The 116,704-nt window shown below is 52.6% G+C and overlaps 9 protein-coding genes and 1 long non-coding RNA gene across 18 annotated transcripts; 3 read left to right on the top strand and 7 right to left on the bottom strand.

Annotated features, from left to right (window-relative positions):
* Nucleotides 1-1,657: 1,657 nt before the first annotated feature.
* Nucleotides 1,658-37,137, bottom strand: CBL (Cbl proto-oncogene). The gene is made up of 16 exons (XM_010404029.3): nt 36,813-37,137; nt 30,396-30,643; nt 19,803-19,949; nt 18,391-18,547; nt 16,817-16,938; nt 16,217-16,354; nt 15,693-15,780; nt 15,156-15,287; nt 14,578-14,781; nt 13,074-13,205; nt 11,828-12,205; nt 10,868-10,962; nt 9,810-9,965; nt 9,230-9,333; nt 8,404-8,586; nt 1,658-5,881 (listed from the first exon to the last, which is right to left on the bottom strand). The coding sequence occupies exons 1-16, from the start codon at nt 36,957-36,959 to the stop codon at nt 5,601-5,603; spliced, it is 2,712 nt and encodes a 903-aa protein (XP_010402331.2). The 5' UTR covers nt 36,960-37,137; the 3' UTR covers nt 1,658-5,600.
* A 171-nt stretch (nt 37,138-37,308) lies between these two features.
* LOC104692097 lies at nt 37,309-38,288 on the top strand. The gene is made up of 2 exons (XR_752314.2): nt 37,309-37,567; nt 37,896-38,288. It is a non-coding gene; the product is annotated as an uncharacterized LOC104692097 (long non-coding RNA).
* A 1,150-nt stretch (nt 38,289-39,438) lies between these two features.
* On the bottom strand, nt 39,439-43,270 carry PDZD3 (PDZ domain containing 3). 2 transcript variants are annotated; one of them, XM_010403861.2, is made up of 10 exons: nt 42,958-43,270; nt 42,317-42,344; nt 42,034-42,098; nt 41,612-41,823; nt 41,288-41,474; nt 41,069-41,205; nt 40,791-40,995; nt 40,437-40,633; nt 40,165-40,335; nt 39,439-39,992 (listed from the first exon to the last, which is right to left on the bottom strand). In XM_010403861.2, the coding sequence occupies exons 1-10, from the start codon at nt 42,971-42,973 to the stop codon at nt 39,948-39,950; spliced, it is 1,263 nt and encodes a 420-aa protein (XP_010402163.1). In that variant the 5' UTR covers nt 42,974-43,270; the 3' UTR covers nt 39,439-39,947. The 2 variants fall into 2 exon arrangements, with proteins under 2 accessions (XP_010402163.1, XP_019144133.1); XM_019288588.1 differs by having other exon boundaries at nt 40,437-40,555.
* Nucleotides 43,271-43,359: 89 nt separating this feature from the next.
* Nucleotides 43,360-49,900, bottom strand: NLRX1 (NLR family member X1). 3 transcript variants are annotated; one of them, XM_039564942.1, is made up of 10 exons: nt 49,775-49,900; nt 48,868-48,994; nt 48,643-48,770; nt 48,386-48,446; nt 47,918-48,015; nt 47,113-47,729; nt 45,330-46,744; nt 44,442-44,528; nt 44,107-44,358; nt 43,360-43,997 (listed from the first exon to the last, which is right to left on the bottom strand). In XM_039564942.1, exons 3-10 carry the CDS (start codon nt 48,761-48,763, stop codon nt 43,679-43,681), a joined length of 2,970 nt encoding a protein of 989 aa, XP_039420876.1. In that variant the 5' UTR covers nt 48,764-48,770; nt 48,868-48,994; nt 49,775-49,900; the 3' UTR covers nt 43,360-43,678. The 3 variants fall into 3 exon arrangements, with proteins under 3 accessions (XP_039420876.1, XP_039420875.1, XP_039420877.1); XM_039564941.1 differs by lacking the exon at nt 49,775-49,900 and adding an exon at nt 49,502-49,623; XM_039564943.1 differs by lacking the exon at nt 49,775-49,900 and adding an exon at nt 49,502-49,624 and having other exon boundaries at nt 43,807-43,899.
* A 360-nt stretch (nt 49,901-50,260) lies between these two features.
* ABCG4 (ATP binding cassette subfamily G member 4) lies at nt 50,261-62,775 on the bottom strand. Of its 2 annotated transcripts, none has more exons than XM_039565016.1 (15): nt 62,344-62,775; nt 60,603-60,840; nt 58,321-58,438; nt 58,115-58,247; nt 57,840-57,890; nt 57,559-57,704; nt 57,176-57,299; nt 56,856-56,970; nt 56,555-56,691; nt 56,374-56,472; nt 56,059-56,227; nt 55,447-55,547; nt 55,115-55,273; nt 54,863-54,981; nt 50,261-54,780 (listed from the first exon to the last, which is right to left on the bottom strand). In XM_039565016.1, the coding sequence occupies exons 2-15, from the start codon at nt 60,829-60,831 to the stop codon at nt 54,555-54,557; spliced, it is 1,926 nt and encodes a 641-aa protein (XP_039420950.1). In that variant the 5' UTR covers nt 60,832-60,840; nt 62,344-62,775; the 3' UTR covers nt 50,261-54,554. The 2 variants fall into 2 exon arrangements, with proteins under 2 accessions (XP_039420950.1, XP_039420951.1); XM_039565017.1 differs by lacking the exon at nt 62,344-62,775 and adding an exon at nt 62,141-62,246.
* A 537-nt stretch (nt 62,776-63,312) lies between these two features.
* Nucleotides 63,313-67,045, bottom strand: LOC109145213 (complement receptor type 1-like). Its single transcript, XM_039565022.1, has 5 exons — nt 66,069-67,045; nt 65,667-65,801; nt 65,333-65,500; nt 65,012-65,215; nt 63,313-64,897 (listed from the first exon to the last, which is right to left on the bottom strand). Exons 1-5 carry the CDS (start codon nt 66,241-66,243, stop codon nt 64,884-64,886), a joined length of 696 nt encoding a protein of 231 aa, XP_039420956.1. The 5' UTR covers nt 66,244-67,045; the 3' UTR covers nt 63,313-64,883.
* Nucleotides 67,046-67,174: 129 nt separating this feature from the next.
* On the bottom strand, nt 67,175-72,141 carry LOC104692187 (histone H4 transcription factor). Its single transcript, XM_039565021.1, is given in 10 exon segments — nt 67,175-68,346; nt 68,933-69,057; nt 69,174-69,312; nt 69,407-69,527; nt 69,619-69,696; nt 70,194-70,346; nt 70,780-70,891; nt 71,057-71,283; nt 71,884-72,022; nt 72,024-72,141. Coding segments are annotated over 10 exon segments (1,626 nt in total). The 5' UTR covers nt 72,048-72,141; the 3' UTR covers nt 67,175-67,838.
* A 2,552-nt stretch (nt 72,142-74,693) lies between these two features.
* Nucleotides 74,694-82,538, top strand: C24H11orf53 (chromosome 24 C11orf53 homolog). Its single transcript, XM_039564731.1, has 5 exons — nt 74,694-74,804; nt 76,662-76,808; nt 80,493-80,535; nt 81,187-81,485; nt 82,140-82,538. Exons 1-5 carry the CDS (start codon nt 74,694-74,696, stop codon nt 82,536-82,538), a joined length of 999 nt encoding a protein of 332 aa, XP_039420665.1.
* Nucleotides 82,539-84,885: 2,347 nt separating this feature from the next.
* COLCA2 (colorectal cancer associated 2) lies at nt 84,886-91,376 on the top strand. Of its 3 annotated transcripts, none has more exons than XM_019288463.3 (5): nt 84,886-85,245; nt 87,098-87,207; nt 88,922-88,988; nt 90,394-90,620; nt 91,012-91,376. In XM_019288463.3, the coding sequence occupies exons 1-5, from the start codon at nt 85,239-85,241 to the stop codon at nt 91,348-91,350; spliced, it is 750 nt and encodes a 249-aa protein (XP_019144008.1). In that variant the 5' UTR covers nt 84,886-85,238; the 3' UTR covers nt 91,351-91,376. The 3 variants fall into 3 exon arrangements, with proteins under 3 accessions (XP_019144008.1, XP_019144007.1, XP_019144006.1); XM_019288462.2 differs by lacking the exon at nt 84,886-85,245 and adding an exon at nt 86,411-86,937 and having other exon boundaries at nt 87,098-87,192; XM_019288461.2 differs by lacking the exon at nt 84,886-85,245 and adding an exon at nt 86,411-86,937.
* Nucleotides 91,377-91,830: 454 nt separating this feature from the next.
* POU2AF1 (POU class 2 homeobox associating factor 1) lies at nt 91,831-116,370 on the bottom strand. 3 transcript variants are annotated; one of them, XR_002046487.2, is made up of 13 exons: nt 115,702-116,370; nt 108,245-108,372; nt 107,538-107,580; nt 107,193-107,464; nt 105,940-106,211; nt 102,845-102,950; nt 102,060-102,206; nt 99,944-99,995; nt 99,381-99,547; nt 98,927-99,043; nt 96,148-96,312; nt 95,822-95,949; nt 91,831-91,903 (listed from the first exon to the last, which is right to left on the bottom strand). XR_002046487.2 is itself a non-coding variant. In XM_019288460.3 (12 exons), exons 1-12 carry the CDS (start codon nt 115,715-115,717, stop codon nt 95,878-95,880), a joined length of 1,557 nt encoding a protein of 518 aa, XP_019144005.1. In that variant the 5' UTR covers nt 115,718-116,370; the 3' UTR covers nt 93,164-95,877. The 3 variants fall into 3 exon arrangements, 2 of the variants coding, with proteins under 2 accessions (XP_019144005.1, XP_010402160.1); XM_019288460.3 differs by lacking the exon at nt 91,831-91,903 and having other exon boundaries at nt 93,164-95,949; XM_010403858.4 differs by lacking the exons at nt 91,831-91,903; nt 95,822-95,949; nt 96,148-96,312; ... (3 more) ...; nt 102,060-102,206; nt 102,845-102,950 and having other exon boundaries at nt 104,024-106,211; nt 115,702-116,282.
* Nucleotides 116,371-116,704: the final 334 nt, after the last annotated feature.

Here is a 116,704-nt window from a genome sequence, read left to right as displayed (position 1 = left end):
ATGATGGGTGACACTGGAGGCCACTGGGTGACCCCGAGGCCTTGGGCTCCCCTGGACTGCACTGGCTGGTCCATTACACCAAAGTTGTCCCAGCTCATAATAATTAACCCCTGTGTCCTCATTTGACCCCTGGATCAATTAACAGAGACAAAAATGACTTCAAGTAACCCCAATGACCTCAAGTAACCCCGATCAGGCCCTCAAATGACCTCAAATGACCCCAATGACCTCAAGTAACCCCGATCAGGACCTCAAATGACCTCAAGTGACCCCAAACAGAGACTCAAATGACCTAAAGTAACCCCTGTGTAACTGTGATCAGAGATTCAAATGACCTCAAGTAACCCCTGTGTCCTCATTTGACCCCAGATCAATTAAAAGAGACACAAATGACCTCAAGTAACCCCAATGACCTCAAGTAACCCCGATCAGGACCTCAAATGACCTCAAATGACCCCAATGACCTCAAGTAACCCCGATCGGGACCTCAAATGACCTCAAATGACCCCAAACAGAGACTCAAATGACCTAAAGTAACCCCTGTGTAACTGTGATCAGAGATTCAAATGACCTCAAGTAACCCCTGTGTCCTCATTTGACCCCAGATCAATTAAAAGAGACACAAATGACCTCAAGTAACCCCAATGACCTCAAGTAACCCCGATCAGGACCTCAAATGACCTCAAATGACCCCAATGACCTCAAGTAACCCCGATCAGGACCTCAAATGACCTCAAATGACCCCAATGACCTCAAGTAACCCCGATCAGGGCCTGAAATGACCTCAAGTAACCCCTGTGTCCTCCTTGGACCCCAATTACCCTCATTTGACCCCACGGTGGCTTCTTCGAGGGTTTTTTCCACCTTCACTTGGCTCCCCGTGGCCCCAGTTGCCCTCACTGACTCGTTTTGGGTTCCCACTTGCCCCCTGTGTCCCCCTTCGTCCCCAAGTGAGGTCCCCTGGCCCCCAAATGTCACAGCTGGGCCTGTGTGTCCCTGAGTTTGTTCCATTTTTGGGCCCCTCCAGGCTCTGGAATGTCGGAGTGTGTGGCAGAACCTGGGGTTATTGTATCTCCTCTATGTGCAAAATACTCATCTATTGGTAGATATGAACAGGTATCAATGAATAGTCAATGAATATATTCATATATTCAAATATATTATTATTTTCTTATCTCTATTAATAGCACATAATAAATTCAAATATTTTTATTATTTTTCTTATATTATTTATTTATTTATTTTTATATATGTGTATATATATTATTTATATATTTATTATTTCTAGAATTGTGATGCCTATAGATATAATGTGTGATTATACATAGTTTTAGGATTTCTATGCAGTAACTATAAAAGTCTGCAGAATATTCCCATGGATTCCCTTGGGTTCTCTCCCTGGGTGGTAACTTCATGTCTTTCTTGGTCCTGATGGATTCGAGCCTTTATTCATTGATTCTCCCAGAATATGTTTAATTTTGTATAAATCTTTCCTGGCCTCTGCCAGCACCCACAGTATAAATCTGAATTTAACAGGTAATTGTGGTAAATAATTATAAAATAACTCCAAAGTCAGACTGCAAAGGATCCAGGAGGCTGAAATCCTAAAATATTCTTTTTCCAGCACTCCCAGAAGCACCACACCACACACACCATATGCTACAACAAAGGAAATTTTATTTAAAAATAAAACTTTGTTTTGTTTTCTTTCTTACTGACACAGGTGAATGAAATCCCAAACAAAGAAGCTCTTAGTGGGCAGCATACAAGGATGGAAACAATTAATAAATAACATTAGTATAACCTCTAAACATTAACAATGCATCTGCAAACAAAATGAGGACTTTAAACCAAGTGAACCTTAAAGCTCAGCTACTCTCTGTAAGAATATTTACCTTCTGTTTTTCCTTATTCTTTACAGATCTGAAAGGATTAAATACTGCTATTATAATTTTATATTAATGACACTATTATACCTTTTTTTTTTTTAAATATTTCGTGAAAATCTCAACATTTTTTAACACTGATATTTTACAAATTGGTATTTGCCATCCGTGAGAAAGAACAACAGTAACAGCAGTTCCTCCTCCGCTGGGAATTTCAAACAAAAAAGATTTCTAGGAGGAACTTTAAAAATAAATGTCCTTATTCCCCACTAATCTTTAAAGTGGCACCTTTGAGAAGGTGCCCTGGGAGTTGCATTTTTTCTTGCTCAACTGAAAATAAAAAAAAAAACCCAACAAACCAGCCAAGCAAACCACATTTACAGTAACGAGCCTGCCTCAGGATTAGCTACAGTAATGTCACCAGTGCGGTGCACGAGGCCTCATGCTGGGCCCTGAGCATGCCTGGCCCCCCAGGGGAGGGCTGGGGCAAGGACATGCACTAAAAAGGGAAAGATTTGGGATTCCTGCTCGGCTCCGGTGGCGCTGGAAATCACCGGGATCCTGCTCAGGAGGGCACCTCCCGCTTCCCACAGCTCCTGCTCCTCTTGGGAGTGTTTCCTGCTCCTCTTGGGAGTGTTTTCCACTCCTTTTGGGGACAGCTGCAGGGCAAACCCAGCATTTTTTACCCCAACCGAGCCCATCCCACAATGCTGACTTGGCCCCGAGCTCGGCACAGCACCAGTCCAGACTGGAAGCTCCACGGCTGAAATGCTACAAAACACAGTGTCAGAGTCCCAGTGACAATCACCCACCTCTCCTGCTCCTCCTTTTCACCCCTTCCCAAAGCAGTTCCGTGCTCAAAGGCAGCTCTGCTGCTTGTCCAGCTCTGCTCGTTTTCCCAGAGGGGCGGATTCTCGGATCCAGCCTGGCCATGCAGCATCCCCTTAAGAAAGGCACTAGACATTTGGGTTGTTTTTTCCTTTTTAAAGTAGCATCAGAAAGTTAATTTTCTTCAGAATAAAGAAGAAGGAGGTGAAGGGAAAGAAGAGCAATCAGTCTTGGGCTTAGAAAGAACAAGAAAATTCCACTGGCAGTGCCTGGATTGAGCTGGCAGAGCACAACCACAAGACATGGCCAGGACTCTGCTGCACTCAGTGGAATCAGCAAATTCTTAACGTGTCTAAGGAAGAAAAGGCAAGACTTAAGTTTCTTAAATCAGTTTGAGACATAAACAAGTGCACAGAAAGGACACATGCAGAGAAATCAGTGATACATGCCACAAAAGATTGCTCTCTCTAATCTCTAATACCCGGAACAACACCCACAGGAACATCTCTTGGCACATAGACCCCAAGGACAGGCCTGGAACAGCTCTGCCAAGCAAGGTTTCACTGAAATTACAGCCAGCCTGCCCTGAGGGGTTTGGAGGGGACAGGGAATCACTGCTCTGGTCACACACACGGGGCAGGACAAGAGTTAAGGCTTTGGAGCAGGCTGGATTCAGCTCTGCTCAGCCATGGCAAGAGTCACACTGACACACTGAGCTCACACAGCAGGGCAGACACCAAGCGGCTCCAAACCAACCCAGAGCCGAGTGGGAGTGTGAAAAAGAGGGAAATAAACCCCTCACTAAAGGGTTTTCACCTGCATCTCCAGGACAAGGGACTGTGTGGCTGCTCAGGGCCCCCAGCATGACACAACAGCCCTCAGAGCTGTCCCCTGCTCCTGCCTCAGCAGCACCAGCGCTGCCCTTGCTTCTCCAGAGGCTCCCACATGCCCAGCACATCCCACAGGGAGCAGGGCTGGCACCCCTGGCAGCTGCTCCGGAGGCACAGGAGGAAGAGCAGCTCTTATTCCCCTTCTTCTTCCCCCAGGCACTGACCCCACCTTGCCCAGGGCTGCTGGGGGCTGTGCCTGAGCCCTGCGCCCTGCAGAGCACCCTGCCCACTGCCAGACCTGACCCCAAAACAGCAAAGGCTGCTGCTCTCTGAGCGTGGCAGATCTCCTCACGCTGTCTGAGAGTGTTTTCTTCCCTACAGAAAGGAGGGGAGTAAAGAGACACAGCTCAGCCTGCCTGGAAGCCACTGCAGCAATTCAGAAAGCTGAAACCTCTGCTTTAATTAAAAACCCACTTTCTGCTCTGCTAACACTTGTGAGGGCCTCTCTGCCAACTGCAGCCATCTGGCCCAGCCTCTGGATTCCTCAAAAGGCCAAACTGCACCTGACTGCCAGAATCACTCCAGCAATATTCCTTGGCCTGGTGACCCCTTGCTGACCTCAGGCAGATGCAACTAATGCTGGACATGCTCCAAAGGCCAAGAGCCTCTCAGGCTGTCAGGCTGTGATCTGTCTGTGCCTCCTGGATCTAAATCCTCTCCAAAGGAACCATCCACTCCTCCTGTATGAACAGAGTTAAGTAGCTGAGTAGGCAAGTCAGGTTTTTCCAATGTAACAGCTGAGTTCTGACCTTTAAAGCCACGTGATCACTTCACAAATACAGAATTTTTTTCCCCCAGGTCTGGTTAAACACCAGACCTAGCAATACCTTAGAGAAATGGAAATGGAACAGAGAGCCCTCACGTTCTTTTGACAGCCATGCAGAGAACTGCTGCACTTCTGTGACTGCAAAGCAGGTGAGATACCAACAAACACATCAGCTGCATCTACCAATTCCACAAAACACCCTGGCACGATGATGGCTCCTGCAAAAGCTCTCTGGAGGAGGTGAGGGAATGTGTGTGAAGGCCACTAGCCTGCAACAGCCACCATGCAAAGAAGATAAATAAAACATCCTATTTACCAGGTGCAACATTCCTAGGGAAGAGCAATGGGAGTGCCCAGTGCTGGCTGCTCCAGCCCAGCAGGGCCACAATCAAGTTTGAGCACTGAAGCACAAAATGCTCAAGGCTAAGAGAGGAGAAGCAGCAGCCCCAGCTCTTTGCTCTTGCTCAAATTCTTTCCCCCTGTCCCACCCCTCAAAACCAGGCCAAGCTCCTCCAGCTGCTGGAATCTGGTGCTGCCAGTGCAAGAGCACACACACTCGAGAGAAATCCAACTGCCAGCACTGCCAGGATCAAAATCCCTGACAAAAGCTCATCCTGCTCTCTCCAGGCAGCAGGGGAGGACTGGAATCAGAAGCAATAACTGCTATTATTACAGACAAGGGGGACACGCCATGGCCAACAGGAAGCAATCAAATGATTCTTCCAAGGTCTCCTAAAAATTCCCAGCAGAAAGTGACCTTCCAGCTGCTCTAAAAAGCCTGAGCCAGACACACAGCAGCGAACAGACCCAAACCTAGTACCATGAACCACAGGACACACCACACCGACCTCGAGACTTTGTTTCTCTGAGCATCCACTTAAAATTCACAGCACAAAACAACTCCCCCCAGCCTCCAGGGCATGGGCTCGGGGATCCCTTGTCATGATACTTTCTCTACCAACACCCTGGAAATAAATCTGCTCTCTCAGACAAGAGGTAGGGGTAAAGGACTCCAAGACATACACTGTATAAAACACCGCTCCACTCCGTTTCATCCCACTGCTTTGAAATCTGGAACCACGAAAACCTGATAACTGATTCTCTTAAAGAGGCAGGACTGACCTCAGCACGAAGTCTCTAAAGGAACCCCCTTCCCCTTTGGTGCACAGCTGGGCAGCAGCTGCCCAGGCAGTTGGTCCACAGCAGCTCAGGTGTGGAGGTGGTCGTGTGCTATGTGGCCACGTGCGCCGGGGAGGAGATGGACACGAACTCCCGCAGAATATTCTTGGCCATCTCAATATTGTTATGTGCAATGACCAGAGCTTTCTGAATGTCCTGATATGAGTAGCCTTGGCTCATGAGGTTCTCGATCTCGCTGGAGAGGTGCAGGGAGGAGCTGGCCCCGCTGCTGGCTCCTCCTGCTTGGCAGCTCCCGGCTTTCCGCTCCGAATTTATCCGCCGGGGCAGCGGCTTTGGCGGCCGCTCTGGGACCTGGGAGCCGTCTGAAAAACCTGCAAGGAGAAACAAGTGCATCACTTCAGTGAAAAGAAGTGGAAATTTTGCTTGGAACAAAGCTGAGATGACATCAGGGGGATAAAAGGCACTTCAAAAAGCTGTCACTGAGCTCCGCCGCTTTCTCCAACCCTTTTATCCTCCCTCCCAACCTGCCCAGCTTCCCCTCCTGTGTGCAAAAACAGCTGTGGAGATTGGTTTTAATTAGCAGGTCTCATCAGGCTCATTTATTAAGACAAAACCTTATAAAAAATGACATAGGATCTATGTGTGTAAGCAGAGCTCAGATAGCAGCCTTAGAATCAGAAAAAATGACACCATGAATATTCAGTTCTTTACCAGACATCCCATTTCCTCCCAGAACCAGACAGAACCCCCCAGTTTAGCTGTCCAGTTTAGCTCCCTCACCTCTGTGTGCACAAACCCAGTCCCAACTCAGCCACCACAATTGCTTCAGCAACTGAATTAAGCTCTCTGAAGGGTCAGCAACTGAATTATGTTCTCCTTTTCCTCTGCTGAAGCTCTCCCTGCCTAATGGCAGATCAATAAAGCTCAGCCTGTTCTGCTTTTCCCTGAGTCATTCTGATGTGACACTGCCCTGCAGCCACATCATGCACTGCTGGGAAGAGGAAATAACAGCCAATAAACCAAACAAGTCACCAAACTCTCCAAGGAAAAACCACATTGTTCAATGTGCTCATCCAGCATCTGATCATTTCTGAGTTTTAACCTCCTGTATCATTGCAGAAAGCATTTTTCTGACAATCACAGGAAACTTTTCTGCATGGATATTTGACATCACCTTAAAAAAAAGATTTATTTGTCTCCTGGAAAAAGTCCTCAGGGCACTCCACAGAGTTTTCTGGCAGCAGAACTGGAGTACAACAGACAAATCACGTCCAAACAATCCCTTTGTAAGAGTGGGCACCGCAGCCTGCTCAGAGAAGCAGCATTGTGGGGCCTTTCTGAAACACTTGCACTGAAAGCCCTGAGACAGAGAAGGCTCCTCAGGAATCAAATTCCCTGAAGCTTCCTCACTAACCACAACTCAGTCCAGCTCCCTCATCTTCAGAATTCAAGTTTCTCACGCATGAAAAGCTTTTTGTACATGTGAGAAAAAGGTCTGCCCACTCCTCTGCCCCAAACTGCCTTCTGGAATAGCTGCTTCAGCTTGAGCTGGATCAAGTTTCAGAGACCACGGGTCAGTCTGAAAGGACAACTGCTAAGACAGTTATTTTGGTAAATCATTAATAAACCAAACTGCAGGGTCCAACTCCTGAGAGCATAAATCTGCCAAGATGAATCCCACACCAGTCAGGCTTGCTTGCACCAGTGCCTTGCTTCCCATTTTCCACATTTTCCATTTCCCTACCCCTAAAGCAGGACAACAGCAGTGTTATTTCAGGGCTGTAGAAACAAAGTGTCAGTGATTACGTTCAGTACTTCATCTGTGATTTGCTCTGTTCCTTTTTATCCCTTTCAGCCAAATTCTACACACACAGGGACAGATTTAAAAAGAGAAACAGGGAGCAGGGAGGTGGGGCAAAAATAATGAACTTTTCTGCACTAGGAAACTCTTCTCTGTGCTGAAGAAGGTCAGGGAAGTGGAATGGTGAAGCATGAAAAGAGAAGACTCACTGGGGGAAGGGGTTCTGGGTACAGGAGGTTCTGCCTCCAGAAGGAACATGAAACTCATTCCTGTTCCTTGGCAAATCACCAGCACATTCAGACTGAAAACCCCCAGCAGGAAGAGTTTCAAAGCTTCCTTAAGAGCTGCTGAGCAGGGAATAAGTCAATCATTATTCAGAAAGGCTCTTGGAGACACGAGGCTTTAGTTCTTCCCTCAGAGAATGTGCCTTGCAGCCAGAAGGACACGACGTCCTCTATTCCCCAGGGACAAAAAGCTGACCTTGCTGAGCCACTGGTCCCCATTCAGAGGAGCTGAGAGCGTCAGGCAGAACATTCGTGCCATCTGCAGGGACTGACAGAGCCACAAACTGTGCCAGGCCAGCCCTGCATCTTCCACTTGGAGCAGGGACACAATCCCTGGATGGTTTGGGTTGGAAGGGACCTCAAAGCCCATCTCCTTCTACCCCCTGCCACAGGCAGCGACACCTTCCACTGTCCCAGGGTGCTCCAACCCCAAATGCAACCTGGACTTGGACACTTCCAGGGATGGGAAATCCTGTCTCATGCCCTGGTACACCCTGGTACAAAAATATTCTATCCCCTGTAGTCAGCAGTGGATTAAGGAATATACTTTAAGCTGCGAAAACCTTTTCCTAACTGTGATTTCAGTCTGATCTACAAGCTTAAGGATTAAATGACCAAGGCAGTGCATTCCAAGCTATAAATCAAACAAAAGCTAAAATAAACCAAACAAAATACCTAAGAATCAGTGTAATTCTGCCTCATAAACCTGATTTTACAGCTTACATCCAAAATCTCAAGTGAGTGACACAGGTTTCAAACCGGCAGAGCCAGCCATTGGTACCAAGAGGAGACACAAGAGCTCTCTGACCTGTGACAGGGTCATTTTCCAAAGACATTCGGCTGAAGGCAGGAGTGGCATTGGAGATATCAGACAGTGTGCGACGAGCAATGGCAACGGGGAGTGGTGGCTTGGGGACATCATAACCATCCTCTTCATTCTCTGACTCCTCAGGGCCGTTGCTGGCAGTGGCTGCTGCCAAGTTCCCTTCATCTGGAAGAGGAGGCACATTCTGAGTTCTGGGACTGAGCTGTCTGCTGAGGCAGACTCTGTTCCCCCATTTCCAAACACTGACAGGACACGGATCTAAAGTTTTGCTGCTAAAACCTCACATTTAATGGCAGCATTTTCCAAAAGGGAATATTAAGTTAAAAATACTGGACTATTTAAGTAAAAATACCTGCTTCCCCGAGGACGGCACGGGAAAAATCCGATTTTCCCCGGAGTACGGCATGGGGGAAAGTCCGGACTGGATTTTTCCGGAGTGCGGAATGGATTCGGTTGGGGGCAAAACCCGGACTGGATTTCTCCCGGAGTATTGAACGAATTCGGTCGGGGGCAAAACCCGGACTGGATTTCGCCCAGGCGTACAGAATGGATTCGGCTGGAGGGAAAACCCAGACTGGATTTTCCCCGGTGTACGGAATGGATTCAGGGAAAAACTGGATTTTTCTGGCGTATGGACTGGGAATACTTTAAAATGCATGCACAGACTCACATTTCCACATCCATCCCAGCTATTTTAACAACGAAACCAAATGTTATTCCTTTAATTCAGCCTAAAATGCTGTTCCACTGGCACCAGCAATTCACTGTACCCCAGTTCCTCAGCTGTCTTTTAGCCACACCCACTCACCAGAAGTGCTGATGGCCTCGAAAGCAGAGGATGCTGCTTGGGAGCGAATGTTGTACATTGCTTCATACATGGAGCCCTCGGGCTGCTGGTCACAGTCCAAAACTCTGAGGGAGAGAACACATTCCCCTTCACACAGGTGACAGCGGCCACCACCTCCACCCTGTCTCTGTGACAGAGCTTGTGCACAGATTCTTGTTTGAAAGTGAAATCACCACTGCTCTGTGAAATATTTGTTCTGGAAAATGCTCTGGTAATGTTTACTGCAGCTTAAAAGAGTGAAAATGATACCATAAAAACCGATACCACCAAAAATTACATTTTAATAAGGGTTTTGAATTTCAGTTGTTTCTGCTCTCAAAAGGTTCCTGGCAAAGAGAGAGGGAAGGAAGGGGATATCTGAGTCCTTTAATACTGCACAAGAGCACCAGTCACATTTCCTTCATTGCTATTTTAGTCAAGGATCTGGTGAATATCACTAGGGGAATTCAGAAATCTGAGCAAGCAAAATTCCCACCCTGATGTCCCAAATGTGCTGCCCCAGAGCTGGGAGGAGGAAGTGCAAAACCATCCAGAATCTCACCGTAAACTCTGAGTCATTTCCAAAGGCATTTTGAGCTCTGGTTTTTGCGCAGCAGGACCTGGAGGCACCACAGGCAGAGAGGATGGTGACATGTACTCAGTGTCCTCATCACTCTCAGACTGCTCCCCAGGAGGCAGTTTTGGTACAGGCAGTGGTCTGGAAGCAGGAGAAACAAGATATAAAACATTTACACCAAATCTAATTAATATCAAGGTGCCCTTTAAAATCCACAGTCACCTCACAGCAAGTCTGTCTAAAGAGATAATTTGGTTTTCAGGAAGCAGCCCACAAGGTCACACTGGCACAAGGTCATTGTCTCAGGTTACAAGGTAAAATGTAAACAAAAGTATGCATTCCATCACCAGCTGTTAAAACTGGGTGGGGCAATGTTTCTTATCTCTTCCATAACTCATCCCTGATAACACCCTCACCACTTGACCCATGGAATGACATCATCCCATTGTGAGAGGCTCCACCCAGGGGGAGGGGCCAAGCATTCCCACCTGGATATAATCTGGGGTTTGGAACAGCACACTCAGCCCTTACCTACTGGATTCCCAGAGGATAAGAGCTGCACCTCCGGACCTTCTACAGGATCACAGCTTCAACAAGACCGTTCCATCTGGACTGCTACCACCACCCTGCCTGACAGGGTGTCAGGTTGTGTGCTGCCTCTGTCAGTGTTCTTGTACTATTGCATTTATTTTAATTTTCCTATTAATTTATGCTATCTTCCACTGGTTTGTTTTCAAATTAGTACAGTCATGATGCAAAAGGAAGTGATGATATCATGCACTTTTACATCACATAAAGCCCCACTCAAAAGTGAATTCAATAAAGAGCTGATGGCATCTGGAGCCTGACTCCTACTGCCACAGCCCAGGGGAACTCCCACCTCTCCCCACAGCTCTTTGGGATGCTGATTTCAGCTGCTTTCTCTTAAACTGTGTGTTTTGAATCTGTCAGAGTTTAAGACTGAAAGAGTTGTATCAGTTCTGTCCCTGGCACCAACACCCTGCAATTCCCACTCTGTAAGTTAGAAAAAAATCCCAGCAGACCTGGCAGCTAAGGAGTAGATGGCATTGGCGGATGAGGAGGGTTTGATTTTGGGGTGTTCACACTCTGAGCTTGCTGCTGGACCACTGTTGGAGCTCTGGAAGACAAAATTCCAAAGCAGGAATCAGAAACACCACAGGTCCCAGTGTAGCTGCAAAGCCACTCATTGAACAGCCTCTGTGGGAATGAAGCATCCTCATTTATTCCACAGCATTTACAAACACCTCAGAAATCTAGGAATTCTCTGACAGCCTTCCCTCAGTGAGGACACTGCAGGGGTTTTCCCACAGGAAGAACTTCACATGTTTTGAGATTTCAGTGGTCTTGGCAAATTCAGCTGAAACAGGCCAAGATGGGAGCCAAGAGGAAAAGGATGCAGACAAGCACACACATTTGGAGACAGGATGACAACCATGCACGTGCCACTTTCTTAGAAAATCTGGCTAAAAATGTGCTGGATTTCAATTGTAGCGAGCTGGAAGCATTAAAAGGAAAAATTAAGGAAATAGAATCAAGGAAAGCAAAACTGCCTGCAATTTCTTTTAGAGAACAAAATTTTGGACTACTCAGTACACTGGTAACAGTGTCCTGCACATGAATAGACCCAAATTTAACTCAGGTTTTACCCTGTCAAACTCATCACAGCTGATGTGTGTAGGTTTCTCGGGGCTGAAAATTGAGCAGAGTCAATCAGAGTTTTTCAGATAACAACAGAAAACAGTCTCAGCTTTTCAACACTGAAAGGTGAACACTGAAAGGTGAACAATGATCAGGCAATTGTGGCTCATGACTGCTGAAACTGCGATTTCAACCTTGCTCCCAAGAGGAATGAAAGCACTTCCCTTGCCTGGCATCCACCAGCTTCTTTCCATCTCTCCCTTGACAAAATCCCACTCCTCAGTGTGATAAGAAGGTGCTTTTCTCCCAGATTACCTCCAGCCCCCCCCCCCAGACCTACTCACCCCCGGGTTGTCCAGGCTGAGCGTGCTCCCAAGCCGGAGGCTCTCAGCCCTGGATTCCATCTGGGAGGGCAGGGAGAAGGGAAGCGAGTGCCGGTTGGACAGTTCTCTCCCAGCCCACACATCCCCGGGGCTCACAGCTGCCGCTGGGGCTTTGGGGATGGGCCTGGCTGGCCACAGGTCACCCTGGCGGTTGGAGGGCAGCGGGGGTGGCTTGTCCCTGGCAGGACAGTCCCCCGGGGTGCAGGGCAGGGGCCGGCGCTGCGGGCGCCCCTCGGTGCCCAGGGAGTGCGGCCGGTCCGGAGGCGGCGGTGGAGGGAGGTCCCGGAGCGTGGGTGGGATTGGCAAAGGTTTGTCCTTGTGCAGAGCACCAGGTGCGGCCTGCAAGGCACAGGAATGGAAAATATTGCTTAACAAAGGCAGCCCAGCCAGAAAAGATAAACAGGTGGGAGCAGAAGGGAGAGTTTCGGGGTGGTTTTATGTGTTTTTACAAGGAATTATCTCTGAGGATGTGGAGATATCTCCACACCTTCCGTACAGGCTTGAGGAGATAACAGGAACTACGTGCACTCCAGCCAGGCACTGAACACCCCAGATTCTTCTTCTTGAAGGAAAACATGAGTTTACAGCAGCCTTAGACTGGATTCCAAACAGAGCCCCCCCACTATTTAAAAAAATGATTCAATTGTGGGTTATTTGTACAAGTTAACATTCATCAGTCAGCAACGAGTATTCACAGAAATAGGTATTTTCTTCTGCTTGAACTTTCCTAATTTCATTATTTCATCCAAACCAGATGAAAAACTGCTGCTGCATCTCAAGAACCATTAACTTAATGCCACCAAGATCATCCTACTGCCTTCTGCTGATCAATCAGAAAGCCAGTTAATTTCTCCCAGTCACACACATTGAATTCCTTCCTTCATTTTCTATCTAAAACAATGCTTGATGTAAAAATGAGTGCAGAAAAGTTGGGAGAGAAATATGATACCTTCTGTCTTAGCTAGAACAAAATACAAGGAAAATCCAAAGGCTACAGGGAGCAGGGACTGAGGCTGAAAACCAGGGAATATGATGGTAGTAACAATAATTTGGTAGTTCAGGATGCCAGTCACTCTAAGGGAGGCCGGACTGAAAAGGAAGAAAGTACTTGGGGACGTCACAGAGAACACATTGGGGTCACCAGATTGTTGTGCTCCCTGCCTGCCCCACCCAAATCACAGCTGAAGGGGAGAGGAGTGTGTCTGACCTTGGAAGTGGTGCCAGGGCTGGAGGCCCCGGGGGGGTTGGCCACTCGCTGCTGCAGCAGGTCCAGGCGAGGGGGCACGGGAGGGAGGGCGGCCTGAGGAGCCACCGAGAACGGCGAGGGAGGACGCTCCACCTGAGAGGGGACAAGGGCACAGTCAGCACACGGCTCAACCCACAGAATTCCTGTCCTCTGGAGAGGCTTTCCAGCTGTCTGGCTGCAATATTGGTGATAAATTGCTCTGTGAGTAACAGCCATCCTCCAGGAATGCAGCCAGTTCCCAGCACTGCAGCAATCCTTGAGGAATGGGCTTAGCTGTGAGACACCACTGCAAATGCACACCTGGAAACATCAACCAAGCTGCTCTGATGGAGTAACAAACCTGCCTCAGTGCGCCCTGAGCAGGGAAAAGCTGCTTTCCAACACCAGAGGGCACGATCTGCTGCAAACCTTCCTGTCCCTGTGCAAACTGCCTTGACTACAGAGCACTGATGTGCACCAGACCCTCCAGTTTTGTCCCTGGAAAGCTGGTTTTCCACTTAACAAAGCAGAACAGTGCCTGTTCTTCTCTTTAGTTTCTCTTTTTTACAATCAAAGCTAGTGCTTTTTAATTTTGAAAAGCTTCATGCATGTTTGAGCTCACTAAAGCCAACAGAGTATCAACATTGACAGGATGTCACACCAAGGAAATTGCTTTGCTTCCCCAAAATATGTATATAAAACCCTCCAGGAATAGTGTTTACTGATTAGTACACTATTTACAGGGTGGAAGGTGAAGGGAAATAAGACTCTAGGTAAACCAGAAAAGATTCTTTCTGAAATGCAGCTTATTTTAGTTGATTCAGCTATTAAAATTAGCCAAATTCAAACCCAGTTCTTTATGCAGGAAAACAATGCAAGAGCAGCAATCAGATTTTGAAATGAAAAATGAAAATGAAATGAAAAAACCACGCAGGGATCCACAAAGAACACCTGTCTTGTACACAGCTCCTGGAGGGAAGCAGCACTAAAGGCAGACTTATCACACCTTTATTAAACAAATTTATCAGCCACCATATGAAAAGATGACAGCCAAATTGAGTTCCTCAGCAGAACAGCCTGCCCTCTACCTTGTTATTCATCAGGACCTTGGGAAGGCTGTACCTGCCTGGCTGGATCCACCACTGGGGAAAAATGGACGGATTTTTGCTGATCTGGGTGAAATCTGGCTAGGAAATCAAAACCTAACACACAGAGGAGTGTTCCAAAGCCAGGTCTTCCAGCAGGTCAGGCCAGCTGTTTCACCCCTCTAGGGATTCCTCCAAGACAACACACAAAAGATCAAAAGCTTCAAAGTGTGATCCCAAACTGACAGTGTGAAGTGAGCTCACAAAACCGGACCTAAACCTCTGTTTTCCATCTTTTCTGTTACAAGGTCTGGGGACCATCACAGGCACAAATCATTAAGAGAAAACTGCTGGAGAAAAGGCACTGCCACATTAATCAGCACCCCTTCCAGTGACCTTACTTTGGTACCAGCGAGTTCTTTCATCATGAAGAGGGAATCATCAGCTTTGTCATCGTCGTCGTCGTCATAATTGGGAGAGGGGGTTCCTTCTGCCCCTTGCCTGGACAATCCTCCTCCTCCTCTGGGATCAAACGGATCCACCACGATTGGCTCCGTGCCTTTGATCTCACAGCGGCAGAAGGGACAACCTTGGCCTTCTGATTCCTGCAGGGGCCAGAAGAGATCTGTCACAGCAGCCTTTGTGTGCACAAATTATCACCTGCTTCATAAACAATCGGCTTTTAACCTGCTTTTTGGCAGGTAGCTTTCAGCTGAGAGGAAGACAAAGGCAAACTGGGCTAAAAATACAGAGTATTTTCTCCTTGAAGTAGAAAATCAGCTTTTTAGCCAGTTCTCACAGTTTATGTCTGTTCCATATTAAGAGATCAGGCATCTAAACAGCTTCTGATGCAGTGACATTATGAGCTCAATGTTTCTGCTGCCTTCTCTCCACACCTGAACAGTTCTGAGAAGAGAATATATCTGTAAAAGAGCAAGCAGCTGCCCTCAGAGAGATAAAAGAAGAGGCCAAGGCTCACCTGCCAGGCTGTGAGACAGGAGGTGCACATCAGGTGCCCACAAGGTTCAATCTTCACGTCCTTGTCGTTCTCAGCACAGATTTTACACAGTTGGAACGTGGAGCCCATCTCGCAGTACAGCTCATATTGTTCCTGAGGGAAAGACAGCATAAAATCACAGGGAGAACAGAAGTCTGCGAAGATTTCACTGTAATTCCATGTGCTAGATGCATCTGTCAAGCTCTGAAAAAAGTAGAGTTCAAATTATCCACAATTTCCAGTTAAGTGTCCCACGAAAAGCAGGGTTCAAGACATGTTGAATGGCACAAAAACATCAATATTTGGCAGAATATTCTAAAAATAACCCCCTAAAATCTGTCTGTGCAATCTCCTCTGCTGTTCCCTATCATGAAAGATTTCTGTAGTTCCTCTAAAATACTGCAGCCTTAAAAACAAGTCTTGGGAATACCAAGTTTGGCAGAGTTGTATGAACAGCTAAGGAGGGTGGGAATTAGGGAGAAAGGCAGAGAGTTTGATGGGATGGAATATTTCACTCACCTGTGTAACTTTAATGTGGTCCTGAGGTGTGGGCTCACACAAGCCAGTCAAGTCAGGATTCTGATTCCGGCCGTCGGGAAATAAATAACTGGAAGCAGTTGGGAAAAAAAATATCTCTATATGTGCATGAGCACACATGTATACACACACACACATATATAAGGCTGCTTTTGGGGGTGGCAACGAAGAAAGAATGAAGGGGAGAAGCAAGGGGTGGGAATTCAAGGTATTCTGAATTCGAAAGTTTTGGAAGAATTTTACGATTGGACCAAAATCAAACATATTATTCTTGAAAGTATTGGTTCAAATTAAGGGCTTGACAAAACAAGGGATTTATGAGAAGGGAAACACTGCTGCACATTTATCATCTGCTACTGCCCAGCTCTCCAGTGCAAAGACAGCTGTCAGTAATTCTTGAGTGCCAAAATAGTTCAGCAATGAGTTATTCCACTGACAGCAATGGGACTATTCAAGATTTAACTGCTTTGTTGAATCAAGGTCTTAATTTTTATCAAGTTACTTACAAGCCTTCCCTGAAGCCATCAATCAGTGCTTGGAAAAGAGGTTTGTTGTGGGGGATTGTCTGGAGAATGTTCCCATCTGCAGTGACATAGCCAATGGCCCACTGACCCAGGCGGGTACAGCTCAATCGGAAAATGTAACTAAAAACACACACAGGAAAGGAAACCTCAGTGTGGAACAGGCAGAAAAAATTAAATGACATGTAGGCAGCCTTTGTCTGGCCATATCAAGACGGCAAATAAAAATTAGTAGGAATGACTTGATGATTTGTACCAGCTTTCCTCAACTGATCCCAGGCAGTTCAAAGGGAAACTTTGCAATACCATACAAAATGAGAAAAGAATCCAAGCACTGGCCTCCAGGTGAAATGAAACCCAGAATCCAGAGCAAGAGAAGTTAATATCCTTAAAATCATTTGTTCCAAATTAACTTTCAACAAGCCAACAACAAACGGACTACAGGAGGTTTTCATGTTTAAAAGCAGCCCAGAAGTAATCACATAACCTCCAGAAAGAACCACAGAGAATCTGTCAGCCCTGCTGCGATCAGTGGCGTCAGGAAGAACCTCCCAGCAGGGCCCTGCTGGCTGAGCTCTCTCTCACCTGCCAGGTTTGTGAATGAATTTCTGCAGCCGGGCCTTCACCTCGTCATAGGTGAGGAATGCCATATACCCAGGGTGAGTCACTGCCAGGCTGTTCCAGTTCCTCAGCAAAGATGACCAGGGCTGCAGCAGCAACAAAGAAACAAATTAACCACACACTTCTGAAAAGGGTCAATATTCGTGAATCAAAGGGTTCTTCAGTTAGAGAAACATTTTCTATTCCATCACAAATCCAGTAGAGAGACCAAAACACTCATTCCCATGCAGCACTTGGCATACGAGTTCGTCACTTGCTGGGGATAAAATCATCACCTAAGACAGACCTTAATCAAAACTCCTTTAATAAATACTAAAGGAGAAGTCACTGAGGTCACAGCTCAAGAATAGCCATCAATTGTGCTGCTTCTGCAGAGAAAATGACTCATTCCCCAGACAGGGATGAAGGCAGGAGTTTAATGAGATTATGCACAGGCCCAGGAACCATGACTGGTCTGCTCTCCAACACCGACTTCCTGCACAGCCTTGGGACAGTGACCTCCCCTGTGTGTCTCAGTTTCACTGTCAGTAACTTGTGACTATTCCTCATCAACCCAACCTCACCAGGGTGTGGCAAGGCTGATCTCAGACCTGAATAAAGAAACCAGCACATACATCTCAAATATTCTTCCAAATGATGCCCCAAAAGTCGTAACAATCGTTTGAAAGCTCTCGACCCTGAGAAGGGCTTGGGTGTCTAAATCTCACCTGATTTTTCCAAGTTTTTTAACTTGTCTACAAAAAAATACCAGCACTCCCTAAGAACTCTGCTTCCCCTGGAATCTGCAGTAGCTCTTGACTTGTTCTTTATGTATGACAGCTGGAAAAAGTGCTGAATGAGATCAGCTACATTGCAACACCAAACATGGGAATTCTTCATCTAGATATATCTTAATTACAACCCACCCTATCACATGGGAAAAGGCAAGTCAGAGCCAAAGAAGTAAGTGATTGTTCTTGTAAATACCCAATTGTACCATCAGAAGCTGTGTTTTTGAATTTAGCAGTACTAGAGACTGTGGGGAAGAATTCTACCTACTATTAATATCACTTCAGTGATACAGAGATTTCTCACACACACAGACACGACCACAACATCCTGGCGGGGTCAGTTCAAAAGACAGAAAGCCCAAATTCTCATGCTTAAGCTCCATCCTGAACAACCCCCATGGAAAATAAATCTGACAATAAAGAAAGGGACAAGAGAGGACAGAGTGATAAACTAAGCTTCGCATTTCCTGGCTTGCAGAAGCTGTGTCAGAACTTCAGTCTCAAAGTGACCTTTGAAAGGGAAAACCTGATTCACGGCAGGATGCTGAATGTGCCTGGGAGTTGCAGTGTATATTTAGGGAATCTTTTATCCTACAGCCAGAAATATTACCTGCTTTTACTGCAATGTGGGGTCTGTTTAAGGGGTGGAGGGCAAGACAATCAAATCCCATACAGTATAAATAATGTGTGTAAAATATTGGCCTGGAAAAAAGAGTTTAACCTGAAGCACTGAGACACCTTAAGTGATTTCCCTTCCTCAATTCTTACCTGGAAGAGCCGTGTGAAGATGTCAAACTCAAATACTGAAATGTAGTCATTGCACGTCAGGTCGATGGTTGACTTCAGGGCCATGGCCTCCAGCCCTGAGCTGATGGGATGCACCTCATGCAGGGCCTGGCGGAAGCTTTTCCAAGGAACAATGGTCCTGGGGAAAACCAGGGAATGGGATATGGCTGAGGACCCCCACCATGTGCACACCTACACATTGTTTTTGTGAGTATCCATGTTGTGATGACAGAACAGAGAAAAATCAAAAACACCCACGAGAGATTTATTCATGTTACACAAACACAGATTTCTTGGGACAGCAGGAAATCAGCAGACAAATGAACTTAAGACAATCTTCTCTGTACATGCAAAAATTTGGATTTAGAAATCCCCCTCTGCTTTCTCCTTTCCCTCTTTCTGCAGTCCTATCACAGCATCACCTGATAATAATTTCATGATGTTGCAGCTGGTGGAGGAGTTAAATCTAGATGGTTAAAAAAAAAAAGCTGCAAACAACTGTCTAAAGAAGGATTAACTGGAGAAGGAAGATAATCAGAAGCCAAAACACAAACTCCTGTTTAAAGGAATATTTTCCTTCTTTTAATATATCAAGTGGAATAGAAGCGTAGAAAGAAAATGCCTCACTTCAGACAACTGTGCTATTCATGAGTAAATATATTACAGCTTTTTGTTCTGACAGCTACTAATTAAACTCTTTAGGTGAAGTACCTCAGTTCCCTCAGTTTGAAAGCAGTACCCAATCCATTAACTTTAATCCCCAAACACTGCTGTGAACACCTCCATGGCTCATTTAGTCAGAGTTTCATTAGATAGAGAAATTAAACCTGACATTTCAGCAGTCTGCACACAAAGATTGTTGCATTTCCCTTTCCCCCTCACTCTTAGCAAAGCCATTTTGAAAACAGAAATTCAAAGAAGAGAGGTGAGTAAATGATTGGAAAGACTAATTGGAGGGAAGATGAAAAGAATATAATAGAATGGCTTAGCTAAAGAACAACCCATGTTGGGGGCATGGTAACCTTTAGAAGAAGAAAGGATTATTTTGCATAGCTTGTAGAGCTTACTTACAAGTTAAAGAATTAAATCAAGGAGAGGAAAATTTAAGCTGAATAATCAAGGGAAACACTGTGACAATACAAGAGTCTCCTGGGGAAAGTGGGGAAAGACTCACCACTTGACACATTTAAAACCATACAGGACAAAAACTGGGAAATTTGAAGTATGAATAATTCCTTACCTCACCCCAGAGAAGGACAAATGACCAGTAGGTCTCTTCCATCATTTATTTTAACCTGACCGAGCCCTTTGTGGATGGCCAAACAGACTTCTTAAAAAACACTGCATGCAATTTGCTCCCACACTTCTATTTTTAAGATGAGTTAGGAACTTACTTTTCACCAAAAGCCTTTCTCCAAAATTCTGCAGCATCTGCCTTGGTGATCCGGAACGTGTCTCCCTGGAAGAGGCCACTGGGGAAAATGCCTTTGAGTTCTGCTAGCATGTGGCTGAATATCAGGGACAGCTTGGTCAGGTTCCTCCTGCAAAGGACCACAAAAACAATTGTTTTTCAGAAAAAAATAGAGTTCATCACTCTGAACAAAGCAGAACCAGTGGTTATTGCAACTTAAGAATGATCCCAGCATGCAAAACTCTTATTTGGGGCTCTCTTTCAAGTGTTTCCCCAGCATTCAGAACATCCAAAACACGGGAATTACCACCAAGGCCTGTGTTTGTCAAGACATTTTCCACAATGACAAACTCCGTACAATCTCTTTAAGGTGGGCAGGCTATTTCCAAGGCAAAAATCCTCCCGTGGAAAAACACATTCACAGAAACTGCAAAACCAATATTCAGACCTCACCTATTGAGTATTGAAGACAAAACCTCATCAGCCCTCTTTGGTCTTGGGTCTGAAAATTCCTTTTGAGAGCACATAAAACTACTACTGCGCCCCAGACAATGGAAGCTGAATGTCTTCCCAGGTCTCCAGAGGCTCCCAACACAATAGGTTTGCTCAGGGAATGTCTAACTGATAATAACAGGCCCAAGCTCCCAAGGGAATGCAAAAACACCTGCAGGTTTTTCCTAAAATGGTAATAACTTCCACACAAAAGCTTCATGGTCAGGGCTCTCAAACATTTTGTGTTTAATGATCCAATTTGAATTACAGCTGGTACCCCAAGTCCCTTCTCTGCCTGATGACGCTCAGGTATCAGGAGTGCTCTATCCCTCAGCACATGCCCTTTTTTAAGCTGGAGCAGGAAAGCTGCAGAAGAGAATAGATATTCTCTGCTATTCTGTTCACCAGAGGCACTTCTTTCTCTCACTCCTTTATCCAAATAAAGGATGCCTCTCTTCTCCTCCACTCCATCGCTAGGAAAACTTCCTGAAGAGACAGGGCTATTTCTAGGCCAGAGGGTTTTTTCACCCCCACATCACGTGCTTGAAGGTAAAAGAAGGAATTGGCATCATGTGGGAAAGAACAACTTGTGAGCTCTGCCCAACACAGCAGAGCTGATCAGAAAACTGCATCCACCACCCAGGCATTGCACAGGCTCACTTATGGCACTGATTATTTAAACACTGAACCACAGAGAGGGAGCACAGAACATCCCCAGTCACGTCGTATTTTCTCATTTTCCCATCTTTCTCCCCGAGTTTGCTGCTGTTGCAGAAGACACCTGTTTTTGGCAGCAAACTCTGCTCCCCCAGGCTCCAGCCTTTCACCAATTTTGGTTCCTACCCACTTCATCTTTGATGTTTTTCCAGATACCACTTGCTCCAGACATGCTATTGCTGCTTGAAGGACTTACCCTGCTAATGTGCCTGATTGCAGAACTGACCTCCAGCCTTTCAGCAAAAATTCCCTGGACATTTGGGACATTTTTCCACATTTTCACAGAGCCTAAACTCAACTGGAAGTGACCCTATTGTTTGACATATATTCCTGTATTTACTCAGCCCCACACGAGCCCTTTCTCCACACTCTGACACGGTCTGGGTAGATGAGACGGGCCCAAAACTCTACATCTTCTCTGACAGCAGTTCTCTCTTACCCTTCTTTATTCAGCTACATTTTGATTTGTGTGCAGCAGTGAAAGCTGCTCAAAGTGTTTATGGAAGGCACCAGCTACACAAAGAATTCTGGTTTTTGTCATTTCATACATGTCCGACCACAGCAGGTGCTTGGGATTAACACAAGGAAAAGCCCCCAGCTGCTCTTCCACGAGCTGTCCCATTCCCCAGCTGTCTCTGGCTGTGCTACACACTCAAAGTGGGTATTTTAAAGCAGTTCTGCAGTTTGCTTTGTGCATCTCCCCACCCTGGTGGCACGTTAAGTAATCCAAAGCTGCGTATTTCTCTTTGCATTTACCAGGGGAAGGCTCCGATTCTGAGCTCGTGGTCCAGGGAAGATGATTAAACTGTAAATTCACACCCAGCTCCCTCCCTCATGGACATTCCCACTGTGTCCCTGCAATGCCTTTGGCTCACAAACACTGGAAAATTGCAAATCAGAGGTGTGAGCTGTGGACTTCTGAAAGTCCTCACTCCCATAAAGTGACAAAAAGAGAGGACAGTTTGTGTTAGCGCAAGAAGAAAAAGCAAACACCATGCTGTTATCAATCATTTAATCCATCTACAATCCGAGCAAAATAAACGGTAATTTTTTAACTGAGTTCATAAAAATGGAGGCTTCAATGAACGTGCTAATGATTTTGTACTCTCCTATTGCTGCCCAGCGCAATGTGGGGAAGTTTGGGTATGACAGACAAGCCTTTGGTGCATTTCTGACCCTGAACAAGTGCATGGTTTAAATAAAACACTGCAAGAAGCCAGGGAATATTCCTGTGTCCAGTTGTTTATCTCTTCTGCCCAAGAGCCTTCTGCCTCAGCTGAGCTCCAGGAAGTGCTTGCACTCAGCTGAGCACATCAGTTAATGAGAGAAGTAAGAACTTCCTCAGGCTTAAGGATGGATAAACAAATAGTTTTACACACACACATTGAAGGACTCCGTTTCCAAAAACATTTCTGAGAGCTGAACATTTTAAATTCTCAAGATTATCATATTTTTGAATAAATATTCAGCTATATTGTAGGTAAACAACAGGAAAAACCACAGGAAGTGAACATAAAGAGCAGCAAATTGCAAAATAGTTTGTGGTAGTGGCTTTTACATACAGCAAATAGTTACCAATCCTATGCTAAAAGGGTTTAAATTTTAATGTAAAACAATTTACATATTTGTAAATTTATACAGACCAAACAAACATTTGCAATTCTACAGAATATTTTTATTGGTGTATCAAAGTTTACTGGTGATTGTATTTTTAGTAACATCAGAACTGTTCTTATGGCCATTGCTTCAACTAAACAGATGTGAACGTACTCCCAGAAAAAGGCTCATATATTCAAAGAATATTTAAGTGTCTTAGACGAGAGATTCCCAAACAGTTTTGGCCACAGACCTCCAGCAATGTCCCATGATGGCCCTCTCTCAAAATTTTAGCTACACACAGTAATCCACACAAAACTGTCACCAAGGGCGGCACCAGAGGTTGCCAAGCCCAGTTTGGGAAGCACCGACTGCAGCACCCAAACCCTGCTGCTGGGGAATTTGAACACCTGTCACCCCAGCACTGCTGAAAACGTTACCCAGGGACCACAGGCCACATCAGTGAGCTCTCCCCGGTGTGTGCAGCCAGCTGGAGGCAACACCTGTGCCAGCTTCAAAGCACCAGAGCCTGTTTCTGTTCCGTGGTTACAGCCAGAGACAGCAACAGCCACAGCCGAGGTGGGATTTCACATCCCTGAGCGCTTTCACACGTACGCGCAAAGCTTTCAGTTTATTACGGTCAGAAATAATGAATCAACAAGTGAAAATGTAAAAAGCCCGATATTTTTCCACTGTATACAGTAACCGAGTGTTTCACTCGCGAGGAACACCTGCGGCTGGAGCATGGAGGCATCAGTCCTTGTGCACACAGAGTGAGCTGAGAATTGTTCCCGTAACAAGGCAGCAGCAGCTCCAGAGCCTGCTCAGCTGCAGTCCCTGCTGCCAAACCCTGCTGCCTCCACACTCACCGGGCTCTAAAGACACAACTGCTTTGGGGAACCAAAACCAGCATGAAGCAAGAGCTTTTCCTCAGTTACCCCGTGCCCCGCTGGCTCCCCAAGCTCACAGACGGGTCCCCCCCTCCTTCCTGCTCCGAGCCCCTCCGCTGCGGTTCTGCTCCTTCCTTCCTGCCTCAGGATGGGTTTGCTCCACACATCTGTGTGGAATTCAAGGGGCCGAGGAGGCCCCTCCATGTGCAGCCCCCCATGGCCAGCTCCAGCTGGGGGTTCTGGTGCTGTTGTCTCTCCCCTAGACTCTCAGCAGATTTTTCTTCCCCAGTTTCCTGGAGAAAAGCGTTTTTCCACCGTATGGGCTCCGTCTTGGAAAGCCATTAAGGGCAGAGGATGGTTTAATCAGGGATGTCTCTCTCAGCCACGCTGACACAATTAGTTAAATTAATGTGCTTTGTGACTAAATGCCTTTTCCCCTCAAGGCAATGTTAACGTGGCTGGTTTCTGCCACTGCCAGCTACAGTTTTTTCATTTTCTTCCAGTATTTCTCACCTCCTTCAGAGCTACCCAGCTGACACAGTGTAATTTAGTTCCTCACACGTAGCAAGGATCAGCTCGCCAGGCTGATTTAGTCACAATATTGTGCTCACATGCCGTAATTTGACGTGCACATACTGTCGTGTCTGCAAAGCTCCTTCTGCTTTGCAGGCATGCTACAAACACAGAGGAACTATGAGCTGGAGCACAAGAAAGCAACCTCAAAATGCTTCACTTCTCTGTAATTATTGTCCTCGTTTCTTATTCTTACACTCTTTACCACCAGATTCTGTTTAGGGGACAAGGTGAGCATCCACTGGAGTTAAGTGCAAGCTTCACTACTTAAAATAAACCAAACCACAAACCCACAGGTTTTTTCCTATAACTACATCTTACGATTTTATACTTGGAGAGCTAAAAAAAATTAATTAAAAAAAAAAAAAAACAAACCAGCTCTTTTAACGACTTTAACAAGTGAAATGCACCTTTCAGAAACCACAGAGATGTGAGAGGTTCTCATGTCACAGAGGCTTTCAGATGCACCAGGCAGGAGCAGTTTGATTTCAGCAGAGAGTTTGATGTGCCTGGCTTCCAAAAGAACTCTATCTTCCATTGTGCTCCCAGCCCAGCCAGGAGTTTTCTGTGCGTTCACGTTCACAGAAGCAGTGAGTGGAAATGCTCGAGCTGATCCCAAGCTGTCTTTTGTAACCCTGAGACAGCTCGGGCGTCCTCTCCACGCAGAGATCGGGGTTAAAAATAGAAACAGCGGAACTACTTTCAACAAAACTTGCAACACAGGAAGTGAATGAAATTCCTCTTAACTATTGCTGGCTCAACAGAAGGCACCTTACAGAGTCAGGCTGGGCTGCAGCTCTCTAACATTGACAGATTTCCTCAGGACAACTAAAAGAACAACCTAATATTAAATATTTGCTGGTTCTGTAGAATTTTTCACCCTCAGCTCGTTCTTTTTCAGTGCTTTAGGTATTATGGGACAGTTTCCTTACACTGCTGAATCCTGGCACTTTTCAGCTCACATAAATATATTTAAACACCTTCAGTTCTGTGAGCAGAGCCTGCCCATCACTTCAAAGTGCCACACAAAACACCCTGCAAGCCACAAACCACCCAAAACCTTTATATTCTCCTATCAGTATGCAAATGGCTGTGACTGATGTGAAGAAGAAAGGATATCAGGCCACTGTGCTGACCACAAGAACCAAACCTACTGACTTTTAAAGGATCTGGACTTATTATTTTAGGCACAAATGCTGGTGCTACATTTTTTTTTTCACTGTTAAGAAGCTAAAAATCCATTTTTACAATTTAAATTTTAGAGAAAAAGCTTTAAAGAGAAGAATACATTTGATATGATTAATGGCCTTTAAAGAGCTCAACATATACTCAGAGGACTGACAAGGTAAAGGATAAAACTCTCACTTAGGTAACAGATTAATTTACTTTACCAGATTCAAGGGGATTACACAGCAAACTCACTGCTCAGGACACTTCTCATTAAACCTAATTTTGGGCTCTCTGCACTGGAATCCAAATTCGTATTTCAGCGGCTATTTGCAATAGTTAAAGAGAAGAACAGAGCACAAAAGCCCTGCTTCTACACCAAGGAAGACTCCGTATTTCATGATTAATTTTCAGCCACCTCACAATTCTCTTAGATACCAAGTGGCAATGACAAGGAACCGGGGCAGGTTCAGAATAGATATTAAGAAGTTCTTTATTCTAAGGGTGGGCAGGCCCTGGCACAGGGTGCCCAGAGAAGTTGTGGCTGCCCCTGGATCCTTGGAAGTGCCCAAGGCCAGGCTGGAGCACCCTGGGACAGTGGAAGGTGTCCCTGCCCATGGCAGGGGGTGGGATGGGATAAAATCCTACCCCAGAAATCCCAAATGTGGCATTCCAGCCCTGAACACACCAGCCAAGCACCCAAGAGACATGATAGAGTTGCCAAGTAGCAGCAGCAGCACATTTTTGCCAGCATGGAGAAATCCATCACATTTTCAATGATAATTACTACAAACGAACCAACGTGCTTGTAATTCCACCCACAACAGAAAGTCCACAGCCTCCCATAAAACTCTACAATTTTATAGGCTCTGAGAGGAAAGAATAAAAATCTTCCTTCCTTATTATGCAATCATCTGAAATCTTACATTTGTCCACAAACTGATTTTCAAGACAGTGGTCCAATTTTAGACAGAAAGAAAACTATAATGAATGCAAGCTTAAGCCAATTATGCTAAGTGTTACTTAAGTTCCAAAACTATCACCTAAACTGCAATTTAAAACCAAATTAAAAAGAAATAATTCACATTCCTCCCCTCCAACAACATTTACATGATAATGAATTTCTTCTTGGGTAATAAGTAGTTAGTTAGTGTTCATATGCTGGAGCCTGGCAAGGAAACCTTTCTTGTGGGCAGCTTTGGAGCCTGTTCTTTTCTTTAAGATGCTCTAATTTAAATGCAGATGTAGACTTCACACTAGTGGGTTTTGTTTAAAAAAAAAAAGGAAAAAAAGTGCTGCTGTATTGGAAGGAAGTGACAGAAAGAGGACTCACATGCACCATTTGAGTTCCACATTTTGCACTATCTCGTTTTCACTGGGCAGGAATGCGTGCAAGAGGTCTCAAAGATGAGATTAGAGCACCAACCCCCCCTCCCCCAGAGGGTTTTCTGGTTCAGGGCTTAGCACAAGTGTTTTCCAACTTTCTCCTCTTTAAATTCCAACATTTTTTTTTTTTTCTTTTTTTTTTTTCTTCTCTAAGTCATTCTTCATGCACTTCCTTCCCCTTTAGAGATATGCATGGTCATTTCCAGGAGACATTAAACACTGGTAGCTTTTTCCTGTGTAAATTAGTGAGTCTTAACATTGGAGCTGGAGAAGAATATGAAATCCTGCTGAGCCAGCATCCCCTAAGCCGTTGTCAGAAGAACAATTAAACATGGACCAGCTTCCCAAAGCTTTTTTTCACCTCCATGCTAGATGGAAAAAGTTTATTATATTCTCTGCCTAACCCCATTTTCCCTACAGATATATTTATTTTGTTAACTGGGCTTGTTAACAGTTTGTTTCCCACAGCTGAACTAGAAAAATAACTTGTGCTAGTCCTTAAACATCCAGTCCACATCCTGAGTAATTATTTCTCCTCACTCACCCTGCAGCTTCCACAGCTGTGTTCTAATGTGGAAACATTTGCAGTGCTCTGATTTTATTTAGAAAATAACCTCTCTGAATTTTCCTTCTGGTTTAACATAATCAGTAAATTTGATTCTTTGGTGAAAAATGGACTCTTCAGCCTAATTAATCCTTTCCCAAGAAACACACAATTCCTCTACCTGTCTCCTGATCAACAAGCTATTTTTCACTCCTGTCATGTCAAGTGTAATCTATTTACACAACTGCAAAACCACTGCTGCAATAAGTAATTGATGTAGTGTGGAAGGCTGACAAATTGCAGCTCCTCTGTGAAAGCAAGAGAGCTGAGAAGTAAAAGCTTTCTGCAATGGAAACAGGAAAAAAAAATAGTCCAGCAAAACCACTGAGCCTCTAAATGAAACTGAAATCAAGATCTGAGGCAGGTTCAGCATGTTCAGAGCAAGAATGGCACTGTCAAGCAATGGAACCATCACACTGCAGGGGAAAAAATACGTTTATTTAATATTTTTTTTTGTTATCACTGGTTAAAAAAAAAGCCTCAAGAAGTTCACAATAGAGAAGTCACATATTTACCTCTGGATCTATAAAGAAAAGGAAGCAGCAGCTCTGAATGGGCTCAGCCTCAAAAATTCCTGTTAATTACCTCACACAACCAAGCAATTATCGCATGATTTGCCTTTACCTTATTACAAGCATACAACAAAATATCCAAAATTATTAACTCTAGAAACACTATTTAATTTCAAGCCTGCAGATGTTACTTTTAGCTATCAAAGCTCAGAGGAGCAGCACAGCATCTCCACTAAAAACCCGCAGCTACTCACAAGTCACCAAGTTGCATCTGATCCACTCCCTAAAATTCAGTTTTAAACAGCAACCAGAAGTTACTGCTCGTACCTATCAGTCAGGAAGTGCACACAGAGCTTTAAAAGCACCCTCAGCAGCATGAATTTTTAAACAGACATGGAAGTGAGCTAAAGCAGAATTTAAATAGCATCTTGAAAGCTCTCCTAATAAAACAAGTGAGGTCTCCTCACAAAAATCACAGCGTTAGTTTAGGCAGGAAAGGAGCAAGCATGGTTAATTTATGTATTTATAGTCTGAACCACTGTACACCAAAACCACAGAGCTACAGGGACCTCCCAAATGCCTGAGAGGAAATACTCAAAGAGCAAGTTGGAAATAATACGAGTAGAAGGGTGATGCTCAAGTGATCAGGGCAGTTCTGATCCTGCTTCAGTCATTTTTCATGACTGGTCTGTAGGAGCAAACACCTGCACAGCTTGCACACTGCTCACACAAATGTCAAAATAGTGCATTTTGCTCTACACCAGCAGCCATTTGGGGGAGAAAATAAGGTGATACACAACAGGAAGCAAAATGAATGTGAAATCTGGAAGAAAGGAGGAAAAAAGCTTCAAGAAATACAGGGCGAAAAGTCAGCAAAGGATTCAAAACAACACATTTATGGAACTTTTAAAGTCCTGTTCTCAAAACACTGCAGACTAATGGCCACAAACCTGCATGAGATCAAGGGCAAACTAGATTTTTCATATATGTATATATACATATATACAATGCCATGAGTACATTCTCTGTGAATACCAGATTTGCTTTACTGACCATCTTCCAGAAAGCTTCTCCCACGCTTGGAGTACTTGGATTTATTAATTCTTACTAAAAAAAAAAAATTAGTATTTTTCTTCAACTCCTAACAAGTGAGAAAATTTCAGTTTCTTCATCTTAGATTAGTATATATATTTTATATTTATAGGTGCATTTTTAGCAAAAACTCATTTAATTTAATTAACAAATAGCACTTAAGTGATTTGGTTCCAAGAGCTCCCATAACTGTGGAATCTGGCAGTGGCAGTGCAGCATTTAACAGAATCCCCCAAAACCCAAAAGCCCCATTCTTTGTGTAGGTATCTCTTGGACTGGTACACAAATCACATGCACTGACTGCTCTGATCTTGTCCTTTTTTGTGACAAATTAAAGAATTGAGGAAGTTCCCAAGCTCACCACCAGGAAAAGGCTCTCTGGTGTTACCCCTTTAGGACCAAACAGTCCCTGCTGCTTCCTGGGCTGCTCCTAGAGCAGAGGAAGATGCCATCAGAGTGGCCAGGATGTGATGCTGTTTTAATGCCTGTGTTTAACACAAGTCTCACCACAGTTCCTTCCCTGCTAAGCTGTTTATTCATAAATGGGACAATTAGCAATTCCCCAAGGACTCCCATGCCTGCTGTGAGAACACCAGCCTCTGCTGCAGTCCTGACATTCACATCTATCAATCTGCATTTCCCCTGCTCCCTCCAGTCAATTAGCTGGATTACAAACCAATGAGGATGATTAACCCTCTGGAATGATTTCTCTTTGCTTCTCTCTGAAAAACCAAGGCACTGGAGGAGGGATTTTGGATTCATGACTGACACAGCCATCATTTACTCATCAGATATTCCAGATTTATGACAGATCACAATACACACACAGTTAACAACACTCCAGAAAGAAATTTCCGTTTCTTAACTCATTCTTCAACACAGTCAGCAGCAATCCAAACAGCACCAGCAATGCCTTCTGGAGCCACTGCCCCAGCCTTTGGTTGGAGCTCAGTACTATGGAATATGCTACACAGAGTTCACTATCAAACCAGAAACATGTGCCAGCACTTTTTCCCCCTCCAGTAATTCCAAGTTGTTGCCAGGGAGTTGACCACATTCTCCCCAGGGCAATTACACTCAGCCACTGGGTGGTTTTCACTTTGTTTTTCCCCCCCCACCATTTTTTTAAAAAAAAATTCAACATCTACTTTAAAAACCTGAAATGAGTTTAGTGTTACAAATGTATGCCTTGTATATCTCTGCCTGTTAGACCTTACACAAACTTGTAAGATTCATTTTTCCCAGAGCTTTACTCTACTCTTAAATCACCTTGTCTTCCCTTTTCTTAAAGCTGGGTGAGGAAACACCTTCTCAGGTACATTAAATTCATACTGTTTTGTTCAAGAGAGCCTTATATTCAGCAAGTGCAGTTTCTACCTCCACCTATCTTTTTTTTTAAGTGCTGTTCACCTTGAAGATGTCCCTTGACCTCAGCTATGCCTTTGTACAAAATGAAAGACGAGCCGACAACTGATCTACTTTAAATACAAAGCTTCCGACGCATTTAATTCCTACAATAAACACTTAAAACCATTTCTCTGCATTACCTGGGCTGGGAGTTCTCCTCATACATCCGTTCCTTCCCTTCCTTGAAGAGGCTGATGGTCTGCTTGGTTTTTTTCATCAGGTTCTCCATGAAGACCCTGAAATACTCGTTCTCGCCCAGGGTTTCCATCTTGCCCTCGTAGCGGGACAGGATGGTGCGCAGGTGCTGGTAGGTGTCAGGCAGCAGGTCCAGGATGTAGGGAGGGCTGTTCTTCAGGGCCAGCTTGGGGTTCTGACACAGACGCACCACCTGTGGGTAATGGAGAAAACACCTTTGTGAGAACTCGAGGAGAGGAGCACGATCAGGGGTTAAACACAATTCCCTGTCGCAAACGCGACGCTCCAAAACGTTCACTCCAACAAAGCCCATTTGTTGTTCAAATTCAGATGGCATCACAGGATCCCAGAATCACTGAGGCTGGGAAAGACCTCTGAGATCAAGTCCAACTTGTGACCGATCCCCACCTTGCCAACCAGCCCAGAGCACTGAGTGCCATGTCCAGTCCTTCCTTGGACACCTCCACCACCTCCCTGGGCAGCCCCTTCCAAAGCCTGACCACCCTTCCATGGAAAAATTCCTCCTGATGTCCAACCTGAACATCTTCTGGTGCTGCCTGAGGTCATTTCCTCTTGTCCTGTCACTGCCTGCCTGGGAGCAGAGCCCAACCCCAGCTTACTGTAACTTTCTTTCAGGGAGTTGTAGAGTGATAAGGTCTCCCCTGAGCCTCCTTTTCTCCAGGCTATTTTCTCCAGACAGTGAGCCCAGCCACCATAAAAGAATGCAGTTTCTGGGCTGAAGTGCATGTGGACTGATGAAACTCATGGTAATAAATTTATGTGACAGGGGAGGGGAAAGGAAGCCACTTCACCATCTGCCACAGACAAATTTTTCCATTCTCTAAACTGAGGGAATAAAAGGGAGAGTTGATGGCAAAGCTGCAATTTTAAAAATTAAGTAGTGAACTTTCAGTTATAGAAAGGGCAGGAATTAGAGTTGCGAGGTCAGTTTTGGATCAAGTTTACAAGGTAAGAACCAGCAGTCCAACACTTCTACAATCTGTGATTTCCCGCAGACTTGAGTACAAAATGTAGCTACACTTCCCTGAAGTTCTTCCCTATAATGAATATTATCTGGCTGCTTAACATCCAGCATATAAATGAGGTCTAAACTCATGACACTGCCAGGTATGAGGGAATTACAGATATCAAACAGTGCAGAGTGCAAAGCTTAAGTAAAGTGGATAAGAAAAAGCAAAAGAACAACTTAACAACCTTTTGCAGTATCTCATTTCCACAAAACCTTGTGAAACCTTCAAGAGGAATTGAGCAGTTCCCTACAGCACACACTAAAATACCTACTTCCCTTAAACATGGATGGTAAACAGAGTCATTTCTTCTGAAATGGTGCTTTAGCATTTAACTTTGCACTTTATGGCATGTGCAAAAAGCAACCTTGTGAAGTGACATCTCCAATTTTATCTGACTTACAGCAGTGCCTGTACCAAGAGCTGACTGAGAAAGGTTTGATTTCAGCCAAGAGAAAGGCACACAGTGTATCAAAACTCAAACCAGAAAAATCAGACTGCCAGTTAAAAAAAAAAAAAAATGAACACCTAAAAAAGCCTCTGCAAGAATACACGGGAAAAACAAACTACCAAAATTTTCCCTCCATTTTGAGGAGGTTGCCATGGTCTTAAGATAAAGAGATGGACAGGCAGACAGCTGACTTAGTCAATTGATGCTGATGCCTCAACTGCTGCTTCCTTGGAGCCTGTGAACATTGTACAATGAACCATATCAACAAATTAAGTCAACACATTTGTCCCCTGAAAAAAAAAAAATAGTTTCGCTATGAGCATGAATAGGTTCTAAATACGCTCCTCTGACCCAGCTGAGCTGTGCTCTGGGCAGCAAAACCTTTTCTTCAGCAGAAATTGTTTATTATACAGTGGGTTTAAAACCTTAACAAACACTGTCAGCTCCGAGGAGGAAGCCACATTGAGCAAGCAGAGTCTGCACTGCCCTCAGCCAGCTGGAAATAGAGAACCATTTGGCTGTTACCCTTTGAAAATACCCAGCTCTGGGAGCAGCAGACCTGCTGCATTTCAGACTTTGGTATCAATTAGAACAATCTCCCCACAGCAGCAGAGAGTTCTGCAAACTGCTCATTCTCAGAGCCCCTGTAAAATGCCTCCCAAGAAGTGACTTGTAGATGCCTCAAACAGTCAAGGGAAAGGTCAAAGCTGCTGGTATTTTATTATCAAATCAGCTTCTTTATTTACCAAGCAGACCAAAATTAGCTAAGATAAGCAGTTAAACAACACTGCATAATTAGGAACTGCTGCCTCCTGAGCAAACTTGGTGGTTTCATAACACAGCAGCAACAAAAGCAGGGGCATTTTCCTTGTTTCTCTACGTGTGCACTTGCAGCATCATGACAACATCCAAAGGAATGTTCCCAGCCCTGGGAACAGCTGCCCCTCAGCAGCCTTCCACAGGGACCAGCAACGTGGAAGGAAATCGAGCAAAAAGCAGCAAATTATTTTTTGTTTAGGTGTGATGGCAACGAACAGAAGCAATCCATGGTTTTAAATTATCATCTAAAAGTTTGCATGGCTTATGCTTTGTTGTTTCAGGAACAAACCTTTTAGGGAGACATTTCTGGGTTTTTAGGCACACCAATAAAGTTTAGTGTGAAGAGACATGGGCCTGTGAAGAACCCAAAAACTGACTTCACCCATTTCCATTTTCCAAATGCAAGAGGAGAAAGTAATCAAAAACAAGTTTCCCCAACTCAGTTTTGAGGAAAGAATCTGTTACCTACTCATTCTAGGAAAAACAATCTCATCTAGATCTTTGAGGCCTGGAATTGAATCTTTCCCCTCAACAATCTGCAGCTTGCCTGGACTAATTCTGGATTTAAGAGTCCCAGGCCTGACGAGCATCCAGGGGCTACTCCCAGGTAAAATTTTCTCTTCCAGGGCAGTTCTGAAAACTCATTTTTCTCCTTCCTTTAGCAGCTGAACAGCCAACTGTACTGAGATCACACCTCATTCCAGCTTCAGCCAACAGCAAAACAAAACCTACTCAAGCATCTCTTATCTCTTGCTGGATTTGTGTTTGGCCTTTCTTCTACTCACAATGAAGGTGACCTGCAGTGGCACTTCTCTGTCTCAGTTCTAGGAACTGAATGGTATCAGGAAATGCTTTAGAGAAGCTTTATCTCAAAGCTCCTCTTCCTCCTCCAAGCCTTCCCACATGAATCCCACCATTCCTCTGCTCCATCCCAAGCAGCTCATGACTAACCCACCTATTCCTCAAATACCACCCACAGCAGGGAACTCCAGGGGGCTGCATTTAAATCTCTGTTCTGCAGAGAAATGCATAAATATCACCTCATTCAGCTGAAGGGGAACATCCACAGGGATGGAAAGGGTATTTTATGTCCATGCTCTGTGTGACCACGTGCAGCTGTGGGAGGAATGGTACTGACAAAAAATTAGGGCTTCAAATGAAAGAAATCTGAAAGACATAAATATGTCAGGCAGCTTATGGAGAGCATTACAGGGGAAATATTTGGACAAGAATCAACTTGCATAGGAAATTCATCAGTCACATCCGAAAGCAGAGATGCACGAATGCTTTGACAACACCAGCTAATTATGCAGACTAACAAATGAGGTCGTGAGTGTAGTGTACCCACACAGACACAGCACGCAGCTCTGAGAGGCAAAAACATCATCTATTAAACATGCACACGAGCAGGTTTTTTATCTGCACCTGGAATTTCACATTCTTGGCCCAGAAATCTAACCCATTTTCAACACCTTCCATTCATTTAGCCCTTCTCACCATGAGCTTCACTGGCAATTTGCTACACCACTAAAAAGATTTTAATTCAGATGTGTTCTCCTGAGTGTGCAGAAGTACAGCTGAAATCTAACTGAAATCTGAAAGGCTTTTCAGAGCCAGATCTTTCCTTTTGTACAAATCAGACTGAACAAGACCTTAAGCCTGAGAGCTTCTGGATGCTGCCTAAGAGTAAACCTGAAGTCAAATGAGGTTGATGTAACTTGTGACAAATACAGCACCAGCCTTGGCTTTTCTGTCAGTGGAGGGAGCACACATCCAACCCGCTCTAAAGACCTGAAGCTGTGAAATTTCCCCCCACAAAACATCCCACTGCATTTCAAAATATAATCAAAATATAATTTCAGAATGATAATTAGCTTTTTTTTTCAGGCCAGTCTTCTCCTTTGAACAGAGCAGGTTAGGAGGTCAAATACAAGTTGCCATCCATATCTACATATCCTATACATGAAGATCAGCATTCTTACAGGTTACACTTATTTAGGATCCTGTTTCCATGCCCAAACTGCCTTCCCTACATTAGCACTTGTGCTTGGCCCTCAGTGTCTGTAACAGAGCCAATGGCACTTCTCAAAAGGCTTTTTTTCTTTGCCTCAGTCTCGCTGTAGGTGATCAAAGCTCATCACAGGCACAGCAAGGCACAACTATAAACCCTGGCTTTTGTTGAGCCAGCCAACACAGAGTGATTTCTTGGCAGGAATATAATTTAATATGCCTTTAAAGAAGTCATTTGCTCTGCCTGCTTTTAGCACTTACTGCAGGAGGTTCAGACGCTGCATGGATAAACAATGCAGGGGAAGGAGAAGGAAAAGTGGGAATGCATAAGCCTGAGGGGCAATTGGATGAGGGATGCCCAAAAGCCCTGCCTGCTCTGCTCCCAGAGGGGAAGAAGGTGGCCAGGTGACAGTCCCCAAGGCCTGGGGGCAACTTGGGTGATGCTCTTACTCTGCACTACTTTTAAGGTGCTGAACCCAGTGCCATAAAATGCACATTTCAGACTGCAACGTGTCAAGCTTAGCCTTGATTTCAGGGCTGAACAGGAAGTATGAATGAAATACAAGAACGTTAGATTTTTATTTTGTGCCCATTTCTGTGTGCCTGCACTCACTCACCACATTATTCCCTGACAACTCTCCAGGATTTCTGAAAACTCTGGATTGACCAGCACACCTAGCCAGGCCAGTAAATCAAATATCCCATCACACCAGCAGGCCAAAAGGTCTGGTGCCCTGCCCCCGGCAAAAGCCATTTCCTGGCATTTTAAAAGGAGGAGGAGGAGGGGAGAGTGTTAATGACCCCAGAGAGCCGTGCCCCTCCTAAAGGTGTGGGACTGGAAGAAGGCCTTTCCAACTCCCACGCCACAAGTTTTTCTTGTTTAACATCAGTTAATACTTTATCTTTCTGTAACTACATGTACTTATTGCAGAAGGGTTTCTTTACAGGATTTTACAGTTTTTCCTCACTTCTAAGGAAAATATTTTGTCCTGAGAGCAGCAACACATTCCTGCTCATTCCAAAAGGAATAACCGGACCTGCCACAAAGCTTCACTATCCAGTACCCACACACCAGCCTGTATCACAGGCCCAGGCACACCTTGCAAGGAGCAAATCCTAGATTTCTCCCTTGTCCTGCTGCTGTCACCCCCTGCAGCTCCCCACCAGCCCCTACCCATTCCCAGCACCACCAGTGCCCACCCCAGCACCTGCAGGATTATCGTCATCTATACCTGTATATGATATACAGATATCACAGAATATCCTGGCTTGGAAGGGACCCACAAGGATCATCCAGTCCAACTCCTGGCCTTGCACAGGACACCCCAACAATCCCACCCAGTGTCTGAGAGTGCTGTCCAAATGTTGAGCTCTGGCAGCTTTAGGGCTGTGACCACTGCCCTGGGGGAGCATCCCAGATCCTCTTAAGCAAGTCTGCATCCTCCATCCCAAATTGTCCCCTCTTCCTCCAGCTTGTTCCTTGCAGAGCTGCTGATCTCTCTTCACACTTTCCCATCTTGGCATCCCATTCCCATCCAGCCTCTGGCCTCTCCTCTATCGCTCACCTCTCCACCAGCTTCCACATGGAATCACAGAATGCTTGGGGTTGGAAGGACCTTAACGCTCATCTTGTTCTGGCCCCTGGCAGGGACACCTTCCCTATCCCAGGTTGCTCCAAGCCCTGTCCAACCTGGCCTTGGACCCTTTCAGGGATGGGGCAGCCACAGCTTCTCTGGGCAATCTGTGCCAGGGCCTCACCACCCTCCCAGGGAAAAGTTCCTTCCCAATATCCCATCTAAGCCTGCCTTCCATCAGTGTGAAGCCATTCCCCCTTGTCCTGTCACTCCATGCTCGCTACATCCTTCCCCCAAAGCGCTGCACCCCATTTTGTGCCCACACACCTCTCAGCCCCCCAAATATTTCTCTTTGAGCCACAGACAGCTCTCTCCCAGCCAACCCCACGGCTCCAGGCTCATCCCAGACCCCCTCTGACCCCAGAGTCCCATAGCCATTCCAGCCCCCCACGGCCGCTCCCATCCCACCGCCCTCCCCACCTTATCCATGAGCTTCCAGCACTTCTCCACCATCTTCTTGTCCACGGCGCCGGGCTGGTGCGGCCCGAGGTGGTGGTGGTGCGGCTGGAACGCGTCCTTCATCAGCCCGATGAGCCCGCCGGGGCCCTTCTTCAGCGGCGCCGACATGGGGGCGCCCACACCCGGCCCGTGGGGCCCGTCCGGCACCGAGGCCGCGGCCCTGGAAGGGACCGGGCTGAGGGCGCTCCGGGCCGGGCCGGGCCGGGCAGGGCGGCGGCGGCGGCGGCCGTGGGCGGTGGCGGCGGCGGCGCCCGGTTCCAGCGAGGCCCCGCCCTCCTCGCCGGCGCTGATTGGCCGCCCGCCCCCCCGCGCGCCCGGTCACGCCCCCTCCGCCGGGGAGGAGCCGGCGCTGATTGGCGGGGCAGCGAGGGGCATGCGCAGTGCGGCGGCGTGAGGGCGGCGCGGCGGCCATGGCCGGGGCGGGCGGGGCGGGGCGGGGCGCGGTCGCCATGGGAACGCGGGGGCCGCGCTCGCCCCGCCGCCCCCGGGAGGGACCCGCGGCCTTTCGCCGCCCTTCCCGCGCCGAGCTTGCGAAACAGGATCGCTTCCCCTTTCCTGACGGCGCCTTCCCTTTTCTAAGAACGGCCCGGACGCGAGGAAGCGGCGGCGCACCCCCCCCTCTCCCGGGGAGGGATGTGCCCGAGGCAGGAGCAGCATCGGCGTCCCCATGGCAGGGAGGGAATGGGAACAGGAGAGCGTGGCAGTACATCTGGCAGGTACCTGAGACGTCTCCCCGCAAGGGCAGGGGAAGGCAGAGCCCACCGGGTGTTCCCGACATCCCGGCTCCAACGGGAGAAGGAGCAGGACCGGGGCAGCGAGAGCAACAGGGAGAGAAAAGGGGACCCGGGAGGGAAAAGGGACCAGGGGCAAAAAAGAGAACCAGGGGGTCAAAAGGAGACAAGGGAGAGAAAAGGGAACTAGGGAGTGAAAAGGGGACCAGGGAATCTAAAGGGAACCAAGGATTGAGTTTGTCAGAGCTGACACCACCAAAAATTTCAAAAAATTACAGCATGGGCTCATACTCTGTTTCTTTGCTGCCTTCAGATCCTCTTTTCATCTCCTCTCCAAGGTAGAAGGACACATCCTTTTGCAAAGAACAGCTGTGGCTGGTACCACACGGCAACAGCCTCACCACAGGGGCTGCGACAGGAAACCGGGCAAAGGAAAACTGCAGGTGCTGCAGTTTGGCTACATCACTTTGGGGAACATGAGCACCCCAAACTCGGGCCTGGAGGCTGGACAGCACAGCCTCAACCAGCCTCCTCGAGGGAGCTGTGCTTCCCCTGTGGCAGCCACTTGCTGAGGAGCCAGATCGACAGGCCAGCAGGAAGCAGCACTAAACACAACAAGGGAGCGCAGCATGGATTGGTTATAAAACTCCCTGTCTTCATTTTATTGCCTTTGGTAAAGCTTGGTAAATATTTCTGGGACAGGCAACTCCTTGTCTGGCTTTAATTACCTGGGTAAATTTTCCTAAGGATTATATTGACCTCAAATATGTCAACGTTTATTGAGGCCGTGTTCCTGAGGCTTTTCCCATTAGGTGCTAATGGATTCTGGCTAATAGTCAAGCCGGACTGACCACCAGCGGGTGCCCTGGCCAGCTCCACGCTACCACAAGTACCTGGGGAGAGAACTGGGGAGGGCAACACTGGCTTTGTGAGAGCCAAGTACAAAAATCACCATGGCTCTGATCCAAAGAGATCAGGGAACACGCTTGAGCAATTGCATTCCCAACTATCTGCTTCCCTGGGCATGATTCACTCCACGTCGGGGCTGTAGCTACGTGTGAGACTTCAAGCAAAGGTTGGTTTTGCTTGGGATTGTTCTGACTGTCTCACTTGGGACTCCTGGGAGGGTTTCACTTGGTACTGTTGGGACAGATGCAGGGATCCCACACCTTGGTGCTGCTGGGGGCTCCCAGCCAAGCTTATCCCACCTCTCCCTTGACTGTTCAGCCCCAAACCACCCTGCAGCTGGTCAGCCCTGCTCCCTCCCGAGCTGTCAGCTCCCAAAGGCTCTGGCCAGGAACTCCTTGCACCCCAGATGTCTGCACTGAGCTCAGAGGAGACCACAGAGGCAGCGACTTCCCTGCCTGACGGGGTGATGCTCCATTATCGCGTTTCCGTTCGTGCTCGAGAAGGGGCCGAGGTAAAACCTCAGCCAGAGGTTTGTGGTTCTTGGCCACATGCAAAACTCCACGCTTATTTTCACTCTCCCACGCTCGGCAGAGAGGTGAAACTTCCCCTGCTGGGATCCCCCCTGTCCCTTTGCCCCCAGCATTGTCACAGCCCTGGCAGGGCATGAACAGATGCTCCTGATGTGTCACCTGCAAGAGGAACCCTCAGGAATGACCCTTGCCGTGGAGCACAAGGGATGCCTACAGGAGATCGCCCTCAAATCCCAGGAGATCCAGTGCCCAGGGGCTCCCAGGATGGCTCTCAGCTCCTCCCTCCTCAGCAGCACACCTGGAGAGCTTCCCACATCCACTGCCCAGCTCCAGGCTTGGGAAGAGAGGATGGATCTGGCCCTGGGACGCGCTGCCAAGTCACAGTGCTGTCCATAACATCACCCACACAAACAGCAGTGTGGATTTGTCCTTTAATCACACCCCAAAAGGGTGGTGCAGGGACAGTGTGGTGGTGGGTGGTGGACACTCACTGCCCACGGGTTCAGGGAGAGCATGAGAGGACAAGCACAGGAGAGATGTCCATGCGTGTGCAGATCTGAGCCAACCCTCAAGTCCCCTGGGTCACAGTGCGGAGGGCAGTGCCTCAGCTCTCTGGGAACTCCCAGAGCCTGGAGCTGGGTGAGGACTTCAGTGCAATGTCCTGAGAAATCCCTGGAGGTAGCTGGGCAGGCAGAGACACAGGTCTGCGGTCAGGTTACAAGGAGCTGCCACTGTGGTTGATAAAAGCTCGGAGCCATCCTCGGTGAGCAGGGACGAGTCCCTGGGAGTGTCATGCTGAGCCAGGCATGGAGACACAGGAGCTGCGTGTGCAGGGTCCATGCTGAGCAGTGCTGCGGCCCGAGGGGCTGGATGTGGCCTGGGTGGAGGTGCTGTGTGGGGGAGCCTGTCCAGAGGCTCCTGGGCTGTTAGAACGCCTGGCACAGCTTCGTCTGTTCCTCCTGGCGCTGGCTCTGTGGGGACACAGGTTGGAGGGGTCTTTCTGCCTGGCCCCCGTGGCCAGGGGACCACACAGCCTCCTCCTGCTGCCACCACAGGTGGCAGGGAAATATTAGGATGGGCAGAATAGGAGGGTGGCAGGACTCAGAGCACTGCCACGCTGTGAGCACTGCCCTGAGGAGTTACCTGTATGATCTCTATACTGTTGGCAGCAGCCATCAGCCAGGACACAGGTCCCTTTGGTCCCACCTCAACATCACAGAGTGCAGGGGAGCCACTGCGAGAGGGCAGGGAGGGCGTGCAGGAGCCCGAGGCAGGGTCACTGTCCTCAAAGAACTGCAGAGGGGACAGCCCGATCTGGAAGAGCAGAAGAGGGATGGATGCACAGCCACTGTGGAGGACCCCCATCCCACCCCAGGGCTCCCCAGCCAGGGCAGGACCATGCCCCCAAAACCTACCGAGTGGTAGAACTCGTCGCTAGCGGGGTCGATGACCAGCAGCGTCACCTGGTCCTCATGGGCGCGGATCCTGTGCACGGTCTGCTCGTGGTCCAGCCCCTCGATGCTCTCCCCGTTCACTGCCAGCACACGGTCCCCTTCCTTCATCCCTGCCTGCTCGGCTGGCAGCCCCACATCCACATCCCACAGGAACTGGCCTGCCACAGCGGGGCAGAGGGAGGGGGGAGATGCTCGCAGGGAGGAACTGGCTCTGCTGGCCCCCGTGTGCAGGTGGGGACAGGGTCCCAGTTGGGCTCCTCCCAACCCTCACAAGTGCCTTGCTCAAGTACAAACTGCCCCCCTCGGCCCCCTCACCTATGCCCCCCGAGCTGCAGTCATCCTCCTTGAGCAGGAACCCGTAGCCAGCAGGGCCCTTCACCAGGTGCAGCTCCCGCACCTTGAAGGGGAGCCAGGAGGTGTCTGCCAAGGCAGCCGTGACCCGCAGGCCCCGCAGGCGGTAAAACTCCTCCACGGCACTGGATGCCACCAGCAGTGTGACCTTGTTGCCGCTCTGCTTAAGCTGGATGGGAAGCACGGGGTGCTCAGTGACATTCTCAGCCCCATCCCTCACCCTCCACGCCATGAGCAGGCACCTTTTTGGTGAGCTGTGTGTGGGAGTAGCTCTTCACGCTGTCCCCGTTGAGCTCCAGCAGCCAGGAGCCTGGTGGCACCCCTGCTCTGTCCGCTGGCCCATCCTGCAGCACCGACAGCTGGAAGGTGCCCTTGGTGCCTGCAGGAGGAGCAGAAGGGGCACTTTGGGGTGAGTGGGGTGCTTCAGCAGGGAGGCTCGTGGTGCCAGCATCCTGCTTTACCTTCCGGACACGACACACTGAAGCCAAAGCCGCTTTTGTCCCTGATGACGTGGCACAGGCGTGGGCGGATGTCGTCCGGCAGCATCTGGGACAGGTCCCTGCCCAGGGATTTGGCGGCTTCGTAGGAGTCACCGTCCAGCACCGCCAGCAGGACCTGGTTCCCACTGGCCTTGATCTTCTGCACCACCTGGAAGGCCCCAGGCTGTGAACCCTGGGCAGGCGCTCCCCTCCGATGGGGTGTCCCTGGGGTCAGCAGGGGTCATGAACCCTCTGTGCCCCTGGCTGGGGGGATCCAGGCGTTCCCATGGGATGCTCCCAGCTTACCCTGACGTGGTCCATGTGGTCCACGAAGTGGCCATTGACCTGGAGCAGCCGGTCCCCGTCCTGCAGCCCCCTGCGCTGGGCCACCCCCCCCAGCTCGATCTGCCGGATGACGTGGCCCTGGCAGCCCAGCTCCTCGTGGAGGCAGAAGCCGAAGGTCTCCGTGTTGTCCTTGGTCAGGAGGTAGAAGCGGGGCTCCCCCACGCCCTCGCCGTCTGTGTGGGAGCACAGCCCGTGAGCAGGGCCCTGCAGGGATCCTCACACGAGTTCTCTGCCCCATCCTGGGCTGGGGATCTGCTCATCCCTCCTGTGTTCACCTCCCACAGGCCCCCAGTGTGAAAGAGCTCAGGACCCCAGCAGTGCCCAGGTGCCACAACCCCATGCAGACAACAAGGATGCCCTGGGAGATGAGGGTGTGTATTTACCCGTGTCCTCAGTCAGTGTCAAGGCAGGGTTGTCGATCCCAACTTTGGGGTTAAATTCAAATTTTCTGAAATGATAAAGGGCAGGAGAGGCCACATTTAGTGCAGGACAGCCTTGTCCCTGCCTCCCCCAGCCTTGGGGAGCCTGTTCCTCCCAGAAAGGGCTAGCTGGGGCCTGTGCCTCCTTTTCCTTGGGGAAAGCCAGAGGGCATCTCCCTCTTGGACCATTCCCCACATCTCTCCTGCGCCCCAGGAAGGCCCTGGCCAAGGGGAGATCAGCACTTACATGATGGACATCTTGTCTCCCTCGAGCCCTGCAGAGGGAGAGGAGAGGTCAGCGCAGGAGGTGGTGGGCTGGGAGCAGACCCCACACCCTCGAGCACTCAAGGCTCGTCCACTCGCAGGCTGAGCCTGCCATGCCAGGTGAGGGGGTCTGCCAAGCCCACACAGCCCCCGAGCCCCTCTGTCTCTCAGCACAGGTTGTTCCTTGGCCCTGTCACCACTGTCCTCCTGCATTCCCAACAGCAGGACCTGCTGCTCAGGTCCCATGGGCACTCACTGCCCAGCCCAGTGAGGGAAAAGCAGGGCCAGGCAGATGGAGCTCAGTCCTGGGGGTTTACAAGGCTCTTCAGTGAGGGGTGAGAAGGTTCACCAGGACCCCAGAGAGCTGCTAGAGCGAGGAGATGGAGACAGAGACCTTCCCTGGCACACACCTCCCCACAAAACCCCTCCCCACCTCTTGGGGCACAAGGCACCCCAAACCCAGGGAGAGGGGATTCCTCCCCGGCATCCCCACAATGAGACATTTTCCTGCATGCCTCCAGCTCCCTTCCACGGGCTGCCTGGGCTCTGGCATTGCCTTGCTCCATGCAGCAGCAGGGCCTGTGTGTATGGGGAAGGGTCTCCAGAGGATTCCCCGGCACGTACCTTTTGTTTGCTTCATGGCTGCAGGGATTGCAGGAGGGAGCAAGGTACAGGGTGAAGTGGCAGGGAAGTGTCCCCGCCTCTTCCAAGACGCCCCAGGTTTAATGGTTAAACAGCCCAGAGGTCTCCCCTGCCCTCCCAGCCCCAGGGCACTGCCAGTCAGAGCTGGGAGCAGGGACCAGCACCCCGGGACACCCAGCGTGTGGACAGCTCCTGGTGGCTTCCAGGGGGACACACGAAGGGAAGAGTGACTGGTTCAGCACTGGAGCAGAGGGGGGCTGCTCCACGCACACCCTGTGAGATGGGGAAGGGGCAGAACCCTCCACTCCAGCTGCTGGAGGGGCAGCTCCACATTCCACCCCAGGAAGGGCCCGAAGAGCAGATCATGTCTTGGCACTAGTGCGCTTCAGTGGAAACAAAGTGGTGCACTTTAATGCTCCCAAAGGTTCACAGACAAGCCCCAATCCTGCTGCCTGCCACTGCTCTGGCTGGGGTGCAGGGGCTGGGTTTCCACAAGCCCAGAAGAACAAGTCCCATTTGCTCCTGGCCTGGATTCTGTCCCATTCCCACACTTCAGCCTCGCCTGCAGAGGAGGCTGAGCCCCACACACCCAGCACCTTTGACAGCACCATCCACTCAGCATCTCTAGGTGGGTAAGGGCGCAGGGAATGTGCTGCTAGGCACCCTCCACTGCCCCATCCCTGGCTGGTGGATGGGCAGCAGGTTAGAGGGTCCCATCCTGCAGTTTCCCCAGCATTTTCTTGACCTCGCTCTCGACTCGCAGGAATTTGGCTTTTCTCCAGGGATTGGCAGTCTGGCTGCGGCTGCTCTCCAGGTCCTGCAGGAGGAGGGCGAGGTGCTGCCGGACCCGCTCGCGGTCCCAGAAGGGCAGGTTCCTCTGCACCACGTTCAGGATGTGGGACCAGTAATCGGAGACATCAGTGCCTGCCGTGAGGAAAACCAGAGCCCTGACGCCATCCCGATCCATGCGCAGGCTGTCAAGCACCCTCTTGCCATCCTCACTGATGTCGTTGAAGTAGAGGCTGGGAAAGCAGCAGGAGACACCAGTGAGGGCTGAGGGGAGGAACAGAGGCAGACAGGACAGGGAGGCCGTATGGGCAAAAGGGGAGGGACGTGGCAGAGTGGACTCACTGCACTTTGTCCAGCGTCTCGTGCCTCTTGGCCACCTCCACCACACGCAGGGCTGCCGCGTCCGTCAGGGAGTTGTAGCCCAGGTTGAGCTCCTGCAGGTGCTGGTTCTCAGCCAGGTGCTGGGCGATGGCCTCGGCGCCGGGGTCCCCCAGCGCCGTGTGCAGCAGCGACAGCTGGGTCAGCGAGCGGTTGCCGGCCAGCGCCTCGGCCAGGTAGCGAGCGCCCTGCTCGCCCACGGGGTTATTGGTCAGCCTGTGGACACGGGAGCTCAGGGAGTGCCGGGGCACGTGGTGGGCAGCAGTGGCAGTGTCATGCAGGGCGGGGGCCGTACTCACCTCAGGCTGCTCACCACACACTTGTCGTGCAGCAGCAGATCACGAATCTCCTTGCAGGCGTCGGAGCCCAGGCTGTTGAGCTGCAGACTGGTGCAGAGCAAGACATGGGGGTGACGGGAGCAAAATGGCTGTTACCTGTGAGCCTGGCAGCCCTGCCCGCTCCATTTTGCCCATCACCATCCTCCCTGGGCTCCCCAAACTAGGCCACTCCAAGCTTCCTCTGCCAAAGGGAGCACAGTGACACCGCACCGGAGCATGAGCCAGCAGAGCCAGTGCCAGCAGGAGCAGGGCAAGAGGAAGGGGATGGTGAAGTCTTCAGGGGGTGGGTGAAGGTCAGAGGAGGGATCAGGGCTCCATCAAGCCCTCCTGAGCATCTGGAGGAAGGAAGTGCGGCACAGCCCAGCTGCACAGCCCGATCCATCTGTGCTGAGCACGTCTCGCCACCACCTGGGCGACAGGAAGACCTGCAGCTCCACAGATATTCTGGAACGTTTGTGGGAACATCTGCACAGCCCAGACTCCCACCTTTGGGACACCAAACTCCTCACAGAGCTAACGACACGGGGATGCCGGGGAACTTCCCGTAGGGACGCGGGTCTGCCAGGACAGCTGGCAGCCTGCCCAGCCTGTACCAGCTGCAGGGAACTTCCCAAAATTCCTGCGGGAGGGTGAGCTGGGACTGCAAATCCCAGCACGCGGTGCCCTAGAAAGGCTGCTCAAGGAGTGTTGCATGTTGGGAGCTGTAGTTCCTAGGTCTGCACTGAGGATAAACACGCCTATCCTCAGCTTTTCCATACCTGGGCTCCTAAAGCATCCCCGTGATGGGCAGAGGCGAGGAAGAACCCAATTTCTGAGCAGTGCCCAAGGGCAGGAAGAGGTGGTACTCACTGGAGAGCTTTACATCGCAGCAGGACAGGGAAGAGGGTCCTCAAGCTGCCGCTGTCCAGGTTGCAGGAGGTCAGCTTCAGCTCCTCCACCTCGTGGCACGTGGTGCTCATGACAGAAGCCAGCACAGAGCACTTGAGAGGGGTCATCTTGACGGAGGAGAGGTTGACAGCACGGAGGGAGCGGATGGCCTCGGCCGTGAATCGCTCGTTCTGGAACTCGTGCAGGAAGAACAGGTAGTCCATGAGCTCAGAGGGGGGCAGGCCCTTGCGGCCCTTCCTGATGACCGTCTTCTTCATGGCCTTAGCGATCTCGAAGGCTGCCAGGTTCTTGATGGAGCAGCCCAGCTGCTCCAGGATGGCGCGGTTGCGGCGGGACAGGATCCCACCCATGAAGATGGGAAAGAGCTCGAAGACCTCATCGTCGGGGGCCTCATCGGGGTGGCGCACGGGGCCCTCCACACCCAGGATGCTGGAGTTGATCTGGTCCAAGACATCATCATTGTAGTAGTCCTCCTCTTTGAACAGCTCCTCTGCCATGGTGTGAGCGATGGCATCCTTGTCCTTGCCGCTCACCCGGGAGAAGTAGCGAGGGAAGATCTTGAGCAGGTTGAAGAGCACGGGGAGGAAGCGCAGGGGCAGCACCTTGGAGATGATGTTCACAACCACAGCCACATCTTCGCTCACCTTCCCCATGACCTCTGACAGCTCCTGCCCCACTCTCTGGGCCAGGGTCTTCTTCTCGCCCAGCACCACGTACAGGGCAGCCAGGTACTCCTGCATGGCGGGGACGGTGAAGACAAAGGTGTGCTCCTTGCCTGGCTGCACACACGGGCTGAGGAAGAAGCGGAAGACATCACTGCGGAAAACCTCCAGGAGGTTGAGCTCACTTTCAGTCTTCATCTCCACCTCAAAGCACTGCTGCAGGTCTTCCTCTGAGAAGCAGGTCTTGCGGGACATCACCCCCTCGTAGGCCAGCTTGCCCACTGTCTTGGCCACATACTTCATCATGGAGATGTGGGTGGGGTCGGTGCTGTCCAGCACCTCCCCGCTGAAGTTGAGCCTCAGGAAGCTGGTGTAGATGCCAGTCAGGGTCTGGCTGGGAGGGACCGTCCTGGTGAAGTAGAGGAAGTGCAGGGTGGTGCACACCAGCCAGCAGTAGGAGGGCAGGAAGCAGGCAGCCGTTATTTGGTTGTGGCGCTCCAAGTTCCTCGACAACATCTCCACCAGGTTCTCCTGCTCTGCAGAGCTGCAATCCTGGCCTTTCTCTCCGGTGCAGCCAGGCTGGCTGAGACGCATCTGGAAGTAGAGCTTCTGCAGGTTGGTGTCGGAGAAGCCGCAGATCTCGGCGTAGCGTCCCACGTACTTGCCGGGGATGCGGCGCACGGCCGATGGGCGTGTGGTGACGATGATGCTGGCCTGGGGACACAGGGGCGGATGGGTTTGGGGCTGCTCAGCAGGGCACAACCCACAGAGAGGTGCACAAGGAGCACCCCATCCACAGGCTGCGGTTCACAAAGCTGGTGCAAAAAGGGTGCTGGAGGGGACAGAAGAACTTTCTCCATTCCCTGCTAGACATAGACACAGTCTGGGAGTTCACAGCCTTCATCACCTTACCGGGCCTCCCCAAAGACCCCACCAGTGACATGAAGCCACTCTGGCAAGTCCCTCCACGAATGGAGGCTGCCTGCTTGCTCCCAGTCAAGCTGGACTGCAAATAACTATCACAACAGCCCTCCCTGTGATGCCTCAGGGCTCATCCCAGCACAAAGGAGGGCAACACTGACCTCGGGCAGGAGGTATTTCCGCAGCAGGTTGACCACGATGGCAGAGGGAGGCACGGGCTCGTTGGGGTCACAGCACAGCTCCGTGCCAGCCAGGCGGAAGTCCAGGTTGAGGCGCTCCAGGCCGTTGAGGATGAAGAGCACCTTGAGGTTGGAAGCTTCCAGCACCGGCACCACATCCCGGAGGTGCTGGTACTTCTTGGTGATGAGGCGCCGCAGGGAGATGTGGGCGTGGCTGTGGGACAGGTCCTCGCAGGAGAAGGGGATGACCAGCTCGAAGCGGGGCAGGCAGCCGTGGCACCAATCTACCACCATCTTCTTAATGAGGGTGCTCTTGCCCGTGCCCACGGTGCCGTAGAGCACCACGTTCTTCACCTGCCGCCCGCAAGCGTCCGCGTCAAAGAGGTTGTGGAGGCTGATAACCCGTCTGGAGGGCTGCTGGAGCTGGTTCTGGATGGTTAAGTCAGGGGAGGGCTTCAGAATCTCCTCCAGGGAGCTCTCCCGGATCACTGGGTCCACGTGGACGGCATCCAGAGAGAAGGAAGGGCCAAACTGCCTCTCCTCATTAGGCTGGTGGCTGAACCATGCAGACAGGCTCTTCTGGTGCTTCTTGATGGCACCTGGAAGGAGGAAGGTGTTGGACTTGACAAGAGCTTCTCCCTGGCAGGGGACTGGGGAAGTTGCCTGCCCCAAGCCACTGCAGAGAGGGGACAGCACCCATATGGGGAACCCTCACACTGCCCAGGACAGCAGCTGCCCCCACCCCGCTGTGTGAGACCCTCCCTCCCGCACAGAGCTGCAAACTCACCAGAAGAGGCCACGTTCCTCAGCTGGGACTGGGCATGGCCAGAGGAGCCGGGCTGAGCAGAGTTCTGCTGGGAGCCTCCCTGGTAGCGAACACAGCCCCTGCAAGAGGAGGGAGTGTCACGAGGAGCAGCTCCAAACCCTGCCTGGGGCAGGGTGGGCAGGTCACAAGCCAGGCCGTGGGAAGTGCTGAGAGGAGCCAGCTCACCCCTTCCTTCCCCCACGCCACAGGAGAGCGCAGGGCCAGGGCAGGGGCACGGCTGGGAGGTGAAGGCAGGTCAGCAAGCCATGGGCTGTGCATTCCCAGAAAACCCGTGGAGAGGCAGAGGAGGTGGGCTGGAGTCAGAGCAGGCAGGGAGGTGGGTCTGGGTGTGTTTCTAGGTGGAAGCAAAGCAGTGTCCTGGTGCCAAGGCAGCCAGCTCAGCCACCCAGGTGCTCTGGCAGAGCCCCAGCCGTGTGACACTGACTGTACCTGGGGAGGGAGATGCTGCTTGTGCGAAGGATCTTCCTGAGGAAGCACCTGCCTGCAGGACCTGTGGGGAGGAAGAATGCACATGGTCAGGGATGGCCCTGTCCAGCCCAGCCCAGCCCAGCTAACCCCACCCAGCCCACTGGCTTCACACCTTGCTGGGGTGTCCCACATCCCTGCCCAGCTGGGGAGGGATGTCCAACAGGGACAGGCTTCCCTGGGGACAGGACAGAGTGCCAGAGGCACAGAGCCCAGCTCACCTGGCACTGCAGCAGCACGCACAGACACACTGCGGGTCCCCCTGCTCCCTGCCAGGGACCGAGGCAGCTGTGCCCAGCTGCCCCAGGGCAGGCAGCTCTGGCACTGCATGGCCCGGGACATCCTCCACCTGAAAGACAGGGGAGGTGGGTGAGGGGCTCCGGGGTGCTCTGCAGAGCACAGGGGGCTGTAGGTTTGTGCTGCAGCAGAGCCCTGCCCAGCCTTACCTGCCCCAGTGCAGTCCGGTCTGGCAGAACCGGCTGTGCTGGCGCTGACTCAGGTTCCTGCCCCCGCTCACCAGGGTGATCCTTCAGGAGCTCGGGTGGTGCTCACAGCCCGCAACATCCTGGGAAACTGAGGCACGGGGCAAGAAAGATACAAGCAAACCCCATCAGAGAGGAAGGGACGAGCAGGGTGACAGCTTGCTCACACCTTCCACAAGCCACGCTGTTTACAGTCCCTTTTTATATTATCCACATGGCGAAACTGAGGCACAGGGGCAGAGAAGCCGACCTTGAACACGGGTGTCCCGACCTCGCTGCCTTTGCAGGAACAAACCCCACTGTGTCCCATCCCCAGTGTCCAACCCCTTCCCAGCCGCTCTGCTGAGCCGAGGGCCCCGTGCTGCCCTCCTGCTGCAGAGCCCTTTCGGGACCCTCTCGGGCCCCCCGTGGCACTCGTGCCCTCGCTCCCTGTGCCCTCCCCGCCGCACGGCCGGGGCCGTGGCGGTGCCGGGGCACGGAGCCCGGGGCACGGAGCCCACCCAGGGCACGGAGCCCACCCAGGGCACGGAGCCCGGGGCACGGAGGCCGGCACGGAGCGGGGCGAGAGCGGCGGCGGCGCTGGAAGCAGCGGGGTTACCTCGTCCAGCAGGGTTCCAGCCGGGAAAGCCGAGCTCCCCGTGCTCACGGAGTACAGCCCAGAGCTGCCCATCCGCCTCCTGCCATGCCTGTCCCGGGCACGCCTCCGCTGCGGAGGCGGCTGTTCCGCAGATTGAATTTCCTGCAACGCCTTCCTGCCCCGTCCCGCCCCACGCCCGGAGCCTGCCAGCTCCCCGAGCAGGATGGGAGAGCGGCCGGGAGGAACATCCGCACTCCCTGCCCAAACTGGTGGGCTGGGGGCCTGGGGTCTTACCAGATGTGCTGCAAGGCGGGGATGTCCTCCGGACACATCTGGCGGCTCTGCATCCCCAGCTGCTGCCCGGCTGTGCAACTGCAGCCTGCAAGGACGAGTTCTGCTCTGCCGAGAATCCCTCCCCACCGGGAAAAGGAGCTGGGGGAGGCTCTGCCGGCAGGGCAGCCCAGCACGCCCGGTTGTGCCAGTTTGACACACGTGATGCACACACAAACACGCACACCTGTACCTGCCTCTCGCTGCTGGCAGATCTGCTCTGGCCGCCCAGCAAGGGACAGCTGTGTCAGTGGGGCCACATGCACTGTTCTCAGTCCCTGGCTGCTCTCCCGGGAAGTGCCAGCCCACCCAGGGGTGCTGGGACTGAGGGGTCACACCTGGGTAAGGCTGCCAGGCCGTATTTGCATCCCAAATGCCTTGACAACACCCTCCCCCCCCCCCTCACACGTGTGCCCTCGAGGCTCTCAGCAAAGGGAGACATCCAGGCAGTACACTATAAATATAAGTTTTATTGATGTGTGAAATCCAACAAGTACAGCTGGCATCTCGGAAACACCGACACAAACCGCAACATCTCCTCCTGCCCTACAGCTCCCGGGACCCTCTGGGCACTGGTGAGTGCCAGCAGCAAGCTGGGACCTGGCACCCCGTCCCTGCGGGGCACTTACCTGCGTGTGCAGCCCAGCCTGGAGAGCCCAGGGCCTCACCTCCACCCTGCCTGGTTCCTGCCAGGCTGCAGCTGTGGGCAGCAGTGCCCTGGTCCCACTTTGCAGCCCCCTCCCAGCAAGGCAGAAGGACCTGGGCAAATGCCACCTGACCAGCTGCCACAACAGAGCTGTGCCAGCAGACTCCCCCGGCCTTTGAGCTGTTACCTGCATTTATTTTGGCAAGCTGTCCCAGGGAGAAAGCAGCTCACGCCTGTGTCTTGTGGGAATGTGAGTTTCAATGGCTGCACTTCTCTGCATGGTTGCCCCCGGGATCACACGTACCCCGCACTGTCCAGCCTCCTCTGCACCTGTGGACATGGTGAAGGCTGGAAAAGCTCAGGGTCCAGCGCGGCAGGGACACACACAGAGATCCCAGGCTGCCCGTGGCAGAGGGACAGGACAAATGGTGTCCACACAGTGAGAAGGAAACACTGTTTTATTGCCTGATTTGGGGGAGGGGTAAAACCCTGGGAGAAGCCCCATCCCCTCCCTGTTCTAGCCCAGTCTCCCCTCCAGCAACCCCCAGCCAGATGATGAAGCATTTGCTCTTCTTTTGCGTGTGATAAAGGTGGCCTGGACATGCATGGAGGTGAGTGGCCATACCCCTGCCTGCCTGCCTGCCATCCCAGCACCGGTGAGAGGCAGAACCTGATACAGCCGTGGGCCGAAGGGCCTGAAGCAGTTTGTGGTGGGTTGAGGCTTGACCGGTGTTCCCAGGGAGCCAGGGCCACAGCTTGAACCCCACCCTCATCCACGCAAAGTGCATCACAAGGGAAGGCAGGAGAGGAGAGGAGGTGTGGGGGAAGAAGCCTGCTCTCCTCCATCACGCTCCTAGTGATTATCCAGCTGCGTTCTCTCGTGGGATTCCTGCAGCCAGAAGCACCCACGGCTCTGCGTCCCTGCCCTGATAAAGTGCATCCTTGCTGCTTCCCTAAGGGGCCCCGGGAGCAGGACAGCTGCACCCCATCCCTCTGCCATGCCAGGGCAGAGACAACCTGCTCCTGCAGGACAGGGACCATCCCGGCAGCAGAGGGACAATAACCCCCGGCTGCTCAGCCCAGCCCAGCCCAGCTCAGCCCAGCCCAGCCCAGCCACACCGGCCTGGGGGCTCAGTGCAAACGTGCTTCTTCCCTTTGCATTTCCCTGCACCTTCCACCACCTCAGGGACTGTCCTTGAGGAGAGGGAAAGGACAGTGGCACCTCAGCTCGCTTCCTCAGGCAGTACCGAGGGTGCCTTTGCCCTGTGCCACATCCCTCACTCATCGCAGCCCCTCTGTACCAACACATTCACCTGTGTCCTGCTGCTCCGGGGACGAGGGGCCTGCCCCATCACCCCCACCCCCCAGAGCCCTTGCCCAGATCGAGGACAGCCATCCTGCAGCGCCAGGGCTTGTCCTGGCCCTCTGCCCCGCAGTGGCCACGTACCTGGTCAGCTGGGACACTGCAACGCACCGGTGCAGGAGGCACAGGCTGTGCTGAGCCCTCCTGGACATCCCAGGGGTGCTGCCAGCTGCCCCATCCCAGACAGGCTGGGCCCAGCAGTGGGAGCCCTGGTCAACAAAGCCTTCCCTGTGCATGGGGGACACGGGCAGTGGCAGTCACTGGTGCCTGCTGGTAGCAGCCTTTGCTCCACACACTAGTCTGTCTTGTCCTGGTCCTCCTGGCAGTGGTGGTGGCCCTGGCTGTGATGGCACAGGGGTGTCCAGGTGTGCTGGGTGCAGAACACAGCGCTGGGGACGGCCGTGCCTCCAGGGTGCAGAAGGCAGGACCCACCACGAGAGCCCCAAATGCCAGGGAGGATGCAGGAGCTGTGCAAAGCTGCCCCGCTGACACCTCCTGCACCTCGGGATCCATCCAGGGAAGAGCCTCAGCCCAGCAGAGCATGCTCTGTGCTGGGCCAGGCTTAACTAGTGCCAGCCCAAGAGCAGAACAGAAGCAGGACATCAGTCCCATCAGCTCCAGGGACAAGGAGATGGAGAAGGGTGACAGCCCCACCATCCCCCGGCTCCCTGCCCATCCATGCACCTCGTGACAGAGCAGACACAGGGACTGTCCCCCACTCCTCCGTGCCCCTGTGGCTGTGGTTGGCAGCACTGTGCCCAGGACCCTGCAGCCCTCCAGCTGCCACAGCTCCACTGCAGAGCACGGCACTGAAGGAAGATCCAGGAGCAGAGGGGAATTTTGTCAGGGATGGTGCAAAGTCAGACAATAGTCCCTGGGGAAAAGCCCAATGCTCTGCACAGAAAGGGCAGCAGGGTGTGTCCTGCTTCCAGACCCTCTGTGCAGGAGAGCCCCATGGCCAAACATTCCTCGATGCCCTCCAGGCAGGGGAAACTCGGCTTTGCTGAGTGCCCAGCATCAGTGTCAGGCCAGCCAGACTCTGCTGTGCAGCCCCAACCCGAGCCAGCAAAACCAAAGATCAGTCTCCAGGACTCTGCTGGAATCTGGCATTTGCCCTGCAGTCCCTGGCTGCTCAGAGTGCCAGGAGCAGCACCCCTCAGGCTGACCTGAACCAGGGCCAGCCTGCCAGGGTGGGGCAGGGCTGCCTCCCCCACATCTGTGCTCGCCAAAAACCTGTGGGTGACAAGTGCAGCCCGGTGCCAGCAGTGCCAGTGCACCCACGGAGCCTGTGCTGCGCAGGTGAGCAGGGTGCTGTGTTCCCAGCACAGCAGCTTGTGCAGGTGCCCCACCAGCCCTGGGCTCAGCTCAGTTCCTCTGGAGAGCCAGCAAGGTGCCGAACTGCCTTTCCTCCGCAAGGTGTGCCACTTTGGAGGAGCCACCAGAGCCGTGTGCCAAAAGGGATCTTTTAGCGGTACCAGTCACAAAGTGCAAAGGCCTTCCCAGCGTCCAGATCACTCGCTGCAAACAAACCACTCTGGGATCTCACCTGGTTTCCAGTTCAGCACTGCTGGGACCCCCTTCTGCACAGTGTCACCCTGGGAGGTTGGCACTGTGACAGGCCGGGTGTCCCTGGCATCCCCTCCTTGCACAGTCGGTGCTGAGCGAGGCGCGTCCTCCCTGTCCTGCTGAGACAGCCCCAGTGGTGCCGGGGGAAGGGAGGTTGTGGGAAGGGCTCAGGGCCAGCTCTCCTCCTGCAGCAGAGGCTCCTGTGATGACACAGCTGAGCCCAGCCCTGTTTTTCAGCCTCCTGGAACTGGCAGGGTGTGGGAACCTAAATCCTCCTTGCTCCATGCAAGCACTTGAAGGGACCAGTCACTTCCCTCCACGTTGGTTGGTTTGGTTCAGACCCTCTTTCTCCGACCCCAAAGACAACAGGGACTGAGCGTGAGACTCCCTAAGGTCTGTGAACACTGTCCTGTTCCCGCAGACCCTGGTTTGAAGACCCTGTCTCTGAGGATGGCATCCCAGCAGGAGTCTGAGACAGAGCCCCAAGTCCATCTCTGCCCGCTGGCTCCCTTTCCCCTCCGTGAAGACTGGGATGCAGTAGGGTTTGTGGGGGGGAAAAAAAAAAGGAAAAAAGGGGAAAAAAAGGAGGAGGATTTGCACAGAAAGGAAAGGGGGATGCAGCAATCTCTGTGGCTACGGCGACAGGAAACACTAAAGCCTTGTGCAACTTCACCTACGGCATCTTTGGGCTCTTCTCAGCTCTGACTCACGCGCTGCTGGCCGGGACGAGGAACGGGGCCATGAGCTGCTCTTCCAACTCTGCAGCTCCCTCCTCCCAGCCCAGCCCCAGCCCGCTGCTCCCCCTGCACGGAGCAGGCTCCTCCCAGCCGTGCTCGGCAGAAATCACCTCCGCAGGACTGTCCCTGGTGTCCCCAGGGCAGCGCCAGGCAGGGATGACAAGAGGGGACCCAAGCTCTGCGGGGCCATCAGTCCTGGGGGGGAGGGTGGCACATGCCCGGGCTGTACAAAACGTTTTGCAATGAAGAGTGTGTGGAAAGGTTAAAACAGTTCCGAGATGTCTCAAAACCCTTCTCGACTGAGCCAGGCCTGGCTGGCACTTCCCAAAGCCTCCGCCACGGTCCAGGACCTGCAGGAGCACCGTGTCCGTCTGCAGAACATCTCTCACAGCAGGCCAGGCCCGGGAGTGGCACTGGGACCCCACGGCCCCTTTATCTCTCAGATTTGACCTTGTACCTGAGGACCAGGTAAGCCAGGAGCCGCAGGATGACGAAAAAGATGCCCAGGATGAGGAAGTCCAGGTAGAGCTTGGCCTCCTCCACATCCAGTTCCTGCAGGATCTTGATGGGCTTTTGGAAAGGGCAGAAGTCCTCGAGGCACTCCAGGTCCTCGCGCTCCATGGCGTAGATGGTGAGGATGACCCCCTCGAAGCCATACCTAGGGCAGAGCACACCTGAGGGTCACCAGGGGCCTCAGGGGAGCCCAGGACAGGGAGCTCTGGCCGGAGCTGGGGGCCCACCTGACATAGGAGACGTAGGAGCTCCACTGCAGGTAGGTGGGGATGGTCTTGAAGCTGACGAAGAAGCCCGAGAAAAGCAGCACGGGGATGGCAGTGACGGGTCCCACAAAGGTGGCCACCTGGGGAGTAGAGGCCACTGGGGGTCACGCCCCTGCCCACAGCTGCACCAGCTGTGGGCAGCACTTCCCTCCACCCCAAATCGTCATGGGACCTCTTGCAACTCTCCATGGAGCAGGCAAAGCCCCGTCTGACCTGCAGGGAAGTGGAAGCAGCTCCAATGAGAAGCCCGAGGGACTGGGCCACCAGGGCCGTGGCGGTGGCCAGGGCGGAGAAGAGCAGGAAGCGCGTGGCCTCGGGGGGCTGGCCCGTCATCCAGTACACGATGCTGCAGTAGGCGATGGGGCAGATCACCTGCACGGGGACAGAGACACCGCCCTGCTGCACCCACGGCCATCCTCACCCCACAGAGCCTCCTGGGGGAGGCAGGGACCCCTCCATGGCCAGCCTGGGGCACTGGGGAGGAATTGGCTGTGCCAAGGGAGGCACCTCAGCATCAGTGGTGGTTAAATCCATGGAAAGCTCACCTGGAAGGGCACATCTGCCATGGTCTTTGCCAGGTAATAGGCTTTGAGGCTGTACCAGTAGTTCAGGTGCTCCCTCAGGAATACGGTCATCTCCTGGGGGACTGCAGGGACACAGGGAGTGAGCAGCCAGCAATTCCCTGCCCTGGGGTGCTCCAGCCCCTCTCCCACCTTCCCTGGTGCAGGCAGGGGAGATGCACCAGGTAACCCCCTGCCTGCAGCATGAGAGGGTGCCCAAACCTTCATCGGGGAAAAAAAATCAGTGCCTGATACGGGAAATTTCCTCATGGAAAAGTCAGCTTGGGTGGGGCTTTTTAAGAAAAGAGGCGAAGCAGAAAACACGGATTCTCAGAAAAAAAATAAATTGAAACCAAACCCAAACCTGCTTTGAGCCAACGAGGATATTATAGCCAAACGAAGGGCAAAGCTGCAGCACAGGCAAACACAAGTTTTTCCCCTCTTCTTTAATTTTTTTCCTCTTCTTTCTCATTTCCCCCCTTCTGCCCAATCCCTCTGGCTGCCCACACCCTGCCCAGCACACACACACGGCCACACAGCCGGAGCACCCCAACATCCGGGAGCAGCGAAGGGATTTTGGGGCAAGGAGCTCCTTACAGGTGAGGATGGTGGGCATGAGGGCGGCGAACATGAGGAAGAGCATGGAGAAGAAGAGGAAGCCGGTGTTGTTGAAGACCTTGCCCGCGTCGTTGCCGATGTGCAGGTAGAGCAGCCCGATGAGCACCCCGATGCAGATGTGGGACATGAAGCGCAGGTGGGTCAGCACCTGCAGGCACAGGGGGGCTCAACAAGGTGGGGCTGCACCCCAAAAACATCCCAAGGGAGCAGCAGACAGCCCATTTAACTCCTTGTCTCTGCCAGCCCCCAACAGAGCCCAGCCTCAAGCCCCGGCCCAGCCTCCCCTGCCCTCACCGTGTCCCTTAGGATGCAGATGAAGGTTCTCTTGAAGAGGATGCAGAACTGAGTTGAGGTGCTGGTGGCAAATGTGTGGCTCTCAATGTGATCCACATCCTGCAAGAGCACAGGGACATGGCTCAGGGTCACACCACAGGGTCCCTGCTGGCACAGGAGGCTCCTCTGACCCCCCACTCACCGTCCCACAGGTTGGGCACGATGAATCTGCCTTGTCAGGGCTGCTCTTCTTCTCAGCCATGGTGCACATCCCATTCTGGACAGCACGGAACAGGACGGGGTTGAGGTCCCCATACTCTCCTGAGGCCACCTCGATGACTGTGGAGGAGGACAGGACCCCTGAGAGGTGCTGAGCCAGCCAGCACCTAACAGGAAGGGCACAGGCATCACCCTTGGGCAACCTGGGGGTGACCTGGGCAGCTGCCAGGGCTTGGGCACTGGGTTTGGAGCTCACCACCCTCTGCTGGGATAGGGACACTCACTGAAGTCAGCGGGGTTGTGGTATGTGGGACAGTGGAGGCCAAGACCCTTCAGGTAGGGGATGAGGTTGGTCACGACACCCTTGAAGATGCACTGGCCCTGGCTCAGGATGTAGAGCTGCAAGAGAAAGTTGGGATGTGGCAGGTGCAGGGCAGCCAGGGCACTGCCCCCTGCTCCTGCCCACCTCCTTGTGCCAGGGTGACACAGGCCACGCTTGCCAGACCCCAGCCACACAAGCCCCAGATCAAATGCCTGCAGCCCACCCCTCCCATGGCCCCTCTCCTGGGCCTTGGGGCCAGAGGGACCCCATCCCAGCCCAAACCTTGTCGAACATCTCGAAGAGCTTGGCGCTGGGCTGGTGGATGGTGCAGATGATGGTGCGCCCACCCTGAGCCAGGGACCGCATCAGGGACACCACCTGGAAGCAGGAGGCACTGTCCAGGCCGCTGTGGCCACGCAGCGTGGGGAGGAGGAGAGAGAGACAGCAGAGAGAGAAGGGGAGAGTTGAGAGGGGGAGAAGAACATCCCAAAGATGCCCCTGCTTGCCTCTCCTTGTGGGCACCCTCCCCACAGATTGATGCAGAAGAGCACCAGCCCCAGGGGGCACAGTCCCATCCCACACTCAGGTGGGCACCGGAGGGTTCTGGCCATGCCAGCCGGGCAGCCCAGCTGGGCGGGCAGCGCTGGGAGCCCCTGTGGCCTCACCTGGTGGGCTCATCGAAGAACATGACGGGCGGGTTGTTGACCAGCTCCAGGGCGATGGCCAGGCGCTTGCGCTGGCCCCCCGACAGGGAGCTGGTGCGGGTGTACGAGCACTCCAGCAGCCCCAGGGCCGTCAGGATCTCGTTCACCTGTGAGACAGCCAAGGGTTTTCATGGACTTTCATCCACCTCCCTTCGCCAGGAGTTCCTTGCCATCCCCTGCTCCCCTCAGCCCTGTCTTGGGGGGAGATGAGGGGGTCTGGGCCCACCCTCCTCAGCACTCACCAGCTCCTTCTTCACCTCCTGCTTCTCATTCAGCTTCAGGTTAGCAGACACCTGCAGGGAGAGGATGGCCAGGGAGACACAACTGTCAGGTGTCAGGAACAGAACCGGCTGCACCACGGCTCCATCCCTGCCCGCCCAGGAGCAGTGGCTCAGGACAAAGGCAGCAAGGACAGCAGGATTTTGTTCCCGTGTCCCAGAGCCCTTGGAAATGCCTGATGTCAGTGTGGGCTCAGTGCCCACAAGGAGACAGCCCACAGGATGACCCCAGAGCTCACCATCATGGCCTCGAGCACGGTGAGGTGTGGCAGCAGCATGTCATCCTGCATGATGTAGCAGGACATCTTGCGGAAGGTGCGCAGGTCCCGCGGCCGCCCGTTCACCAGGATCTGCCCCTTCATCCCAGTCTCCCTGCAGGAAGGACGTGTGAGGGAATGCAGCACAGCCCTGCACCCCCAGCCCCGCAGGCTGCCCCCAGCCTCACCTGTAGCCAGCCAGGATGTTCATCAGCGTGGATTTCCCAGCTCCCGAGGGGCCCATGATCCCAATGAGCTCCCGCTGGCAGAACTTCCCTGACAGGCATTTGAGGAGAGTCTTGTACCCTGGAGGGAGAGAGCAGCAGGGGTTTGGCTTCCCAGGGCAGCCGTGCTATGGGGACTGCGATGCCACCCCAGCACCTGGGGCACCTCAGGGCCTCCATGTGCCGTGCCTGGAGGTGTCTCCATCAGCACCCCCAGGGCTATAGCCACAGCAGCTGCCACCTCCAGCATGATCCCTGCCCCTGGTCCTTCGCTGATCCCACTGATTGCCAGTGCCAAAGAAGCTCCTGACCTGGATCACAGCAAAGACCAGGGAAATCCCCAGGTCAGGGCACAGAGCTGCCAAGGAAGATTACCAGGCTGTGACACTGGTCCTGGGCATGTCTTCAGATGCTGATCCCTAAGGCCAGGGGACAGGGCCAGCGAGGAGCAGGGCAGCACGGGGCAGGCAGAGTTCCCAATCCGGCTGCTGCCTTCATTGGCATTCACGCTGTGGCACCCGGCAGCAGCCACTGCTAATCAGACCTGGAATTATCTCTGCTCTAAACGCGGCTGATTAGCATTTTCTGGCAGAAGGAACACGATGTGTCGGGAGCAAGGAACAAGCACAGCCTCAGGCTCTCAGGAGCTGCCCCTGAAATGGAGCCCTGGCTGGACAGCAATGGCATCGGGGCGATAACACCACGGACCGAGCCTGAGCATCCCTCTCATGGAAATGTACCCCCTCTGTGCCCCACGGGGACAGCTGGTGTGGGGCAAGGGCGACAAATCCAAGCTGGGGCAACCCCAGGGACAGACCACTCACAGTCCCACCTCCCTGCGGACCCCTCTGGCTTGTCCATCCCCAGGGAAGGTCATCCAGCACCGCGAGCCCCCCGCTCCTCCTCTGCACCCCTCGGGGTCAGGAACGCTGCAGCAGGAGGGGGTCCCGCGGGCGGAGGGGCGGCCAGGGGAGGGCGGGGGGCTGCGCAGGGTGGCCGGGGCGAGCGGGGCCGGCAGCCCCCCCGGCAGCGCGCACGGCTCCGCACCGCGCATGCTGCTCACGTCGGCGCCACTGCAGCTTGCGCAGCGGTTACTCACGTTCATTGACTGCCAGTAACCTCCTGCCTCAGCACGGCGGGCCAGCCGGGGCCGGGGGCTGTGGCCAGAGCCACCGCGAGCCCCCGCCCGCTCCGCCAGCTCTGCCTGAACGGGGGGAAAAAAGCGCCTCTCCCAGCGCCATCCCCGCGACCCCCGGACCCCTCGCTTGCTCCCACCTGGTCTAGCTGCCCGAGCCTGTTCCCCTCCCTCGCTGCAGGGCATTGGCCCGCTGGCAAGCAGCCGGTTCCCTCCTGGGGGCTACAGCACAATGTGCCCTGGCGAACCCGCGGCTGTGCCATGGATCCTCCTGGGATGCCTCTTCAGCATCCCGGGTAAACAGGGAGGCACCATCCCGGCAGATGTCGGGGCTGCTCCCACCGTGTTTCAGTGCCTCGGTTTCCCGAGCTGCACAGCCCGGGGACAGGGGCAGAGCTCCGTCCGGCGCTCCTGGCTGGCAGGGCGCCTCACCGGGCAGCCCTGTGACCTCGGTCCCTGCTCGTCCCCGCCTGCCTTCGGCTTCTGCAGATCAGCTCACCCTCCATCTTATCGGGCTGCCTGATTGGCATCCCATTAACTGAGAGCGCTAATTAAAGCGGACTACCACCCACCAGCCACCATCTGCCTCCCCTCTCCCCTCCCTGAGCTCTCGGCCAGAGTCGTACACAGGGAGGGGAGCCAGGGCCTCGGCTGCACAGGGAGAGGAAATTCCCCCCAAACCACACCTGCTCCTCGCCAGGCTCTGAGCTGGGGTAGCCCTGGGGTCTCCTGCTGCATCCCACACAGCCATCATACGCCAAACAGCAGTGCTGGGGAAACCCATCCCATCCCATCCCATCCCATCCCATCCCATCCCATCCCATCCCTCCTGGCTGCCCCAGGATAGCTGCCCTGGCCAGAGGTTTCCCTGGAATGCGCTCGGCCTTCGCCCGGCATTGCACAGCACACGCAGGCACGCAGCAACTGCTGCGGGACAAGAGCCTTCCCCCTCCTCCCGCGGGCACCCAGAACAAACAAGCGGCCACAAAGAGCCCCTGGCACTCGGACAGACCAGGGTGAGATCATGGCATGCAGAACGGGAACGAGAACGGGTGTGAGAGCCCTGCAGGTCCCCTCCCCTCCCTGCCCTTCCCCACCCGCCAGCTCCTACCTCTCTTCCTCCACCAGGATCCCTCCCGCACGGAGTAGGACAGGTCGATGAACTCGATGTTGACAGCCGAGCGCTTCGGGAGGTGGGAGAACCTCTGGGCCTCTGTGATGTGGTTCTCCACCTTCTTTAAGTGGGTGGTGAGCAGCGGGGCGTCCGGAGGGCTGGCGTGGCACACCGTGTCCTCCAGGGCGATGGAGACGCACGCCGGATCCATGCCCTTCTCCGCCATCCTGCTGCTCTGTGGGGAGCGCACAGGGATCGGCTCACAGCGGGCTCCCTCTTCCAGGCACTGCAGGGACCAGCCCACAGCGAGTCCTGTCTCTCCTTCTCCCGCTGGCTCCAGGCCTCGCTGCCCCCTCCGCCCAGCTGGGGCCAGCACCCACATCTGGCTGGAACGATGGAGCCGGCCAGGGATGCCGAGCCTGCACCGAGGGGCTCAGGGCGAGGAACAGCAGGATTTTGTGCAGCTCCACAGTCAATAATTCATGCACTTCCTGCAGCTTGGTCCAGCTCCGGCAGCAGAGCTGGCAGGGCTGCTCAGCTCCCCCGGCCCTGGGGCTGCTGGGGTCCCTGCCCCGATCCCATTTGTCACGGTGGGTGCAGGATGGGAGGTGGCAGAGCTGATGTTCTGCCCTGTGCCTGGATGTCCCCAAGGACTCACCAGGAACCAGCCCTGCCCGCCTGGCCTCAGGGAACACAGGTATGAAATCTGAAGCAAGCAGATTATTCCAGCTGGTTTCTTGGACAAAGCACGCCGTGCTCCCGGGCCAGAGCAGTCCGGGATAGATCAGACCCTCAGCTGGTGCCTGGGGTCCCCCTGGGCTTGCTGGGAGAGCCTTAACAGAACAGGGAGGGGGCCCTGCCGGTGCCATTCCTTCTCTGCCTTCCTTGCCTCATCGTTTCACCTTCCGGGCTCTTACAGCACAGCCTCGGAGGCCAGGCCAGCCCTTAACTGGGGCCATGACGCTGACACACCTGCCCCAGCCCTCTCCTGCCTGCAGCGCTCTCACGGCGGCTGCAGCCCGGCCGAGCTCCTCGTGTCTCCGCTCGGCTTGGGGACTCTGCGGCGCCGGGGATGCTGAGCCGAGCAGGGCGGGGAGCACGCTCACCCCGCTCTCAGAGGCTGGGAGGAGATCGGGGATCCCCCCGGCAGCAGGAAAAGGAGCTCGGGCTGTGCCTGAGCGGGCTGTACCCTGCACCCATCTCGCCTCCCAGTCCGGGGTCTCACCGCCTCGCTAACCTACATTCAGCTGGGGCTGCGGGCAGTGGCTCGCTGCGGATGCCGCGCACAACCACGGCCCCTGCGAGGGGCGGCCGGATGCCAGGAGCTGCGGGAGATCCCCCAGCCCACTCCCTGCTGCAGGCAGATCCCGCTCAGTGCTGGAAGGAAGCCAGCCCAGCCCCGGGGAAGGAGGGGTGGGAAGGAGGGGTGGGGGTTCCCAGCCCGCGGGTCCCCTCTCAGCATCCGCGGGGTGCAGCAACGGGGGGCTCGGGGGTGGTGGTGGGGGGCAGCGGGCTCGAAGCGCCCTCGGGCTCACCTTGACTCCTCCGGCTGGGCGTTCACGGAGCGCTAAATCCCGCAAGCGGCTCTCCGCGGCTTAGCCCAACCCCGAGGCGCGGGGTGGGGACGGGAAGGCTTTGCCGAGGATGCTCTTCCTTCATCCCTGCTCCCCGCCGGCCCCCTCCATCCCCAGCCCCCCCCCCGGCCCCGGCCCGGGTCCCGGCTCTCCCGCAGCCTCACCTGGCAGGGTGCGGGGCGGCGGCTCCGCTCCCGCAGCGCCCCCGCCTCGCCTCCTCCGCAGACAAAGGGGCGATGCCCGGGGGGCCCGGCCGGGCGGGGGCCGGCTCGGTTCGGCTCGGTTCGGCGCGGCTCCGGTGCTCAGCGGCGGGAGCCGGGCTGGGCGCTGCCCCCGCGGGTGCCCGGCCCGGGTCTCCTCCCCATCCCTCCGCGGGGCTGGGTGGGCAGGGCGGGCGGGGGGCGCTCCGGCCCCAGCCCCGCAGTGGCTAGCAGAAGCCCCGCAGTGGCTAGCAGCGGCCCCGCAGTGGCCAGCAGCGGCCCCCCAGGCCCAGCTGCTCGGGGGTGCCCCTCTCCGCCAGCCCCGCGGCCGGTGCTGCCGGGCGGGGAGCGGGATGGGCGGCAGGATGGATGGATGGATGGGCTGCCCGGGCGGGCAGCGCTGCCAGGCAGCGAAAAATCCTCTTAAAGGGACCGGCCCTATTTCCTCCCGCTGCCTGCCAGCAGGCCCTGAGCATCCCCGAGCACACGCCTGGGGTTTGCCAGCCCTGCCTCTGCACCCCCCTTCACCCCAGCGCCGGCTCCCGCTCGCACCTGGGACACAGCCCCCACATCTCACCCCGCTGCCCCCTCAGCCCAAACCCCCCTGAGGGGGCCCCACACACTCTAAACCCACTCGTGCCCCGCTCAGCCCTGCACAGACCCCTCTCCAGACACCCCAACATGGGCATGGGGTGAAAACAGGGCTGCGATGGCTTGGGACAGCCAGTGGGGTGACAGCTGGTCACAAAGGGTCGTGCTAGGGGGTGTCCCTCCAGGGCTTTACGCCCAGCACACCCTCCCCGCTGCAGCTCATCCTGCAGGACCTGGATCCCGCTGCACCTCCACCCCCCCAGCATCACGCCTGGCTCCCTCCTCGCTGTTACTCACACCTCTCACCCACCACAGCACTTAAACACGAAAGACATATGGAAATGAGTGGCACCAGCAAGAGTATTAATTAAAAAACCATCTGTTGAGCCAAGGAGAGCTTTCCCCACCCCTCACCAGCTTAGGGCTGGGACAGAGCTCAGGGCAGGATCCAGGCAGGGGAGACCATGGGGCTGGGCCAGGGGAGGGCACGAGGAGTTATCCATGGAGCCAAGCTCCTCATGGAGGTCTTAAGTCATCTTGTCATGGAGCAAAAGGCACGTGGGACTCACCCAGCTCTCCCTGCATCCAGCTGCCTCCCCTCCCTGGGGCAGTCCCGTGAGCAGGTCCCAGCCCAGGCCCGCTCTGTGCAGCGCCACACAGCCCTTCCTCCCTAGAGGGGGGCAGAAGGATGTCCTGGGAATGACCCCGTTGCTGTTAAACCCCTTTCTGCTCAGCTGGGCCCAAGCTGGTGGCTATGCAGCAACCAGCAGCTGCTGTGGAGTCATTTCAAGGTGGAAGGAAGCAGAGATGGGGCCCAGTGCCACAGGCACATTCACATCCCTCTAATCCCCAGCTGGGACCCTCCTGAAGTGGCCTTGTCCACAGCTGTGTCCCCATCAGGACAGTGGCACTGTCCCCACTCGCTCAGGACAGCGGCAGAGAGAGCCTGTCCTGGTTCTGTCATCTGTGTTCAGGGCCCCAGGGACAGAGCAGGCAGCAGAACCTCTTTGCATGACAGGAAAACCTGTGTGATTCCCTGCAAATATACTTTTAATTACCCGTGGCTGGTCCTGCAGCGCCCTCAGCAATGCCACCACATGTGCTCCAGACCTTCTCCTTCCCTGGGGAATAACGCTGCTTCATCAGGAGCCAGAGACGTCCTCAAGGGGCACAAAGCTGCTCCTGGCTGGAGCCAAATCTCTCTCTTTGCAGCCTCAAAATGCTGGGAGGAGAAGCCCCTGGGGAAAGGGGCTCTCAGAGCAGACCACAGACCCCCTGGAAGGAGCAGGACCAGCAGCCAGCACGTGGAACAGCCCAAGGGAAAGATTTTCCACGTGGGAGACAAGACCTTTCCCCACTCTGCACTCCTAGGGAGGCTCAGGGCAGTTTGACCCACTGGATTCCTCAGCAATGCTGAGCCCTGCAGCCCTGGCCAGGCTGCTCTGCCCGTGGCATGGGGACAGGAGGCACATGCCACACTCCTGATGGCCTCAGCAAGCTCAGAGGGCAGCTCCACCTCTCATTCAGGGCCTGGAATTACCCGAGAGGGAGAAATCCCAACCTGCAGCACTGAGGGACAGGTATTTTGCAACAGGCACAGGTGCTGCCTCTGCCCTAGAAGGGGGTCTGGGCCTCCTTGGGGAAGCAGCCCCAAGTCCAGCTGCAGGAAACACACGCAGATCCCAGCAGCTGCTGCTCCCAGAGCATCCCCTGCCTCTGGAGAGTCCTGGGATGAGCCAGCCCTGCACGAGTGAGTCCAGAGCATCTCTTTGCCTCGCAGATGGCAGCCTCAGGACAGGCAGAGCTTATGGAAGGAGCACAGCAATGGAGACATGTGGTGAAGGGAAGCAGAACCCAGGGTGGAAGCCTCCCTCAGCACAGGGCCAGTGGCCACAGCCCCGGGTGGCCCAGCTCTACGTGGAGGAACCTGAGGAGAGCAAAGACAGCAGATTTTAAGCTGTTTGCAGCCCTCATCTCCCAGTGCCAACCTTCCCCACAGACCAGGGAGCCACAGCTGGGCAGTGCCACCGCCAGGACTCACCGCAGGGCACGTGGCAGTCGCACTCGCAGATGTCACAGCGCTGGAACCAGCGGGCCCAGCCCGACAGCTTGGTGACACAGGCCGAGATCTTGATGCAGCCGCGATTGAGGAAGGCTCCCAGGTGCGCCTGGCTGCCGCAGGACGAGGAGCACTTGCCGGTGATGTCCCGCTCGCTGATCTCGATGCGGCCCCGCAGGCAGATCCCTGCAGGGGCAGGGGCAGAGCCCATCGCGGGCTGCTCACCTGGGGGACGTGCTCGCCCCTGGGGACGTGCGTGCAGCGCTGCTGGCGAGCGCTCAGCGCGGCAGCCGCGGTACTCACGGAGGCAGGAGGGCTTGGGGGTCCAGCGGCCGTCGGACTGGCAGGCGCTGGCGGGCTCCCCCAGCAGCAGGAAGCCGGGCCGGCAGCTGTAGCGCACCACGGAGCCCACCCACCAGTCGTTCCCGTGCACCACCGAGTTAAAATCCGCCTCGGGCCGCCCGCAGTTCACTGCGGACAGGGATGGAACCGGCGCTGGCAGCCTGGACAGCCCCGGGAGTGCCCCGGGCTGTGTGCCCGCGTGGCCCGGGCTGCTGGCGGCACTCACACACCTGAGTGTGGCACAAAGCCCTGCAGCACCCCCGGGGATGCCCCGTCCTTCCCCCCGTGGCTTTACCTCTGCAGAAGGACTTGTAGCCCAGCCAGCAGCAGCTGCCGTTCCCACACTGGCTCCTCTTCAGCTCCTTGTGCCTCCCCTTGCAGCCCCCCACGCAGATGGGCGCCGTGCCAGACCAGTAAGTGTCCAGCTGTCCTGGGGCCGCAGCGGGCAGGGCAGGGCTGAGCGGGGCTGGCGGGACACCATTCCCACAGCCGCCCAGCCCTCAGGGTCCCACAGGGTCACAAAAGCTCAGCCCAGCCCGCCCCAGCCCTTGCTGTGGTGAGGAGTGCATCCACTCAGAGCCCAGCTCCCAGTTCCCCCGTGCCAAGCCTTGCTCTTGCTCCTCACTGGGGAGGACTGGTGCCAGCAGCTCTGGGGCACCCCATAAACCCCCTCATCATCCCCCAAGGCCCCTGTTACCTTCTGGGTCCTGGCAGGAGACCAGCGTGGCCAGCACGGTGAGGAAGAAGAGGCCCAGTGCCATCATCTGCCCTCCTCCCCTCGCCCCTCCAACCTCAGACCCCTCTCTGCTCGCCCAGGAGAAAGTGAATTGGTTTCCACACACACACCCAGGCCAGGGGATGCTGCAGGACATGGGGGGAGGGAGGAGACATTCCCTTTAATGCCAATCCTCCTCCAGCAGATAATCTCTGGCAGATTACCCTGCACCTGGTGGTTAAAGGGACAACTCCCAGCCACTCCCAGCACCCAGCACCCACCCGAAACCCAGCAGGATGAGGGCACAGCCGTGGCTTTGGAGCACATTGGAAAGAGGGCCAGGCTGGAAGTGCTGCGAATGCAAAGCTGGCACGGGGCCCTTCTCTCGAAGGCATCCTCAGCCCAGCTCTGCCAAGGCCCGGGAGCAGAGGCCAGGCAGGGACGGGAAGGCTGGGCAAGGCCACGCTGAGCACCAAGGGCAGGGATGCTCTGCCTGGAGCAAGGAGCATCCTCCAGCAGTGGGGGCTGTCAGGGACAGCCTCTGCCTCTCCCTCAGGGGTGCTGGGATCAAGTGGTTTCCCCCGGCAACCTGGAATTCCAACAGCTTTTGCTCCGCTGCTTGAGAAAGGGACACGAGGGGATAAGTCAGCGTCCAGCCAAGACCAGCAAGGTGCCTCCCTGTGTCCCCCTGGGCACATCACCTCCACACCCAGAGCAGGGAAGGCCTAAGTGTCACTCCAGGGACCCCAAATCCATGCTGTCCTTGTCCGAGCACTCAACAAAGGACGAGCTGACTCGGCTCACAAGCCCAGGCTGCTCCCTGTATTCAGACGAGGCCGGAGCAGGCAGCAGACAGCCCTGGGGGAGGCAGCAAAACTCAATCCCACAGCAGCAACAGCGCCAGAGCTAAACCTGGCCTTCCAGTGCCACCTCTGGGGAGCAGCACACTCCAGTGGTGCCTGCACAGTGCCAGGAGAGCCTGGCAGCTCCTCAGTGCCCACCTCCCACACTGCAGGCATCCCAGTGCCATCCACCCACCACAGCAAGGCTGGCAGGGATGGGGCTGAGCAGAAACAGACACCAGACACTGCTGGGCCCAGCAGCCTGATGTTTATTTTCTTGCCAAAGTACACTTAGCTCAGCCAGGAGCCCAAACCCCAATGTGGGGAGGACACCCAGGGCATGATAAAAGCAGCAAGAGGCTCCCAATGTCCCAGTGCTGCAGTGGCCTGCAAGGGACAGCACCTCCAGCGCTGTCCTCCCAGAGACCAGTGCTGGTTATGGGATCAGGGAGGGAAACACCACCACCAGCACCAGGTGAGACAGGAAACGTGTGCAGGAAGTGCTGAGGAAGGCGTGAAATCCCCTGGAGAAGGGGGCAGGACAGGCCTGCCAAGGGCCACACACCTCCCCAGGGAAGAGGCGTCAGCACCAGTGTGTGCTCCCACAGCCTGCAGGGCTCAGCACGGGCACAGCTGGTGACCAACTGCCCCTGCCAGGCCCAGGCCAAACCGCCTGGAAGGGTGGGAGAAGCTCGACAGGCCCTAATCCCCAAAAGGAGGAGGCAGACAGCTCCCTCCAGCTCAGATCCCTCGATTCACACCTGGGAGAGCTCCCCCGTCCCTCCCCTGTGCCCATGCTGACCAGAACCAGCCACCAGCGAGGCCGGGCTGAGGACAAGCCCAGCCCTCTCCCCAAGCACTCCCCCAGCAGCACAGCCCATGGAGGTTTAGGCTCTCCTCATGCAGCCCCTCACACGATCTGGATGCCCAGCTCCTCTGCTGTTTTCTGCAGCCTGTCCATGACGTTCTCCTCCAGCTCTGCAGCCAGGGCTGCTGTGCCCTGCTCCTCCGAGGCCGTGCTGGCCATCACATAATAGACAGTCTCGCTCTGGCCCTGCTCGTTGGTCCTGTTCACCACTCGGATGATGGGGCTGCTCGTGGGGCTGGCTCCTTGCTCCGAGGAGGAGGCAGCCCCCGGGCAGGGGCTGGGCCGCGCTGGCTCAGGGCTGGCAGCAGAGCACAGGGCTGGGGGCACCTGCAGCTCGGACATCCTGCTCTCTGCCAGGGCAGGGTTTGCTGGAGGCTCCAAGAGGATGCCCTGCAGGTTGCCCTCACCCTCAGGCAGCACCACGCACTCGCTGGAGCCATCCAGAGCCTCCCCACGCTTCTCCCTGTCCTTGAGCAGCTGCTCCGTGAGCTCCACGCTCTCGTAGCGCACCAGCTGCAGCCTCATGTAGCCGTCCTCGTGCTCCCTGTACCTGGGCACAGACAGGAAGGGTCAGCCTGGCACGCTCCCCTTCCCAGGAGATGGGGAGCAGCCAAGGAAAGGGCACAGCATCCCAGGTTTCAATCCCAGTGCTGCACAGATGGTACTGCAGCCACTACCCCCAAAAGCAGACCCACATGGCAGCTCCTGAGCTTTGATGCCAGGCCTCAATCACCTCCCCAGCCCACCTCCTTCCACCTCTGTCTCACTGGGAGCACTTCAAGTCCATCCTCTTCCCCTCCCAGCTTCTAGGCTCTGGAAACCCTTTGGAGTTTCCTAGAGGGTGCAGCAGAGGCTTCTGACTCTGACTGATCTCTCTGGAGGGGGACGCCTGGACCCATCCCCTGCCAAGCTCAGAACTGTCCCACCAGAGGCAGCTGTGATGGCACCACTGCCACCCAGCACTGCTCAGATCCCACTGAATGTTTGCTTCCCAGTGCCTCCCAGCCACTGGGAAATGGGTCTTGAGCACATTTACAAACAGCAGAGCCCAAGCACTGACAGCACAGCACAGGATGCAGCTCCAGCAATCCCTTGCACTGGAGAGGAGGTACTGAGGAGCTAAAGGTGGGCAGTACCTGAAACGAGGATGTCCCGAGGGCCACTTGAACTGGTGCTTCTTCCTGAGGTGCACAGTGAGGTTGTTCCCCCGTGTGAAGCACTTGTCACACACGTGGCACTTGTACCGGGGCTCCGAGTCACCCTGGGGGCAGAGGGAGCGATGTCAGCACCCCACAGGTTCACGGAAGGAGACACAAAGTTCTCTGAGAAGCCTGACATGGGCTATCACGGGCAACGTAAGCTCTGCTGCCTCCCCACCTCGTGGACTTTCCTGTAGTGCAGTTTGATGGAGCAGAGGGAGCGTGCAGAGAAGGTGCAGGCCTCGAACTCGCAGCGATACGCCGGCTCCTTGCTGTGCGTGTCCAGGTGCTTCCGCAGGTCAATGAGGTTCTTGCAGCTGAGGAGACAGCGAGGGGACAAAGCTGCAGCACACACACACTCACACAGGTGCCTCTGGGAGGTCTGGGGACAGGGCCAGCGCCGGCCTTCACCTGTAGTCACAGTAGTCACACTTGAAGGGGCGCTCCTCGCTGTGCCGGAAGCGGATGTGGTTGCGCAGGGAGGAGGGCAGCGGGCAGGTCATGTCACACAGGGGGCACTTGTAGTGGTTCACTGGGCCAAAAATGGGGGGAAACGTCACCCCAGAGCAGGGCAGAGCACACAGCCCACAGAGGCTGGGCTGGGAGCAGGGGCCTGCACTCACCGTGGTTCCTCATGTGGTCGCGGAGCAGCCTCTCCGTGGCAAATCTCTTGGAGCAGTGGGAACACTGAAACCTCTGCTCTGCAGCAGTGGGGACAGGGAGGGAGGGCAGGGTGGGGAGAGAGGGCAGGGCAGGGAGAACAGCACAGAGAGCAGTGAGGAGAGGTGTCACAGGGGGGCTGGGTCCCTACAAGAGGAACAGTCTCCAGTCCTGCCTCTGAGAGGAGACACTGCCCAGAGGACACGGCCTCAGGCTGTGCCAGGGGAGGTGCAGGTGGGACATCAGGAGGAATTTCTTCATGGAAAGGGTGATTAGATGCTGGAAGGGGCTGCCCAGGGAGGTGGTAGAGTCCCTATCCCTGGTCAGGACGTGGCTGGCTGACAAAGTGAGCATCAATCACAGGCTGGACTCAGTCTCAGAGGTTTCTGATTCAGGAATTCTGTGGCTCACATCAGTCAGCAGAGAAGTCAGGCTGTCCCAAGCACACTCTGCCCTTGGCTCACAGGGTACAAGCAGCTCCAGCAGCCCAAATATCCCAGCCCAGGCCTCCCCCAGCCCTCCCTGCCCCGGGGCTTACGGTCCAGGGCGGTCTGGCGGCGGATGTGGTCGAAGAACTTGGTGTTGTTGGCAAACATCCCCCCGCAGGTGGGACAGGCCACCACCTTCTCCTGCGTGTGGCTGCGCAGGTGCTCCCGCAGTTTGCAGCGGCCCTTGAAGCTGCAGTCGCAGTCTGGGGAGGGACAGCACAGCTGAGAGCCCTCCCACGGGTCACAGCCTCGCTGGAGAGCAGCTTCTGCCTCCTGTTCTGGCTGGCAGGGCTCCAAAATCCCCACGGAGGGGGGTGAGGTCACCACAGTACAACCAGTGTGGGCCCCCCACCCAAGCAGTTAAGGCAATTGCACAAACACAGGAGAAATTCATGAAAAAAGTTAAAATCGAAGGAATAAACTGCAGCCTTTTCTCCAAGGCATGGATTACATTTAAATGGGAAGTTCTGCACTAAGCACTCAACTGATTCCCTGAAGGAAACTCTGCAGGAACATTTCACAGCCAGAACCATGCACACAGCTGGTTCTGAATATCAGGGGGGTCTCTGAAACCTGTTCCCCTGTTTGCAACCCAGCCCAAAGCTCTCAGGAGAAGCTCTGCAGGCTCCCACAAACCTTTCCAGCCACAGAGCACCACGTGGTTCTCCTTCCCTGCTGCCTTGTACTCAGAGCAGAAGCTGTGATCCTCCACGTGCCGGTAGAACCACTCAGGGTTGTCAAATGATCTCTGAGCGGGGCAAGGACAGACAGGACAGGGTGAAGAGCCCAGAACAAGCCCAGATGCTTCCACACAGCTCCAACAGAGCCAGCAGGCAGCTGTGCAGGTGTCCAGGTGAGCTGCAGCACGGCAGCACCTCCCCTCTCACTGCCACACTGAGCCCCCTGCTCTCACCTCACAGTACTCCCAGAGGCACAGGAAGTTCTCCTGGATCTCAGGGATGATATTCCGGCTCTGGAAGTCCAGCTGGCAGTGGCTGACGTCCGCCTGGCTCTGCAGGGCCCTCAGCCCCCACTGCTTGAGCTTGGTGTGGTAGCAGTGGAAGTAGACGTGGCGCACCAGGTCAGCCGGGCTCTCGAGGGAGCAGAAGCCACAGTCCTGCCACAGGCACGTGTACTCCTCTGCAACACAGACAGACAACAACCCCTGCAGCACAAACCACCCCTCTGCAGCACAAAAACACAGCTCCAAGGGTCTCTCCAAGCAAATCTGCCCTCCAAGTAACTTTACTCTCCACGCAAAGCTCAGGTTCCCGCAGGTGGACACACACCACGTGTGTTCTCCTGAAATCCCAGCCCTGCAGCACTGCTCTACTCAGGGAGAGGAGGAAAAAGACCGGAAGCTTTCTCTTGTCAGAAACACACAGGGTTATTTAGGTTGGAGAACCCTCCAACATCATCGGGTCCCAGCTGTGCCCCACCCCCACCCTGTCCCCAGCCCAGAGCACCGAGTGCCACCTCCAGCCCTTCCTTGGGCACCTCCAGGGATGGGCACTCCAGACCTCCCTGGGCAGCCCCTGCCAAGGCCTGACCACCCCTTCCATGGGGAAATTCCTGCTGATGTCCACCCTGAGCCTCCCCTGGCCCAGCCTGAGGCCGTTCCCTCTCCTCCTGTCCCTGTTCCCTGCCAGCAGAGCCCGACCCCCCCGGCTGCCCCCTCCTGTCAGGGACTTATGCAGGGCCACAAGGTCCCCCCTGAGCTCCTTTTCCCCAGTGCCTTACCCAGTGGGTCCATCTCGTCGCGGTGCTCGCCAGGGAGGTGCTGCTGCAGGTGCTGCGCCACGTGCCCGCAGAACTCCTCCATCTCCGAGGCCACGAAGGAGCACTGCTGCCACTCGCACTGCAGCACCACGGCCCCCTTTACCGCCGGCCCTGGCGGGCGGCATGGCCGGGGTCGCGCAGGGCTCCCGTCGCCGCCCGGAACCGGCCCCGAGCCCGGCGGGACCCGCGGGGTTCGGGGAGAACGGGGACGCGCCCTCCGCCCGCCTCTGCCCCGCGGGGGGCCCCGGAACGCGACGGACCGCACCCCCCCCCCGCCAGCCAGCAGCCAATCACAGCCGCCGCCGCCCGCCCACCCACCAATCACCGCGCAGGAACCCGCGGCGTGCGCGCGGCGGCTGAGCGGGCCCGTCGGGAAATGGTGCCGGGTTACAAAGGTTCCCAGGTTCTTTAGGTCCTCAGGCTAATTCCACGGATTAATTCGGGTTCGGGAAAAAGCCTATCCCGGGAGCCAGGACCGGTTTTCACTGCAAGGAAGCTGTGGCTGCCCCATGCCTGGAAGTGTCCAAGGTGTTAGACGGAGCTTGGAGCAGCCTGGGACAGTGGAAGGTGTCCCTGCCCATGGCAGGGGTGGAACGGAATGAGATTTAAGGTTCCCTCCAACCCAAAGCGTTCTGTGACTCCAAGTTAATTTTTGGTGCTTCCGGAATAATTCCTTGCTTAAACAAGAGTCCTCACACTGAAAATCCATCCCAGCCAGCACTGAACACAAAACCCACCAGCTCTGCAGCTCCTGCCGAGAGATAACACAAGGAATTCTCTTTGCTCGTCCATCAGTAGGCAGCTCGGAAGGACAGTTTGAATTAAACCCACGCTGACTATCCCATCTGCCGACCCAGGCTCTTTTGTTACCCAAAGCTGAGGCACAATTCTCCAAGTTTGCTCTGGCACAGGTAAATGCCTTTTTAAAAGCAAATGTGGGCGTACAGAGAAGGCCCAGAGCGTGTCGTGCCAACACACAGCAGCTCCTGCAAATCCCACCACACAGCCCAGCTCTGCCCCGATGGGAACGGAAAACACGGGCCCAAATCCACTAAACAATCCAGGAAATCTGGGTGGGATGATTTTTCAAACAAAAACACAAGGCAAGAGGTTTTCATCTCAAAGAAGCCTGGCTGAGCTTTTGTTCTCTCTCTGGTTGGTTGCACTTTGCAACCAGCACAGAAAACACCTGAATGGGGCTGGGGTTGAACTTGAACACCCTCACCAAAACACATCAATATCCAGCCCAGAAGACAAAACTCCGTGCCAGGAGGCAGCTGGCAAACGCAGCCCACTGCTGACAGAGCAAAACCAACCCTTTTCTGGGCCACTTTCCATCTGCCCCGGCCCACCTGGTGCTTCCTGCCCCTTCTGTTACCTGCCAGCCAAATCCCAGACACCTGTGGGCACCAGGAAGGGCTGGGAAAGAACAGAAGGGCCAAAAGGGGAGTTGTTTTTATATAGAAATCCATCCACACACCGGGAAAGATTCCGCACCCAGGGGCTCGAGTGCTCCCTGGGCTTCGTGGTGTGGAGTCCTCCCGGTCCCGAGCAGGCAGAGAACCCGAGTGGTTGTCCAGGTTAAAAACATCAGGAATTATTCAGGATGTTGTTTCAGCTTGCCTTGCCCAGACACGGCCTTGGCCAGATGCTGCTCTTGGTATTTTTTATTTCCTCCGAAGGAAAAGAGGAATTACACTTTAAAAAGAATTACACATCAAAAAACCCTTCCCCAGGAAGGCAGGACACCTGAGAGGCCGAATGAATCTCCAGGCCAGCGCTGGGGAGAGCTCATGGAATGAGCAGGAGGGCAGGATCTTCCCTAATGGCCCCGCAAGCTGGCAGCAGGCTCCACAAGGAGGGAGATTGAATTAGGAGCAGCATCTCGGCGCCAGGCTCGTCCTGCCCCTGTAAGATGAGCACAGCGATGCTGCACAGAGCCAGCCCCCCCTGCTCGGGCACACAGCACCCCAGAGAGCCTCTGTGCAAGCCCCACTGCAGGGAAAAGGCTCCCTACCAGCAAGTGTGGGGACGTGTCAAAGCAGGGTTTAAGTGGCAGTGGTTAAAGAAGGGTTTAAAGGCTCCATTGTTGGTCAGATGTTGCACAGCCAAGCCCTGCTGCCGACAGAGGAGTGGCCGTGGCAGTTTTGGCCACCAGAACCTTTAATCTGGGTCCAGCAGCTCCTTTGCTGGCTGCTGTTCCCTCTCCTTGTTCCCTCAGCCCCTCAGAAAGGGGAACCCTCAGCTGACAACAGGGAGCCAAAGCCAGGGATGCTCCTGCCCCAAACTCTCATGGAGCTTGTCCTGCTCCCTGCAGACTCCAGGCAAAGCCCCCTGGGTTCCCAGGCACAGTTTTAGCTGTGGAAAGCCCAGACCAGTCTGTGAGTCCCAGAAAGGCAGAACTCCTGCCCAAGGCCTTCAACAGCTCGTGGGGATCTCACACAGGACAAGGTGCTCATCCCAAGCCTTGTTTTTCCAGGCAGATTCCTCACCTGTAAGGAAATCGTTCCTCCCTGCAAGGCTTGCCAGCCTTTCACTTCAACCCAAGGGTTTTCTGTCCATAAACCTCTGGTTTTCATCCATGAAATGTCAGCTCGGACAGGAAGGAGGCTCCTGGGGAAGGATCTGCACTGACCATGCAAATTGGAGTGAAACACAGATCCAGGGATTTGCATTTAAGCAAATCCCAAACGAGGTACGGTGCTGGAGTCATCCCTAAATTCTAGAAAACCCATTTCCGCCAGGCTCAGCTGGAAGTTTCCCAGGGAATTATGAGCACAGGCTTCACTCTGCTCTGGGAAGCTCATGAGGGACAGACCTTCCCCAAATTCCTGCAGGATCTGGGAGCTGGGACTCGTCAGCAGCACCAACAATGGAAACAGGTGAGTTCCAGCACCTCAGGTTTTCCCAAGTTGAGGCATCTTCATGGCAATATCAGGGAAAGAACAAACTGTGCTGTCCTTGGGCTCCTATTGAAAAAAAAAAAACCCCACAAAAATTGTTTAAAGCAGACAAATGACATCGGAAATGTCCCAGGAATTTAATGGCATCCATTAGCACGCTCTGCCTTCTCCAGACTGAATTGCTGCTCCTTCACACTGCAATGGTTTTTGGGGTTTTTTTTTCCAAAAGGCAGTTAGATCAAAGTGATGTGAAATTGGATTCAATTTGCTTGGAAATGATACAAACTCAGGCCTGAATTAGCATTTTCTGCCCCAGTGCTGCCAGTGGCAGAGTTGTCTGAAGTTCTGACAGCTCAGCATCAGATGCCTCAGGATAATTCACTGGAAGCAACAGGTTTGGTGGTGTGGTAACTTCAGACCAGGGTCTGAGGGCTGAGCATTGCTTAATTAAAACCATTTGGGCAGAGGAATGAATAACTGAGGGTGTGAGTGAAGTGACTTCACCAGCACAGAGCTGCGTGTAAGGGTGGAGGGGGGTGGAAATGCTTTCCTGATGCCTTGAGACCACAGTAAAGGTGTCAGGAAAACCCCTGCAGAGCATCAGGCTTGCTGGAGTCCTCTGCAGATTCCTGGGAGAGTTGATGTCCATTTTGGGCCACTTTTGCTGCTTTTTGGTATGAGATTCTCACCTTCACCTCTGGTTTTGGGACTCCATCCCTTGCTTTGTGTTTGCTTTGTGCCTGGCCTTGGCTGAATCTGTCTGGTCAGCACTCAAACACCAAAATAAAATTCCAGTTGCCCAAATTTGCAGCTGCTATGACCCAAAAAAAACCCATCTGGGGCAACGCCAAGCCAGCACTGTGCTGTTTGAACCCTCTCATCTCCCCTTGTGTGCGTGTGTGTGCACACCTGGGGCCACAATGCCACCAGAAACGGAGCCAAGGGACGCATCCTGAGGCACAGAAGAGCCAAATGATCAATTCTAGAGATCAAACACATCAGCTGTGCAGTGGCAGTTCGTGCTCCTGCAGGAGAGCGTGGCTCTGTGTTTTCCAAGGGATTAGCTTCAGTTAGGGGTTATTTTCCGGGATAAGTCAATAAAAGCCCACATGGAAACTCCCCCCTGGCTGTGCAGGTGCGAGCTCTGTGTTCAGGCCAGGATAAAAGAGCTGGCCCCGCTATTGTCCCTCAGCTCTGCACCCTCCCTTGTGCCACAAGCTCTGTGCACAGCGTGGATCTCCCAAAGCTCCGTGCAGGCACGGGGAGAGGGCAGGTGCCTCATGCCAAAGCCACCCAGAGCTGTTTTGGGTTGTGCTGTGTCCCAGGCAGGGCAAAAACACAGGGCCAGAGCCTCCAGGTGCCACAGCAGGGACACTCGGTGCCTTCCTTGATAACCTGGGTAGAGCAGAGCCCTGAGTACCTACCTGTGGCTGCTGTGGAGACAAAACAGGCTGAGCCTTTCTCTTCTTGAGGTCCAGAGGAGCCTCTCCATCCATCCAGAGCATTTCCATGGGATCAGAGCTGGCAGGGAGCTGTGCTGGGAGCCAGCAGCTCCACAAGGGCTGAGCCACAACCCCTCTGCTGAAAGAAACAGGGACTGAACAGTTAAAAAAACATTTGCTGACCCAAACGGGAAATGTGTGGGATTCCCTTTGGAAAAAGAAAAGCCAAAAACCACCAGGCAGAGAGGGACCTGCATGGAAAGGGTAGCACACACCGGTCTTTCCTCTGCTCTCACTGTTGGGCTCCCGAGGGATGATTTTCTACTAATAATTGCAGATTTCTATTTTTCCTCCCTAACTCGATGCCCAGAGGTGATGAATTGGCTTCTTCCAGCTGCTCTGTGCTCTCCCTGAACCCTGCATTCCCTCAGTCCCTGCAGATTTCGGCAAACGTGTGTACCAAGGAGTGCGAGTGAAACACACGGTCAAGGATCTCCTGGCTGAGAAACGATCCCGGCAGAGCAGCGGCTCCCGGTTCAGTGTGAGTCCCATCCCCCCACCCCCTTTTTAACCCCATAAAGTCGTGTCATCCCATCCTCTGCTTTCAAGAGAGTTTGGGGCCCTGTCAGTAGTAACAGAGAACAGCAAAAACGTTTGCAACACTAATGCTTGCCCCAAGACATCGATGATGGCTCTGTGATTTTTACATCTGTGAACCCTAAATGCCTCAAAGCCCTTTTTTTCCCCTCCCTTTTCAAGCACAGCAGTGATGTTAAATTCCTCTTTCACATCCCACGTGTGACACCTTCCCGAGTCAACTTCCTTTTCCACCAGCTACACTTGGACAGTGCCCTGAAAATAGCTGCTCTTCCCCTAATGCTGAGCTCCTTCCAGCTCCTCTCAGAGTGCCAGGGGGAGCTGCAGGGATGTCATGGGCTGGAAAGAGGCCAAGCATCAGCTTGGAAGAGATGATTTCTCTTAGAGTGGTTCTATGGCAACAGGAAACCCAAGTCCTACTACACTACATTGTTTTTCTCCTCAGTTGCCAGCCAGAAAAGCAACGCTGTCCCCAGGAGGGGACACAACATTGTGATGCCAGTACGTGGTGGCATCCAGTGGCACAACGAACCTTCCCCTGGGTGCTCCTGGGACTCACCTCTGCTGGGGAGCAGCTCCTCCCTTCCAGGCTGGCTGGGAGCTCTGGGACACTGACAGAGGAGGGGGTGCTGGAACTGTGTCCTGGAAGGAAAGAGACGGAGCAGAGCCCTGGGTTACTGGCAGCAGAACACAGAGATTGGGGCTTCTGATGCTTTTCCCCCCAAAAGCCATTCACCTCTGGCTTCTTTTTGCTGAGGAGACCTCACAAGGACTTACTTGAGGGTTCTGCTCACTGTGACTTTCATGCCCGTTAACTCTGTGCAACAAAACAGGCAGGAAAAACCAGGATTGGGCATCACCAAACACAGCAAAATCCAGCCACAGATCCATCTGCAGAGCCTTGAGCTGCTGCGGGAAGGCAGAAGCCCCCTGAGCCATGGAGAGGCACTGGGAAAGAGTCATTGGGAAAGACAAGCTCCCACCAGGCAGAAGTTTAGGAAGAGTTCCTTGGGGAGCAGCAGGAAGCAGCTGAGAAAACAGCTCAGAAAACAGCTCCTGGTTGATGATATCACCATTTACCTGCTCCCTTTCTGGAGGCGGCAGCTTCAACAACCACAATCAAAATCCCCTGGAACTGTAAAATCCTCCTCGCTTTATTGCCCTTGGCTTTGTGCTCCGCAGCTCAGCAGTTGTGTGTCTCTGCCTGATGCAAAACCAGCCCTGCTGCTCCTTCCCTGAGAGAGACAAAAAATTATTGTGCAGGGCAAACATCCGTATTTGCTCAGACATATCATGAAAAGAGCAGCTGTAAGTGCAGCTCTGTTTGTCTGGCAGAATACGACCCAGAATCAAAGCCCGTGGCAGATAACTGAACACCCCTTTGTCTCTTGATGATGTGGGGTAATTTAGCTGCATCTTTTGTTTCAGGGTGATCTTTGCTCCAGAAAAAATCCCTCGGCCGTTGTTGGTGCGAGCAGAGGCCGCTGGAAGAGGCCTGAGCTGAGCAGGGAAGGTCAGGGCTCAGCAGAGCAGAGCTTTGGGCTGAGGGTTCAACAATTTCCTGACAGCCAGGCCCTGCACACATCGAGTGATGGGAAATCAGGGTGTGCTGTGAGGAAAACCACACCGGATCGGGGATTCTGCACCAGCTGCAGGGCTCAGGCCTGGGCTTTAGGGAGGCTCTGGCTGTTCCTGTGCATAGGTATGAACCTGCAGTTGTCCTCTGCAGGGTAAAAGGATTCCTGTCTTCTCTGAGGTGTGGAAGTGGATTCCTGCACAGGTGAAGCACTGCAATGCTCTGGTTTAAAGAGAATTCATTGCTGGGTGCCCACAGACCAGGGCCAGACACTCAGCAGTGCCCTGCCCAGGCTAAGCTTTGCTTTTTTGGAGAATTTTTATTCCTTCAGCTGCTCTACTACAGACTGGGACCAGAGAAGTGATGCCCGGGAGCCAAAGCACTGCCAAAGAGCAGCCAGTGCAGAGCCAGGTCATTATTTTGAGCTGGATCCTTGCATTTAGGCATTTTTGTAGATGAGTTAGGAGGCAGTGAAGCAACAGAGCTCTCTGGAGTAATCCCAGGCAGGATCTGTGCCTGGCCATGGGCAAGGCAGGCTGAGCCCAGCTTATCAACAGCTGGACACGCTCTGGGCCCCAGGGAGGCTGAGGAGACCTGCAGGAGATCCAGGCTCCCCATTCCCATGGCATGGAGAGGAAGCAGTGTAGGGAGGAAATGAACTAATGGGTTTCAATTAAGCCTGATAAGGAGCAGGGAAGGGAATGAAATGCAGGGCTCAGCTCTGATGAGCCCAAGGATGGGCTGCAGCAGAGGCTCCTGCACTTGAGTCAAGGCAGGTAAAGCCCTCAGAGCTCCTGGCACCTCTGTGACTCTGCACCACAGGTGTGTGCACAGAGCCAGGCAGTTCAGTGGCTGTTGAACAGACAGGATCAAAGATTAAATCCTCTGATAACTGGAAATGATCCCTGCTGGAGCCTGCCAGCCATGCCCAGGGACCTTCCTGTTCCTCCAGCAGAGCATCCCAGCTCCCATCACTGCAGCCCCTTGTCCTTTGGGCAGCATCTGTGCTGTGTGAACCTCCCAGCTCGGCTTTTTCCTCTGAAAGTGACCTGGATGCTGAGAGAGGACCTGGATTTGCATGTGATGGCTTTAGCTGGGGACAGGTGCAAGCCCTGCCCGTGTGACATGAACGCTCCTCTGTCCACAAGCCCAGGGGCTCCTTCCTGACACCTCCTGTCACCTCTGCAGCGCGTGTGGCCTGTGCAGGCTCAGAGCTCATTTCCATGACAGAGCAGGGAGCAGCTGCAAACCTTCCCTTGGCAGTAAAGGGAAGTCCTCAGAGCTGGCAAATTTAATTCAAATCTAAACCTCTAAATTTGGTTGCCTGCTACAGCAGGAACCTCCTGTTTGCACTATGCAAACTGGACAGAGCACTGCCCAGGGGACACAGAGCTGACATCAGTGCAGCTCGGGGCTCTGGATTCCTGCCCTGGAGATCCCAAAAGCAGAACTCAGTGGGATTCCAGAGGAGAAGATGCCTTTGCCAGGGTGCTGTGTAAGGAATTAGGCACTGGGAGCATCAGGGGCACTCCAGGGGTAATTCTCCTTTACCTGGGGACCAAGAGGACATGATGAGGGTGATTGTTATTGCTGTAGGATCCAAATAGGATCTAGGAACTCTCTTTCCACACAGCCTGCTTGTGCTGCCAGGAGGGGCCAGGTAAAGCAGCTCCGGGGCAGCAGACCCCGCACAGCTGAGCTGGAACACGGGCTGGAATCTGCCCACTTTGGCCACTCCAGAGCTCAGATCTCACCTTGTCTGGTTTGTGCCAACACCAAAAGGACTCCTCAGCATTCTGCCTGCTTTATGGGACGCTGTGGGACAGGAGGAAGAAGCCAGTTATCTTGATACTCCTCCTCTTATCAGCTCTGCACAAGACCTTCAAAATCTCTGCTTAGCCTACATCTGTTAATACCTCCAAGGCCCCCGGCTGGAAATCAGGGAGTTAAACCCTTCACAGCACCCAGGCTCAAATAATGCACGTGAATTACACTTGGAGAGCTGCCTTGCTTTGAAAAGTCATTTTTAAAATGTTTCTTTCTCTTTTGCAGGGCAGCACCAGCACAGTGCAGTCACCCTTTGGCCAAGTGCCAGGTGAGGTTTTCCCTCCGCAGACAAACACCTTCCCTGCAGGTGGGAGGGTTGGCACAGCCCTGTCTGTTCTCCTCCAGAGGATGTGAAACAAGCTCTGCAGCGGGGCCACCCCTCAGAGAGAGCCCAGGAGGAAAGTAATTAAAAGAATGGGAAAAAGAACAGCAATAATCTTGTGTAAAATCCTCAAAGACAGTAATTAAAGCACTTCCCACCTCTTTTAGCAGAGGAGCCACACAGAACCCATCCTTTTCCTCCTGTGTTTTCCAATTTTCCCTGGAGCTGGAGAGAGAAAACAAAATCAGGAGCTGACCTGTTTTATTCCTTGAGCTCTCATGCAGAGAAAGGGGAGTGGGGCTGGAACCTCCTCCCCAGGGGAGCAGAACAAGGCAAAAGCCCAGCCTGGCTAAGCTGACCTCAATCTCCCTGCCCTCCTATTTAAAGCTCTCCAAACACGTTTGGTTTGCTGCAGTTGGAGGTCACCAGATGGAACCCAAAGCACCTGGGCTCACACACCTGTGTCGAGGCAGGATGGATTCCTGGGTGATGCTGGACAGAAAAGGGCTCTGCTTTGCACCCACAGAGGTGCCCATAGTTCTGTGGCTGCTGTCAGAGTTTTTCTTACAGTTTCCCACCCTTTTTTCTGGCCCCCAGGCTCACCCACCACGGCTGGGTACTACGGCGTCCGCAGATCCTTCCCGGCCGAGCTGGATTTCCACAGCACCAAGCAGTTTGTCAGTGATGTCTACTCCTCCCCTCTGGGCTCCAAGCCCTTTTCCTGCGACTCCTCTGTCCCCCAGGGCTACCCAGCCCTCCTGGAGCCCTATCTCAGCGAGCAGTTCGGGGATCACCGTGCTCCTCCTCTCCCAGCTGGCACCAGCTCCTTCTTCAGCCCTCCGGCCGTGCCCCCTCTCCTGCCATCCTTCCCCAACGACACGGGGCACTTCCTGCTCGTGAGTGGCTCGATGGTTCCGTCCCCCAGGGCAAGGTCACCCCATTTAAATGCGGGGTTAAGTCAGGGGCACTCGTGGGGGAAGGATGTGGCTGTTACAGGAGCAGCCACAGCAGTGGGGCCGGACTCTGGGGGAAGGTTTGCTCTCTTTGGTCCCATCTAATTCTCCCCTCTTCCTGTTGGGGACATTCCGCTCTGCTCTGAGCTGGACACCACTCCCAGGCACAGAGTGGGATTGTTGGGGTGCCCTAGGCAGGGCCAGGAGCAGGATTTGATGATTCCTGTGGGTCCCTTCCAACTCAGGATATTCTGTGATTCTATGATTTGACGAAACCCTCCCTTTCTAGAAACAGCCCTTGGTGACTCCAGGCTGTTGCCTGTCCCTATCCCTGCCACTTCCCAGCTCCACTCACACACCAGGACAGAGCTCCTGGATCCTGTAGGATCAGGGCTGGTCAGTCCTACTGGGACCCTATTCCAGGCCTTGCCCACCACTGACAGGACGGATGTTTCCTTTCAGCAGTTCTAACACCAAACACTGCTCCAGAGCCACAGAAACCCTCTGAGTGTTCCCAGGGATAGATGTTCCATTACTTGCAGGACAGGCTTTAGTCCCTAAAGGTTTTTCTTGCCTTCTCTCCCTGTTTCCCTGCAGAGAGAGCCCTGGGAGCAGACCTCACCCGAGAGCCTCAGCCAGGCTGACAGTGCCTGCTCAGACCCTCTGCAGGCACTGCCTGCCAGCTCCAGCTGCCTCTCCCCGCCTGAATCCGGAGGTGTTTCCCCGTTCCGAGGTTCAGGTTGGACCCCGGCCATCCCTGGAGCCCAGCCCTACCCTCTGCACCCCCTTGAAGATGTCCACTACTCCCCCAGCTACGCTGCCACCTCGCCCTACAGCTTGTCCCCGTTCATGGCCGGGGCCAACGAGCCCTCCAGGATGAGCCACCTGTGCCCGGAGCAGCCCTCGGAGGCACCGCACCTTCCCGACCACTCTGCCTGGGCTAAAGAGGATGGAAGTGCCCTCTGGGGGACTTACGAAGGCAGGAGAACTTATTGAGGAGAGAGAAGTGCTGGAGGAAAGAGAAACAGACCGTTATTGAAGCAAATTTTACACTCCTTCCTAAAACTGCTCCTTCAAACGTGATGCTCTGTGCTCTGGTTAGAAACACAACCCCTTGGACACACCACGTTTAGCTCAGAGTGGTGCCTTCTAGTGCCTCGTGAAAGGAATTTCTCCCAGTCCCACTGTGCCACAAGTAAAGTACTCAGCCTGAAAAATGTCTGCGCTCGGCAGGTTTTTCCTACCAACACGGATTCCTCCTCAGAGGGCTTTTCAATGGTTTAGAGGTTCTGGAGGGTGTGGGCACTGCCCTGCCTGCTGACCCGTGCCCGAGGAAGCCTGCCCATCCCTGCCACTGCAGAGCACCAAACGCAGCCTCCCCGACATCCCCTCTGTCCCGAGCTAACCGCAGAGCCGCTCCCTCCTTGCTCACACCAGATCCACACACACCTGGTGGGCACGGGGCAGGCTGCTCCAGGGGGCACCCAGGTGGGCTGTCGGTGGGAACGGGACCGATTCCCAGTCCCGGGGCCACTCCGGGGCCCGTGGCCACTAGAGGTAGCTCTGCACACGCAAACACACCGAGCTGGCACGCTCACGGCACATCCCGACTGCTCTGTCTCAGGGAGGGGAGCACCCCCTTTGCCTCCTCTCGCCACCCCCCCCGAAGCCTGGCATCCACAGCAGCAGCAACAAAAGCCTCTGCAGCATTCCAGCCCCACGGAATGTGTAGGGATGAGACGTTTTAAATCCCTCCTTGCCTTTTCTCCTCAAATCCTGGGGCTGGGGGGGGGGGAGGGGGGGGCATTTGAAGCCTTCACAGCCCCTTCCCCTCCCACGAGTGGCAGGTATGGAGCTTCCTGGGGTGGCCCCCGCCCAGCCAGAGCTGCTCCCCGATCATCCCAGGGTGTGTGCAGGTCTCCTGGCCCCAGAGCCAGCGCTGCTGCCCCCAAACCTGAGTCCTGCTCCAGCCTTCTTCCACTCCCCAGCTGACACCAGTGCATCCCAGTGCCCATCTCAGCTGTTCCTTCTGCCAGGGGCTGGTGTGAGCAGGGCCACCAGGCCAGCGTGGCTGTGTTGCCATCAAGCTCTGAGGGAGAAGCAGGGACAGGGTTTTGAGCTTGTCTTGAAAGTGGCTTGACCCCGTCAGGCATTCAGCTCCTACCCAAGGCAGGGTTTTTATCCACCTGAAGATGCTCTGAAGCTCGGGCCCTGCAGGAACACCCAGAACTCAGCTGCCTCGTGTTCCCTGAAGGCATGCGGCTCCCCCGGGGCTGGAGCTGGGCAGCCTGCCGGCTCTGGGCTCTGCTTACGGGAGTAAACACCATCCCAGCTCCCAGGCATTCCAGCTCCCTGCAGCCTGCCCGGGCCGCGCCCACCCACAGCAGCTCCAGGAGGGAGCAGCCCCAGGAAGGGAAGAGCTTCAGATCCCAAATTCCTCAGTGACACCCCCCCCACCCCATTCCCAGCACAGCACATTCCTTTGTGCTCCGTGGCAGGCGGGCTCCTCTCCCGGTGGGATGTGTCCCTATAAAGCTGTCCCAGGCAAGGCTTGGCCTACCAGGAGCTGCAGGGGCACATTTCAGAGCCAGGAATGGCCTCACTCCCCGCAGAAATCCAGTGGTATTTGTTCAACTTAAAGGAAAAGAAAAGATTCGGCCGTGACAGCAGCCAGCCTGAGCTTGCTGGTAGATGATTAACAGCCCGGCCTGCTCTCTGCCTCGACTCCCTGCCCATGGCAGAGGCCGTGGTCCCCAGGAAAAAGCTCAAAAGCAGCCTAAAAACGCAGCTCCAGCAGCGCTGCGAAGGGATGGTCACCGCAGAGCTCTGAGCCACACACACTGAAGCCCAGCAGCTGCAGCTCGCAGGGCAGGCCACCGCTGAGGCGAGTGGGGAAAAGGCACAGACAAGTGTGTGTGCAGCACAGACAAGCAGCCTGAATTGGGGGAAAACACAAATAAACTCCAGTACGAGCCCAGCATCCGGGCAGAGGGAGGGAATGCTGTGGGAGCAAGTGGGGTTGAGGCAGCTTCAGCCACCTGGGTGCCCAGGGCAGCCTCTTTGTTAGGCCACGCCTGCCCACTGCCATTTTGGCCCCAAACCCTCAGAATTTAGCCTTAAAATGCGAAAAAATGTGCAAAAAGCAAGTCGGTCCCTTGCAGAGTCCTCACTGCAGGTAGCAAATGAAATATGAGAGGGCTGGAGCCCAGCCTGTGCATCTGAGGGGAAAACACTGAGCTGCTTTGGAGGCATCTGCTTCCTTTGGGGAAAGATGGATAAAACCCTGCAAATGTCCCAAAAGCAAAGGGTGGGGAGGGTGACCCCACCGAATCCTATTCCCCCAGACCCTCTGCTAGATGGGGATGTGCTCAGTTTCACAAAAAGATAGCCCATTTTGTGGAGCCTTTGAATATTCAAATTGAAACTATCGCGCAATCATTGATTGTCAAATCATTGGTTTCTAGAGGTTTTAAATACTTGGCATTAGGAGAGAAAACTCAAACTTATACCCGTAGGGATAAAACAATAATATTGTCGGGATCCACCTGCCATTGCCACCAGGCAGGCAGGTCCCTTCACCCCCAAATTTCGAGCCTGACTCCTCTTGCCCCCTTCGCCAGCTCGTGGGGCCGGGGCCGGGGCCACCTCTGCTGCTGCACCGGGCCCCTGGCGAGGCGCTGCCCGCTCCGGCTCAGGATGTCCGGTAAGCCCCGCTCTGGCCCCCGCCGGCCCCCCACTCCCCGCTTTGGGGCCGTTTCGGGGTTCGCCGGGGTCACTTCGCGAGCGAGGCGATCCCGCCTGCCAAGGCAGGAGGGAGCGGGGAGGGCGGGGAGGAGGGAGGGAGGAGGCAGGGAAGGCTCGGCTGCTGCCCGCCGTGTGCCGGCGCGGCCGGCTCGGGACGGGGCTCCGCGGGCACCGAGCGGGGCTCTGCCGGGTCAGCTGCGCTGCGACCCCCGGCCGGGGTGACAGGGGAGCCCCGCACCTCTGGGTGCCCTCCTCGCACACTCCGTCCCGGTCACGCTGCTCCTGAACCCCAACCCTGCTCCCCGACGCCGAGTCCACCCCCTGTCCTTGTCACCCTGCTCCTCCTCACCCCGTGCCTGACTCCCAGCCCACCCTCAGCACCCTTTCCCTCGATCTCCAGCCCCATCACTCTGCCCCCTGACCCCCAGACCACCCCTGGTGCCCTTCTTCCTGACCCCCAGCCCCATCACCCTGACCCCCAGAACCACCACTCTGCTCCCTGCCCACCCTGTGCCCACCCTCGCCATCCCACCCTTGACCCTGCTAGAAGGGGCTTCTACCTCAGAGCCCTCCCTGGCTGGAGGGAGGCCTGGTAACCAGGGTGTTCTCCCTCAATTTCACCCTTCCCTCCCCTCATTTTCCCCATCTTCAGTTTGTTGAACAGAAACAAAACACCAAAACATGAGATGGATAATCCCCAGCTGAGCCCAGCTCAGCAAACTGCCCTCAAGGCAGCCCCGTCACCTCTCTGGAGGGACCCGGGTGCCTGTCACAGCTTGTCCTCACCCAGAGCAGCACGGGGGCACTGGGAGGGCTGGCAGAGGTTCCAGCAGAGGAGGACAGTGCCTGCAGTGCAGGATTCCCTGGATGTGTGGGCAGAACCTGCAAACCCAGTGCTGGTTTTGTGCCAGGATATCCTGGCAGCGTGCGGCTGCCTCGGAGAGGATGTCCCACATCCAGAGGTGGCACTGGAAGGCCGGGTTTAGCTCTGGCACTGCTGCTCTCCTGCTGTGGGTTTATTTTTGGTGCTTCCTTCAGGGCTGTCTGCTGCCTGCTCTGGCATTTTTTGAGTTTCTAACCAGTCTGGGTGTGTTTCCTTTTCTTGTGTGATTTGGATTAAAACTCCAGCAGAAAGTTAGGGCAGAAACAACTGCCAGAGGATCTGAGTGCTTTACCATGAGTACAAGAAGTGGTTTTTCAGAAGACGTAAATTCTTTATCATTTCCTGTCCTAAAAATCCCTCATCAGGCAGGGACTGGTGATTGCTGGTTGGTTTTGGCTGGATTAAACACACCCTAAATGCTTGTTTGAAATAAATAAGGGGTGTACATGAGCAGAATAAAGAGATAATCTGGGCTTTGCAAGAAAGCAGTCATTTTATTTGTGTTTTGTTTAGCTCTCTGAATAACCACCCACATCTTTCCATTGTTTTATTCCTGGGCTTCATCTGCTGGATGAAGCGCTTCCCACATTTATTTACAGGTCCTGAGAGAGGCAAATATGTTAGGAATTTAAATGAATCCAACAGCAGCACCAGATGGAGCTGGAAGGGGGGAAGAAGGAGATAGAGGAGAATAAAACATGTGGTTATTAAACATTATCAACAGCAAGATTTTCATGAGCGTCTGCTTGCCACAAGCTGGAATAGCAGGTGTTAAAGAGGGCTGTGAGTGTGATTGCAAACAGTCGCCAGTTAGTCATGTTAACTCTAATTGTTCTCCATGTAGAGCATGCCTGAAAACCTGCTGGATTTGCTGTTTGCTCTGAGGTTCTCCCTCCTTGTTAAGTGTTTTTTCCATGAATTCTTCCAGGAAAGCCCAAGGTGTACCAAGGTGTGAGGGTAAAGATCACAGTCAAGGAGTTACTGCAGCAGAGGAGAGCACGGCAAGCAGCCACCGGTTCAGCAGTGAGTAAAAATGTTGTGAGTAAAAATGCTTGCTTTGCACCTTCTCCTTTAATGTTTTGTTTGTTTAGGTTTTTTGTGGGGTTTTTTTGTTGTTTTTTGGGGTTTTTTTTTGCCAAGACTGGGCAAAATCTGTAATTTCTGGGCCAAAACCTGAGTGTGACAGGCTGGTGAGGATGGGGGAAAAGAACATTCAGCCAGACTGGCTGCAGCAGTGACCTAGGGGGGTGAGAATCTGAGGAACACAGCGAGAAAGCAAAGCTGCTGCTCCAGAAAAGTCACTCCCTGCAGGATGGAAGGCTCACCTGGGCAGCCCCATCCCTTCTGGAGGAGGGGATGGAGCTCTGTGTGCACACACACGTGCACATTCCCTCTCATTCCCTCTTCCAGCCTTTGTAGGATTCCTCCAGCTCCAGCCACTCTGGGGATTTGCATAAAGAGCTTGGCAAATCATTATTTCTTCCTGGTTCGTGACATTACAGCTCTTGAAGGCTTTCAGATTTCAGCTTCTGCACCTTGTTGCAGCTGACTGCACAAAAATCAGCCTGAGAGCCAGGGGCAGAGAGGTCTGGGTGAACAGAATTGTCAGGTTTTGGAAACGCTGGGTCACTCCTCCCCTGCAGCCCCGACAGCAGCAGCCTCTTCATCTCAGCCAGGTGTCCCAGGGCTGTGTGGAACCGCTTTTCACTTCCCACCACCCCGTCACACAACCCCCGTGGTGCCCACACAGGAAAAAGTGAAAAGTGGCGGTGAGAGAAGTCACCTCGGTGACCTGCACAAGGTGTGTCCCGCCCCAAAACCCCCGAGGGTTTGGGCTGGCAGGATGAGCACTGAGAAAAGCTCAACCTGGGGACTTCATCTCTGTCTGCCTTGTCACATCTGCAACAGGGAGAAAAGGCACTCTCAGCCCAGAAGAGCCACTGTTTAAGGAATTAAATGCACGGGATGTGCTGGGAAGTTGTTACCAGGGAAATGAGCTGCTCACTCGAGAGCATCTTGAATAATGGAAATAAGTGGAGCTCTGTATGAATTAAAACTGAGGGGGGAAATCCAGCAGTATTTGTACTTGTAGAGTAAAATCCTGGTCCCATGCAACAAACATCAAAACTCCCATTGCTTTTGGGGTGGATTTCTCCCTTCCAGCAGGGCAGGTTCCTAGAAGTGGTTGATCTGTCTTGCTTCAGATTCCAACATCCCTTAGAAAACGAGGTTGTCCATTGTCTCTCAGAGGAGATATTTCCAATTTTGCCCAAACCAGCACATCCATTTTCACAGACCTGTGTTGGAGTGGGGAGCAGTGCCAGAGCTGGTTCTCAAACGACATCAATCCGTTCTGATGGGATCCCTGCGGTGGTCTTTAGTTAATTACTCATTCTCAGTAATATCCATCTCTACGAATTCCTCGGGATTCCCTCCACTGTGGAATTCACGCTCCTGGAAATTAACACACGTGAGTTTCAGAGGCAGCTCTGTGCAATCGGGAGTGCAGCAAACAGAGCCCCTCAGCACGGTGCCGATCCCAGGGCTTCACACTGGGCTGGTGCTGCGGTTCCCAGCGCTGGCACTGGGAAAAGTCCTGTTACACACTTTAATCGAACGTTCTGTCAATGCCGGGGAGCTTTTCCAAGCCACAGCCATGAGGGAAATTAGGTTTATATAAAGAGCTTACACCAAAATCCAGACTCACCTTGCTCTGTGCCACAATTCCTCTCCTTCCCTTCTCTTTGCTCAGGTTCCTTGGGGCAGCGGCAGCAGCAGCAGCATCCAGTTTGCAGAGCCTGTGTCTCCGCCTCACCCAGGTTGGTACAAAGCCCATCCACACGGCCCTTCCCTCCCCATTCCCAAATTTTCCCACAGCCCCGAGCCTTCCCAGCCCAGGTTTGAGGCCGGCACCACCCGCGGTGCGGCCAATCAGCACCTGGAAGGAGCCCATGGAATGCAGATGAGGAGCTCAGGAGCACACGGTGCTCTCCTTTCTAGAGGTTGTTCTTCCCACAGCAAGGAACTGGATCCCCTTCGGGAAGGGATGCTCGTCCCTAGGGAATAACAACACCTTCCCCAGGCTGTGGGTGCCACTGAGGGTCAGAGTGCCCTGGAGCACTTGGCTGAGTTCTGTTCTCTTCTCCCTCTCCTGGCAGCATCCATAGGAGTGAGAGAAAGACCAGATTTTCAACACCACCAAGGGTTTCTTCCTCCTGCCTGCGAATATCCCAGGAAAAGGGGGAAGGGGTGAGGGGAGTGGCACTTTGGGCTCACAGATCCTTCAATTATCCCCAGCCAAAGCACAGGGGAAAGGTTAGGCAGGTGTGAGTGCACCCATTGCATGGACAAAGAAATTGTTCCATCGTCGATAGCTGGGAGTCCATTTGCTTATGTTAATAAAGAAACGTGAGACACGCCAGAGCTGACATGCCAAAGCCTTTCCAGGCTGGAAAGTCTCCATCAGTTTATGTATTTTGGGTGTTTCTCACTCCCCACAGCCAGCTGAGCACTGCCAACTTGACCCTACAGTGTGCACTTCAGACCTGTGCCCTTCGTGTGGACAGGGCTTTGCCTTAAACGATGTTTGAACTCGGTGTGAAAAGATAATAATTCTGAAAAGCCAGGTCTGCTGGGAGCTTTCCAGGAACTCACCCTTTGGCCAGTAACACTACGTGATTGCAGTGCCACATCATCCCTGGCTTGCTCCATTTGTTCTGCTCAGAAGTTTGTCTCCTGTCTGGCTGTTCAGAGGATAAAAGAGCAAATTATCCTCCTGTTATCCCCTTTTTCCTGCAGGTGTAGCTGCCCCGGGTCTGGAGATGAGGCAAAGGCACATCTGCCAGGCTGGGAAGCACAAATCACTGCCTGGCACCACCTTCTGGGGCTGCAAACAGTGTCTGAGTGTTTGAGGGTCAAGTGTCTGAGGGAGTTTCCAGCTGGATCCCTGTCCAAAATGCCTGGGGCCAGAAGTTTCCAGCATTTGAAGAGCTTTATAGTTGAGAGGGCTGAATTCCCTGAGTTATTCACATGCTTTTGAGCATCTCCCTCCTGGTTTCTGCTTTCCTGGAAAATTCACCTTGCCCTTGCAGGACCTATTTTAATGTCTAAACTCACAGGGTTACTGAACATAGGAGAGCACTGAAGCCTGGCCTGGGGCAGCACTGCCCTTTGTGAGACAGACACTGAATAACCTGCTGCTGTCTGCTGTCCCTTCTCTCCCAGAACCTTTTGAAGCAGAACCCATCCCTTCTGTGCCCAGCTGCTGCCCGTCCTGGCAGTTTTCCAGCTGCCTCTCCTGCGAGGAAAGCCCTGGATACCTGGAGCAGCTGATAGATTCCTGCCTCCAGTCGGATGCACCCTCAGAGCCAGCGTTCAGTGCCTGCCAGCCGTCCTCACACTACACCCCCGACGCCTTCCAGCCAGTCCAGCTCTGCTTCAACCAGGGCCTGGTGAGCTTTGGGCCCCAGGGGAGCAGCCACAGTGTCCCCAAGGGGAGAGGGAGTCACATCCTGGGGCAGAACAGCAGCAATGTGGGAATCTGGCTGCTTTTAGGAGCCTGGGATGCTCATGGGCTCTGATTGCTTTCCCATGGAGGGCCCCAAATAAACTGGGAGAGGCTGCAGGATGGGGAATGTCCCAAGTTCAAGTAGCAGCCCAGTTCCTGCTAGGGATTGTCCCTACTAACAGAAACTGCCTTTGGGTTTAGACCTCCAAGGGCCAAACTGTCCCCCAGGGCAGCCAGACCCCCCTGAGAAAGGCAACAGCACGGGAATTCTGGCTGCTGGCCACATTTCCCTGAAGTATCCCCTTTTTTCCCTTTTTCTCTCCCTCAAACTCCAGGCTGCCAGCTCGCCCAGCTCAGCTGACCTGCCCAGCCCGTGGAACTACAGCTGCTCTCCCCCTCAGCTGTCTCCCCTCACCCCGCTGACCCCCAGCCCGCCCTCCTCTCTGGACACCAAGCCCTACAGCTGCCCCGTGGAGGAGTGGCCCTGCCACCCCCCCTGCCCCTTCCCCAGCCCTGCCTGCTGCTGCACAGCCTGTGGCTCCCAGAACATGGACAGCAGGGTCCCTCAGTGCTTCCCCTGCCCCAGCACGGACTGCATGGAGTTCCTGCCACCCCTGGCCGTGGCTGAGGACTTCTTCAGGAGGGACAGGAGCTGTGACATCTGCTACAGCTAATGGGGGCTGTGGTTTCACACATCCACTGCATCCAAATCAGATTAAATTGCCCATGAACTATGCAAAGTTGTGCTGCCTAACACAGTCCAGTTTATTCTTCACTACTTACACAGTTTCTTACATGATGCTGTCACTACATTAATCCTCCTACAGTCAGGGGTGTTTGGTTGTTGTTGTGGTGGTTTGGTGGGGTTTTTTCCCCTGTTTTTTTTCATTGTTGCTGTTTTTGAAATAAATCTTAAGCTGCCTTATCAGACCAGTGTCATGGAAACAGCTCTTTTTGATACAAATAGATCATTTGGTGCAAATGCTGAAGCCTGGTCATTTTTCGTGTGCTAAAGGTCAGTGCTTTTCCCTTCTGCTGCTGACCCTGCTCTCATGGAGGTGAGGATGAGATTTTGATCAGCCTATTCAGTGACATGAAAGGTCTCACTCACCCTTTCCAGCAGATAAAAAGTCCATATTTAATCCAGCATCCAGCTTTTCCCAGCTCTGAGGTGGATCTGCAGCTCCTCACCCGCTGCTGCTGCCCTGGTGACATTTTCCAGTGGTTCTGGCAGAAAAGGAAAGCTGCTGTTTGCCACACCAGCCCAGGGTTTAGCCCACAGCCCCTCAGAGGTAAAATCCAGTGCCAGACTAGCAGGGTTTTGTCTTTTTTTAAATAAAATATGCTTTAAAAATAGTTTGACACCTTCAAATGATATCTCCCCTTCTCCCCTGATTAATCTCAGCATTGGCCCAAGTGATAAATTCATGAGGTCACAGCAAGCTCATAAAGAGCTGTAATTTTGCAGCAGTTAAAGGTGTGATCACCCCTGCACAGGGACACCCCACCAAGTGTCATTTTAGTAGTGCTGGCAGCTGCTTCAGCCCCTGAGTGATATTTAGGGGCACTGGAGGGCTGAACTGCCCCAGAGCTCACCCAGTGCCAGCTACCCCTGCCTGCTGCCTCAGGAGCGGGCACACCTCGAGCCACATGTCAAGGCCCCTTATCAGCAACATGAAAGAGCCAGGAGAAGATAAGGCTGAGGCAAGAAATTTGAGGCTTCTATAAAAAATGGGGTGCCCACATCCTCCCCAAGGTCGGCCTGAGCTTAGCAGAGCCAAGGAGATGCTCTCAGGGAGCCAAGGGCACCGTGAAACGTTGAATAAGGGTTGGAGAACACCCTTATTAACACATCTTACAGGAGTAGCCTAAGTGTGCACAGCAGGGAAGGGAAGTGTTGGAGTCTAACAAGATATCTCTGACCTCCAGATGAGGTGGATGTGTAATTCTGATCGATTATTGGCAGATTGAACAGTTATCAATGTATTGTGGTGTGGATCCTCCCCAGGACTGCTCTGTGCAAGGGCTGTGGTTGTGCCCACCCCTGATGCCATGGCTGCTGCTTGAGCACAGCCACTGAGCAATGTGAGCACTAAAACCACCCTACATCTCCCATCCTTATCCTTGGATGATGCCCGGAACCAGGCAAAAAAAAATCTCCTCAGTGGAGGAGACAAGGATATTTCCAGCTAAATGTTCCTACACACCAAGATCTCCAGGCTCCATCAGCTTCCATCCCTTAAGCAGCACTGTCCCCCATCCCTTGCAGCCTCTTCCTCTTTCCCTGCTGCTCCTTCTCCAGTGGTTTTGCAATCCTCCTGTGCCAGACTGGAAACATGTTTGAGATGCTGTCCCCACCCCCCTGTCAACAGCCCCAGGGGACACACTCAGGGCAAGTAAAAGCTTGCTGGCTGTTGACACAAAGTCTTGTTGACACAAGAAAGGGAAAAAACACAACAGAGGAGCCATTCAAAGGTTGATTGTGCATTTTCTGGCTGTGAGAAATGTATTATTTCCCTCCTTCATCCCTCCCAAAAATAAAAGAGGAGTTAAAGGAAGTACCTAAACCAGAGCTGGCATAGCCCTGCTGAAAGGCTGGCATTTCATCAGTCCCTGCCAGGTGAAGCCCTGACGGCCTTTATAAACACAAACCCGAGGATCATCTCGTGCTCACAAAGCCATGAATAACTCCAGAAGTCACCCAAAGTTACAGAGAAAAGAGAAGGTTCTTATTTTCAGCTTTTCTACCCGAGAATTTGATCTAAATGATCTAAAAGTTTTGCTTGCCAACCGACTGACAGCTTTTCTACAGTGCCACTTCAGAATGTTTGTTTGGTGATAACGAGCCTTTGTTATGAGCAACTTATCCAAAGCCACAGGTAGGAAGAGATAAACTGTGCAAATAAAGGGATATCACACGCTGCCAGCAATGCTGAGCTTAGAGAAGTTACATTTCCCCTGAAATAGCAATAAAAAAATGAGGGGTGAACTATGAACTGCTTAAATCAGTGAAACTCACCCCAGTAGAGAAGACACTCAGGACAGGTTTGAGACTTAAATTGATTTTCTTCACAGCTAGGCCAGGAATTAGGAAAGGGAAAGGTGTTTTACACACAGGGGGAAGCAGCAGCTTCCAACAGTCTGGTGGCTCCAGTCCAAAGCCAGCAGGAGCAGCTTGTGGATTGTGGCTACTTTCAGAGCAGGCCTCTGGTGGCTGAGCTCTGGGAAGCTGAGCACAGAGAGAAGGAATCCTGGGACTGTCATGGGTTCTTCCCACTCAAACCTCATCCATCAGCTCCCAGCAGCACCAGCTGCCAGGGTGATGCTTTAATGGAGCCACATTCCTCCCAAAAGGATGTTTTTCCAGATACTCTGGAGACGGTGATGATTCCAGACTCCCAGTGACACTGCTTTGTATGAAACACCCAACAGATGACATAATAAAGAGAAAAGCCCCTCTGGGAGAGAAAGCTCCTGTATTTTTTTCACTCGCTGCCAAAGGACTTCAGTCACCTCAGAGACATTTCTAGATGGCAAAAAGCTTTTTACATTTTCCCTGCTGCACCACGTGCTGCTCACAGTTTGACAGTTCTGCTGCTGGCAGGTTCCAGAAATTAATATTTTATCCATCATTTTGTCTTGCCACACGGTACTAACTCCCTGATACAGTTCTCTCTCCATTCAGGCCTTGCTATAACATCCTTCCAAGTGAGACAGCACAGGCTTTTGCTGGCCTGTGCTCAGATACATGAAAATTTATGCAAACACATGCAAATACACGTCTGCTTCTCTGTCAGTGGTGTTGGCAGGATTGTAGACACGGTGTAGTGAGAGGCAATGGCCCAACAGCAGAGAGAGGAGGGCTGGAAAACCGAGACCTCTGCATTTCTTAAGAGCTTTTGTTCGTGTCAGTTGTTTAAACACCCCAGGCCTTCGAGTGCCTCAGGAAATCCCATGCCACTGAGGCAGCTGGTGAGTGCTCAAAGAAGTGGCTGCAGTGATTTAAGAGCTCTCCCTTCATCTCTCTGCTCATCCTGCTAGAGAACAGCACCTGTGCAACACTGAGAAACCAGCAAAACACAGCTCAGAGTGAGCCCTGAGCGTGGGACAGCCTCTCAAAACACGGCCTCGCCTCCCTTCAGACACCGACCTTCAGTCCCCTGCCCTGGCAGAGACACTGATTGCACAGCAATTCACAAATCATTTCACAGAAACGCTAGAAAGAATCTGTTAAACCCCTCTCAGATGGGAATGGGAGTAGGGGAGCCCTCACTCCTTGCACCCTGACCCTGCTGTGCGCAGACCCACAGAGGTTTTCTGCCCTAAAAGCTGTTGGAGACCCAGAGGAATTCTCTGTCTCCCACACAGGTGAGGGTTCAGCTCCCCACCTGAGGGGCTTCCAGAGCTGTTCTGTGCCACCAGAGCTGGAGACTCGGGTTGGATTGGAAGTCTCCCTTCACTGGGAAGCCCTCAGGAGCCACACAAACCTGCCCCATGTCCTTGTTCTTACAGCACCTGTTTCTTTTCTTGGGCTGGGGTGACAGCCTGGCCATGGAGAGCTGCTCCAGGGCCCTCCCAAAGTGCTGAGAACAGGGAGTTCCAGCTTGCAGGACCCTCCCGTGGGGCTCTTGGGTTTGGATGTCCATTCCCTCAGGTGAAATCCAGCCAGGGATGCCTCCTCAGGCTGACTGGAGCTCTCCATCCAGGCTTTCCCCTCCCCTCAGGATCCTGCATTCCCAGGGGAGCAGGATCAGTGCTAACTGCACATCCCAGAGGCTTCAGCATTTCCAGCAGCCCCTCTGCACAGGGCCCAGCCAGAGGCACAGGTTGGGGGTGTCTCAGAGCAGCATTTCTCAACCTTTTATAGCCAAACTGCCCCCTTGTGCTCTGTCACCTCCAAGGGTTTCAGCTGCTACCAAATCAGAGCTTGGCTGTGCTTTGAACTTATTTGGAATGTTCACTTATTTATCTAGCAGCCATTTGCTCTGCTTGCCTCCTTGCTTGCAAGCAATTAGCATTCTTTGTTAACAAAATTGAGTTTTCAACCATTTGGAAGCTGCTCAAGGCCCACAGGTTGAGAAACACTCTCATCCCACCCTGGTTTAAGCCCGGAGGAGCAGGGATGTGCTGGAGAACCACCCTCACAGTTTTTATAGGAGGCAGAAGCTGGAGTTGGAGGCATTCCATAAATTGCAGTTCACTCAGGATCTGGCATTTCTGCGGCAGGAGATGAATGCAGGTGTGACTTTCCCTTTCTTCAGCAAATGCCTGACCTGCCAAAAAATGTCGAATTTCAGGAATTACCATCTGAGCCACCCAAAACACTCACACACACAATTATTTACATGTACATGTGCAACTAAATAAACATCCACATATATCAGGAATATTTTTATACCTGCAAGCAGGAAACCCACGCACCCCTGGGTGTGCAGGTGTGTTAGGGGAGAGCAGCAGGGTGGATCCCATACCTGATCCCCAGCTTTTCCAGGAGGGGCCATGTGGATTGGCTGGTCGTTGTCCAAATTCCGGATGCTCGGGTCTGCCCCGTGGTCCAGGAGCAGCTGGATGATTTCCTTCTGGTTCTTGTCACCAGGCAAAGCAGCTGCCATGTGCAGGGCTGTGTTGCCATGGGCCTAAAGCAGGGGGAGGAGAAGGAAAAGGAGTAAAAAACCCAGATAAACTCCCTCATGAGCTGTGCTATCTCCTCAGAATCATCCTAGAAAAGGAGATGTGAAATGAGAGAAGAATCCTCATGGGATTTGTCCTCAGGAGGTGAGGGAGGATCTCTGCTCTGTTTCTCCCACACAGGAGGTTTGTGGATCTAGATTGTATTTCTTTGTTAGAGCACCACAAGTTGGGGGCTTTGATGCTTTGGGTGTAGGTGATAAATAGCCCTGGAAGCAGGAACATTCCCTGGTTGCAGGAATTGCCCCTAAATCATACCCTCATGTATGATTGCTCTGAAATCCCCCCCTAAAACTGCTCTGAAATCACCCCCTAAATCACACCCTCATGGAAACAGAGACCTGGGGAGTTACTGGAAAAAGAGAAGGATGTAAGAGCCATGGAAACATTCCACTGGGAAACATTAAATCGGATTATAGACACCAAACACATCATGCTCTTGCCCACCACACAAAGCTCCACCCCACCAGCCCCATTTGTGCTCCACACATCCCCACTGCCCCCTTTTCCAACACTTCCAAGTGCCAGGAAGTTGCAAACTCCCGAGGTTAAGCATGGATTGGCTCCAGTGACAGGATCTGCACGGGAAGGACAGAGCTGGCTGTGAAGCCAGGCATGGATGGAGGGTGCTGCAATTGGGTGCAGAGAAGCTCTGGTGCCACCAGACCGTGTAGAAATCTGTGCCCTGTCTGGTCAGGTATGACTGGTAACGGCTGTAAATGACAAAAACCTGATAAACAAACGCACAAGGCGAGGTATTTTTAGGCTGCAAGAGTCTCATTGAGGCAGCTGCTTGTTTTTTTCTCTCAGAAACAATCACGGGTTTGTTATGACATTGGAATGGTTGGACACAAATTGCAGCCTGTATTAATATTCCAGTTGTTAAAATGACTCCACGTGAATTTCAGGTCCTGTTAACCACTGAGACATCAGGGAGAACTGAAGCAGGAAATAAAATAGCAGAATTTCAACAGCTTTTCTCAGACAAGGCATGTTTTACAAGCCCTGAACAAGCAGATCCTTGTCAATTTTATTATCCCAGGAAGCTGAGGGATAGTTACAAGCTCTTTACAGGATTTCTTGTTAAAATGGAAAGATCTGCACTTGAGAGCTTCCAAATTCAGGCATGGGCTAAGAAAATGAGGCAATCTGACAAGGCCTGACCTTGAAGCCTCTGGTTGACTTTAACAGGACTTATTTGAGACAATGTGGGCTCCAGGAATCCTACAGGTGAAGCCTCCAAGGCTCCAATGTTTTTCTCGTTGTGAAAACCCCATGGAAACAGATATGGAGTGAGACAAGCACAAACAGTGGGTGAGCCAGGGAAACCTAAACATGGCTGTTTCCTTGTCTTCTTCATGCTTGGAAGAGCTAAAAGAGCCAGGCTGGGCATCAGACAGCCCCACCATCATATTTCTCCCTGCCCCAGACAGCTCAGCAACAAGACTGAAGGCTCCAAGTGATCCTATCACAGGAGGAAGCTCTCCCAGGATTGTGATCAAGAGACAACAGAGACTCCTCTGGACAGGCTCTCACCTGCCTGAAGGGTCTTTAAAGATACAGAAGGAATGCAGTGAAAAGCCCTTCACTGTACAGAAAAACACAAGCTCGGTGCCATTACCCACACACACAACCCAAAATATGTTTTCTCCAGTCCAACAGAATTCTGGAGGGGTAAAAAAAGTGAAGCTGCTCTTTGTCTGCCTCAGTGAGCCACGGAGCTGACAGAGAAATTCAGTTCCTTCCTGAGGGACACAAACTCTGGGGAGCACAAGTAAGGCTGAGAGACTGCAGCTGCTGAAATGAAAACCAGGGACCCCCAGCCTTGTCCCCATCCTCAAAGGTGAAGGACAGAGGGAGGGAAGCACCCAGAATCACCCCCTTAGCCCTGCTGAGACACGGCAGCCTGTCCAGAGTCAAGGCTCTGGCTGGTGGGACAGTGATGTGTCAGCTGAGGCTCCCAGGAATGCCAGGATTTTTGTTTGGGAGGAAGGGTGAAGCTGATGCCTGTGTGAGATAGCAGCACTGCTCGGGATCTGCTCCGAGGTGAGGTGTGGGCCAGCACCCGGGAGGTGTCCAGCTTGCTTTACCCAACCCAGGGATGGCTATGCCAGAAGACATGCAAACAACATTTAGGGCAGAAAGAACCCCCATAGCCCTTGACAGAAACAGGAACTTTGTCCTTCCTGTGATGGCACATTTAACAGGAGACATGAATCGATACCTGGCTGCCCTTCAGTGCCACCTCTCAGTGTTCTGCTGCTGTCAAACCTTGCATCACTGCAGGGCTGTTTTCTCAATCCTCAGCCCAATGTTCTAAAGTTCATGTTCCTCCTCAAGCAACCACTTCCCACATCCTTCCCCTTTCCCTGGTTATTTCACTATCATTCTGTCAGCTCCTGCTGGGAGAGGGCCTTGCTTTTCATGACAGAGTCCAAGCCAGGTGCTGCTTTCCTGGTGTCTTTGTACTGGAAAATGCAGTTTGGGGTTGAAAAGCAGTTCAGATTCGCAGCTGTTGCTCTTTCCCTCTGTAAAAATCCCCTTGTTATTGACAAAAATTACCTTGTTGTTGACAAAATCCTTGGACTTGAAAGCGTTCAGCTCCAAGAAGTACCTGAGCAGGGAGATGTTCCCATCCTGGACTGTGTAATGAAGAACTGTCTTGTTGCTCTTTACATCCTATTTAAAAACAGAGAAAAAAATATTAAAAACCTGAGCCAAATAAGAAATGTTCTAGAGGACAACCTGGAGATATCCCATAAACCCATCAGAGGAAACCCAGGCCAGCTCTGCAGTTGGTGGGGAGCATCTCTTTCCCTCCAGTGACCCTGTGAGTGTCGAGTGTCTGCTTCAGGAGCTCCAAAAGGCAGTACCTAGCTCTGCCAGCAGTCCCTGGGGAAGGGGAACAGGCTTGGCCCTTGTGCCAGCAGCTCATTCCTTCTCCAGTTCTATGTTTTGAGCATCGAATGGGGGAGAATTCCTGGAGAAACCCGGGGATAACCGAGCTGATCCTCACCCGGCTGTAGATGGAGGCTCCGGTCTGCACCAGGAGGTGGATGCAGGATTCCAGCTCCCTGCTCTGGTGCTGGAGCTCCCTGTGCTGCTCCTCTGTCAGTGCCTGGCTGCCCTGATCCCTCAGCAGGGTGTTGTGGGCCAGGACAGCGCAGTGGAGAGGGGTATGGCCTGGAAAATAGATATGGATGGAGGTGAGGAAAACACTGATGTGCAGAGAGGAGGCAGGGCTGGCACAGAGAGCATTTGTTCAGTCATTTATTCAATCATTTATTCAATCTGTGCAGGCATTGTTGGGGCACAAGCCCTTCTCTGGTTTCTTCTCTGGCTCTAGGGACATTTTTTGGGGCATTCCAGCATGTTCTCAGTTCCAATTCTGCACTGAATCCCCCCTGAGCCATCAGCACCTTTGAATTTTGTGGTATTTGAGTGCACAGACACGACTCTCTCTCCCCCAGGCATTTCCTGAGCCTGCTCTGGCCTCCCAGCACACCCCAAAAACCAATGAGCATCAGCCAGTGAAATATCCAACACAGGTTCTCACAACACTTGTGCAAAGCTTTTTACCTTCAAAATCCTTCATTTCCAAATCCAGAGGGAAACCCAGTGACAGGATAACCTGGAGGCAGCAGAGAATTGCAGGATTTTAGCTCAGCAGAACTGTGCAAGCCAAAATGAGCCAAAATGAACAAAATCCAAAATCAAACAACATCAGATAATGATAATTTAAGTACAAAGTAACCCCTATTTGCCAGTAGATTTCAGTGCTGTGAGTGTTCCCTGGTTTCCTAACTCCCACCTAAGTATCCTTTCAGATTCCCAGTTCAGAACAGTAAAATTCAGTCACTGCCCCAGCTCAGGAGAGCCAGACTCCTTCAGTTTTACCCTGGATTAGGCAAAGACACCAGTAACACCAGTAACACCAGTACATGTTTGTTCTGAGTGATCCTTGACAAGGACAAATGAAAATCTCTCCTTGACAGGTATAGCCAAACTTTATGACCTAAAAGTTTGCCAACACTGACAATTCTCAGGCTGGATTTATTTACTTTTTGTTTTCAGTGTGCAGCAGTGTGTGAAGTTAAACCCTCAGCTTGTGGCAACGAGGATAAAGAAACACCAGGAATTGTGATCTGGAGATGAGAATTTCTTGGATTTAGCAGAGAATCAACATTTTAGAACTCTTTAATATGAGAAAATTACGGATTTAACATGATGGAGCTAAGTAGCTCCTTGTCTATATTATTACAGATAATTTATTTATTTCTTTTGATTGACTAAAGCAAGTTGTTCACATTAATGGCTGAGAATTTCTGCAGTGACTCATCTGTGTCAAGCTAGACAAGGCTCAGGACAGAATGCTCTTGCTGAAAGATCACCCAGAACTGTTAGGGCTTGACTTATCTTCTTATAACAATAATAAAATATGTACAGATCAAATACTGACAGCTAGCTCTGAGGTGCTTGATTATTAGAGATTAGATAGTTAATCCATTAGAAAAAAAAAAACCAATAAAATAAACAAATAAACCATAAAGCCTTTCATGGCTCTGACCCCACTGAGGAGCAAGTCTGCGCCCGTTTTCCCTTTTTATGTCAAGGCAAAAAAAAAAAAAGAAACCCACAAAAGAAAAACCAAACAAAGGAGCCCTGCAATCCAAACCACCACAAGGCACTCTGCGAGGCTTTGTTGGCATCATCTGGATTAAAACCCTTTTTCCTACTTAAGGAAGCACCTGTTTTCCAAAGAACTGGCCGTGTTACACATTAACTGCCTGCTAAGGGCTCAGCCTGGGGCACGTGCAGGCACAGCTAACGAATGCTGGACGTGGTGCCAGCACCACAGGCACCCCCTGGCACCTCACCCATGTCCCCTGGCACCTCACCCCTGTCCCCTGCCCTCAGGGAACTCAGCAGCACCCACCAAACTCTGCCTGTTCTCAGCGCTGCCACAACTCAAGGCAGGCTTTTTTTTATTAATTCCATTTTCTGGCCAGTGGTGAAGCGTTTAGGACACACAGGGTGATAATCCCTGCTGTGGAATCCCTTCCCAAAATTCCCACAGGGCCTTTTTCAAAGTGCTGTTTCGCTGTCCATGGCTGGCACAGAGCTTAGGTGCAGTTCCTGTCTGCAGAGAAATCCATGAAGCCGTAGGGAAGCAAAGATCTGTGCATATAAGTCAGGTTTTGAAGGAAAATCTGAAAATGTGCCTCATTTTGAAGGCTGTGCCTGTGCCATCCCTGTCTGCAGGGTTACATCTCATTTCTCCTCAGCTGGTTGGAGCCCGGACACAATTTTTGCTCCTGTCTGGATGACAGTGACCTCAGGGAGGGGGTTTCACCCTGGTTTTAGAGCTCCCTCTCCTCACACCTCATGGCTGGGGATCCCCCTCCAATGCTCTACCACACTGGGGGCTGCCACCAGCAGATTTAGAGCCGTGATCTGCAGAAATCATTTCTTTTGCCCCACAGAGCCACTAAAGAATTTTCCTCTGTAACAGCAGGCTGCAAGTACAGTCCTAAAACAGGAATAAACCCACCCTGGGAAGTCAACTCCTGGCACAAGGAGCCTTTGCTCAGTCTCCATTGCTCGCTGACACCTTGCCTTTATTTAAAAACACCAATATCAACACTTTCTTGTGGTTTTATACTGCCAGCAATTAAAGCCATAAAACTTCTCCTACCTGGAGGACTTGGGCATAGCCGTATGTCGCAGCAAGGTGCAAAGCTGACTGCCCTTTGTTGTCCACGGCATTGATGTCTGCTCCTGCCTGGATCAGGTCGTGGACGATGGCTGCCTGCCTGGCAGTGACAGCCACCAGCAGAGGAGTCTGCAACAGCAGCACAGACACCTGTGAGAGCCAGCTCAGACAAATGGGAGAGTCTGGCAGCAGCTGCTGGCATCAAACAGGGAGCGGGGAAAGGGAATGGCTTTGTGTGAATCAGAGTGGTGTCTGAAATCCCACGGATTGTGGTGCCCGCAGTGAGCACAGCTCACAGGATGGTTTGGAATCCCACATGGCACCATGAGATGGGGATGTTTCCCAGCTCTTGCTGGACTCCCTCTAGTGTTCTTCAGCCCTTAATTTGGATGGCAACGCAAACGCAGCATTTTTGAAACCCCCATTGCATCAGGTACAGAACAAGTCAGTTGGCCATAAAACTTTCAGCCTAGGAGACTGATGCCAGCACACAAATATTTTGCTGGACCAGTGTTTTCTTACATCACTCCACGAATCATGGGCTAAAAAAGAATGGGCTCATTCTCATCCCACCTAATTTTATGATCACGCCACTTAATTTTATGATGCTGCCAGAGGCACCTCAGCGAGGCCTACCAGTGCCAAGCCTTCCTTGCAGGAACAGAGGGGCAGAGCTGGATTTTTTAGGGTATCTTGCTCTCAATCATGTCAAGCCAGTTCCCATCCCCAACCCTGCAGTCTACAGGAGAAAGTGGCCCCTTTTTTACCTTTCCTCTGTGTTCCTTGGCATCGAGTTTCCTCAGGGGTTTCATGCGCTCTGCAGCTGCCAGCGTGTGGGCCCGCAGGCCTTTAGCTGCATAAATGTGCAGAATTCTAAGACAGTAAATAGAGACACCGATCACTGCTGGGCCACCAAGCACCCTGGGAGCAAACAGTTTTACAGGGTAGCACTGCCACTTTGGGGGTTTTACACCCAGAGTTCCACAGATCCACGCCATGAGCCCCGAAAGCTCCCACTCCCATGGGAAGGGCTTCCTACCTCGAGCAGCTGCAGTGTCCAAGAGCCCTCAGCACTCCTGAGCTTTGCCATGCTGCCTCCTTCCCACTCCAGCACCTTCTTTCAGCTGAGATTCCACACTGGGAGGTGTCAAAGTCCTCCACAATTCCCAGTTTGGGGAATTGGATGTATATATCACTTTTCGGGGTGATGCAGCCCTGGGTGTGTTGGTGAAACCTCACCATCACTAATTGATATTATTTGTAATCAACCTGTTAAATCTAATCTTTATCACAGCTCCTGGAGAGAGGGACCCAGTCCTTACACTTGGCACAAGACAAAGAGTTGTCACAGCCATGGGAGTGGCTGGTGGCCCTTAATGTTGGGAAAAACACTTCTCTGCTTCACTGTGGTCATCTGGCTCTGGCTGGAGCCACTTCCATTCCCCCAGGTCCTACTTGCCAGGAAAGTCCAACCCCCTAGAACAGGAGACCACCCCACACACAGTCACAGCAGCCCCTGGCTTCATTCTGCTCCAGACAGCAATATTTGATGCTTTTCAAGCAGAAGGTGGCAGGCAGTTGTTTCTCTCCTCGGGTAATTTTGTAGCCCAGAGCCACCCCTCACACTTTCAGGAAGTGGAAATACAATTTTCTGGCTAATCTGATTTTCAGTCAAGCTCAGCATTAGCTGTGGCTGCACACCCACACATCCCCAAGGGTGCCAGGAGAGGATCATAGTGATCGAAGCTGAACTGCAGGAGCAAGGACTGCTGCAGGAAATGCCTCCAGGCCACAGTTGGATCATGGAATTCCTCCTTAGTCTGCTTAATGTGCAAAATTAGCACAAAGACTGACAGCTAATCTCTGGTTCTAGCCTGTACAGATATTATTGAACTGATTGATTGCTAAACCAATGCTTGTGGATAGGAAATAAAACACTCTAGGCATAGCAAAGTTACTGTAGATCTTTATTGAAAAAAAAAGAAGAATTTGTCTTTTTTTTCTAACCAGAACAACCCAGAAAGAAATGATGAAACACTTTCATCTCTGTTTTATGTTCACACACAGAATTTACATACATTGGAGTGAAAGGAATTGAAAAGCAATCAGAGCAACCACAGGCTTGATTCACAACTGCTTTATCCCAGTTCTACCTAGGGAATATCTCTGTACTTTATAAAACTGGAGGAAGCAGTGGTGAATTAAGCTCCTTTGAATTAATTTCTTTGCTGGGTTTTTCTGCAAATATAAGCCACTAATTTCAATGCAAACCTGAACTACTGCTATTTTCCAACAACTTTATGATCACTTACATGATCTAATGCTCGTGTCTTCCACATTTGTCAATACACAATAAAAAAAATACTCTTGGAAAGTCTTTAAGACTTTCAACCTGAGTTTTCAAACCTCACCCAGGCATGAACTATAAAGGCCACTTGAAATAGTGCCTGGGTGGCAACTGGACTCCAGGTAATAAAGAGTACAATAAATTATTTTGCAGTTAGTCTTGCAAATAATAAAATCATCTAAAAATCCTGGGCTTTAGAAAGCAGAAAAACCCAGAGAAATTGTGTTCACCAGCCAAGAGCCTCTTGTTTGTCAAGAAACCAGTAAACAGAGTTTGAAGGGGATGTATCTCCTGAAATACATTTGCCTGTGGCATGGCACTCCTGAGCATCAACCAAAATATTTACAGTTGCATCGGAGGGAAAAGTGAAGCTACTCGTTCTCCAGGAGAGGAAATCAGAAAGCCATAAAGGAATTGTGTGCACCTCTGGGCCTGGGGAGCTTTCCAAGGAGAGGTCACTAAAGTGCCCTGGCTCGGCACATCACCAGCTTCACACTCAAAGGCTACAGAAAAGCGAAAATGTTGCCAAATAACAGTAATGCCATGGATTCCTTGTTGGGCTGCAGTCCAGATTCTGGAAAATACCTGTCTTCTCAATGATCTCCTGATACAGGGCCATGAATTGCAATCCTGACTCAGACAAAACTCCCAGGGACTTCAGTGGGACAGGATCTGTCCATTGGCAGAACAGGCAGCGTTACCAGCCAGCCACTAAATCAGCCCCACACCTCAGATTTGGGTATTTTAGAGTCCAAACCCACCCTGCAGCTAAAAGAACACAACCCCAACCCACTGCTCCACACCTGCAGGGCTGGGTTCCAGGGACAGACAAGGTGAGACCTTCCAGTTACACCTTGGTGTGAATTCCTGCCCTGCAAACAGGGATCTCTCACTGCTCTGGCACTTAGTTCAGCTTTATTTTCAGACTACTACACCTAACTGCACCAGCAGAACAAAGCTACACTTCACATTTTCCTGATTTCCAAAGGAGCAGTTCAATTTAGGAGAGAAAAATGTCAATTTAGGCCCTCCAAACATTTTCTAGTGGCCTAAATCTGGTGGGACTTCCTCCCCAGACAGGTCAAAGACACACAAACAAGGCATTTACACAAAAGCAGCCCTATTGAACCGGGTTTGCCAAAATTTAGAGGCAATTGTACCCTCACCAAATGCTACAGCTGGCCTTGGCTACACTGGATTCTGTCAATTTGAGGCCATGAGGGTGAAAGTCACCTCGTGCTGGTGCTGAGCACAAGTGTGCAGCATCCAAAGCCTGCCTGGGAGAGGCAGCAGGAGCTGGAACAGCAGAGCAATCTCGTGCTGGGCGCCAGGACAAAGCAAATTTCACTCAACACACAAATCGCGGTGTGCTAAAATTCCCACCCCACCCCACCTGCTTTCCCTCCCTACTCAAACCCCACTGAGGTGCTGGGTGGAGCATTGAGCAGGTGAGGACCAGGCCCCAGATGTGCAACCTAAAGCCCTTCAACAGAGAGAGCATGGCTTAAAACATACGTATCATTGTCTTCGTCTTCCAGGAGCAGCTTCTCGATGGGCAGGGCGCCGATGGCTCGCCGGGCATCCTCCAGCTCCTGTGGGGCTGGCTCGGGGATGGAGACGGGCACGGGCACGAACTGGGGCCCGGGTAGCGAGGAGGAGGCTGCAGGGTACTGCAGGGTGGAGGCTGGCAGTGCAGAGAGCGGCTGTGCCCACGGGAAGTATGTGAGGGGCGGCTGCTGCTCCGTCACCTCCAGCGGTGGCACCATGGCCGGGGTGGTGCTTCGGGGCTGGGAAAGGGACAGAAATACAACAAAATGAGACAAAAGGCCAGGTGGGGCAGGGGGAGGACACAGCACAGGCTGGGGATGCTCATCCCACTTCTAACATCCCTCATCCTTCTGCTCTGGGTGAAGCTCTGCACTGAGGGTGATGCCTGTCCTGTGTCCAGGTCATGCTTATGTCAGGCTCTCTCCAGCTTTCTGTTCCCATTCCCACCCTCCCTGTGACCCTGTAACACCCTGAGCTGGAAACTGCCCTCTGGACAGTCCCAACTTTGCTGCCATCAAGGCTGAAGCAGCTCCCTGTGGCCTCTGGAACAGCCCAGGCAGAGCCACATCCCAAACCCATCCCACGGCCCTTCCTCAGCAGTGAGGGCCACAAGGACACAGAAATGGCCTTTGGGGGATTTGCTGGGTCTGCCTGAGCAGCCAAACTGAACCAGGGAAACGAAAATCAGCTGCCTAAGATCCACCGGAACAGAACTCTCTGCCCTTCCCCTCTAAAGGGGATCAGATCATCTTGTGTCAGCCAAGCAGATTTTGTCTGGCCTGAAGCCAAGTGTTCTGCTACCTCTACGTATTGTGACCTTCCTCTTTTATCCTTAAACAGCAACTTTGGAGAAATTTATTGCCAAGTCATCCTCACCTGAATGACATTCCTGCCTCACCTGGTCCATGTGTTTCCCAGAACCCATTTACAATTTTTTTTATTTTAAGCTTGGAAATAAAAGAGTGAAAATCCCTGCTCAGCCTGGAAGAGTGAAGAGAGCTGGGGAAAAGACTGTGAATTTTGCCTGATTCCAGCACAACCACAACTTTTTGCCCTGCTCAAACCATATTATTGTCCAGCCAGAGCTAGGAAAACTACATGGCATGGATGCAAGGACACACAACATTACAGTAATTAAGGAAATTAGACTAACTCCACCCCACAGCTCTTTCTAGAAGGTGGGAATTAACACCATTTCCAGCTTGGTATTTTTGACTTACTGCAAAATTGGTGATGAGAGGCTGAGAAGTGTATGTGAGGACAGAGGAGGGTCCCACCAGGGTGTAGCTGGGACACATGGGCTGGACATACATGTCTGCTGTGTAGGGACAGCTGCCAGCCTCGTGGGACACGTAGTCAGGGTAAGGGCTCCACTGGGCCAGGGGCTGCAGAGAGGTGGGAGAGGGCTGGGAGATCCAGCCAGAGGCCAGAGCTCCTTCATCTGGGCCAGGCAGGGCAGGGGCAGCTGCGTCCATGTCAATGCAAGGCTGGCCTGGAAAACAGGACAGGATTAAAGCCCAGCCCAGCCTTGTCTGGAGAGTCACACAGAGTCAGGGATACGTTACCCATGGGCGAATAGGAAGGGAGTGGCTGATGGGGCAAAACAACCTGGAAGAGAGAAAAAATAAAAATAGAAATCAGAGGTAAAGCCCATCAGCATTAAATTCAATCCCTTAGAGAAACACCAAGGGACAAAGCATATCAGGCATTATCAGCTGATTATCAATGTCAGGGTCTGAATTCTCCCACCCCACACAAGGGCCAGAAGAACTGAGCCTGGCAGCCAGGACACACCACCCCAAACACCCACAATGTCCCCTCAGCTCAAGGGGACCTTAAAGTGTGTTTAAACCTCATGTGGCAAAGGGAATTCTCCTTCAGAGAGGAGCCAGCCAAGCTGCTGCCTCCTGGGAGGGCAAATTGAGGCTGAAACTAAGCAGCAAGCAGCCAAGGATGGCTCTGGGCCATCCCTTTTAGACTCCTGAACAAGCTGCCTCACTTCCAAGCCACTTTCTGGCCCAAGGAATCAGATCCTGCCAACTGCAAAGCACTTTCCCCTTTCCATTAAGTGATGGAAGGTGCTCAGCACACTAAAACCACTGCACCTAAAGAGATATTAATGGCATTGCCAGGTAACACCAGGCTGCAGGGCCTTCACAGTGCTTTAGAGATGCAAAGGTTTCTCTCACTGCCAAAGCATTGCTGGGGCTGGGCAATCACTGAGCTCCCTGAGGGAGAATTTTCCTCCAGTGTTTGGGGATTTTTCTCTTACCGTTGTAGCTGCAGTAGCACTGGAATTATGGACATTCCCCCTTTTCCTCTTCAACAGCTCCTTCACCGGCTCCTTCACACGGACACCTTGGTAGGGGCGAGGCTGTGGCTGCTGGTCTGGGGCAGAAGCTGAGAAAAAAAAAAAAAATTAAAATGCAGGTGACTTTTCTTTTCCTTCCAGGGAGCCCAAATCCCCACAGCAGCCAGGTGGCTGTACCAGTTCTAATTTATTTTATTCCTCCTTCCCTTTGTGTCCCTCAGTGCCACTGACCTGCAGAGAGCAGCTTTACACACTCCCAAAAGGAAAACCTGACTGAAATACCCAACAGGTGACAAACCAGAACTGCTGGCCAGGCAGGGACATAAAAAAGTAGAAATCAGATCTTTAAAAGAAATATATTCACTGTTTAGGCACAAGGTATAAATGCAACCCAAAACAGGGAAGCATCCTCATTTGGAAAACCATTTAAACATCATTAGTTGGACTTAAGTACCTCATTTTGAGCTCAGACAGGTGCTGAAGTTGTGTTTCTGTTCCAAACAGAGGTTGAGAAACAGGTGACAACACATCTCGGATCTTATTCCCAAAAACCTCCCAGCTCACTCCCATAAATTCTGCTCCATTTTGAAGAATTCAGTTTACAGCCAGCTCCAAAGGCCTCTCCCAAGGCCATGTGAGCAGTGGAAGCAGGAGAAGCACATTTCTGCCAGGGCCAGCATTAACAACTCATATTTTACGTGCAGTGTTTGGAGGGAATCGATAGCAGAAGGAAACTGGGGGATATCAAAGCCTGGTGTTTGTAAAGCCACCGATAGCAGCAGTGGCTGCCTGCCCCTTTTTACTGCACTTTGGTGGGTAAATACTCTAATTGATAAGTTTTCCATTTTTAAAGATTGCAACTGGCCTTTGGTTCTGTGAAGTACAGGTGGGTATGCAGCTCCAATCTGAATTTTAAACTGTTATTCCACCCCAGGAGCATTTATTTAGATTTACATTCTACAAAAATGAATCATTTCACCTGGGATCACCTCTCCCAGCTACATTTAATTCTGTGCACACAGAGATGTTTCTGTTGGACCTTCCTGGGAGGAGAAAAATGGAGTTCTAAATACAGAGATTGTAAATCCACCTCAAAAATTACTTAACAGAATAAACGTTTCTGCTCTGTTTTCCTTTTCAAAATACTTTTTTCCCTTCAGCTTGGCTCTTTTATTAACTCTGTCTGACTCTTTACACATAACTTAATTATGAAATCTTGATTGGCCACTTTAAATCCTTTTGGGACCAGACAGAACTACATTTATGCACTGAACTGTTGTCTTTGTTATGCACCTTAAGGAAATAGTTTGCTTTAAAACAGTAGTTGAAGCAAAGATGAATTTCCAGCCTTTGCCTGATCTACCTTTGCTTTCTGTGGGCATCCTTTGTGGCACTTCAAATCAGGTTTCTTGCATTCCTATGAATCCTGTGGCTTTGGAAAGGAAGGTTTTAAAGAGAATAATGGTCACTTTAATTCTCCATACAAGGGCTTTTAATACAACTCACATTTTGCCTTTTAAATTTAGTTGGTATTAATTTATATGAGTGCAAATATAAAGAGTTCTGGTGTTCTTGGTGCTTCCTGAAGACATCAGCTCCTCAAACCTGAGCTCTGCCAGAGCTGCTTGAGAGGCAGAAATGAACATTTTGGGGAGTATCTCATGCCCAACTCATCAAAGGGCCTCCCTGCAGAATTAGGGTGGGGAAGGATGGTGGTTTCTGGCTCCAGGTTTGGGGGATGGGAAAGAAGAAATTTACTGTAAAAGCTGACAAATATACCTATTCAGAGTTTCCGGTGTAAGCAGAGTAACCAGAAAAAAAAAATAAAGAGAAAAAAAAATTTTAAAAACCAAAGTCTGCAGATCATATTTCGGTTCCCCCAAGCTGACCTCCAGAAATAAAAATAATGCAAGCACAGCTGCTTTTCCACTGCTCAGGGGTGTGTGGGGTCTGAGCATCGCAGACAGACCACAGCAAAATGGCTTTGGGGCTTCAGGGTGCAATTCCTCATCGAGCTAAAGATACATGGTCATGTACAAATATCAGCATTTGGAGGAATAATGACAATTAAAATATCCTTGTAAAGGAAGAACCTGGATTTAGCCATCTGCAAGTCCTTATAGAAAGGTTTTAACAACCCCTGAAGCTGCCTTGGACCAAGGTTCCATTGTATTTTCATTTAAGTCATGAGAGCCCAAATTCCATTCAATAAAATCAAAGGAACAGCAGCAGTGTCCTGGCTTCTCCTGCAATTCCAGGACCACAGAACATCCAGGTGCTGTTCCTCAGTACTGCTTTGACTGGCACCTGCTCTGGGAAGCTGGGGCAGCTTGAAACACCTCAAGTCAAGAAAGAAGAGAAGGGATCCAAACCCAACCACTGGGAAGCTTTGCAATGGCTTCTACAATTCATTTGGGCTCATTTCAGCGCTTTGGCCCGGCTGCCTCCCCAGCCCCCCGTGCGTGCTCAGCCCCAATGCTTCCATCAATGTTATCACCTGATGTATTTGCTAAAAGTCCACAAAAACCTTCAAGCCCTGTGAGCAATCTTTAGAACACCAGAGCTGCTGGAAAGGCACCAAGCACAGCAGTCCTTTGCCTCTAAACATCGAGTGACAACAGCAGGAAGGTGCTGGATTCCAGACCACACTGCAATCAGCCTGGAAGTGTCCAAACTGCACAAAAAAAGGTTCCATGGGATCTGTCACCCTCAAGTGATGCAGACACAGACCCCGATTCTCAATAATATCTGTGAAATATTGATCTGAGTAAAAGGTCAGGCAGAGAAAACCTGTCAAGACATTGCCAAAAAATTAAAACTCTATCCTCCCCTACACATTGATTTAACCATTGGTGAAACTGGAGGGAAGAGAGTGGCAGAACAGCTGCTGGAAGGGTGCAGGCACCGAAGCGTGGTGAGTTTCAGATCACTAAACTTCACCCCAGCGGCGCTGGCCTTCACACACACACGAGCTGCAGCTCGGTTTCAGCCTTCAGCCTTCCAGCCAAGGCAGAGCCATTTCCCAGCAGGCAGATTTCAGTTTGAAATGCCCTGCTAATCCTGCCTAGTCCCTGCCTGCAGCAGCAAGTGTCACTCTGGTCCCTCTTCCAGAAGATTTCTGCGCTCACACGCTGACACGTGATAAGCTTATCAATTGAGCAGTGTTAACACTGCAAATATTTTCCCCTTTTTTCTCCTTTCACCTCCAATGTAATAAAAAATTGAAAAGAAACACAATAGGAAAGTTTCTCTTGTTTGCAGTCACACCAAAAAGCAATCACTGACTGCGAATAACAAGGAAAATGTAGATTTCAATTAGCAAACTCCCGAGTTAATGGCTTGGATATTGGAGACCAAATCACATTTTTATCAGACACCGTGAACTTTGGCTAATAAAAAGAAGAAAGGGGCTCAGTTTCAGAGACTTGGATGCTTAGAGTAAAATCAAAACCTTTTTACATCCGTGCCCATTGCAAGGGACTCAACATTGGTCACGATCCTGTCCTTATTTCCTGGCTAATTACACAGTATCCCTCAAAAAAACCAGGGTGATCTTTATCTCTGCTTTGTGGTCAGTCCACAGCAGGAGAACAGAGCACTGAAATGCATTTAACTGCCCAAAATCCCAGACAGTGACATGACAGGGAGTCACTCAGCAGAAATCATCATTTCAACTCCATCCCTATCCCTCAGCAGCCTTCAGGGTGTGTCCCTATTTTAATTAATATTTTAATTGATCCAACCAGCAGTTAAAGGTGAAACATTCTGACATGACCCACCTGCAGCTCCAACCCCTGGAAACAAAAATCCAGTTATTTCTGCCAAGATCCATCTGAATCAGTTGCGGTGGTGGCCTCAGGCTTGGGTGGCTGGTGAGCACCAGGTCCCTGGTACCTGACCTAAATTAATTAACACACACCTGACTGATAATTCTCTGGCTGGTCCTGAGAGTTAATAACCTCATCAATGCCAAATAAATCATGAAACAACTCAGAAAATGTTTATCTGAGTTCCATTTGGCCATTTCTTGCTTCATTATCCATCAACAGCCTTTCCATCCCAAAGGATGCATCCCAGCTTTGCACATCCAGGCCCATTTGAAGGGCTGGACATGGAGCTTTCTTTGTGCATTTGACACAAACCAAATTTCCCTTCATTTTCAGGTGTCCACCTGCTGTTGGAAGATTTCCCAGGAATCAAATTAGCCTTGGATTCAGGCAGATCTGTGTGCCCTGTGCTGTCCTTGAGGAATGTTTGTGACAAGTGTGCTTTAAAAAAGGTTCCCTTCACACCTAAAAGGATCGAAATGAGTGGAGAGCACCGTGCAGAGCCTGCATCTGTTCCCACACGAGGAAGGTACTGCAGATCAACAAATGCAGCGTGAACTTTGGAGTTTTCCACTTGGACAGAAACAAAAATCAAGCGGAGACACAAAATGCTGGCTAGTCCCTGCTGCTCTGATTATTCTAATTAAAAAAAATAAGAGCTTCCACGTGCCAAATGAGAGTTGGATGCCTTGGCCATGGTAGTGGTGAGGGCTACTAAAAATTCTCTGTTTCAGAATAAGAGAAGCCCTGGTGTGAAGGGGAAGCTGAGATAGACAGAAAGTGTCTTTAACCATAAGTCTCACCCTCAGGTCCTAATTCCTCCCAGCCCATAATACTCTTTCCATTTTAGTAATGCAAGCTTTCCATTTAATTGCTGCTGTGGTCATTCGGAGAGTTTGACACCTGCTTTGCAAAGCATGGATGGGCTCAACTTTCGTGCTATCCCTCTTTCCTAGTGGGGTTTTACCAAAATTATCACTCACAAGGTGCAGAATGTCACAGTTTCACCTCTCAGTCTCATTAGCTGATACTTTCAGGGAGGGCTCTGTACAGCCCCACATCTGTTGTGGACAGAAAAGCTTTTCCATTCACTTTAAAAGCATTTGGGAAGGGATTTGCAGAGGTGTGAATTCACATCTCTCAGTGGTAAAGGGAATCTGAGCAGCTGAATCTCAGCTGGTGACTGCAACAGGAGCTGAGCACCCAAAAAACCTTGGACACGGGCAAAACCAGCACCTAAACAGGAGATTCTTGCAGAATTAGAATTTTAGAATTAACAAGGCTGGGAAAGACCTTTGAGATCAGCAAGCCCAACCTGCTTCCACGCTTTTCAGAACAGAAACCATTTGTATGAAAGGCACGTTCGAGTTGTTGGCAAAACTTCACTATGGAGGTGACACTAAAAACAAATTCAGAGGAAATTGCTGGTGCTGCCCATGAATTTCCCATCCCTGAGGGGCTGCTGGGCCTTCTCCCATTCAGCAGAATCCTGGGGAGCCCCGACCAGTCACTTCTCCTGTGCCGTGGGAGGGGAGGCTTTCAGGCTGAGCCACCCTTGGGGTTTTGCGAGCGGAAGCCCAGGGCCCCACTCCTGCAGAGGAGTCACTGTGCCGTGACCCTGGGGAACATTCCCAGCCTGCAGGACCAGCCAGGCGAGACTCCCTGCAGAGCAAGAGCCTCCAACCACGGCAGCAGAGGGCAAAGTGTCCCAGCTTTCCTTGTGCTCCTGCAGAAATGTCCCCTGAAGGAGCAGGAAACCACCCTTGAGAGGTGCCCTGGGAAATGCCCTCAGGTGAGGTCACATCTGCTGCTTGAGGGCGTTCTTGTATCACTTTTGGGTTTTCACAGATTCACAGAGTATTCTGAGCTGGGAGGGACCCACAAGGATGATCCAGCTCTGAAGGGAATGGCCCATACAGGGACTGAACCCAAAGTCTTGGTGTTACCAGCACCAAATGAGTCAAATCTCAGGGTTTCTGTTTGGAAAGTTCCCAGGTCACCTGAGCTGCCTCTGCATCAATTCATGTTCCAGAGCGAGGCCACGGGTCCCATGTGGCCACGGGAACATCCATGGGGTCACAGGTGGCCCGAAGCAGGTGGTGCAGGAAACGTGAGGCCACAGCTGGTCACACTGACAGGAAACAGAGGTGACACCGAATGGGGACCCACAGAGCTGCTGAGAACTCCAGCTCCCAGTGAAACCTGTGGGATCTGGCACCTGGGTACCTGCTCTGACCCCAGGGGTCACACAGGGGGTCTCCAGGACACCCCTCCTGCCTGCCTGCAAAGCCAACACACTGCAGTGGCTCGGGAAAGAACAGCATTAATCAGATTTCCAACAGTTCCACGCTGGAAAAAGGAACTCTGACATTGCTGCAAGTGGAGGGAGACTCAAGGATTACAAGCTCAGGGGACACTGGCCAGGAGTTGTCTACAAGTTATCATTAGGGAACACCAGACATAATTTGACTTGTAATTCCTGCTTCCCTTTGAGCACTGCAAGTGTCAAAGAAAGAAAGCAAAATAAAAACACCAGTTCAGTTCCCAATTTCCTCCTACCTAAAGCATTGTTGTTGGCATTGCTGTGTCACTGCAGGAATAAAAAAACAACCCAAAGAAACCATTCATGGACTTCTGAGATGGAAGATTAGAATCAGGATTTGGATATGATCATCTTGCAGGGTTTTCCATGTCTTCTCCCTACTGATCCTGAAAACTGCACAGGATGAAGGGGGAAATAGAAATAAAACTTCCCAAATGCACATTTGAGCTTCCAAAATGTTCAGCTGAAAAGAAAGAAAGTAGGGAAAAAAAAACCAGAGGAAACATTTCAAAGCTCACAAAGGCACATGGTTGGTTTACCACACGTAGTGAAACAACCTGCAGGCTGTGATAAAAAGATGAATAATGTCAGATAAGTCACTGGCAAGGGCTTAAGAAATTAATTTTTCCACTCAGGTGTGTTGTAGCATTCTATGTTAATGGAAAAGCACGGTGAGAGGCAAAGGGTGGCAGCACAGCTGCCAAAATGAGCATCACCTACTGATGACAAATGAGATATGATGGTGATAAGAGAATGAAAACCTTGCAAGAAGCAAACACCTACCTGGAGTATGATCAGTAAACTACTCGAGCAAAGGTGGGCCCAGAGGAGTGAAATTATCTTGAAAACAAGAAAACTGATTTCCTGTAAAGTCATAACTGTATTGCCCTCAACCGCTTTGTTCCTTATCTTTTTTATTAGCTGAAAGAAGTGCATATCAAAAAAAAAGGCACAGAAATAAGATTTCTCACAGGTTTCACTTTTCAAAAGGAAAATTTTCTGCTATGTAACCACCGTAACCTTTGATATAATACCTGCATCCTGTTGTTGTTTTTATGAATCATAGTCTTCCACTTGATTCATAGTGATGAAAGCCAACAAAGCAGCCCTGAGCTCATATCCCTGCTGGAAAATGAGCATCACACCTCAGCATCTGCCTCTCTTGAGCCATTCATGAGCATCACGTCCCCTGCCACTCTCTGCTGACTGATCCATCACAGCCCTCCGCTGTCACCAGAGGTAGGAAAAGCAAATCAGAGCTCACTTACATTTTTGCCAGTGCATGTTCTGTGGTGGGATGGAGCCTTTTTTCCCCTCTTGGCTGAAGGTGACTCGGCTGTGTGTGTGTGACTCCCGGGTGGGGATGTGACAAGTGAGGGTCAGGATGTTTCTTTCGGCTTTTTAAAAGCGCCGTGTTCCCGCTGAGCCCGGTGACATCATCACATCCTCCAACCACAACCACTTCTACATTTTCCCTTTGCTCTCTGCTCTCCTTCTTCTTCTCCTTCACCGTCCTCAGCAGCTCCTCCGAGGGCAGCGAGCCCTGGGAGATGTTCTGCATAAAAAATGTGTCACCAAGATGGCTTTGAACAGTCGAAGGTGGGACCTGCCCCTCGTGGGATTTTCACCACAGATTTGCAAAATCGGGTCAGAAGGTTGGACAGCAGCAAAGGGTCTTTGAGGAGGATTTTGACCTCTTGTGGCACTAAGGGTGATTTTTTTCTCACATTCTGCTGCTCTGGATGGCACAGCTCTTGTCTCCACACAGCCAAACCAGCCCCCAGGCCATGCCTGCCTGGCCCTTTAAATGTGCAACCCTTCTAAACCCAACATTTGAGTGTTTGCTCCTGCCTTATGAGAATCTCAACTCCCCGGGGCCACTAAATTTGAACTTGTGAGGAAACACCTGTAAACACTTCAAGCCTCATTAAGCCAGGGCGTCCTTCATTTGAAAAAGAAACCCCTTTTTTTTTCTGTTTTGTTTTTATCAAAATACAACACTTCCTACCCAAGGACAAGCAGCCAAAATAGCTGCAAAGCTGAAGGAAGGCCATGGGAGCCTGGAGAGGCTCTTGGCAATAACGACAGCACCAGTACCATCCACACCATGAACACAACCCTCTTCCCTCTAAAAATCAGACCCCTGGGATCAATTTTCACAATTAACACCGACTTAGGAGCTTCATTCCCAGAGAAATATTTGTTGGAGTTGCACAGTGAGGTCAGAATCTCATCATTCCCCCTCTTGTTGTTCAGTTTTTAATCACTGAA

This window comes from Corvus cornix, chromosome 24 (assembly GCF_000738735.6).
Source record: "Corvus cornix cornix isolate S_Up_H32 chromosome 24, ASM73873v5, whole genome shotgun sequence".
NCBI classification, from domain to species: Eukaryota; Metazoa; Chordata; class Aves; order Passeriformes; family Corvidae; genus Corvus; species Corvus cornix.
This window is presented reverse-complemented; position numbering and strand designations above follow the sequence as displayed.

Bases quoted from the DNA above. Each gene is read 5' to 3' on its own strand.
- C24H11orf53 (XM_039564731.1), top strand. From the start codon at position 74,694: ATGAGCACAGGCTTCACTCTGCTCTGGGAAGCTCATGAGGGACAGACC. The intron at 80,536-81,186 runs GTGAGGTTTTCC...TCTGGCCCCCAG, and splicing joins ACCCTTTGGCCAAGTGCCAG to GCTCACCCACCACGGCTGGG. The intron at 81,486-82,139 runs GTGAGTGGCTCG...GTTTCCCTGCAG, and splicing joins ACACGGGGCACTTCCTGCTC to AGAGAGCCCTGGGAGCAGAC.
- ABCG4 (XM_039565016.1), bottom strand. From the start codon at position 60,831: ATGGCGGAGAAGGGCATGGATCCGGCGTGCGTCTCCATCGCCCTGGAG. The intron at 58,439-60,602 runs GTAGGAGCTGGC...CTCTCCCTCCAG, and splicing joins ATCCTGGTGGAGGAAGAGAG to GGTACAAGACTCTCCTCAAA. The intron at 58,248-58,320 runs GTGAGGCTGGGG...TCCTTCCTGCAG, and splicing joins AACATCCTGGCTGGCTACAG to GGAGACTGGGATGAAGGGGC.
- NLRX1 (XM_039564942.1), bottom strand. From the start codon at position 48,763: ATGTCCCGGGCCATGCAGTGCCAGAGCTGCCTGCCCTGGGGCAGCTGG. The intron at 48,447-48,642 runs GTGAGCTGGGCT...TCCTCCCCACAG, and splicing joins GCGTGCTGCTGCAGTGCCAG to GTCCTGCAGGCAGGTGCTTC. The intron at 46,745-47,112 runs GTCAGTGTTGCC...CTGTGTCCCCAG, and splicing joins GGAAATACCTCCTGCCCGAG to GCCAGCATCATCGTCACCAC.
- PDZD3 (XM_010403861.2), bottom strand. The intron at 42,099-42,316 runs GTAAGTGCTGAT...TTATCATTTCAG, and splicing joins GGAGACAAGATGTCCATCAT to AAAATTTGAATTTAACCCCA. The intron at 40,634-40,790 runs GTGAGGGGGCCG...CCGCTGTGGCAG, and splicing joins CTGCAGCTCGGGGGGCATAG to GCCAGTTCCTGTGGGATGTG.
- POU2AF1 (XM_019288460.3), bottom strand. The intron at 107,465-107,537 runs GTAACGTATCCC...CCTGTTTTCCAG, and splicing joins CCCTTCCTATTCGCCCATGG to GCCAGCCTTGCATTGACATG. The intron at 99,548-99,943 runs GTAAAAAGCTTT...TCTATTTTCCAG, and splicing joins GGAAATGAAGGATTTTGAAG to GCCATACCCCTCTCCACTGC.
- COLCA2 (XM_019288461.2), top strand. From the start codon at position 86,868: ATGTGGTTATTAAACATTATCAACAGCAAGATTTTCATGAGCGTCTGC. The intron at 87,208-88,921 runs GTGAGTAAAAAT...CTCTTTGCTCAG, and splicing joins CAGCAGTGAGTAAAAATGTT to GTTCCTTGGGGCAGCGGCAG. The intron at 88,989-90,393 runs GTTGGTACAAAG...CTTCTCTCCCAG, and splicing joins TGTGTCTCCGCCTCACCCAG to AACCTTTTGAAGCAGAACCC.
- LOC109145213 (XM_039565022.1), bottom strand. From the start codon at position 66,243: ATGTCCTGCAGCATCCCCTGGCCTGGGTGTGTGTGTGGAAACCAATTC. The intron at 65,802-66,068 runs GTAACAGGGGCC...CTGCGGCCCCAG, and splicing joins CTCCTGCCAGGACCCAGAAG to GACAGCTGGACACTTACTGG. The intron at 65,501-65,666 runs GTAAAGCCACGG...CCCTGTCCGCAG, and splicing joins CTACAAGTCCTTCTGCAGAG to TGAACTGCGGGCGGCCCGAG.
- CBL (XM_010404029.3), bottom strand. From the start codon at position 36,959: ATGTCGGCGCCGCTGAAGAAGGGCCCCGGCGGGCTCATCGGGCTGATG. The intron at 16,355-16,816 runs GTGAGAGAGAGC...GTGTGTTTTTAG, and splicing joins TTCATTCACAAACCTGGCAG to TTACATTTTCCGATTGAGCT. The intron at 12,206-13,073 runs GTCAGACACACT...TGTGCCTTGCAG, and splicing joins GCCCTGGCACCACTTCCAAG to GCCGCACCTGGTGCTCTGCA.